Source organism: Pan troglodytes, chromosome 19 (assembly GCF_028858775.2).
Source record: "Pan troglodytes isolate AG18354 chromosome 19, NHGRI_mPanTro3-v2.0_pri, whole genome shotgun sequence".
NCBI classification, from domain to species: Eukaryota; Metazoa; Chordata; class Mammalia; order Primates; family Hominidae; genus Pan; species Pan troglodytes.
In genome coordinates, this window is record NC_072417.2 from 15447861 (window position 1) to 15581897 (window position 134037).

At 52.8% G+C, this 134037-nt stretch overlaps 10 protein-coding genes and 3 long non-coding RNA genes across 49 annotated transcripts; 6 read left to right on the forward strand and 7 right to left on the reverse strand.

Moving 5' to 3' along the window:
* Nucleotides 1-1148: 1148 nt before the first annotated feature.
* On the forward strand, nt 1149-3625 carry GP1BA (glycoprotein Ib platelet subunit alpha). Its single transcript, XM_523557.8, has 2 exons — nt 1149-1298; nt 1531-3625. The coding sequence occupies exons 1-2, from the start codon at nt 1218-1220 to the stop codon at nt 3532-3534; spliced, it is 2085 nt and encodes a 694-aa protein (XP_523557.5). The 5' UTR covers nt 1149-1217; the 3' UTR covers nt 3535-3625.
* Nucleotides 3626-6280: 2655 nt separating this feature from the next.
* On the reverse strand, nt 6281-8923 carry SLC25A11 (solute carrier family 25 member 11). The gene is made up of 8 exons (XM_523558.9): nt 8786-8923; nt 8030-8182; nt 7739-7945; nt 7482-7572; nt 7309-7399; nt 7124-7223; nt 6993-7044; nt 6281-6866 (listed from the first exon to the last, which is right to left on the reverse strand). Exons 1-8 carry the CDS (start codon nt 8878-8880, stop codon nt 6711-6713), a joined length of 945 nt encoding a protein of 314 aa, XP_523558.1. The 5' UTR covers nt 8881-8923; the 3' UTR covers nt 6281-6710.
* A 138-nt stretch (nt 8924-9061) lies between these two features.
* RNF167 (ring finger protein 167) lies at nt 9062-14227 on the forward strand. 9 transcript variants are annotated; one of them, NM_001280416.1, is given in 10 exon segments: nt 9062-9220; nt 9477-9983; nt 10067-10147; nt 11343-11468; nt 11579-11666; nt 11853-11943; nt 12181-12286; nt 12428-12521; nt 13563-13640; nt 13717-14227. In NM_001280416.1, coding segments are annotated over 9 exon segments (1053 nt in total). In that variant the 5' UTR covers nt 9062-9220; nt 9477-9899; the 3' UTR covers nt 14022-14227.
* A 429-nt stretch (nt 14228-14656) lies between these two features.
* On the reverse strand, nt 14657-18963 carry PFN1 (profilin 1). 2 transcript variants are annotated; one of them, XM_009431679.5, is made up of 3 exons: nt 17276-18963; nt 15642-15834; nt 14657-15003 (listed from the first exon to the last, which is right to left on the reverse strand). In XM_009431679.5, the coding sequence occupies exons 1-3, from the start codon at nt 17405-17407 to the stop codon at nt 14906-14908; spliced, it is 423 nt and encodes a 140-aa protein (XP_009429954.2). In that variant the 5' UTR covers nt 17408-18963; the 3' UTR covers nt 14657-14905. The 2 variants fall into 2 exon arrangements, with proteins under 2 accessions (XP_009429954.2, XP_054527064.1); XM_054671089.2 differs by lacking the exon at nt 14657-15003 and having other exon boundaries at nt 15406-15834; nt 17276-17569.
* A 127-nt stretch (nt 18964-19090) lies between these two features.
* ENO3 (enolase 3) lies at nt 19091-26027 on the forward strand. 4 transcript variants are annotated; one of them, XM_009431680.5, is made up of 12 exons: nt 19091-19642; nt 20840-20926; nt 21811-21906; nt 22067-22125; nt 22288-22357; nt 22728-22861; nt 24097-24319; nt 24429-24626; nt 24843-25044; nt 25470-25578; nt 25729-25787; nt 25876-26027. In XM_009431680.5, the coding sequence occupies exons 1-12, from the start codon at nt 19618-19620 to the stop codon at nt 25943-25945; spliced, it is 1332 nt and encodes a 443-aa protein (XP_009429955.1). In that variant the 5' UTR covers nt 19091-19617; the 3' UTR covers nt 25946-26027. The 4 variants fall into 4 exon arrangements, with proteins under 4 accessions (XP_009429955.1, XP_003339342.1, XP_063654303.1 ...); XM_003339294.6 differs by having other exon boundaries at nt 19250-20194; XM_063798233.1 differs by lacking the exon at nt 19091-19642 and adding an exon at nt 20131-20236.
* A 2086-nt stretch (nt 26028-28113) lies between these two features.
* SPAG7 (sperm associated antigen 7) lies at nt 28114-36767 on the reverse strand. Its single transcript, XM_016931322.4, has 7 exons — nt 36588-36767; nt 29674-29741; nt 29347-29435; nt 29122-29206; nt 28910-28999; nt 28648-28804; nt 28114-28531 (listed from the first exon to the last, which is right to left on the reverse strand). Exons 1-7 carry the CDS (start codon nt 36670-36672, stop codon nt 28422-28424), a joined length of 684 nt encoding a protein of 227 aa, XP_016786811.1. The 5' UTR covers nt 36673-36767; the 3' UTR covers nt 28114-28421.
* On the reverse strand, nt 34715-36149 carry LOC129137704 (uncharacterized). Its single transcript, XR_008540473.2, has 3 exons — nt 35577-36149; nt 35270-35491; nt 34715-35188 (listed from the first exon to the last, which is right to left on the reverse strand). It is a non-coding gene; the product is annotated as an uncharacterized LOC129137704 (long non-coding RNA).
* A 98-nt stretch (nt 36768-36865) lies between the features above and the next one.
* On the reverse strand, nt 36866-57015 carry CAMTA2 (calmodulin binding transcription activator 2). 16 transcript variants are annotated; one of them, XM_063798224.1, is made up of 23 exons: nt 56922-57013; nt 55523-55617; nt 55211-55314; nt 51857-51924; nt 51638-51773; nt 50970-51041; nt 50560-50713; nt 50108-50242; nt 48567-49504; nt 47384-47510; nt 45939-46073; nt 43262-43377; nt 42462-42646; nt 42052-42130; nt 41646-41868; nt 41109-41413; nt 39207-39403; nt 38769-38952; nt 38497-38568; nt 38367-38387; nt 38019-38206; nt 37776-37850; nt 36866-37688 (listed from the first exon to the last, which is right to left on the reverse strand). In XM_063798224.1, the coding sequence occupies exons 2-23, from the start codon at nt 55551-55553 to the stop codon at nt 37625-37627; spliced, it is 3609 nt and encodes a 1202-aa protein (XP_063654294.1). In that variant the 5' UTR covers nt 55554-55617; nt 56922-57013; the 3' UTR covers nt 36866-37624. The 16 variants fall into 16 exon arrangements, with proteins under 16 accessions (XP_063654294.1, XP_016786798.2, XP_063654299.1 ...); XM_016931309.4 differs by having other exon boundaries at nt 50970-51056; nt 56922-57010; XM_063798229.1 differs by having other exon boundaries at nt 55155-55314; nt 56922-56987.
* Nucleotides 57016-57458: 443 nt separating this feature from the next.
* INCA1 (inhibitor of CDK, cyclin A1 interacting protein 1) lies at nt 57459-68878 on the reverse strand. Of its 6 annotated transcripts, none has more exons than XM_016931316.4 (7): nt 68553-68878; nt 63721-63802; nt 59481-59594; nt 59219-59258; nt 58757-58953; nt 58108-58273; nt 57459-57883 (listed from the first exon to the last, which is right to left on the reverse strand). In XM_016931316.4, exons 1-7 carry the CDS (start codon nt 68596-68598, stop codon nt 57734-57736), a joined length of 795 nt encoding a protein of 264 aa, XP_016786805.4. In that variant the 5' UTR covers nt 68599-68878; the 3' UTR covers nt 57459-57733. The 6 variants fall into 6 exon arrangements, with proteins under 6 accessions (XP_016786805.4, XP_016786806.4, XP_016786807.3 ...); XM_016931317.4 differs by having other exon boundaries at nt 58757-58908; nt 68553-68634; XM_016931318.4 differs by lacking the exon at nt 68553-68878 and adding an exon at nt 66831-67188.
* KIF1C (kinesin family member 1C) lies at nt 67246-94044 on the forward strand. 2 transcript variants are annotated; one of them, XM_016931315.3, is made up of 24 exons: nt 67320-67491; nt 68348-68381; nt 69185-69305; nt 69555-69687; nt 70107-70183; nt 70557-70736; nt 71394-71459; nt 71799-71977; nt 72067-72178; nt 72944-73021; nt 73183-73248; nt 73330-73405; nt 73899-73977; nt 74187-74332; nt 76253-76422; nt 76601-76680; nt 76805-76880; nt 83027-83106; nt 84118-84212; nt 89338-89421; nt 89833-90019; nt 90147-90219; nt 91431-92048; nt 92810-94044. In XM_016931315.3, exons 4-24 carry the CDS (start codon nt 69582-69584, stop codon nt 93491-93493), a joined length of 3312 nt encoding a protein of 1103 aa, XP_016786804.1. In that variant the 5' UTR covers nt 67320-67491; nt 68348-68381; nt 69185-69305; nt 69555-69581; the 3' UTR covers nt 93494-94044. The 2 variants fall into 2 exon arrangements, with proteins under 2 accessions (XP_016786803.1, XP_016786804.1); XM_016931314.3 differs by lacking the exon at nt 68348-68381 and having other exon boundaries at nt 67246-67491.
* A 6291-nt stretch (nt 94045-100335) lies between these two features.
* Nucleotides 100336-102269, forward strand: LOC134808850 (uncharacterized). Its single transcript, XR_010152771.1, has 4 exons — nt 100336-100533; nt 100657-100807; nt 101202-101297; nt 101566-102269. It is a non-coding gene; the product is annotated as an uncharacterized LOC134808850 (long non-coding RNA).
* On the reverse strand, nt 101736-105455 carry SLC52A1 (solute carrier family 52 member 1). Of its 4 annotated transcripts, none has more exons than XM_523560.9 (5): nt 104513-105455; nt 104129-104365; nt 103131-104010; nt 102913-103036; nt 101736-102821 (listed from the first exon to the last, which is right to left on the reverse strand). In XM_523560.9, exons 2-5 carry the CDS (start codon nt 104256-104258, stop codon nt 102609-102611), a joined length of 1347 nt encoding a protein of 448 aa, XP_523560.4. In that variant the 5' UTR covers nt 104259-104365; nt 104513-105455; the 3' UTR covers nt 101736-102608. The 4 variants fall into 4 exon arrangements, with proteins under 4 accessions (XP_523560.4, XP_001164395.4, XP_016786812.3 ...); XM_001164395.8 differs by having other exon boundaries at nt 104129-104399; nt 104513-105417; XM_016931323.4 differs by having other exon boundaries at nt 101736-103036; nt 104129-104399; nt 104513-105126.
* A 4885-nt stretch (nt 105456-110340) lies between these two features.
* On the forward strand, nt 110341-121280 carry LOC104002767 (uncharacterized). Its single transcript, XR_008540474.2, has 3 exons — nt 110341-110550; nt 119730-119834; nt 121164-121280. It is a non-coding gene; the product is annotated as an uncharacterized LOC104002767 (long non-coding RNA).
* Nucleotides 121281-134037: the final 12757 nt, after the last annotated feature.

The window sequence follows — 134037 nt, forward strand, 5'->3', positions numbered from 1 at the left end:
AGGCAGCTGGACATATGTGCTTGTGTCTCAGGAGAAGGGTCTGGACTAGAGACATAGATTTGAGAGTCATTAGGTTGTAGGTGGTGGTTGAAGGCAAGGGAATGGATGAGGATACTCTCAGGTGGTTGCATAGCATAAGAAAAGAAGAGAATGCCGGGCGCGGTGGCTCATGCCTCTAATCCCAGCACTTCGGGAAGCCAATGTGGGTGGATCACTTGAGATGAGGAGTTCGAGACCAGGCTGACCAACATGGTGAAACCCCGTCTCTACTAAAAATATAAAAATTAGCTGGGAATGAAGACAGCCTAAGCACAAACTCTGGGGGCAGTTTAATTGTTCAAGAAGGGGAATCTATGAAGGAGACTGAGAAGGCCCAACCAAACAGGTAAGAAGAAAACCAAGAAAATTACAGGGTCATGTGTCACAGAGGCCAAAAGGAGAATCCCAAGGGGCGAGTGGCCATGGGTATGCAGGCTGCCGAAATAAAGTAAGATCACAGCGGAGAAGTTTCCCATGGATGTAGAGGAGGGAGAGCATTAAAGACCTTGGTAAGAACCGAGTCAATGGAGTAGCAGGGGAAAGAAATCAGCATAGACTGGGGTGAGAAGGCAGAGAGAAAGGTGGGAGAGAATTAAAAGTAGGCAACTCTCAGAATGCAGCTGTGAAGAGGAAGAGAAGCGGGCATCTGGAGAGGTTTTTTTGTTTTTAAGATGGAGTTTTGCTCTTGTCACCCAGGCTGGAGTACAATGGCACGATCTCGGCTCACCGCAACCTCTTTCCACCTCCCGGTTTCAAGCGATTCTCCTGCCTCAGCCTCCCGAGTAGCTGGGATTACAGGCATGCGCCACCACGCCTGGCTAATGTATTTTTAGTAGAGACAGGGTTTCCCCGTGTTGGTCAGGCTGGTCTTGAACTCCTGACTTCAGGTGATCCGCCCGCCTCAGCCTCCCAAAGTTCTGGGATTACAGGGATGAGCCACGCACCCGGCCCTGGAGAGGTTTTTAAAAGATGGCAGAAGGCTGTTTGGAGGAGTCCACCCCCATCTCCCCTGTGTAAAAGGAAAGCGGAAGAGAGAACCACAAAGAGGGCCTGGGGGAAAGCCGTGGAGTGCGGCGATAAGGGCTTGTGTCCAAGGGATTCCTGGTCACTGGAATCCCTATCAGGCCTGCATTTCCTCCTCACCCCCATCCCCTTCCTTGCCACTGGCTTAGTCCTCCATGGGGCTAGAAGAGAGAAGGACGGAGTCGAGTGGCACCCTAGAAGACGCTCTGTGCCTTCGGAGGTCTTTCTGCCTGCCTGTAAGCCGGGGTTGGTGCTGGGGCAGGAGAGGGGTCTGAGGGAGGGGAAAGAGCCAAGGACCTGGAGCTAGTAGTTTAAGTTCTGCAGGCAAGGGTGGGAGATGGGAGTAGGGAGGACAGGAGGTGTGGATGCTGTTTCTGGAAGCGAAGCTGCAGGGGGAAGGGGGCTGGGGCCTGGGGGGATGCTTTCAGGGGCTGCAGGGGGGTCCACTCAAGGCTCCCTTGCCCACAGGTCCTCATGCCTCTCCTCCTCTTGCTGCTCCTGCTGCCAAGCCCCTTACACCCCCACCCCATCTGTGAGGTCTCCAAAGTGGCCAGCCACCTAGAAGTGAACTGTGACAAGAGGAATCTGACAGCGCTGCCTCCAGACCTGCCGAAAGACACAACCATCCTCCACTTGAGTGAGAACCTCCTGTACACCTTCTCCCTGGCAACCCTGATGCCTTACACTCGCCTCACTCAGCTGAACCTAGATAGGTGCGAGCTCACCAAGCTCCAGGTCGATGGGACGCTGCCAGTGCTGGGGACCCTGGATCTATCCCACAATCAGCTGCAAAGCCTGCCCTTGCTAGGGCAGACACTGCCTGCTCTCACCGTCCTGGACGTCTCCTTCAACCGGCTGACCTCGCTGCCTCTTGGTGCCCTGCGTGGTCTTGGCGAACTCCAAGAGCTCTACCTGAAAGGCAATGAGCTGAAGACCCTGCCCCCAGGGCTCCTGACGCCCACACCCAAGCTGGAGAAGCTCAGTCTGGCTAACAACAACTTGACTGAGCTCCCCGCTGGGCTCCTGAATGGGCTGGAGAATCTCGACACCCTTCTCCTCCAAGAGAACTCGCTGTATACGATACCAAAGGGCTTTTTTGGGTCCCACCTCCTGCCTTTTGCTTTTCTCCACGGGAACCCCTGGTTATGCAACTGTGAGATCCTCTATTTTCGTCGCTGGCTGCAGGACAATGCCGAAAATGTCTATGTATGGAAGCAAGGTGTGGACGTCAAGGCCATGACTTCTAACGTGGCCAGTGTGCAGTGTGACAATTCAGACAAGTTTCCCGTCTACGAATACCCAGGAAAGGGGTGCCCCACCCTTGGTGATGAAGGTGACACAGACCTATATGATTACTACCCAGAAGAGGACACTGAGGGCGATAAGGTGCGTGCCACAAGGACTGTGGTCAAGTTCCCCACCAAAGCCCATACAACCCCCTGGGGTCTATTCTACTCATGGTCCACTGCTTCTCTAGACAGCCAAATGCCCTCCTCCTTGCATCCAACACTAGACTCCACTAAGGAGCAGACCACATTCCCACCTAGATGGACCCCAAATTTCACACTTCACATGGAATCCATCACATTCTCCAAAACTCCAAAATCCACTACTGAACCAACCCCAAGCCCGACCACCTCAGAGCCCGTCCCGGAGCCCGCCCCAAACATGACCACCCTGGAGCCCACTCCAAGCCCGACCACCCCAGAGCCCACCTCAGAGCCCGCCCCCAGCCCGACCACCCCAGAGCCCACCTCAGAGCCCGCCCCCAGCCCGACCACCCCAGAGCCCACCTCAGAGCCCGCCCCCAGCCCGACCACCCCACAGCTCACCTCAGAGCCCGCCCCAAGCCTGACCACTCCGGAGCCCACCCCAATCCCGACCATCGCCACAAGCCCGACCATCCTGGTGTCTGCCACAAGCCTGATCACTCCAAAAAGCACATTTTTAACTACCACAAAACCCGTATCACTCTTAGAATCCACCAAAAAAACCATCCCTGAACTTGATCAGCCACCAAAGCTCCGTGGGGTGCTCCAAGGGCATTTGGAGAGCTCCAGAAATGACCCTTTTCTCCACCCCGACTTTTGCTGCCTCCTCCCCCTGGGCTTCTATGTCTTGGGTCTCCTCTGGCTGCTCTTTGCCTCTGTGGTCCTCATCCTGCTGCTGAGCTGGGTCGGGCATGTGAAACCACAGGCCCTGGACTCTGGCCAAGGTGCTGCTCTGACCACAGCCACACAAACCACACACCTGGAGCTGCAGAGGGGACGGCAAGTGACGGTGCCCCGGGCCTGGCTGCTCTTCCTTCGAGGTTCGCTCCCCACTTTCCGCTCCAGCCTCTTCCTGTGGGTACGGCCTAATGGCCGTGTGGGGCCTCTAGTGGCAGGGAGGAGGCCCTCAGCTCTGAGTCAGGGTCGTGGTCAGGACCTGCTGGGCACAGTGAGCATTAGGTACTCTGGCCACAGCCTCTGAGGGTGGGAGGTTTGGGGACCTTGAGAGAAGAGCCTGTGGGCTCTCCTATTGGAATCTAGTTGGGGGCTGGAGGGGTAAGGAACACAGGGTGATAGGGGAGGGGTCTTAGTTCCTTTTTCTGTATCAGAAGCCCTGTCTTCACAACACAGGCACACAATTTCAGTCCCAGCCAAAGCAGAAGGGGTAATGACATGGACTTGGCGGGGGGACAGGACAAAGCTCCCGATGCTGCATGGGGCACTGCCAGATCTCACGGTGAACCATTTTGGCAGAATACAGCATGGTTCCCACATGCATCTATGCACAGAAGAAACTCTGGAAAGTGATTTATCAGGATGTGAGCACTCGTTGTGTCTGGATGTTACAAATATGGGTGGTTTTATTTTCTTTTTCCCTGTTTAGCATTTTCTAGTTTTCCACTATTATTGTATATTATCTGTATAATAAAAAATAATTTTAGGGTTGGGAGTGATGGCTCATGCCTGTAATCCTAGCACTTTGGGAGGCCGAAGCGGGTGGATCACCAGAGGTAGGGAGTTCGAGACCAGCCTGGCAAACATGGTGAAACCCTGTCTCTACTAAAAATACAAAAATTAGCCAGGCGTGGTGGTGCACACCTATAACCCCAGCTACTCGGGAGGGTGGGGCAGGAGAATCGCTTGAACCTGGGAGGCGGAAGTTGCCGTGAGCCAAGATCGTACCACTGAACTCCAGCCTGGGTAACAGAGTGAGACTCCGTCTAAAAAAAAAAAAAAAAAAAAAACTTCTGGCCGGGTGCAGGGGCTCATGCCTGTAATTCCACACTCTGGAAGGCTGAGGCGGGTGGGTTGCTTGAACCCAGGAGTTTGACCCAGGCTTGGCAACATGGCAAAACCCGATCTCTACAAAAAATACAAAACATTAGCCAGGTGTGGTGGCGTGCACCTGTGGTCCCAGGTACCTGGGTGGCTGAGGAGGGAGGATCACCTGAGCCTGGGAGATGGAGGCTGCAGTGAGCCCTGAAGGTGCCACTGTACTCCAGCCTGGGTGACAGAGTGAGAGCCTGTCTCAAAACAACTTGGTTTCTTTTGGTGAAGAGTGGCTGGGGCACCTGTAATGAGAATTCACAAGGCTCCAAGTGCCCTACCCTGGTCACAACTACTTATCCAATAGACCTCCAGTTACAGCCTACACTTCCCCTGCCTGGGGTGCCTCCTCTCCTCCAGGGCTGGCCACCCACCAGGCCACCCCAGGCATCAGATCCAGCTCAAAAATTGCCTTCCTGGAGTTTAATGACAACTGCTGGGACCTACCTGGCAGCAGCCTGCAGTACTAGGGGCAAAGGTGGGTGCCTGCTTTGTACCTGCAGCCTCGGAAGTGCAGCTCTCCTCACTGCCCAGGTCAGCAGGACAGCAAGGGGTGGACCCTGCAGCATGCACCATCTTGGTGTGACTGAATAGTCTTGGGTTTCCTGCTCTCAGGCTGGGACACAGGCAAATGGAACCCCATTTCTTTTCTCATAAATCCTGCCATTCTCTAAACACACTGGTGTGGCTTCCTCTCCTGCCTTGTCTCCAGCCCAATCCAAGGCTTGGGGCCCAGAGAATGGGACTATGGAGACCCCCATCCCCCTCCAGATGGTTCTGAAGATCTCCCAAACCTGAAAGTCTGACCGAATCTCTCCCCAGGTGGAGGACCAACTCCTGAGCTTGGCAGTCAGGGAGTGCCAAGCACTGACCCCATCTGACAGTCCAGCTTCATCTCAAGGGAGATACCTCACAGTCTGTGCTCCAACTATCACAAGCCTATAGATCACCTGCTCCCCAACAGTGTTTTACTCTAAGCCTTTGCCCTCAGTCCAGCCAGGTGTGCTATCCTTGCCCCATCCCCAGCCAGTCTAACCACTCAGTCTGCAAGTCACTACTCCCAGGCGAGGCCAGGTGCTCCACGTTACCCTGCAACACTATTGCTACACTCAGTTTCCCAACTGCTCCTGTATAATCTTGTCTTCTGGACCAGGAACTCCTTAAGGACAAGGTCTAGGCTTCAGGCATCTCACAATAGCCACCAAGGCGCAGGACAGTGTACACGGAGGCAGCAGCAGGGGTGCCAGGATGCTGAGCTCCACCTCTTCTGCTGATGAGGCTCTGCCAAAGGGACAGCTCCCACCTGCTGCCTGCCTGTCCCCTAGCCTGGCAAGCACTCCTCAGTTTGACCTTCCCAAACTCTCTTGTGCCCCAAGAGGTTTTAAGGCTCCTTGAAGGCTGGCCTGGGAACCACACATCTTCTAAAGAAATGGACAAGGTTCTCACTCTCCCCAGCCAAGGACCCAGATCAGGTCTCTGGCCAGCATTCCCCTTTCCTCAAGCTTCCAGTGCCCACCCGCTTAAGCCCTGGCCTTCCACCTGCACTGCCTCCAGCCCACAGTGGTCTGACTTCCTCTCTAAGTCTCTTTATTTCCTCCCTCTTTAGGCTGCAGAAGCAGTCATCAGACCAAGGGGCTTTTCCTGGGGATTATGTGAGATGATCTGGGCATCTGTGGCATTCTTGGGCAAGTGGCTGGAGGAAACACACCGGGCCTGGGATTTGAGTTTTTCCGGCCCTGTCAGCTGCTGTGGCATGACAGATTTATACAGCATTTGCAAAAAACCAGCGGCTGCTTTTTCTTTAACAATTTTTCTTAAAAACTCCAGTTCCTATTCTCCAGCTTCTTTGTCCAGTCTCCTCCCCTCTCCTAGCCACCCCCCAGACTCTCCAGATTTGGGGCTGGTGTCATCAATCCAATTTATTAAGTCCTCAATGAGGGGGAGGAAGGGCCACATCTCCCTCTGCAGGCCCTTTGACCATCTTGATGGCTTCTGCTCCTCCCTGTCCCCTCAGCTCTGCCTTGGTTTCCCCACTGACAAAGGGGATCTTCTGCTGTCCTGTGTGCCCTGAAACTAAAACCCAGGGGGACGCCAGAAATCCTCAGGAAGTTTTCCAGCTCCCTGCAAGAATAGCCAAGGACAGAGAAATCACAGGATCAGGACGAGCAGGGCAAGCTGGAGCAGGGGGTAGAACAGACCAAGTCCTTTACCGCAGAGGAAGAAACCACACTGTGGAAGGGAAATAAATAGAGGGGTCCAGGGCAGCAGAGCCCAGGCCCCCAGGGCGCAGTGGCTATAGGCGCAGCAGGCGAGTGGGAGCCCCCGGCCGCTTCAGCCACTGAGGAAGAGACGCTTGTAGGCCTTGTTCATCTGCTCCAAGAAGATGAAGGTGAGGACGGTGTGGGGGCCCAGGCGGGCATAGTACGGCGTGAAGCCCTTCCACAGGCTGAAGAAGCCCTCGTAGCGGACAACTTTGAACAGCACGTCCTAGACACAGACAGGCAGGGCGCTGGGGCTAGGACTCTAGGTCCCCATCCCCCTCACCCAGCTGCCTTCACACCTTTCCCAAGGGATCCGACACCCCCTCCCAGGCCCCCAGAATGGCTTCCTCACCAGCCCGTTCTTGTATTCCGGCTTCCCATCAATCATCCGCATGTTCTGGATTCTGCAGGAGAGGATGCAGGGGCATGAGAGACCGAAAAGGCACCCTCCCACCCACCTCCAGGCCCAGGCTGCACACTCACCGGGTCTTGGCAATGTCCACAGGCATGGAGGCAGCAGTGGTGACAAGACCGCTGATCATGCTGGCGCAGAAGTGGCACAAGATGTTGTCAGAGAAGTAGCCTGGGGGAGGTGAGGCAGGGGTGGCAGTCAGCTCAGAGGTGGCTCAGGCCAGGCTGGGAGCTAAGGGCCCAGCTCTGGATCTCACCTGAGTCCAGTAAGAACTGCTTGGATTGGGAGTAGGAGGCAAGCTGGGCAGCATTGACGACGACGGCCCGAGCCATGGTAGGGATGCAGCCCTGGAGGGAGGGGAGCGGGGAAGAGTCAGAAACCCCTAAAACCAGACCTCACAGCCCCCAGGTCTCCAGCCCCTCCACTCACCCGCCACAGTGTGAGGACACCCTCTTCCCGGGTGATTCGAATCAGGGCGTTAAACACATTTTTGTAGCCACGGCGCTGGTCAGCTGGAAGCCTGGTGGGAAGGCAGAAAGAGGTCAAGATCAGGATTGCCCACAGGTGCAAAGAAAGGAAGGCCAGAACAGGTAAACACTCTACTCCAGATCTGGGATAAAAAACTGGTCCTTTCATTCTAGATTCGAGGGAATGGGGCTGGGGTTAGGTTCAGACTTGGAACTCACCGGCCATCAGCAGTCATGCGGATAAGAGCCACTTCGGCTGGTGTTCCCACAAAGGCACCAGTGGCACCTGCGGTCATGCCAATCACAGCCTTCAGCAGAAAGCCAGGGGGAGTACCATCAGCCCCAGTCAGGCGCTCAAACAGCACGGTATAGATGCCAAGGCGGGTAGTGGTGTAGGTGGCCTGACGCAGCAGGCCAGCCGACAGCCTGAGGAGCAGAGGGGTCAGCATATCAGGCCAAGGTCTAGAGCTGCCAACCCACAGCCTACCCTCCATCCTGAGGCCCCAATACCCAGTGTAAATGCCCCTCAGGCCTTCTGCCTTCAGGATACTGGTGAGGGCATGGAAGCTGGTTTTGTACTCTCGAGTCTTGGCCCCTTCCCCGCTCAACTGCATCCGGTTCTTCACCAGGTCCAGGGGCTGGACAAAAACTGTAGCTCCCATCCTGGGGGAAGACAGAGGTGGCGTGAAGGGCCAGGCATTCCAGATCTACCAGTGCCCACTGGAGCCTGGCAGCAAGAGGTTACAAAGGTCAGGGCCTGCCATGCGATTCAAGAATCAGGATGCTGGTGAGCATGTGTATAAGAGTCCATATGTACACCAAGTGCAACGGGTCTGAAAAGTCTAGTTGTCCAGTAGGGGCCATGCAATGAAAGTGCTCCAAGCAGCTTCATGACAGTCAAGCAGTGACCTGGGGCTGCACGCAGTCCGACACAGGGAGGGGAGGAAGGGGCATCCAAGATTTAGGACTCCAGGTAGTCCTGCAGGAGCCATTTAATGGCCTGGAACCCCCTGCCGCCCGGCCGAGCTTAGCAATGCGCTGGGAAACTCAGCTGGCCCGGCGGGGGTTGTGCAACGACCCTGCATGCAGTCCATAAGGGTCCTGCAATGGGGCCCTAGCAGCCCATCGGGGAACTCGCAATACGCTGGAGATCGCGCTGACCCCGTGCCGGCACAGTTCACTGCAACAGACCCAGAGATGAACCGGGCCCGCTTCGTTTTGCCCTTCCCTTCCTCCTCTTTTCCCATCCCTGGGGCCTGAGCTTACCCGGCCAGGCCCCCAAACAGGAACTTGACGGACTTAGGGGAGGTACGGGGCTTCCCGTCTATCCCGCCGGCCCCGGCACTCGCCGTCGCCGCCATCGCCACTCAATGGCCCTCGGCTCCGGGTCCCGTGCGCGCGCGGCCCCGCTCGCGCCCAAGGTGACACCGCGCGCGCAACAGAGCGAGGGCGCGCGCAACAGAGCGAGGGAGCGCGCACGCCCCTCCAGCTCTCAGGTCCGACACCCGGTGGAAGCCGGCGCGGGCGCAGGCGCGCAGCGCAAAGGCGGCCGGGAGTAAGGCGGAGCTGAAGGAGGAGCTTGATGGAAGTGTGCGAGAAGGGGCGTAACTGATTTGGAAACCAGAGGAAAGGCGCTGTTTTCACCGAATTAGAATCGCGGGAAAATAGAGAAGAGTTTGTTTGAAGGTCTCGCGAGATCGAGTGAGTACGGCTCGCCAAGTTGGAGCGCTCTCGCGATAGACACAGCAAATATTCAGCTGCGAGGGGACGGGAGAGGTGGTGAGCACTCTCGCGAGATTTGAAGGAGCGGCGGAGGCCAGAGGGAGGAGAGGTTTGTAAACTAGGAGGCTCCGGGTTTCCGGGCACTTTTATTAGGTCGTCTTCTGGGCCACCAGTGCCCCTTCCATCTCCACAGGCAGTCCCTCCATCGCTAACCTTTTTTTAACCGGCCTTTTAGGACCGGAAGTCCTTCATCTCAAGCATCCAATGCTGAAAGCGGCCTGATTTTCTCTACCGGAAGCCCTTTTCCAGAGGCTGGGAACACGGCCCACCTAGCAGGAAGTCCCACCTCCTTGAGCTCCGCCACCTTTCCCGAAGTTTTTCTGTCACCTGTGTTAGGCTCCGTCCCCTTTCCCCGTTTTATCCCCGTACCAGAAAAGGATACATTTAGTGCCTCCCACCCAGCTCCACTAAACGGGTTGGATATCTCATTCTTTGAGTCGGGGTTCCTTCCCCGGCGCCCCCATGTAGCTGGGAAGTGGGACCTGGGGGTGGTTGGACCCCTGGGATCCTAAAGGAGGGGCAGGGAGGGCGCAGAACTCCGCTTCTGCCCCTTTGTACCAGGACGCGCGGCCTCCTCAGCCTCTTTCCTCCCGCTGCCATGCACCCTGCAGCCTTCCCGCTTCCTGTGGTTGTGGCCGCTGTGCTGTGGGGAGCGGCCCCGACCCGGGGGCTCATTCGAGCGGTGAGTCTGAGGGACGGATGGGGAAAGGGCGCTGAAAGGAAGGGTTGCAGGCTGAAGGGGAACATCGCCTTTTTACTCCGCAGACCTCGGACCACAATGCCAGCATGGACTTTGCAGACCTTCCAGCTCTGTTTGGGGCTACCTTGAGCCAGGAGGGCCTCCAGGTGATTTTCTTTCTTTTCTTTTCCTCCTTCCCTCCCTTCCTTCCTTCGTTCCTTCCTTCCTTTTCTGTCTTTTTTCTTTTTTTAGTATTTCGCAAGATCCTCCATCCTAGGCTGGGGTTGGGGAGGTTTGTCCTGGGTGAAACTGGAGGTAGGAAAATGAAGTTAGGAACTGAGCACGTCTAGTGTAGAACCCAGAATCTAGAGGGAGAAGACAGAGTGTCCACCCCTGGAACTCCGAGGTTATCAGGGAGACTGAAAGTGGACGAAGACAGAAGGCAGGATCAACGGTCCTTATCACGAAGGTCTCAGGTGCTAGTTATTGCTTATATGACTTTGGGCAAGTTAATCTCTCTGAGCCTTAGTTTGTTTTACTGTAAAATGGGATATTAGAAGTTTTCCTAGGGTTATTGTGAAGATCAAAGTAGATACGCAATTTTGGTAGTACTTCATCCCAAAGACTGCCACATAGCAAGAACTCAGTTGGGCCTTAGTAGCAGTCGAGTTGTTTGTGAGATGGATAATTAGAAAATTGAAGAGGCCGGGCGCGGTGGCTCACATCTGTAATCCCAGTTCAAGACCAGCCAGGCCAACATGGAGAAACCCTATCTCTACTAAAATTGCAAAAATTAGCTGGGCGTGATGGTGCACGCATGTAGTCCCAACTACTTGGGAGGCTGAGGCAGGAGAATCACTTGAAACCGGAAGGTGGAGGTTGCAGTGAGCCGAGATCGCGCCACTGCACTCCAGCCTGGGTGACAAAACGAGACTCCATCTCAAAAAAAAGAAAAACAAAAAGAAAATTGAAGGGAGGGGAGTGTGTCTGTATGAGTATGTGCTGGAGAGGGGACTGTGAAACAGAACTTGAGAGAAAGTGACATGGGTGGTTTGAGAATTGAATTACAATCGGAATATTAGAAGGCAAAAATAATTGCATTAGCTTGCAGTATAGGGTACAGATTAGCCCATCTGGGACAGCGAGAGGGATGATGGGAGAGTTTGGTGAAGGGATGTTTTATGTCATTGCCTTTTCAAGAGGCTAAGAGAAGGTTGTGATGGTGGGATGCTCAGACCCCAGGAAGGAGGAGGAAGTGAGGATAGAGGATGTGCAGCATGTGGGCTGGTGTGTTTGGTGGCCCCTGTAGAGAGCAGAACCCAGAAAGGAGAAATCTCACTGTTGTTTGCTTCCATCCTTCAGGGGTTCCTTGTGGAGGCTCACCCAGACAATGCCTGCAGCCCCATTGCCCCACCACCCCCAGCCCCGGTCAATGGGTCAGTCTTTATTGCGCTGCTTCGAAGATTCGACTGCAACTTTGACCTCAAGGTTGCTGAATGAGGAAGGGGAGCTGGGCAGCTGAGGGTAAAAAAAAGGCACCAGGAATGAAGACAGGTAAGGCCCATGATGGCTCCTTGTCCTCTGCCTTGTCTCCCTAGGTCCTAAATGCCCAGAAGGCTGGATATGGTGCCGCTGTAGTACACAATGTGAATTCCAATGAACTTCTGAACATGGTGTGGAATAGTGGTAAGGCTGGGGGAATCTATACAGCTGGGCTTTCAGTAGGACCCAGAGATGGTGGGAAGGCTGAAGGCCTCAGGAAAAGAAGCCAATCCTTTAGGTGGGGTGGGGCCAAAGTGCAAGATGCCAGGGTTCCCAGAGGATTTGAGTAGAAGGTTGTGAGTCCCCAGAGTAACACCTTGATCCCTGCAGAGGAAATCCAGCAGCAGATCTGGATCCCGTCTGTATTTATTGGGGAGAGAAGCTCCGAGTACCTGCGTGCCCTCTTTGTCTACGAGAAGGGGTAGGACATGTACCTCCTTCCCATTCTTCCTTCAGCAAGCAGTTCCATGCCAACCTGGAGCCCAGGCCTCCTCATTACCCGAACCATTCAGCCTCCTGTCCTTCCTTCCCTGCCTCTTTGACTTTCTTCCCATTCCTGTCCCCCCCTATGGGCTTTGTCCAGAGCCAGTTACTTTGTCCCTCTTTTTTTCTCCCTTTGCCTTTCTCGTCCTGTTGAGACTGGTCATCCTTTTCCCAGGGCTCGGGTGCTTCTGGTTCCAGACAATACCTTCCCCTTGGGCTATTACCTCATCCCTTTCACAGGGATTGTGGGACTGCTGGTTTTGGCCATGGGAGCAGTAATGGTGAGTAGCTGAGGGAACATGATGGGAAGCACTGAGGCCTGTGAGGCCAGACTGGATCTGGAGTTGGGAGATGGGAGTGGCTTGTCCTAGATTGTCTAGTTTTGTTCCTAAGCCTTGTCCATCCACCCCCGCTTCCCCCAGATAGCTCGTTGTATCCAGCACCGGAAACGGCTCCAGCGGAATCGACTTACCAAAGAGCAACTGAAACAGATTCCTACACATGACTATCAGAAGGGTGAGGGGGTTAGGGGAGAAGAGGGCTTTTCCCACAGTTTACCTGGTTCTGAAGGACTTTGAGCCCAGAAGATAGGGTATACAAAGATGGCAGTGGCCGGGCACAGTGGCTCACGTAATCCCAAGTGCCTCTAATCCCAGTACTTTGGGAGGCCAAGGTGGGCAGGTCGCTTGAGCCCAGGAGTTTGAGACCAGCCTGGGTGACATGATGAAACAGAAAAGTCCCAGCACTTTAGGAGGCTGAGGCAAGTGGATCCCTTGACCCCGGGAGTTCAGGCCAGCCTGGGCAATGTGGTGAGACCCCATCTCTATAAAAAAATAAAATTAGCTGGGCATGGTGGTGTGCACTTGTAGTCCCAGCTAATTGGGAGACTAAGACAGGAGAATCACTTGAACCAGGAAGGCGGAGGTTGTCGGGGGCTGAGATTGCACCACTGTGCTCCAGCCTGGGCGACAGAGGGAGTCCCTTTCTCAAAAAAATAATAATAAAAATAAAGATGGCAGTAGGAAGGTTTCAGCTTGAGATGTTGTCTTTTCTTATGTTTTTACGCATACATACAACGAAGACGGGAGAGGAGATGGAAAGCAAAGATGATTAAGTGAAATAATTGTGGGAAACAATAGAGGGACAGACTTTGCTTATAGGGGATGTGGAGACGGCAGAAAAATGGGAGGAATGGGGAGGATTCAGTTAGAGAAGGAAGAAACCGGTACCAAGGGGCTGGGGCTTTAGGCCCTGGGGCCTCCAGTGCCCGTATAAGGCTGTGGCAGAAGCCCTGCCCATTTCCGTTCCTTCCACTCCCTATCTCCACCCTCACACCTCCCCAAAAACCCACTTCCCTTCTTACCTCTGCTTCTCTTTGCTTGTCCCTTCTAGCCCTAAATTCTTCCATGTTCTGCCCTGACCTTATCCTGCCTACCTGTCTTATCTCTTCCACTGGCTTTGTAGGTGAGGGAGAATTTTTGCAAGGCTTTAAAAGCCTTAGCCCTGGGTCATTGTGGCTCAGTGAAGGACTAGATTATTTTCTTTCTGTCCCAGGAGACCAGTATGATGTCTGTGCCATTTGCCTGGATGAATATGAGGATGGGGACAAGCTGCGGGTACTCCCCTGTGCTCATGGTGAGGCCCTCACTGCCTGCCCATGCCCCTCTGCCACCAGCAGCCACCAGGTGCTTCACCTTGTTCCTCTCTGCAGCCTACCACAGCCGCTGCGTGGACCCCTGGCTCACTCAGACCCGGAAGACCTGCCCCATTTGCAAGCAGCCTGTTCATCGGGGTCCTGGGGACGAAGACCAAGAGGAAGAAACTCAGGGGCAAGAGGAGGATGATGAAGAAGGGGAGCCAAGGGACCACCCTGCCTCAGAAAGGACCCCACTTTTGGGTTCTAGCCCCACTCTTCCCACCTCCTTTGGTTCCTTAGCCCCAGCTCCCCTTGTTTTTCCTGGGCCTTCAACAGATCCCCCACCATCCCCTCCCTCTTCCCCTGTTATCCTGGTCTAATAACCCCCCACACATACACTTCTGGTGACCTATTTGCACAGACCGTCGTCTTCCCTCCAGTCTTCTGAGGGATAGGGGACATTCCATCCCAAGCTTCTCCCTTACCCACACCTATCCTTTTGAGGGGCTTTGGGGTGGGGCTGGGGCAAGCAGAGGGACTGGGTCTTCACTTCTTGGGCTAATAAAATTGTTTTTTTGTGGACTAAGGAAGGGTAAGATCATTCTCACACAGGTGAACTTAACCCTTTGGTGGAATCACCCCTTTAGCCATAAGGAGCAAGGGAATGCTGAGAGACACTAACCTATAGTCATGGGGACAGCCCCAGCAGGCATTTGCTATGACTCAGAAGGGGGAGCCCCACCCACAAGGATGACTCAAGTAGCCGTGCCTTGCCTGCAGGCCTGCACCCATTCTCTGGTCCAGATGGCTCTATTCCATTATCCACCAATTTGACCAGCACACTGAGGACTTAGGCCTGGAAATGCCACTGTGGAGGGGCAGGGCCACCTGGCCAGAAGCTCAAATTCCTGCACCTTGTAGTACCTCAACCTCCCTGCTCCCAAGCCACGATAAAGGAGGCAAGTCACAGTGCCTATCCCCCATTCTGACACCCAAGCTCAAATCACACAGCACCTTGTTAGTAGAATCTTTTTTATTCAGAAAAAAAAAACCCCCAAAAAACAAAAGTTTTCCAACCACACACAGGAGGGGTATGGGTAGGGGGAGGTGTCGGTCCATCCAGCCCTGGCCCCCAGCCCATGTGGTTTTGGCAGCAATAAGGGGTATGGGGTAATGGCCCAAAAAATAAAATGGTTTATGTGTGTATGGGGAGGAAAGGGGTGCAAAGCTGTGGGGAGCGGTGAAGGGGAAGGGACAGACGAGGTCAGTACTGGGAACGCCGAAGGTGGGAGGCCATTTCATAACATTTCTTGTTGATCAAACCACCGTGGACACCTTCTTTGCCCATCAGCAGGACTAGCGCTGGAGGAGGAGGAAAGAGAAAGGAGGCTAGGACCCAGGTGTCACAATTCCACCCCCTGCCAGCTGTTCAGCAGCTGTCCAGCCCTGGGGGCTGTAACCCAACCTCATCTCTCCCAACCCGCCCCCCCCCCCACACACACACAGGCAGGCTGTCAGTCACCCTGAAACAATAAGGCTTTTCAAAAGAGGAAAATCAAGCTTAAATGCTGGAGAGGAACAGACTAAAAACTTAGGGGTCAAAGGCTCATAGACTGTTGATTCATGTGTTCAGGCTAGAAAGGGCTGTGGATGTGCATGCCACCTCCAGGTTCTAACAAAAGAACTCAAACGATGAACTCAATGATGATTCAGGACCCCAACAATCTACCTATACTCCTAGAAAACAGTTTCTAATCCGAGCTCAAGGCAGTAAGTAATTTAAGAGGTAATGCAGTTCAGCAACTTCGAATTACAAGATGAGGAACTGAGACAGAATGGAGGGACTATCCCGTGTTCCAGCATCCAGCAGACAAGGAACACAATACTGGTCTGAATCCCTTCATGTTGGGGAATCACACAAAAAAGTACCCTCAAGATTACCAGAAGGCGGTACATTAGAGATCTTGGAGCTAAAGGAAGGGTAAGACTCAGGAACTCACTCTTGTCAGTCTTGGTGACAGTGACATTGAAGGTGGGGGCCCCACCGGTGCTCTTGGTACGAAGATCCATGCTAAATTCCCCATCCTGCAGCAGTGAGTCCCGGATCACCGAACATTTCTGGCCCCCAAGTGTCAGCCCATTCACGTAAAAACTTGACCGGTCTTTGCCAACCAGGACACCCACCTCAGCTGGCTGGAAGAGGAACCAAGCGCCCATCAAGTTAGTCAGTGCACCAAGATTCCCACCGTGTTCTCCAAAGACCCACCTGTCTTCCACTTCTGAGAACCACCCCGCCGTGGGGGCTAAGTATAAATTATATACTCAGTACACATCAATGAACTGTGAGAAACTCTGAGGACTGTGGGACGTTAGTGCAGAAAAAGATCATGATTCTGAAACTTAGAATATGGAACCAGGGAGGAAGGGATGGCACACTCCTCTGGAGATTTAGATGTCAGTGTTAATGGGGAAAGTAAACCCAGGAAATAAAGGGAGTCAGTGAGGTAAGTGAGGAGCCTTTGGATGCTCAGAACTCTCCTTCAGGAAAAGCAGAAGCGGAGAGGGGAAGGGAGGGGGGCGGGCGAGGCAAGAGAAGCAACTTTGCCCTTATTTGGTCAAAGGTTCTGCAGGAGCTGTTAGGGCCCGGACGCCTGGGTCTCCAAGTAACCTAGAGTTTAGCTCCAGGTATCTCTGCCCTGAGATGAGGAAGCAGACCCCTGGGGGCTTTCCAGGAAAGTTGGAAAACTTTTGAAGGTGGACAGGGGCCAGACCCGGCAGGCCAGCTCTCGGGTCTAGGTACCCCGGGAACCTTTCCCCCCTCCCCCTTTCACCCCAAGCCCCCACATCCGGTCCCCTCCCGCCCGGAAACCCCCTTCCCCCCCTTTTGAACTTCCGCTCCCCCTCCCCACTTCCGGGCAGTGTGGACAGGGAGATGGTGGTGGGAGCAGCGGTAGTAAACCAATATACTTTCGCTTATGCTGTCTCAGAACTTCTCACAAAGTTCCCCTGCTCCAGGCCCCGCCGGATGGCGGGAAGGGAGGGCGAGGGGACTTCCGGGATTGGCCTCGCAGGAATGTTGAATCCAACGTGCTGAGCTGGGGGGGCGTGTGGTGGCCTCGCCCTCTCTAACGGAGTTAGGAGGGGCCAGGAGCCCACAGAGGGTGGGCAAGGGACCAAGACCACGCGCCTGGGGCTCCCTTCCGCACCAGGAGAAACAATGGTAGAGGGACGCGGGCTGGCAGCCGGACGGGGAGCTGGGGGTCCAAGGATCCCCGGGTCCCCTCTCAATCCCAATCCCCAGTAAAAACTGAGGCGCGTCCCCGCCCCGCCCTGGGAGAGGCGGAAGTGGGCCGCCGCACCGGGCGCCGCGCCCCTCCCCGCCCTGTGCCCCGGATGTAACGCCCCGTCGCGGAAAGCGGGGTAGCGGGCGGGATGGGCGCCGCCGCCTGGGGCATAGGACCTACGGGCAACCGAGGGACCCACTCACGTGCAGCCGCCATTCGCGCCGCTTCCAGGGCAAGCACCCAGTCAGGGCCTCTCGCTGCGCGCCCTAGACCGCGCCCGCCCCCACCCAAGTCCCTCCCTCAGGGTCCAAACCGGAGCAGTGCCCCGGACCGCGCAGGCCTCGCAGTACCGTGATGTTGACGAAGGTTTTCCCGGGGACGGCGGCCCAGACGGAGGGCGAGTCCTTGTAGCCCACGATGGCCGCGTCCTGACAGGTCCCGTCCGCCATGAGGTTGTCGATGTAGGCGTTCCACCCGGCCATGGCGCTGCTACTGGGGCTGCTCTCGGCGCTGCTGCTGGGGCCGCGGACTGGGCTCGAGCTGCCTCGGCTGGCGGGCGGGGGGAGGCGGAGAGCTCGGGGCACGCGCTGCCGTCCGGACCGCGGCTCTGCTCGCTGTGCAGCAGCCCTCGCACCGCCACTTCCTGCTCCTCCCCCCCCCGCCCCGCTAGATTTTTATTTGCAAAGGACGGTAGGGGCGGGGCCTACTCCCCATTCCCTCCCTCCCCCACTCGCCAGCCCAGACACCGAACTTTGCAAATGCAATTTTAAAAATCCCTCCCCCTATTGCAAAATTTGCAGAGGTCGATGGAAAGCAATGCAGAAGGATGGGGGGTGGCGGGAGAGAGGTGAAGGGTAGGGTTTGCTCCAATTTGCACTGAATATAAACCAGACTTTGGTATCGGGGCAGGGAGTGAGCCAGAAGAAGGAAGGAAGGGGAAAGGAGGAGGAATTAGCAAGCTGCAAATTTAGCAAATTAAGGAGAGTTCGGGGAGCCCAGGGTTAAACGGGATGACTCCTCCTTCCCCCATCTCCGCCGAAGGGAAGGACCGGCGGGCGGCGGCGCGTGTGCCCGCGCCTGCGCCTGCGCCGGGGCCGGGAGTGCATGGGGCGGTCGGGGCCGGAGCCGGCTGCACGGGAGCGCGCCCGGCCCGACCCATGTGGACCCTGCGGGAAAGGAAGGCGGGCTGGGGACGTGTCTCCCGCCTGGCGGAAGGGGCGGGGGCGAAGCCGTGCGCGCTGCCGCCTCACCACCCTTGATTTTACTTATTCAAGTAATAAGAAAGCAAAGAAGAGTTTGGCCAAATCCTCTAGTCGCTCTCATAGCTGAAGGCACCCACCGGGGCCACTTCTGTCCCCAGCGTCTTCTCGGGTCGTGCAGGTTGGGTTCACCAGGGCCCATTCTCAGTCTAGAGGATTGTCCCTTCTCTGGATCGGCTCTAGCCCAGGGCCTCACCCCACATCCCAGCCCCGCCCGCCCCGGGCAGGCAATGTCTGGATCACCGGCCGTGCCCCTTGGCCTGTGTCTGCAGAGGTCACTGAGCGCGGACACCCGCGGGGCTTAACAGGCGGGGCTATTTTTCGAGGCGGAAGAATACTCAAGTTGCAAGAGTGGCAACTTTTTCAAGAAAGGGAAAGTCCCACTTCGGGCCCTTTGGGTTTCTTCGCAGTCAGATGTGCGCTCACAGCCACCTGGGGAGGGCGGGACGGGCGGGACGGCCGTGCGGCGGCCGCGGTGAAACCGCCTCCTCCGACCCGCCGCCGAGGGCTGGGCGGCTTCCGGAGCCTGGGCTAGGGGCAAGGGGTCACCGAGCGCGGCCCGGGCGGAAAGGGGGTTGGTTTTCTCTCTCCTCCCGAGCGCGGCGCGCATCCCTGGCGTCCACGCCGAATCCCACAGTCCCCGACGCCCCTCGAGTCCGTGTTCCTCGACAGCCGCGCGGCTGAGTCACTGGCGGGCTCGGGCGGGGCCGCACCCGGGCACGTGGCGGCGCTCCCCGCCCGCCATCTCCTGACCCCTGGCCCACCGCACCCCTACCCCAGGGTGGAAAAATCCCGGGAGGAGCGGCCTGAGATGAGGGGGCGGGGCGAGAGGGGAGACTGGACGGGTGGCGGGGCAGGTGGCCTGGGGTGGGGGCTGGGAGGCCGCGCGGGCCGGCGGGGCGGGGAGCAGGGGTGGGGAGAGGGCGGCGGGGGTGAGTCACCGGGCGCGGGCTGCCCCGGCGCCGACGGGAAGGGCCTCCGAGTTGGGCCGAGGCGCCGTGTGACCCCCGCCGGTCGGCTGATATGGCTGCAGAGGAGCTCGGGGCAGACCCCGCACTGGCCCCAGAGCCGGCAAAGTGGAGATCTCTACCGAGGGCAGAGACCTACCTCCCCGCAGTGCTACAAGTGGGGCGCCGGAAGAGCCCCAGGCGTGCAGAAGCTCACAAAAGGCCACCCGTCCTCGGTCCATTCATTTTTGTTCACTGGTGATTCAACCCCATTCATTGATGGGCTGGGGCCGTGCGCTGAGCGCCCACAGTCGATGGGGAAAGGGGCTCTGACCGACAGTCCCCACGCCGGGCGACAAGTGCTGTCCCAGCGTTATCAGTCGGGCGCCTTGCCAGCCGAAAGGGCCTGTCTAAATTCGTCTCCTGTCCCCTAACTCATCCCGGCGCTGGCTGGCCTGGAGAGGGTAGGATGGGGCGGCGCCGAGAATGGCCGTTATGAGGACCCTAAGAGGTGAGACCCTCTCGCCTTCTGGGCTGGGGGGTCCCGTCCCTTCCCCCACTGAGGACAGAGGCCCGCCCAGCGATCTGAGCATGTGTGGACGTCAATCCTGCAGCCCCTCTTCCAGGCCCCCTCCCCAGCCTTGCAGGGCTCAGGTTACCCCTGGCCTTTCCTAAAGGTCACTCATTCCTCTTGACGTTTGCAAAAGGGGAATGTAATCCTGGGGTGGGGGGAGACCCCTCATCTGAAGCCCCTCCCCTGCTCCTCCCAAAGGGTGGAATTAGAACAGGGACTGTTATTGGGAGACAGAAAGTGGGGGATAGTAGTTGACCTTTGGTAAGGGGGCAGGTGCCCAGGGCCAGAGGCTTCTGCTTTAGGCTGTAGTGGGCACTTGGCTGCCAGCCCAGTGTGAAGGGGGGAGGATGGAGAGAAAGAGAGGCGGGGCTGGCTGGGGACCGAGTGGCTCAGGGATAAATGCGCAGCCTGAGAGGGGGTGAGCTGACACTGTCCCAGCTGCCACCTAGACTCGGAGCTCCCTCCAAACCTCCAGCGAAGACATCCCAGGTCGGGTGAATCTTCCAGCCCTGGGGGTGGAGGTAGTAAAGGGTGCGCATGGTATTGGCTTGGAGGAAGTGGGGGACATTTCTGCTTTTTTTCCTCCTGGGACTGGAGATGCTTGAAAAAGCTGGGGGAAGGGGCGGCTGGAGCAAGCAGATGGGACAAACTCTGGGAACACCGAAGGATCTAGGGAAAGGAGGCTGTGAGGAGGGCAGCAGGGATGGATAGAAAAGGGCAGCTAGAGCTGGAACCTGATAGGGAATTGGGGGCCCAAGAAGATTTCGGAGCAGGAAAATGAGAACCAGAAAGGATTTGAAGGCCACCAGCCATGGAGAACAGACTGCTTGACCAGAGGGGTGGAAGGAGAAGGCCTAAGTGGAGGCTTGGGGGAGGTGGGGGCTTGGTGAGCGGTGGCATCCCAGGAGCTATAGATAAGAGGCCCCTGGATTCTTAGGATGGGAGGGTGGAATAAGAGCTGTTCTGAGTGGGGGAGGGGGCTGCGCCTGCCTCTTTGGTCTGTGACCTTTTTGTAGGGTATTTTTAGCTCCAGCACCTGCCTTCTTGGAGTGGGGAAGAATCTTAAAGGGCAAGGGATTTCTGGTTCCTTAAGAGATCAACTGTCTACACTCACTCACACCTCCTGTCCTGCAGCCATGGCCATGCAGAAAATCTTTGCCCGGGAAATCTTGGACTCCAGGGGCAACCCCACGGTGGAGGTGGACCTGCACACGGCCAAGGGTAACACAAGGCCCATTGGATAGGCTCGCCTCCGAAGACCCCAACCCTTTGGCCTTTGCCCCCCAGTTCTGTGCCATATCCTCTCCTTTCTCTCGGGTTCCCTTTCCCAGACTTCTTCCCAAGCCCCCTTCTTCTAACGTGGAACCAGAGCTGGAAGCTAGGAGAAGCAGGAGTCTCTCTCTGCACTGCCTCCTGTCCCTGAGCTCAGAGAGGACACCTCAGCCCTTTGAGAGGTAGAGAGACTCCCTGTGAGGTCCTTTTTTTGTTTTGTTTTGTTTTGAGATGGAGTCTCGCTCTGTGGCCCGGGCTGGAGTGCAGTGGTGCAATCTCAGCTCACTGCAACCTCTGCCTCCCGGGTTTAAGTGATTCTTGTGCCTTAGCCTCCCAAGTAGCTGGGATTACAGGCCTGTGCCATCACGCCCAGCTAATTTTTTTTTTTTTTTTTTTTTTTGAGATGGAGTCTCACTCTGTCGCCCAGGCTGGAGTGCAGTGGCGCGATCTAGGCTCACTGCAAGCTCCGCCTCCCGGGTTCACGCCATTCTCCTGCCTCAGCCTCCCGAGTAGCTGGGACTACAGCTAATTTTTTGTATTTTTAGCAGAGATGGGGTTTCACGGTGTTAGCCAGGATTGTCTCGATCTCCTGATCTCGTGATCCGCCCGCCTTGGCCTCCCAAAGTGCTGGGATTACAGGCGTGAGCCACCGCACCCGGCCTCAGCTAATTTTTGTATTTTTAGCAGAGACGGTTTCACCATGTTAGCCAGGCTGGTCTTGAACTCCTGATCTCAAGTGATCCACCTGCCTAGGCCTCTCAAAGTGCTGGGATTACAGGCATGGGCCACCGCGCCCAGCCATCCCTGTGATCTTCCAATTCCTCCTGTCCCAGGCCGATTCCGAGCAGCTGTGCCCAGTGGGGCTTCCACGGGTATCTATGAGGCTCTGGAACTAAGAGACGGAGACAAAGGCCGCTACCTGGGGAAAGGTGAGGAGACACCAGTGCAGAAGGAGCCTGTGTGGGTGGCTTTAGGACATGGGTGCCCAATGGGTAGAGGACTGGAACCCCCAAGGCTCTTGAGGAGCCGGGGTCCACAGAAAGAGGCCCAGTTGATTGAGATCCAAAACTCATCCTCTGGCCTGTCTAGGAGTCCTGAAGGCTGTGGAGAACATCAACAATACTCTGGGCCCTGCTCTGCTGCAAAAGGCAAGTGGGGAAGCCCGCTCCCTGCAGCCTCCTCCCCATGCCCCTGCTCCCTCAGCCCGGACAGGCTTCTCCCGTAACATTTTCCCTTATCCTTCCCCTGCATGTGCCCTGACTTCTGAGAAATCTGACCTCTGCTCTCCCTTCTCAAACTCACCCTTCCAGAAACTAAGCGTTGTGGATCAAGAAAAAGTTGACAAATTTATGATTGAGCTAGATGGGACCGAGAATAAGTGTGAGTGAAGGGCTAGCGGTGGGGAAGGGATGAGGTGTGGGAGAGATGGCGAGAGGCCATGGGGTGAGGCCTGATGGGTTATTTCTGGGTCCCCCATTTTGGGTCACACCGCAGCTGGATGGATTTGTGTTCATTCCACAGGCATTTCCTATGCCTGCCTTCTGCCAGGCCTGGGCCGGGCTGTGGACACAGACATGCAGCTGACACATTCCCCCGGGGTGGGGGTTCCCAGGGCTACTCAGGCTGTTGGGGAGAGATCTGTTAACCAATTCTTCATGCTCAGTGGTTTGGAGCTCTGGCGTCTTCCTGGAGTAGCCACCCCAAACCCTGCAGAAGCTCTCATCCTTTCTTCCCGCTTGCCTCCTTCCAGCCAAGTTTGGGGCCAATGCCATCCTGGGCGTGTCCTTGGCCGTGTGTAAGGCGGGAGCAGCTGAGAAGGGGGTCCCCCTGTACCGCCACATCGCAGATCTCGCTGGGAACCCTGACCTCATACTCCCAGTGCCAGTGAGTGCAGCTACCCGCCCTTCCCAGATCTCGCCTGGACAGAGCCAACCCCGCCCAGCCAGGGTTGCCCCCCTGGAAAATCCACCTTTCAGACCAGCTCCTAAGAAGCAGTTTCCTGAAATTGAATCTCTCCTGCTGTGGTCCCACCCCTCCCTCTTTTCCACAATCCAAACCTTCCCTGAAGGCTCTATGGGCTTCCTTCCCTGCCATATAACCCAGTTCCTTCCCATTCCAATCCTAGGCTCGATAACTCCAGCCTCGTTCCAACACCACACCCTACACCCAAATCATATTGAGAGTTTCTTTGAGGCAAAGATCTTGGCATTTCTTTGTATCTTCTTGAGTCCTTCTTAAACCAGTGCCTTCTTGATGAATGGAAACTCTTTGAATTTAATCTCAATAATAATGTTACCATTTCTTGTTACTTACTAGGAGGATTGCATAAGAGCATGGTCTCTACAGATAGATTGCTGGGTTTGAATCCTGGCTCTGCCTGTTATTAGTTGTATGATTTTAGGCAAGTTCTTTAACTGCTCTGTCTCGGTTTCCCCATCTGTAAAATGGGGGGGGTAATAACGATACCAATGAATAGAGGTGTTTTGAGAATGAAATGGGCTAATACATGTAAAGTACTTAGTGCGTGGCATGTAGTAAGTGCTATATAAAAGTGTTAGCTATTATATACTAGGCACATGCTAAGAACTTTACATTCAATTTCTCTAATTTTCAGCAAAAGATCCTACAGGGAAGTAGGTGCTATCCCCATTTTACAGAAATGAGGAAAGAGAGGCTGGGCACAGTGGCTCACGCCTGTAATCCCAGCACTTCGGGAGGCCGAGGCGGGCAGATCACAAGGTCAGGAGTTCGAGACCAGCCTGACCAACATGGTGAAACCCCGTCTCTACTAAAAATACAAAAATTAGCCAGGCATGGTGGCACCCACCTATAGTCCCAGCTACTAGGGAGGCTAAGGCAGGAGAATCACTTGAACCCGGGAGGCGGAGGTTGTGCCATTGCACTCCAGCCTGGTGACAAAGTGAGACTCTGTCTCAAAAAAAAAAAAAAAAGAAAGAAAGAAAGAAATGAGGAAAGAGGCTCTTGAGCAGAACTACTCATCCTAGACCACTGAGCTAGTAAGTAGGGAAGCCAGGTTTCCACCCCAACACCCCCCGCCCCTGTCCCTTCTTGAGCCCTCATGCCCCGGCCCAGGTCCAGACACCCTCTCCCCATCTCAGGCCTTCAATGTGATCAACGGGGGCTCCCATGCTGGAAACAAGCTGGCCATGCAGGAGTTCATGATTCTGCCTGTGGGAGCCAGCTCCTTCAAGGAAGCCATGCGCATTGGCGCCGAGGTCTACCACCACCTCAAGGGGGTCATCAAGGCCAAGTATGGGAAGGATGCCACCAATGTGGGTGATGAAGGTGGCTTCGCACCCAACATCCTGGAGAACAATGAGGGTCAGTGCTGAGCACCCTGGGGGGCAGACCCCCTGGATCTCCACATGGGCAGGGGAGGCTGCAGACAAGGGGCACTGGAGTCTCAGGTCCTTTCTTGGTCCTCCCCCAGCCCTGGAGCTGCTGAAGACGGCCATCCAGGCGGCTGGTTACCCAGACAAGGTGGTGATCGGCATGGATGTGGCAGCATCTGAGTTCTATCGCAATGGGAAGTACGATCTTGACTTCAAGTCGCCTGATGATCCCGCACGGCACATCACTGGGGAGAAGCTCGGAGAGCTGTATAAGAGCTTTATCAAGAACTATCCTGGTGAGGCGTTCGGGTGTCCCAGTGTTCCTGCCCGAATCCCGTGCAGCTGCCTAATATACTGATTTCAGTGACCTGCTTTGCCATCGACTTGGATCCTTCCAACCCTTAGCCCCATTGAAATCCCCATTTAAGCTCTTCTGCCCTGTCACCCCTCCATGAGGCTCCTTCTGACCTCTAGCCCTGTCTCTGCTCTGTCTCTGCTCCAAACCCCACCAGTGGTCTCCATCGAAGACCCCTTTGACCAGGATGACTGGGCCACTTGGACCTCCTTCCTCTCGGGGGTGAACATCCAGATTGTGGGGGATGACTTGACAGTCACCAACCCCAAGAGGATTGCCCAGGCCGTTGAGAAGAAGGCCTGCAACTGTCTGCTGCTGAAGGTCAACCAGATCGGCTCGGTGACCGAATCGATCCAGGCGTGAGTGCCTCCTGACCCTGAGGCTCACCATAGCCTGCCTCTGCCCCAGCTCTGCCCACTCCAGCTACAGTCTTACCCACCAACTCCAAGCTTACCTTTCCCCTGGCACCTGACTTACCCACACCTTGATCTCAAGGCTTTGACTAATCCTTGGCCTGACTCCAAGAGCTTTGCCCCTGTGGCCCTGTCATGACCCCCCACCCCCAGCCCACACCATTCCTCTCTCAGATTCCGCTGTTCTCACCAGCATCTCAAGAGCCCAAAATCAAGATAAGTCTTTTCCTCTCCTACTTCCCAAAGAACTTAGTCACTGCCCTCCCTGCAGAGTGCTTGCTACCCAAAACAGAAGGGAGAGGCCCCACCCAACCCCTGCTTTCCCACTGAGGAGGTTCTAGAAGGCCACATCAAATGTCCTCTCCACTCAGGTGCAAACTGGCTCAGTCTAATGGCTGGGGGGTGATGGTGAGCCACCGCTCTGGGGAGACTGAGGACACATTCATTGCTGACCTTGTGGTGGGGCTCTGCACAGGACAGGTACTTGCAGCTTCTCTCTACTGAGTGTCTCACCAAGTTTTCTTGGGGTCCCTGGCCTCCTGCCCTTGAGGTTAATGCTCCCTTGGGGCCAGGTCCAACCCCCTCCTTTCCAGCCTCACCTAACCCTCCAAATCCTTCTTCCCTCATCAGATCAAGACTGGCGCCCCCTGCCGCTCGGAGCGTCTGGCCAAATACAACCAACTCATGAGGTACAGCGGGAACAGTGGGCCTGGGCATTGGGGTGCTGGAGGCTGTTAGGTTGGAAGTTCAGCAGCCCTAACCTTGCCTGCATTCTAGGATCGAGGAGGCTCTTGGGGACAAGGCAATCTTTGCTGGACGCAAGTTCCGTAACCCGAAGGCCAAGTGAGAAGCTGGAGGCTCCAGGACTCCACTGGACAGACCCAGGTCTTCCAGACCTGCTTCCTGAAATAAACACTGGTGCCAACCAAGACAGCTGTGTGCTTCTTTGTGGGAGCTAGGGGATGCTGGTTTCTGGGCTGAGCTGGGAAAAACAGGAGGTGGAGAGATGGGGGCAGGGAGGGGAGGCAAATAGATATGTAACCTGCTAGGACAAAGAGGAGGTGAGGGACTCAGAGAGGAAGCTGGGTGGTTCTAGAACAACAGAGGTGTTCACATTTCCAAAGGAGGTAGGGGAAGCAGATGCTATATGGTAAAATGAAGCTGCAGAGTTGCCAATGGAGCCGGGCATGGTGGCGCTCGCCTGTAGTCCCAGATACCTGGGAGGCTGAGTTGAGAGGATCGCTTGAGCCCAGGAGGTTGAGGCTGCAGTACACTATGTTCGTACCACTGCACTCCAGCCTGGGCTGCAGAGCCAGACCCTGTCTCAAAGCAACAACAACAACAACAAAAAAAACAAACAAAAAAACTAAATAAAGAGTTTCAGAGGGAATAAGAAACCAGCTCCAGGAGAGGGGAGCAGGGTGGGGACTGGGGTCCTGCCACCACCATGAAGGGGAAGCTGGCTGTGAAGTAAATGGTCTGCAGAGGATGCTAGAGTGAGGCTGCAGTCCTAGGGAGGGCTTTGTGAGGATGAGAGTGATAATGACAGTGGCTGCCTCTCCTATAGAACTTACAGGATCTTGGCAGGGCACAGTGGCTCACGCCTGTAATCCCAGCACTTTGGGAGGCCGAGGCGGGCGGATCACCTGAGGTCGGGAGTTTGGGACCAGCCTGACCAACATGGAGAAACCCCATCTCTACTAAAAAATACAAAAATTAGCCAGGCATGGTGGTGCATACCTGTAATCCCAGTTACTCGGAGGCTGAGGCAGGAGAATCGCTTGAACTTGGGAGGCGGAGGTTGCAGTGAGCCGAGATCGTGCCATTGCACTCCAGCCTGGGCAACAAGAGCAAAACTCTGTCTCAAAAAAAAAAAAAAAAAAAAAAGAACTTACAGGATCTGAAACTGTTCTAAATATTTGACATATATTGCCCCGTGCAATTGTTCAAACAGCTCTGTCAGATAGCTGCCATAATTATCCTTATTTTATAGGTGAGGAAACCTGAGGCACAAAAGGTTAAATGCCTTACCCAAGGTAACGGTTGGCAGCTGGCAGGGCTAGGATCCAAAGCCAAGGTATTTGACTCCAGCGATTATACTCTCATGTATTTATTTTGAGCCAGCTTCTTGATCTGTCACCCAGGCAGGAGTGCAGTGATGCGATCACAGTTCACTGTAGCCTCAAACTCCTGGGCTCAAGCAATCCTCTTGCCTCAGCCTGCAAAGTAGCTGGGACTACAGGTGCACACCACCAGGTATGGCTAATTTTTAAATTTTGTGTATTTTATTTTCTTTTTGTAGAGAAGGTTTGTGGCCTAGACTGATCTCAAACTCCTGGAGTCAAGCGATTCTCCTGCCTTGGCCTCCCAAAGTGCTGGGATCGCAGGTGTGAGCCACTGCGCCCAACCAATTTTTTAATTTTGTAGAAAGTCTCACTATGTTGCCCAGGCTGATCTTGACCTCCTGGCCTCAAGTGATCCTCCAGCCTTGGCCTCCTAAAATGCTGGGATTACAGGTGTGAGCCACTATGCCCAGCCCGATTGCACTCTTAAAATACAGCATCTTACAAAACCCTCCGGGCCGGGCACAGTGGCTCACTCTTGCAATCCCAGCACTTTGGGAGGCTGAGGCGGGCGGATCACCTGAGGTTAGGAGTTAGAGACCAGCCTGGCCAATATGGTGAAACCCCATCTCTACTAAACGTACAAAAAATTACCCGGGTGTGGTGACACATGCCTGTAATCCCAGCTACTCAGGAGGCTAAGGCAGGAGAATCGCTTGAACCCTGGAGGCAGAGGTTGCAGTGAGCCGAGATCACACCACTGCACTCCAGTCTGGGCAACAGAGAAAGACTCTGTCTCAAAACAAACAAACAAAAAACCTCTGATAGTTCCAACTGGCCATCTTTAACCTATACAAACAGCAATTTTATGCTGTTCAACTGAAAATTATTCCCCTTCTCCTCTACCAGTGGTTCCAGGACCCACCTTTCTGTGTATAAACAAACCAGGACATTGGGTTAAACAGTATTTATTGAATGTAAAGTACCCCAGCCCCATGGGGAAGAAAATTCCAAGAACGGGGAATAATACAGATTAAATACCCACCTGTGCATTCACACTCACACACACACACACACATACCACGCACATATCCAAGCTCCAACAGTGACAAATCAAACACCTGTTTTCCCCCAGCCTGAGGGACAGCTGGTAGGAGGTGGTTCAGAGGTGGGGCTCCAGGATGGGTTCTAATAGCAGCAGCCTTGTCTCTCCCTGCCCCCTGCCCTGCCCCAGGGGTCAAAGGGAGCTGGGCGGGGCGCCTAGGAGGTTGGTGGCAACTCTTCCCCACTCTGCCGCAGACGCTTCTTGGCTCTGATCTCATTCATAGCCTCTTCAATGGAGCGTGTGTCCCTCTTATTGGCCACGGGCACTAGGGGCAGAGAGGAGGGTAGGGAGGGCCTAGAAATCCGTACCTCAGCCTCCACTGCCCTCCTGCCACATCCTATGCTCCTCTCCCAGCCACCCCCAGCCGCACTGTGGCCTCACCACAGCCGTAGGTCTTATTGGCCTGTAGCATGTGGGCTGCGTCTTTGGCTGCTCCCTTGCCGATGAGGCGGCTGTACTTGTCCTTGTAGTCGCTGGCAGGGCTCACCACCACAGGCCCCTGCTGGGCTGCCTCCTCCTCTTGCCTCTGGGCCAGCTCCTAGGGGTGAAAGTGGGGGCACTGGTGCTCAGGGCCCCAGCCCAAACCCCCACCCCTCCCAGGTGGTGGGCTTCTGGGCCCCAAGGGCTGCAAAGCATAGCTCACCTTCAGCTTCCGCTTCTCCTCAGCCTTCTGGGGGTCCCATTCCTCTCCACGACGGTAGGAGTCTAGCTCTTCATCTGAGGGTGCAAACTCCTGGAGAAGAGCAGAATGATGGGGTCAGAGTCCATACAAATGTTTCATTTCATTCCTTGGTCGGGGAGGGGGGATAAGGCTACAAAGGGGAGAGGAGAGAATGAGGAATTCAGGCCCTTTACCTTTTTGAAGATCATGACATAGCGACAGTCATCATCTTCCCCAAAGGAGAAGGATGTCAGGCCAGCCACTTCCACCACATCATGTCTGGGATGGGATGGCAGAGGGGAAAGAGTATCTTGAGCCAGGAGCGGGCCTAGTGCCCTCCTCTGGAGGAGCCCCCTGCTGGCCCTTTCATGCCCCGCTAGCCACCCATTTCCTTCCTCCCCCAGCCCAGGGACACTCACAGTATGCTCCTCTCGATCTTGTTCATCGGCTGAAACTTTTTCTTGATCTGCCCACTGTCTTGAATGAAATCTGACACCTCCTTCTCCATCTTGGGAGAGGGGAAAGGAAGCAGATATGAGACAATGGCTCCACCCAAGTACCCCTCTCCCTAGCTGAGCCTGGGCCCTTCTACGCCTCCCCAGCACCCTCCCCAGCCTCCAAGCCACTGGCTTCCAGGCATCACCTCTCTCAAGACATTTTCAGCAAAACTGAGTCCTCAACCTTCCAATTTTAACTTATTGGAAGTCCTTCCTGAGTCTGCCTTTGATCACTCCAGTTGTTCTCACCCTTTTACGAAACTCCACTTTCTGTTGTTTCTCTTGCTCTTGTAGTTTCTTCAGGCGGGCGGCCTGTTCTGGGGGTGAGAAATGGCAACATGAAGCCAGGGCTGGAAGCATGGGTGGGAAAGGTTTCTAAGGCTTCAAGTGAAGTGTGGTGTCCACTGGGAGGTGTCAGGCTGGGAAGGTAGGATTAGCGTTTATTCATCAAGCATTTATTGATGTTTATTCTATCTAATAGTCCCCCTTATCCACAGGGGTTCATTCCAAGACCCTCAGTGGATGCCTGAAATTGTGGATAGTACTGACCCCTATACATACTATGTCTTTTTCTATACATACATGCCTATGATAAAGTTTAATTTATAAATTAGGCACAGTAAGAGATTAATAATAATAGACCAGGCATGGTGGCTCACGCCTATATCCCAGCACTTTGGGAGGCCAAGGCAGACAGATCTCCTGGGGTCAGGAGTTCGAGACCAGCCTGGTCAACATGGTGAAACCCCATCTCTACTAAAAATACAAAAATTAGCCGGTGTGGTGGTGGGCGCCTATAATTCCAGCTACTGGGGAGGCTGAGGCAGGAGAATCGCTTGAACCTGGGAGGCAGAGATTGCAGTGAGCTGAGATCGCGCCATTGCACTCCAGCCTGGGCAACAAGAGTGAACTCCGTCTCAAAAAAAAAAAAGAGATGGCCGGGTGCAGTGGCTCACACCTGTAATCCCAGCACTTTGGGAGGCCAAGGTGGATGGATCATGAGGTCAGGAGATCGAGACCATCCTGACTAACACGGTGAAACCCTGTCTCTACTAAAAAAAATATATATATATACAAAAAATTAGCTGGGTGTGGTGGTGGGCGCCTGTAGTCCCCACTACTCGGGAGGCTGAGGCAGGAGAATGGCGTGAACCTGGGAGGCGGAGCTTGCAGTGAGCAGAGATGGCGCCACTGCACTCCAGCCTGGGCGACACAGCAAGACTCCATCTCAAAAAAAAAAAAAAAAGAGAGATTAAGAATAACAATAATACAATAGAACAATTATAACAATGTACTGAAATAAAAGTTTGTGGCTATGCTCTCTCTCTCTCTCAAAATATCTTACTGTATATAACAGTTCTGGACTGCAGGTAACTAAAACCTTGGAAAGCAAAACCTTGGATAAGGGAGAAGTAGGGACTACTGTATCTGGCACCAGGCGAGACCCTGAAGTACTGAGATTATTAAGACACAATGTGGCCCTTCAAGAGCTCCCAGTTTAGTGGGAGTGACAAAGATCAGAATAATGCTTAACCCCCTTTTCCAACTCCACTGGGGAAACCAATTAACAAATATCTATTTATTTATTTATTTTTGAGATGGAGTTTCACTCTGTCACCCAGGCTGGAGTGCAGTGGCATGATCTCAGCTCACTGCAAACTCCGTCTCCCGGGTTCAAGCGATTCTCCTGCCTCAGCCTCCCAAGTAGCTGGGATTACAGGCATGTGCCACCACACCCGGCTAATTTTTGTATTTTTAGTAGAGATGGGGTTTCACCATGTTGGCCAGGCTGGTCTTGAACTCCTGAGCTCAAGTGATCCCCCCGCCTCACCTTCCCAAAAGTGCTGGAATTATAGGCGTGAGCCACCGCACCCGGCCTATTTATTTATTTTTGGGACAGGATATCACTTTATTGCCTAGGCTGGCATGCAGTGGCACAATCACAGCTCACTGCAGCCTTGACCTCCCTGGCTCAAGGGATCCTCCTACCTTAGCTTCTCAAGTAGCTGGGACCACAGGCGTGTGCCACCATGCTCAGCTACTGTTTAAAAAATAATTTAAAATATTTGTGAGATGAGGTCTCACTATGTTGCCCAGGATGGTATTTTTATTTTATTTTATTTTTATCTTTGAGACGGAGTCTCACTCTGTCACCCAGGCTGGGTGCAATTAGCACCCAGCTAATTTTTGTATTTTTATTAGAGATGGGGTTTCACTATGTTGGTCAGGTTGGTCTCGAACTCCTGACCTCGTGATCCGCCCGCCTCAGCCTCCCAAAGTGCTAGGATTACAAGTGTGGGCCCAGGCTGGTCTCGAACTCAGCTTCAAATAACCCTCCCACCTGGGCCTCTCAAATTGCTTGAAAGCCTTGAGCCTCTGCACCCAGCCTTGGCTAATTTTTTTTTTTTTTAAGTTTTCTGTTAAGATGGGGTCTCAGTTTGTTGCCCATCCTGGTCTCCAGTTGGCCTCAAGCAATCCTCCCACCTTGACCTTCCAAAGTGCTGGGATTATAGGTGTGAACCACCATGCCTGGACTATAGTTAGTTCTTTGTACATTGTGGGCATTAAATAAATGTTTGGGCTGAGCGTGGTGGCTTACGTGTGTAATCCCAATACTTTGGAAGGCCAAGGTGGGAGGACTGCTTGAGGCCAGGAGCTCCAGACCAGCGCAGGCAATATAGTGAGACCCTGTCTCTACAAAAAATAAAGAATTAGGCATGACGATGCATGCCTGTAGTCCCAGCTACTCGGGAGGCTGAGGTAGGAAGATCACTTGAGCCTGAGAGGTCTAGGTGACAGAGCAAGACCCTGTCAAAAACAAAAACAAAAACAAACCATAACGCATCTGGGAAGGTGAGGAAAACAGACTAAGACCCTGGCCTCAAAGAGTCTGTCATCTCGTTTACACAGGAAAGGGGAATTTTTTTTTTTTTTTTTTTTTTGAGATGGAATCTCGCTTTGTCGCCCAGGCTGGAGTGCAGTGGCACGATCTTGGCTCACTGCAACCTCCGCCTCCTGGGTTCAAGCGATTCTTCTGCCTCAGCCTCCTGAGTAGCTGGGACTATAGGCATGTACCACCACGCCCAGCTAATTTTTGTATTTTTAGTAGAGATGGGGTTTCACCATATTGGCCAGGCTGGTCTCGAACTCCTGACCTTGTGATCCACCTGCCTCGGCCTCCCAAAGTGCCAGGATTACAGGCTTGAGCCACCGCGCCCAGCTGGAAAGGGGAAAGTATTTAACTTTCTATATTTTGTAAAATCCCCCACTTCCCACTTCTATAGACAGGATGAAGCCGAAATAGATAATCTGACACCCTTCTCCTTTGGGAGCGTAGGTGTCCAAGCTTAGCTGTGAAAGGTCTTTTTTTTCTAAACTCTTGGGCTCAAGGTATCTGCCTACCTCTTGCCTGAAGATGCCCGAGACCCCATCTTTACAGAAAACTTTTTTTTAAAAAATTAGCCAGGTCTGGGTGCAGAGACTCAAGCTTCTCAAGCAATTTGAGAGACCGAGGTGGGAGGATCACTTGAGGCTGGGAGTTCAAGACCAGCCTCCCAAAGTGCTGGGATTTCAGTTGTGAGTCCCCTCGCCTGGCTAAGGGTCTTATTTAACTTTCTTCCTCTTCCTTAGATCCTGCCTCTGCGCCAGATCCCCTCTGCCTCTGGAGGAGGAGGAAGAATTTCTAACCCGGGCCCTCCATGCTTGCCTGTCTTCCCCACGATGTGATTTTACTACCTCTAGAGATTTGGGTGCATGCTTCTTCCTACTCCTGCTCCTCAGCCTGAAATTTTTTTCTCTTTTGCCATTTCAAATCCTTTACATCTTTTTTTTTTTTTTTTTTTTTCTTCGAGACGGAGTCTCGCTCTGTCGCCCAGGCTGGAGTGCAGTGGCGCAATCTCCGCTCACTGCAAGCTCCGCCTCCCGGGTTCACGCCATTCTCCTGCCTCAGCCTCCCAAGTAGCTGGGACTACAGGCGCCCGCCACCACGCCTGGAGAATTTTTTGTATTTTTAGTGGAGACAAGGTTTCACCGTGTTAGCCAGGATGGTCTCAATCTCCTGACCTCATGATCCACCCGCCTCGGCCTCCCAAAGTGCTGGGATTACAGGCGTGAGCCACCGCACCCGGCCAAATCCTTTACATCTTTAAGGCCTCCTTCTTCCCCAGGATCTGAATCCTCTCCAGCTGCACTGAACCTCTCCCCATCATTTATTTATTTATTTCGAGACAGAGTCTCGCTCTGTGCCCAGGCTGGAGTGCAGTGGCGCAATCTCGGCTCACTGCAACCTCTGCCTCCCGGGTTCCAGTGATTCTCATGCCTCAGCCTCCCGAGTAGCTGGGATTACAGGTGTGAACCACCACACCCGGCTTTTTTTTTTCTTTTTCTTTTTTTGAGATGGAGTTTCGCTCTCTTTGCCCAGGCTGGAGTGCAATGGTGCAATCTTGGCTCACTGCAACCTCTGCCTCCCGGGTTCAAGTGATTCTCCTGCCTCAGCCTCCCGAGTAGCTGGGATCACAGGCATGTGCCACTACACCTGGCTAATTTTTTCATTTTTAGTAGAGATGGGCTTTCTTCTCCATGTTGGTCAGGCTGGTCTCGAACTCCCGACCTCAGGTGATCCGCCCGCCTCAGCCTCCCAAAGTGTTGGGATTACAGGCGTGAGCCACCACGCCCGCCCATTTTTTTTGTATTTTTCATAGAGACGATGTTTCACCATGTTGGCCAGCCTGGTTTTGAACTCCTGACCTCAAGTGATCTGCCCGCCTCAGCCTCCCAAAGTGCTGGGATTATAGGCATGAGCCCTCTCCCCATTTTTCAAATAACTCCATGCCTTTGCACACGTTGTTCCTCTGCTGGGAATGCTTTCCCTCCTCTTGCAAACATTGAGATCTACCGTGAGTCAGAGTTACTTCTTCCCCTGGGCTCCAAGCTCCTTTGGCTGAGACACCCAGCATAGCATAGACAGAGAACTAACGTATCATAACTTCTTTTTTTTGTCTCCTTCAGCATAGTATGAGCTCCTGGAGGGCAGGGACCCTGTTGATCTACTGTTCAGTTATCCTCTGGAGCCCCAGGGCCTGACAGCTTATGAGCTCTCATCCCTCTGTCCTCACTGACCATCAGCGCATTTCATCTTTTGTTGTTGGAAACAGTCTCAACTTCATCGCCCAAAATGGAGTGCAGTGGCGCAATCACCTCTCACTGCAGCTTCAACCTCCCAGACTCAAGCGATTCTCCCACCTCAGCCTCCCGAGAATTGGGACCACAGGAGCGCGCCACCAAGCCCAGCTAATATTTATTTATTTATTTATTTATGAGACGGAGTCTCGCTCTGTCGCCAGGCTGGAGTACAGTGGCGCGATCTCGGCTCACTGCAACCTCCGCCTCCCGGGTTCAACCCATTCTCCTGCCTCAGCCTCCTGAGTAGCTGGGACTACAGGCACGCGCCACCACGCCCAGCTAATTTTCGTATTTTTAGTAGAGACGGGGTTTCACCATGTTGGCCAGGATGGTCTCGATCTCTTGATCTCGTGATCTGCCCGCCTTGGCCTCCCAAAGTTTTGGGATTACAGGCGTGAGCCCGGCCAATTTTTGTATTTTTTGTAGAGATGGGGTTTCTCCATGTTGCCCAGACTGGTCTTGAACTCCTGGGCTCAAGCGATCCGTCCGCCGCGGCCTCCCAAAGTGGTGGTATTAAAGGTGTGAGCTACAAGGCCGGGCCCCACTGACTGTTCTTTAACTGGTTTTCGAGTCTTCTCTGCATCTAGAGAAGTGGCACAAGATTATGGTCAAGAACATAGGCTTCGAGCCCAGTCATACCTGGGTTTGAAACTCTGCCACTTACCAAACTAACCATGTGACCTCAGGCGAGTGACTCACTTAAGCTTCCCAGTCTGTCAATGCCGGGTGATCCCCCACTTAGACAGTCATCGGAGCATTAGAGAATTCCAGTTCCCCATTCCCATCATGCTTCCTCCTTTCTCAGAGATTTCAAATAGACTCTTCTGCCTGTAACGCTTTGCTTCTCTCTCTCATTTACGGAATTACCTGTTCTGATCTCGGCTCACTGCAGATTGGGGGAGAACCTCAGGTGGCCGCTCTCACAGTTATTTTTCTCTCAGAGCACTTATCAAGTTGGTTATTAAACTTACGTGTGATCACTGCATCAATGAGCGCCCCAGCCCCGGACTGTGGCCTCCTGAGGGGTACCCCTGGTCCCTAACGGTTGTTCAAGAAACAAGGGGACGAAGCGTAGGCAACCAGCGGCCCTTGAATACTTGGAAGGCGTCCTGCCTGCTCTGGTCCCCCTGGGGCACGTGGGGAGCCGGGACAGGGCTCGTCCGTAGTCAAGGTCCGCAGGTTTGGGAGTTGGGGTCCTGCGTTCCGCCAGTATCATCCCAAGCTGCAACACGAGCAGCCCCGGGGAGGCTCCCACCGCCCTGCCGGGCCGCGCCCTACGCCGGCCGCCGAACTCCAGCCCACCCGCAGGGAAGCTACTCCGAGAACGCAGGCGGAGACAGTGGCCAATCGGACCCGGCGGGTATTCTCATCCCTCCAATCAACACTACGATCCGCCCGGGCAGCTCGGGAATTTAAGGCTACGGATGGGAAAAAGGTTGTCGGAGGGAGGCAGGAGGGACTGGGTTAAATTAAGCAGGAGGGGCAAGAACACACAGAGGACCCTGCAACCAATGGGAATTCGCAGGCTGGGGTGGTTTCGAAGGAAGGTCGAACAGGCCTGAGGAGGCAGAGCTTTAAGTTGAGATAGCCAATAGAGATGAAGGCACAGTAGATGGCGTGTCCTAAATCCAATCGAAATAGAGCTAGAGGTGAGCGGGGCAGGAATGCGGCCGGTTGGAGGCACCCTACCAATCAGACCAGGTCAGCAGCGGACAGGCGGGACGGCCGGCTAATGGGAAACAAGGACTGCGGAAGGCCAGGGTCGGGAGAAGAGGCAGGAGGCTGGCGCTATCTTTCAGGTAGCCAATCACTGCCCGCTAAGAACAGCGGGCGTGTCAGCAGCCCTTTTAGGGACTCTGAGGGTCTCGGAAGGGGCCTGTGAGGGGTCTTTCAAGGTTGAGGAGGCGGCATCGTCCAAAGAGGGAAAAGTGTGGTCCCGAGAACCGGGCGAAGGAAGGCGGTTGTGAATTTGGGATCCTCACCTCGGGCCTTGCGCCGAGTCTCCTGGTCACCGAGGCTGGGTGGCTTCTCCATGGAGCTCAGGATGGAGCCCAGTAGGTCCGCCATCTTGGGAGTGACTGAGAGGGGGGCGGTGCGTCTTAAAGGGAAGGGCGGAATGCCTTTAAGGCCGGAAACACGTCGGAGGCGGAAAACCCTGGGCCCGCCTGGCCTGGGCGCAGATCCCAGGCCCGCGGTGCATGGCGGCCTCCAGCTGGCCTAGGCCCCGCCCCGCCCCCGCAGACAGAGGTCGGAGGCTGGCTGGTGCAGCGATGTTTAATGGCAATTCGTATAAACCAAGCCCATGCACAAGTAGAAAGTGCCCGTGGAGCCGGCAGGAGGCCCCCGCCGCGCTAGAGAACCACAAGCCCGGCCGTGCAGCCCTCCCCGCGGCGCCTTAAATAGATTCTTCACTATACTCTGTATGTTACAGTATGTACAAGACCCCTCCCCTCGGGGGACGGGGCGGACTCCGCAACGCGTTCCTATGTACACCACCTCCCCTTCGGCCCTGAGGTCAGTGGCCAGAGTCGGGTGATGGGGTAAGACAGGGCCAGAGAGGGAGGAAACAGACGCAAACATGCGGAGTCGGGTGGGGACACGGTCAGCCCTGAAACACGAGGGGCGTGCGCAGCGAAGGCAGTGGTGGGAACCGAGGCGGATACATTCAGAGACGCGTCGAACAAATAAATAAGGCAAGTCAGGAGGGGGCCGAGTCGGGTGCAGGCAGGAGGAGCTGGGGAGCAGGGGCAGGCAGGGCTCCGGAGGTCACAGCGGAAGATGCAGGTATGTGGGGCGCGGGTCTTCTGGAGCCAGGACCAAAAGAGACGGGGCACGACCAGGAGGGACGAGGAGAGGGGTGTGGGAGCAAGGCGTGGGGAGGAGGGAGGAGGCCTACAGAGGGCTCCAACAAAGGTGAACAGGAAAGCTGCCGACAGGGGCTCCCCCTGCCCCAGAAAGCCCTCTCCCTGTTAAGACTGCACGAGGCGCCCCCAGGGTGGTGAGAAAGGCGGTGGCCAGGTCATGTGGCCAGTCCCGGCTGGGGAAGCCCTTCCAGCTCCTGGTTCTGCTTCAGTTCCCTCATCCTGCAGAGAGAAAGATAGGAGTCAGAGGAGACTGGCGGATCAGGACGGGTGGCAACGCAAAAGCCCAGGGGGAGAAGGGATGAGTACCTGTGTCGGCAGCGCCGCAGGAATCTCATGATCTTCCGGGCGGCCTGGTCCTGCTTCTTGGTGAGAAAGGAGCCTCTGGTGAAAGAAACAAAAGATGGACCTCACAGAAGGCATCGCATGCCTTCGGCCCCCCCAGGAACCCTAGGCAGGGAATGGCAGTGAGGCATGATGATCAAGAGGATGAGTAAGGGGGAATGGCGTGGATGCAGTGGGTGGGCACAGAGGGCTGGGGCTGGGCCCTACTTGTTGCGGGCAGGCAGGGTGGCCGAAGTCCGGTGGGGAGGGCCGGGCCTGCGGCGGTAGGAGCGGTAGTGCTGCTGGATGAGCACAGCCGCTCGGCGGCTCTGCTGAAATCGCTTCTGTTCATAGTAGCTTCGGAACTTGCTCTGGATCAGGATGGCCGCCTGGGTCATCTTCTTATAGAGTGCAAACTGCAGGGGTGGGGAGGAGGGACAGGGGCTGAAATAGAGGGACGGAGACCCAAAGCCCTGAGGCTCACCCAAGTTAGGCTGATGCAAGACTCTGTAACCCACACACTCAAGGAAAGACTGAATCATCACAGACCTCACACTCAGAGCTCATGCCTAATACCTTAAGTGCAATCCAGGTCAGCTTGTGGAGAGAGAAGGGGAGTTAGGGCTCTGGCAACATTCTGGAATGGTTAGGCGTGGGTGTGGGTTGGTGGGTTGCTGGTTACACTTTTGAGGGAGAAGGGTCTCACCTGCTTGTACTTCCGGTAACAGCGCTGGATTACAGCTGCTGCTACCTCCTGCTGCTCCTTCAGCCGCCGACCCTGAAGGGAGAGAAGTCTCAGCACCTCATGACCCACATAATGGCATATCTGACTTGTCCCTTCAACTTTCCTGGGGTTCCCCTGACCCTTTACCCCATCCAAGGCCTGTCTGCACGACTACTCATCCTCCAAAAGCCCTGGGAGCCCAGTCTCCCCTGACTGGAGATTGTGTAATTCATCCTGACACCCCTGCCCCTGACCTTGTACTTTCGGAAGGCCGTCTGGATGACTCGGGCAGCCTCATACAGTTCCCGCTGCTCGTGATCTGATAGTGTCAGCAGGGCAAAATCACTTTCCATCTTGCCACTGGTGGATGCAGAGAGAAACTCTGCCCAGGAGGGTGCTGAAGGGACAGCCAGGCGACCTCGCTCAAAGGGCAGTTCGCTGTAGGCGGTAGGGAAAGAGGGTGTCATGAAGCATCTGAAGTCCCTCCTCTGCCACCTATGGATGGCTACGAAGGAAAACCACCAGCAACTGAGTCTGGAGAGTGACTTCAGAGTTCATCAGCCAGTTCAGTTCGCTTCTCCAAGGCCCTGGGGCCTCAGCCAGAATGGAGCTTTGGCTGTGGGAAAGCCAGCTTTCTCCCTTCCTCCCATCTTCCTTTGAAGAATCTGGAGGCTTTGTCCTGAGCTAGTCACCTGGGAGGGGTTGAGCTGGGGAAATGGTCCACATTCTCCAGGTAGCTGGCCAGCCAGGACATGGTCTCACTGAGCCCCACAGCCCCTGTCCGCTCCCGCATTGAGGCTCCAGCCTCGGGCAGCCCCACGAAGTCCTCTCGTTTAATCCGCTCCGGTGTGGCTTCGATGATCTGCTTGGCTAGTGAGATCATGTCCACCTGGAAGAAGGGAGAAGCTGAGTGAGTCCTTAGGGGCCCCAGCTGCCAGCTGTAACCTCAGTCCATTCCTATCTTGTTCCTTCTCTCCCTGCCAGGTGCTGCTAACCCTGTCTTTCTGGGCCACTGTTCCAGACTCATTCATTTATACTGATGGGGCTCCCACTTGGGGGTCCCTCTGTGCTGAGATGCTATGGAGAATATAGGATAAAAAGGAGATACTCCAAGTGGGGATTCAAAGCTGAACAAATGGAGGACTTGACACCCTTTCAGGCCAACCATCCACTGTCCTACCTGGGCCTGCCCCATGCCAGCTGACCAGCACATGCTCCCCATAGGCTTGGCTGTGCCCACCCCCAGCTCCCTTTCAACTCTCCAAGAACCATCCCAACACTTGCCAACTACTACCCGGATGAATGGCTCCAGTCTGGCCTTTGCTCCAGCCCTGAAGCCTATACTCCAGCACTTCCTGCTGGACACACTCAACACAACCTACTTGTGGAGTTCCCTAAGTTTTTTGTACTTAAAGTGCCACCCACTTACTCCATTAGTCTCTCTAAAGCAGGTATGTCCCCAGTCTCTATCAGAGAAGTACAAGGCTATACTTGAAGATTCACTTTCATTCCACAAGACTTTCTTAGCTTTATCATGTGCAAGCCTCCTTCCTGCATCAGATCACTGCCAAATACCCTCATCTTGCCAGCCTTACCTCTCCACACAACTCCCAGCTGCCCTCCGTCATCTTGGTTCTCCTAGAACCTTGTCCCTACATAGATCAACGGGTAACTCCTACAAACCAGCTCTAACTGAAGATATTCCCTAGAATTTTTGTTTGTTATAGAGACAGGGTCTCTTGTCCAGGCTGGAAATGCAATGGCACAGTTAGCTCACTGCAACCTCATATTCCTGGGCTCAAGGGGTTCTCCTACCTCAGCCTCCCAAGTAGCTACAACTACAGGTGTGTGCCACCATGCCTATTTTTAAAAAATTATTTTGTGTAGAGATGGGGTCTTGTTATGTTGGCCATACTGGTCTCAAGCCCCTGTTCTCAAGTGATCCTCCCACCTCGTTCTCTGAAAGTGATGGGATTACAGGGGTGAGCCACCGCACCCAGCCAGAATATTTTTTAATGCTTTTTATATTTTAAATCTTACTATTTTGTCTTTTTTTTTTTTTTTTTTTTGAGACAGAGTCTCACTCTGTCACCCAGGCTGGAGTGCAGTGGTGCAATCTCGGCTCACTGCAGCCTGTGCCTCCTGGGTTCAAGTGATTCTTGTGTCTCAGCCTCTCAAACAGCTGGGATTACAGGCACATACAACAGTGCCCAGTTAATTTTTGTATTTCTTGTAGAGACGGGGTTTCGCCATGTTGCCCAGGCTGGTCTCAAACTCCTGGCCTGAAGTGATCCACCTGCCCCGGCCACCCAAAGTGCTGGCATTACAGGCGTAAGCCACCAAGCCCGGCCAAATTTTTTTTTTCCAACATCTGTATTGTGGGACCAGCCAGAATTTTCAGCCTCCGCTGCCTCATGACTTTCAAGTCACATGGTCTGAAAGGAGCTAAGCAAAGGGCTACCTTGCCTGTCCCAAAATGAAGTAAATAGGCCCTTCCTAAACTGAAGCCAGACTTTGATTCTGCTTCATGGAAGTCGGCCTCACCCTTCCTACTCCACTTCTAGCCCCCATAACTCCATCAATATAAGCAGTACCGGGATCACATCCACAGCCTGTGGGCTGTCAGCGTCCTCTGGAGCAGCCCCATCATCTGAGGCTGGTGGGAGGGCAGGAAGGGAGGAGAGGGGCCCCTTGGAGTTGGTAGCCTCATAGTCCATGAGGAGTAGGGGGGCTTCTGGGACACCAGAGGAAAGCTGGCCTGGGGCCATGTCCTCCATAGTCATCTCAGAGGCTGGCAGAGGTGCAGGGGGGGGACTGCCATCTGGGGCACTAGAATAGGCTGACGTGACGGAGAAGGTGCCATCCGACAGCTCCGAGGGCGAGGAGACGCTGCTCAGACCTGTGTGGGGAGGGGAGAGAGTGAGGGCAGCCGGAGCCACGGCCATCCCTTGCTCAAGTCTCCTGCCTCCCCCATCCTGTTCTCGGTCCCCGTCTGTTCTTGCTTCTGTTATCTCCCATCCCTGCCTCTGTGGTTTGTCTCCTCTCTTACTCGTTTCCCACACCCTTTGGCTTTGTCCTGGCCTATCCTCCTACCTACATCCCTCTCTCCAAAAGATTAGGGCCACCCTCACCAGTGTCTGGGCTGGAGGAGGGTGGCGATAGGGCAAATGGGGGCTCCACCGAAGGCTCCTGTCTCTGTAGTTCCTCAAGGCAGCGGGCAAGGCGCACATGACCCCGGGAATGAGCCACAGACAATGGCAGACGGCCCAGAGAGTCGGGAATGCTCAGTGCCTGTCGGTTCCAACGGAAAAGGAGCACGGCAGCTTCCAGGTGTCCCAGGGCACAAGCCCACATCTGAGGAAGGGGGCGGGACAGGCGGAGACGGAGGTGGAGGTGAGGCCAGGGGCTCTTCCTCCAGGTAGTCAGGTCTTCAGACCCCAGCCCACCCCACTCCCTGCATTCCTCAGGATCTTCCTTTTCAAGGGCGGTTCCCATTGCTCCCTGCCCCATATGCGCTCAGGAATCCGTCATCCTCACCAGAGGGGTGCAAGAGAAATGATCCACGTTGAGCGGGTCAACCTCCTGCTCTAAGTCCAAGCTTCCAGTCTCCACACTCCTGGAGGGTTTGGGGGAGAGACAGCAGAGCCCAGTGAGGGAAAAAGTGGGCAAAGTAGGAACATCAGAAGTAAAGGCACTAGGAGGCAAGCTGTACAGGGCCGGTGGGAAGAGGCAGTCAAGGACACTAGTTTAAGGAGGTCAAGAAGTCAAAGTGTTGTAAGTCAGGATATGAAAGTTCCCCAAAATATAAGTCCTCTCCCAACCCCCTCCCTTCCCACAATGACCCCAACTCCCTCTTGGTAGGGCCCCAGGTCCTCCAATTCCTCTTCAGTCCCCTGACACTTCTGTCCCAGAGGCTGCCCAGCCCTCACCCAGCTGCCCTTGCTCACCGCCACTGGCTCAGGGTCTCGATGAGGCGGGCATAGCCCTGGGCAGCAGCCAGGTGCAGAAGGCTCATGCCCCGGAAGGGGCTTCCATGGGCCAGACGTTCAGGACCCTTCCAGGTGGAGCGTGGGATCATGCTTTCTACCAAGACCACTACCCGTGCTTCGAACCCAGGCCCCTGGCCTTCATCCTGCGATATACACACTCTTAGGCAGAGACCCAGGTATCTACTCCCCTGGCTTGAGATGGCCTTGGCCACCTCACATCTGTCCTCCCAGCTTCTAATTTTGCCCCCTCCCCACATGTCCCACTCTAGGATCCCATCAGTTGAAGTTCCTCTGTGGCCCGTGTCTCTTGCTCCCACAGCCACTTCCTCCAGCAGCCAGACCTCACACAATCTTGCCCATGTGCCTTCCCATCAGCTCAGATTAGTGCCATGTTCACACATGGCTTCTCCCCCTCAGAAGCCAGAGCCTTCTCTGAGCCTTAGCCCTCTTCTTTCAGAAACTTGGGACCCACAGAGATCTGAGCCCCAGTGCTCCTGACCCCTCCCCCGCCCTCTCCTTCACCTCCACCCTTCTTCAGACCAGAAATAGTCTGAAGCCCGTCATGCCAAGAGGGTGCCCAGAATAGCCACTCTCGCCACAAGGTGGGGATGGGAACAGGGTGACGTCAGGGAGAGGGAAGACAGGCTGAGGAGGCTGGGGACAGGAGAGGGAGGAGAGTCATGGGCACTAGATGTTTTCTTTAGCTGTGTCCTCCCCCTGCTCCCCACCGTAGACCACCTCCCTCCTCACAGAAGTACCTGAACTGCAGGAGCGTCAGGACCCTGGCAAGGCACCTGCCCAGCTGCTGCGATCTCTGCCATCCGCTTCTCCATCTGCTCCAGTCGCTCTAGTATGGACATCCGGAACTGGTTGTCTGAGGGGGAACGGGTATGGGAGGCTGAGTGGGCAGTCTAGGTGATGCCCTGAACACCAAAAGTAGACCTGTCCCAAGATCTGGGGATGAGGACACAGAACCATATTCTTTTATCTTCCCCAAAACAACAGCTCCTTTACCCCTTCACCTAAATAAAGCCCACCAGGACTCAGTCCTTAAACTAGGGCTGTTAATACTACCCACTGACCTAGAACCCGGATCTGGAACCAAAACTGTTTCCTTCAAGGTACAGAGGTAGTAGGATTCCCAAATGGTCATCCAGCCTGCAGATGTCCCAAATCCCACCCGCACACTCTTCCCCCCAGCCTTTTCCTAGGTAAAATGTTCTGTCAATTTTTGCAGCAGACACTAGCTTTGTCCCCCATGGTGAAGGTGAAGGATTCCAGGGTCCCTCCCTTTTAATAACCACTGCCCCAAAAAGCTCAGGGACTGTGATTTGAAAAGTACCTCCCCTTCCTCCCAGCCCCCCGCAGCTGTCCACAAAGACGATGGTGGGGGACGGAAGGTGACAGAGATGGATAGCCATATAGCCATGTCCATTTCTCCTCCTCCTCCTCCCCCCCCATATACAAATACGCACGTACACACATATCCCCCCAAGCTATATCTGTCCCCTCCTGAGATCAAACAAGGACAAGAAGGGGAGGCAGGAGGGGATCAGAGCTGTAGGAAGACAGACACAGAAACGGTGAAGGTTGGAGATGTTCTGAGATGCCAGGATAGAAGGGGATGAAGGTACACAGGTGATAGGAGGACAGAGAATGATGAACAGAAACCCAAGGAAAACAAAGGGAGGAGAGAGAGCAAAAAAGATAAAGTGAAGGAGAAGAGAGAAAGGACAAAGGAGGGCTGGGGGAAAAGTGCCAAACAAGCAGTAAGAAAGGACGATAAAAGACAGGCAAGTTAAGATATTGGTTCAAGAAGAAATGGAAAGAAGAGGGATGGAAGAGACTCATAGGAGAGATGGTAAAATGTAGATTAGACAGGGACAGAGAAATAAGGTGATGAACAGTCACAGGGCAGGACAGAGACAGAACAGGACTGAGAGACCTGGCCAGATCCCAAGGTAGGCAGACTCAAGTCAGAGACAAGCAACCCAACACACTCAGGCTTTGTGTGGGGTCCAGCTCCAAGAGTGAGGCAAAACTAAGGACCAGAGCTCCGGAGAGAGAGAAGTAAGGACAGAGGGAGACTAAGATAACACAGATGGCAGCAGAACTGAGAGAAGCCAAGAGGCAACAACAAAGACACCAAGAGGAAGAGATAGAGAAAAGCTAACCTTGAGAAAGCAGAAAGCAGCAGGTGCAGACAGAAACAATGTTCAAGGCCACAAGAGAGAGAACCAGTAACAGGAACAAAAACAATCTCAGATTTAAATAAATAAATACACACACACATACATACATGTATGTGTGTGCCTCTATGTTTGTGTTAGTACACCATGTTATTAGCAATGGATATCACTGAGAAGTAGTAGTATAGGAAATTTTTTTCTTTTTTTTTGAGATGGAGTCTCGCTCTGTCGCCCAGGCTGGAGTGCAGTGGCACAATCTTGGCTCATTGCAACCTCCGCCTCTCGGGTTCAAGCAATTCTCCTGTCTCAGCCTCCTGAGTAGCTGGGACTACAGGCACCCACCACCACGCCTGGCTAATTTTTGTATTTTTAGTGGAGACAGGGTTTCACCATATTTGTCAGGCTGGTCTCAAACTCCTGACCTCAGGTGATCCACCTGCCTTGGCCTCCCAAAGTGCTGGGATTAGAAGCACGAGCCACCGCACCCAGCCAGAAATTTTTATTTTCTATTTTGTGCTTTTGTGTAATTTCCAAATTTCTGTTAATGAACACGTCTTTATATCAGAAGAGGAAAAACAATAGAAATTTAAATATATAAGTACAGCCGGGTGTGGTGGCTCACGCCTGTAATCCCAACACTTTGGTAGACCAAGGCGGGGTGGATTGCTTGAGGTCAGGAGTTTGAGACCAGCCTGGCCAACATGGTGAAACCTCATCTCTACTAAAATCACAAAAAATTAGCCAGGCTTGGTGGCAGGCACCTGTAATCCCAGCTACTTGGGAGGCTGAGGCAGGAGGATTGCTTGAACCCGGGAGGTGGAGGTTGCAGTGACCTGAGATCGCGCCACTGCAGTTCAGCCTGGGAGACAGAGCAAGACTCCGTCTCAAAAAGGAAGAGAAAAATAAATAATAAATAAGTATATAAACTTGTGCATAGCACCTATATATTGCTCTAGACCCTGTCCCTGCCCTGCCTCTTAGCCTTCCTTGTCTGGATTCCACCCTTTGGGATAGAGAAGGCAGGTCAAGAACTGGTATAAAAATGACCCCAAGATTTATGGGGAAGAGGAGGTGAGGGAAGTTTGCTGCCACATTTAGAAATCACTAATGAAATAGGAATTGAAAAAAAAAAAGAATGGTAAAGTGGGGGCTCAGTGATGGCCACCTGAACCCTGAGTGGTCTAGGAGCATGTCATGCTTAAAGGCTGTGGGCCGGATACTTGGGTTCAGAGGGCTGGGTACTCACCGTCCAGTGACAGCCAGTCAAGTTGAGTACTAGGCAGAGACAGGAATCGGCGGGCTCGATACTCAAAGAGCACAGAAGCAGAAAGGGGCCCCTCCCGCCCTGCCACCTGCAAAGACACCAGCCCTACCTCATGGGCTGGAGAGGGTAGGATCAGCGAGAAGGGCTCTCTTTCCCTGGCTCCTTCTCTGGCTACCTGTGTCAGCCACAGACAATTATTCCATAGTTATTTCCCCTACTGCCCTGCTGTGGGCCAAGGGGCCCCTGGCTTCAGTGGCCTTGGCACTAACTGGGAAGGGAGTCCATTTGTTTGAGAACTTAATACGTACTATGGGCCAGAGATCCCTTGGATTCTAGACCCTGTAGTTGAAGATATTTGTTATTCAGCAAGAAGGTTTGGAAACTGAGGGTCAAGAGACTAGTTATGAACAATTTGATGTTGGAAAATCCTCTTGATCCCCGGATCAGAGTCTGGAAGTTATGACCCTGTTACTGAGATGGAGGAAAGGGGGGCTAGCCGCTCATGAACAGTGTCCAGTGGCCATAAGCATGGAACCAGCAGGCCCTGATCCTAAGACCAGGTGCTGAGACTTTTTCTCCCAGTCCCCAGATTCTCTGGTCTCATCCCCTTTCCTTACACACATGCTGGATGCTGCTGTAGAGACTGGGGGAGAACACACTCTTAGACAGCAAAGCTGCCAACCTGTCACTTTGGTGGTCCTTGAGGTCCCCTAGTAAGGCTGATTTTTGAGTGTAGGGTAAGGGCAAAGCTGGTGGCAAAAGGGCAGAGATGAACCTTGGCAATGAAGTCTAGACCAGTGCTGTCCAATAGAACATTTCTGCAGTGACAAGAATTTCTATATCGTCACTATCCGATAGGGTAACACGAGCCATGTGTGGCTACTGAACACTTGAAACATGGTCAGTGAGACTGGGGAAGTGAATTTTAAGTATTCTTTAACTTTAATTAATAGGCACATGTGGCTAATGGCTACCGTACTGGACAGCACAGTTGTAAAAGCCAACGTCCTTCAGTCCCAAGACTGGTTAGAGGAGACCCACATTTCTTCTTTCTCATTCGCCCTGGGTTGGAGTTGGAGACTCTGGCTCTAAGCCAGAAAGCCTGGACAGACATTAGAAATCCCTTTGGTCAATGCCTAACCTTACAGGAGGGGAAGCCAAGGACCTCAGGAAGGATCAGACTCATCTGAGGTCACTGGTTAGCTAAGGAGTAGACTTCTTGGACCAGAACCTCGATCTTCTGACACCTAAGTCTGGGCTCTTCTGCCTGCTGGGAGAGCTTGGGGCTCAACCTCAGGACTGGATGAAGTCCTTGTGCTCTCAAAACAACCCATTTGTTCCCAGTGCTTTCTGGAAGCCTGGAGGTCCTGATCTGTCCCAACTGCCCACATGTCAGTCCCTCCCCCTGCGGTTCCCAATCCTCATACCGGGACAGTAGCAGCGTAAGACACCAGGCTGGACAAGTGAGGCTGGCACTGCGATGTGATCAAAGACACAGGAGTAATGCTCAGCGGCTTCGGTCCAAGGACCTGTGATGAGCACCTTGACCCCACCCTGCAGACAGAAGTCAGAGACCATGTGACTGGAGTTGGGCGTTCCTCCCCTCACTCATTCATTTATTCAGACCCTTACAGGGTATCTACTATATGGCAGGTCCTGTGCTAGAGTCTGGGGGTCCAGGGATAGACAGGACCCAGTGGGGTGAGGTCAGTGAGTCTATCTCTCCCCAACATTCCTGCCAAGTGGTTGCCTGGTCTCTACCTGAATCTGCCAGTAGCTGGGAATTCAGGGCCTCCCCCAAAGCTACCACAGAGCTGTCACCAGAAGGAAGTTCTGTTCTTGGGCTAATTCACCCCCACTCTACTTCCTCCTTTTCCTCTCAAAGGCAGCATAAAACAGAACTTCTCCACTGCTGAAGACAGTCTTTCAGCTACTCAAAGTCTGCAATCACATCCCTGATGTTTCTTTTCTTCTCCAGGCTGCACAGCCCCAATTCCCTACCCCTGAAAACAGTCAGGAAGGGAATGAGGTCCTAGGAGACTCCAGAAACCATGCTAACACATGGAAGGGAGAGGAACAGAAAAAAGGTTAAGTTGCTGAGGACTCTGGAAACAGGAAAGCAGCTTCACTCTACATAAAAAAAGAGATTGGCGGCTGGGCACGGTGGCTCACACCTGTAATCCCAGCACTTTGGGAGGCCGAGGCAGGCAATCACCTGAGGTCAGAAGTTTGAGACCATCCTGGCCAACATGGTGAAACCCCATCTCTACTAAAAATACAAAAATTAGCCGGGCGTGGTGGCGGTCACCTGTAATCCCAGCTACTCAGGAGGCTGAGGCAGGAGAATCGTTTGAACCCGGGAGGTGGAGGTTGCAGTGAGCCAAGATTGTGCCATTGCACTCCAGCCTGGGCAACAAGAGCGAAACTGTCTCAAAAAAAAAAAAAAAAAAAAAAGAGAGAGAGATTAGGTAGAGGACTAAGAAGCCTAAGAAGCCATGAAAACTGAGGGAAACTAGGTCACGGACCACGGGGTAAGAGTTAATACAATTTGTTTTGGGGAGTCAGAAGACAAATAGGAGGGAGAAGGGAGGAGGTAAGCCTGAGTCTCACCTCTGGGTAGGACCACTCTGGGGAGAAGTCTGTGATGGTGCTAAGAGCAGGAGACAGCTGGGGGGTCGGAGCAGGGATGCTTGGAGCTTCGTCACTGATGAGTTCTCCCATAAGGTCTGGGAATGATGAAAGACTGAAGGGCTCCAGTTCACTGGCCCCAACAGGTCCTCCAAACAAGGCCTCTCCTCTTCCTACCCTGCTTGACGGCTCCAAGGGGGCAGGTGAGGGTGGGGGTGAGGGAGGGGGTGAAGGTATGGGTGGGGCAGCCCCCTGACCCTTGAGCTCCTCCCCACTGTCATCATCTTGGATGAAGAAGCAGTTTCCTCTTCTCCCACCTGCTACTGACTGTGGTGGGGGACCCCGAGCAGCTGCCTGGGGCTCCAGGGCAGCAGCAGGCTCTAGGGCAGAACAGGGGGTATGAGCGGCCTCTGCCTCGGGGAAGTCTGGGCTTACTCCCTGCCCCCCTCCATATGTCTGGCCCCTCTGGGGGCTGTTGAGAAAACGATCAGGATCAAAGGCAGGACTGGGAGGAGCTGGTGGGGCAGAAGGCTCAGTGCCTACAACCACTGCCAAACTCATGGAAGGCCTAGGATCAGCCTGGGGAGCCAAGTGCCTGGTGGGCGTCAAGCCCCCAGCCCGCTGCTCCAGTCCTGTCAGGAGGAGGATAGCAGTGCCTCCTCTTGAAGAACCCCCTCGAGAAGTGGGAGGGCTAGGTCTGATTTCTAGGGGCTCTGCAAAACCTGATGATGAGGAAGAAGAGGAAGAAGATGGGGAGGTGTGTGCCTTGGGGAGCTCTGGGGGAAGTGGGGCTATCAGTGGAGGAGGCTCTGGGGGGTGAGGGTGGGGGATAGAGGTCAGGGTTAAAGCTCGGGGCTCCACTTTGGGAGAGATGATGCGGTGTTTCGTGCTGCTGCATTTGTGGGTAAGGCTCCCAGAACCTGGAGTGGAGAGGAGTAGGAGGGGGAGGAGATAAGACATATCATTCCGCACCTTCTCTACCTTGAAGCCCTTAAAAGTATTTCCTGGGACGTCCCTATAAACCAGAGGTGTAATACTGATTGTAGCCACTGGGAGGCATCAGAAATGTCTGTTCTCTACCCCTACCCTTTATTCCCCCTCCCCCTCTCCATTTCCCCTCAAAACAAGCAGGACCAGAGGAACGCTCCAGAGAACTGAGGGCTTGGGAGAGTAGCTAAAAGCAAAAGTTAAAGGCATAGGAAAAGGACAAAAGAACAGAACCAAGGGGGTGCCAACTAGGAGGAAGGCTAAGGCTGGGTGTCACTGGTGGTGCTGAGGGGACAGGAATTGCTGAAGGTAGAAGACAGGAAGGGCAGAGGCTGCCATGACAGCTGAGTGCAAGGCTGATTCCGAGCCAGTGTGCACCCAGATGGGAACGTCTGTTCATCTGGCCCATCTTTCTGGGACATGCAAAAGACTTGCAAATCAGCATGCAAATCCCATCAAGACGGATATCCTCCTGGCTTGCGTAAGAGCAGTGTGGCTAGGTGGGAAGACAGCCAAAAGGTCAGGGAGTAACTTACCAAGCCCCCCACTGCAGAGACAGGCGTGGGTTCGGGGAGCAGCCTTGGTTGGGTGGGTGTCCAAAATCTGCTGCACCAGGTGTTCTACAGAGAACTCTTCTGTTCCATTCCCGCAGCTCCACTTGATGCCATGAACTAGAGAAGTTAGGGGAAGTGCTGTGGGATCCCCACGCAACAGGCCCCAGAGTACCTTGATGGCTCCTCCAAGCACCTGACATGCTTCAAGACTTCCGGCCAGGTGAACAGAGGCCAGCAGCCTCAAGACTGCTCAGATATGTTGCTTTAGTCCTTTCTCCGTATTCTAATACCTGAGAACACACCGGGAATCCTAGCACCCTCCCAGCTTGGAGGGAGATGATCAGCCCTCAGGCTTTGGGTCCAGAACCATGGCCCCTCTGGGAGCCCTGTTTCTACTCTCCCCTTGGAGCTCTATCCCCACCCTGCTGCCTTACACATGGGCTTCAGCTGTCCCAACAACTCCTCCCGGGACCACTTCAGCCACTCTCGACGGTCGCTGCTGATGGAACAAAAGATGGGGCTGCAGCCCTTTCCACAGTCCTCCAGGGCTGGGACGTTCAGGTAGTGCACAAGGACGATGTCAGGGTTCTGAGAGTATAAGGGGACACACAGAGCCATGGGGTCCTGAGGTCCAGGGGCTCGGCTTCCTAATCCTCACTTTCTTCCTGGGCACCCTCCTAACCTCGCCCCCAATTTCTGACTCTCTCCATCCCCAAGCCCCTTTCTCTTCTTCCCAGGCTCCTTTCCTCACTCAGAACTCAGCCATCCTTTCACTTCCTTCTTTCAGACCCGTGTCCCTCAAAGAGTCAGGAAGAGGTGGCTCCCTGGGCTCTTCCGTCCTTACCTGGAGCAGCCAGTAGCAGCGCCGATGGAATGTGGGGACGATGGAAGAGTGAACGTAGCAGCCATAGAGACACTGCCAGGAGACAGGCTGGGGTGGGGGGAGGGCTAGTCTGCTCCCCAACTCTTCCTCTGTTCAGTCCCTTTGCAGGAATCCCAATCTTTCCACCAGTTCCTCTTCAACCCTTCCCCCACCCTCGCCCCCACCTATTCCCCACCCCTTTTGAATCCCAGCAGCCCTGAGTCATAGATGAGCAGTGGGGCTGGGGCCTTATAGTGAGGACCAGATTTGAGATACGGGACTATCTAGAAACCAGAGGGCAGAGCAAGAATGCATCTGAGATGAGGGGCAATGATTTGGGGAAGAGAAACCTGTGCTGAGAGCATCATTGCTGGGATCCCTGAGGGAAACACAAGAGCAGTGAGGGGCCTGGGCATCAGTGTTCTGGAAGGGAGGCATGGCCTACGGCCTGGATAGTTGAGTCACGGAGGGAAATGGGAAGTGGAGAGTGGCCAAAGCAATGTCAGCCGACCCAAAGTGAGTGAGAAGGGAAGAGTAACTGGGAGGGGACTGAGGTGGACAATGCCACCAAGCCCAGGTCAGGCTAGAGCCCAGCTAAGGGTGGAGGAGGGCAGGCTCGGGAAGATGAGCTGAATGTCTGACTCTCTTACCTCCATGCCCTGGACCTTCAGCTTCATGTGGTCCTCTCGGGTGGTCTTCCCATCCTTCCGCTTCTTCCAGAGGTAACCATCCTTCCGATATTTCACCTTCTTGCGATTGTAGAGGATGATGGAGCCATTCTGAGGCCTGGGAAGGGAAGGGTTGCCCTGGAGTTCTGTGAACAGAACCCAGGACCCCTGCCACTCCCCCATGTTCTCAAACTTTCTCACCTTGTCTTTGGGGCACAAGACAGCCACTCATCATGCTTCTCAAAGGTGATCAGGTAGGATGCAATCTCCTGTAGGAGAGGAGGCACTCAGCTGGGCGTCTCCTTCACAGAGAGTCTCAGCCTGGCCTCTTGGTCATCCTGTCAGTGTCTCACTCTCTGCTGAGTGCTGGCAGCTAGTGGAGGATGCTTCTAGGTATCTGGACCCAGCAAGACCCACTGCCCTCCTAAGAACCCTTCTTTTGTCCTAAGACAAAAGTCTAATATTTTTTTGTGAATTATTTTACTCTCCAAAAATCTCATTCCTGTGCCCCCTTTTTTTTCTTTTGAGATGGAGTTTCACTCTTGTTGCCCAGGCTGGAGTGCAATGGCGCGATCTCAGCTCACCGCAACCTCTGCCTCCCGGGTTCAAGCAATTCTCCTGCCTCAGCCTCCCGGGTAGCTGGGATTACAGGCATGCACCACCACGCCTGGGTAATTTTGTATTTTTTTTAGTAGAGACAGGGTTTCACCATGTTGGTAAGGCTGGTCTCGAACTCCTGACCTCAGGTGATCCACCCGCCTTGGCCTCCCAAAGTGCTGGGATTACAGGCGTGAGCCACCGTGCCCAGACTTTTTTTTTTTTTCTTTTGAGGCAGAATCTTACTCTGTCACCCAGGCTGGAGTGGAATGGCATGATCTCAGCTCACTGCAACCTCCGCCCCCCAGGATCAAGCAATTCTCCTACCTCAGCCTCCAGAGTAGCTGGGATTACAGGCACTTGCCACCATGCCCAGCTAATTTTTGTATTTTTAGTAGAAACAGGGTTTCACCATGTTGGCCATGCTGGTCTCGAACTCCTGACCTCTGGTGATCCGCCTACCTCATCCTCTCAAAGTGCTGGGATTACAGGCATGAGCCACCACTCCTGGCCTCTGTGCCCCTTCCTGACTCAAAAAATTTCAGTGGTTTGACACTGCCAGGAATTTCAGATTATTTATTTATTTATTTATTTTATTTTTTTGAGACAGAGTCTCGCTCTGTCACCCAGGCTGGAGTGCAGTGGCGCCATCTCGGCTCACTGCAAGCTCTTCCTCCTGGGTTCATGCCATTCTCCTGCCTCAGCCTCCTGAGTAGCTGGGACTACAGGCGCCCACCACCACACCCGGCTAATTTTTTGTATTTTTAGTAGAGACGGGGTTTCACTGTGTTAGCTAGGATGGTCTCGATCTCCTGACCTCGTGATCCACCCACCTCAGCCTCCCAAAGTGCTGGGATTACAGGCGTGAGCCACTGCGCCTGGCAGGAGTTTCAGATTCTTTAGCCTGACTCCAAGGTTCTTCCCAACAAGGGATCAAACTTTCACTGTTCCCACTATTTACCCATATTGCTCCTACAATTCCTGCCAGATGGATCCATTGATTCCTTCCTGAACATGCTTTGAATAGTTACCTCCTGCATGTTAGTGCCCTATAAGGCAGGTACCATGTGCACACCTCTCCATATCTGGAAATCATAGCCATTCTATAAACCAAACCCCTTTTCAGATGCTCCATGAAGCCCTGCTGACCACACTGGACCTTCCTAAACGCTCTATAGCACTTACAACAATCACACATACACACATACACGCATCCTTTTACTGACAGTCCTCTTCTGACATCAAATTGATAAATATCAACAACCAACTACATACAAGGCAGTAAGTATGCAGAATACAGAAAATGTGTAACACAAGGACTGTGCCTCCTCCAGAAAGAGCCAGTATCAGTGGTGGTTAATAACAAAGGTTCCGGCCGGGCGTGGTGGCTCGTGCCTGTAATCCTAGCACTGTAGGAGGCCGAGACGGGCGGATCACTAGGTCTAGAGTTCGAGACCAGCCTGGCCAACATAGTGAAACCCCATCTCTACTAAAAATACAAAAATTAGCCAGGTGTGGTAGCGTGCCTGTAGTCCCAGCTACTCAGGAGGCTGAGGCAGGAGAATCACTTGAACCTGGGAGGCAGAGGTTGCAGTGAGCGGAGACTACACCATTGCACTCCAACCTGGGTGACAGAGTGAGACTCCATCTCAAAACAAAAAAAAAGGCCGGGCTTGGTGGCTCACACCTGTAATCCCAGCACTTGGGAAGGCCAAGACGGGACAATCACCTGAGGTCAGGAGTTTGAGACCAGCCTGACCAACATGGTGAAACCCCGTCTCTACTAAAAAATACCAAAATTAGCCAGGCGCGGTGGCTCATGCCTGTAATCCCAGCACTTTGGGAGGCCGAGGTGGGCAGATCACGAGGTCAGGAGATCGAGACCATCTGGCTAACATGGTGAAACCCCATCTCTACTAAAAATACAAAAAAATTAGCCAGGCATGGTGGCGGGTGTCTGTAGTCCCAGCTACTCCGGAGGCTGAGGCAGGAGAATGGCGTGAACCTGGGAGGCAGAGCTTGCAGTGAGCCGAGATCGCGCCACTGCACTCCAGCCTGGGCGACAGAGCGAGACTCCATCTCAAAAAAAAAAAAAAAAAAAAAAAATACAAAAATTAGCCGGGCGTGGAGGCACATGCCTGTAATCCCAGCTACCTGGGAGGCTGAGGCAGGGGAATCACTTGAATCCAGGAGGCGGGGGTTGCAGTGAGCCGAGATCGCGCCATTGCACTCCAGCCTGGGCAACAAGAGCGAGACTCCGTCTCAAAAAAAAAAAGGCCCTGGAGTAAGTTAGATAAACTATGAGGTAAATCAGTTTCCTCATCAATAACATAGGAGCAATAACAGGGCTTGCTCTATAGAACCATTAGAGGATTAAATGAGACAAGGCAGGCCAAATGTTTAGCACGGTGCCCAGTATGTAAGGAATACTTTACTGGCAGTAGCTTTTGTTTTTACCCAGGTGGCTATGCCACAGAAAAGAGGGCTCCTTCAAGATCCATGTCTTTTTTTTTTTTTTTGAGACGGAGTCTCACTCTGTCACCCAGGCTGGAGTGCAGTGGCGTGATCTCAGCTCACTGCAGCCTCCGCCTCCCTGGCTCAAGTAATTCTCCCGCCTCAGCCTCCTGAGTAGCTGGGATTACAGGCGTACATCACCACGCCTGGCTGCTTTTTGTATTTTTAGTAGAGACGGGGTTCCACCATGTTTGCCAGGCTGGTCTTGAACTCCTGACCTCAGATGATCCACCCGCCTCAGCCTCCCAAAGTGCTGGGATTACAGGCATGAGCCACCATGCCCGGCCAAGATCCATGTTTTTTATACCTCTCCTATGATCCCCAAAGATCTTAGAATGGTGCTCTGCACTTAGGAGTGTTGACAGACACGGAAAGACCCCCCACTCACCCTCCTCCAGCCTACTAGGTCTTGCTGGGCCCCAACCCCCAGCCTCCCTAGAAAACCTCATTTGTATTCCACCGTAGCCTCTCTGGAGGCAGCAGCGGGCAGCGAGGAAGACACTCCAGCAGCTTCTTGGGGAGAAAGATCTTCAGGTGGTGGCTGTTTTCTAAAGGGAATTAGAAGGGAGGGTTTAGTGTGCTACCCTGGGGCATCCCTGTGATAGTACAAGGGGAAAGGGCTGAAGGCAATACAGAGCACTGGGGAAAACTGAAACCTCACTAAGGAGAACAGAGAATCCAAGAATTAGAGGGCCACTAAAGCGTGGGGAGAACGAAAGGCTGTGGCCACATTGGGAAACTGGTTTGTGAACTTACCAGCAACCTCGGTGGTGTCCTTGGTATTCATGGTGAGGGCTCCAGGGGGCAAGGTCACCCCCGGCCTGAGGGGCCGGGGGGAGGGGGAGTCTGTGCTAGGAAGGGAGAGAACAAGGTCATGGCAGAAGCCCCCACATTAATCCAGGATGAGAAGTATGAGGTAGGGAGTGGGTATAGAACTGGGTCATAGTATCTGGGAAGGATGAGGAAAGGGAGGGAGGGGCTGACTGTGATGTGACAGTAGAAGAGAGAACCACACATGGTGCCCGGAGCCAATGAGTGAGGAGACTGGACAGGAAGAGTGAGCAGGAAGAAATGGGTTGGGGTGGGGGAGGGGGGAGAAGACTGGCAGGGCTTGGGCCTCAGAGGCCCTAAAGCTTGAGCTTTTGCACAGACTGGGGCTATGGTTGGGTCAGGTCCTGGGGGTTGGGACTCAGGCCATCCGGTCCTTGGAGGATGGTTTGGCAAGAGAGCCTGGATCCTGGGGGCAGGGCAGGAGATTCTACCTCCGGTAGAAGCTAGGCCTTTAGAAGACACGCCCTGAGTTCCTTCTCTGTTTGATTTTTCCAAGGGGAAGGGCAGATCTGATAACTGAACCTAACCTATTCTCTCCTCCAGGTTGGTTAGGACCTGATAGAATCTGGGCCAGACACCTAGATTCCCACCCTCAGGACAACCCACCCTCGGGCTGACAGCCCTCTCTACGTAGCTCCCTCTCCCCAAACGCCTCTGCCTCCCCTGGCCTCCAGGCCTAGCCTACCCCATCTACCGCTCTGGCTCCAGCCTGAGCCCCCCGCCCTCCTCGGGGAACAGATGGGAGCTGGAGGAGGCTCTCAGCACGGGCTCCGCCAGGTGTCCAGGATGGAGATGGGAGGAGGCCCGTCGGGCTCGGCTATGTGCAGTGAAGCTGGGGTTGGGGTAAGGACTCCGCCCCAGGGCGCAGGTGCGCAGTCCCGGCTAGGCAGCCTGCCAGGGTGCGGAGCGGGAGCGGGTCCTTGGGCTGCACTTGGGCGGCGCCGGATCGGACGCTTGGCACTCTGGGCAGCCCCCCGGCGGAGTGGTGGTCCCAGGAGAACCTCCGAGGTGGGAGGGTCCCGCCCGCATAGAGGGATGTTCTGGAGAAGCCGGGAGCAGAGTCCGCGGGCACGCGGTGGGCGAGGGACAGTGCAGGTGCCGGGTGCGGGGGTCTCCGCGACAGTCCCCGGCACGCGCTGGTCCGCCGTGGGGCCCTGCGGTGAGCGGCGCCCCCTGGCGCGGGGGAGGAGGACGGAAGCGGGAGGTGAGGGCGAACCGGGAAGAGGGACGGTGGTCCCCGGCGCGGCGCTCCGCGTCGGGACCTGGAGGAGCTGCGCCCCCTGGCGCGGGGGCGGAGAGGCGGGCGAGAGGCCCTGGCTCTTACCTCCCGGGGTCCCGCGGGTGACGGCGGCAGCGGCCATTCTACCCCACACCGACCCCCCCCAGCGCCGGCTAACAGCGGCGTCTAACGTCACTGCGCACGGGGCGGGGCCTCCCAATTAAGGGGATGAGGGTCAGGAAGAGAACCTGGGGTCAGCACACGTGGAGTTCTGGGTGGGGCGCTGGGCAGAGGGACTCGGCTTCTAGGGCTCTGAGCCAGGCCGAGGGACAGACTGCTGGGAAGTCCCCAAAAGGGCAGCAGCACTGAGGGGCAGGATTCCAGGGTCCTGGAGGCGGAAGCTCGGCCGACTGACTCCCAGTTCGAGAGAACGGGGCGGGGGCAGCCCACCAGTGCTGGAACCCGAGGGGCCGGGCGAGGAACGCTGGACTGGGAGCAGGACCCTTCTCGCCTCGGACAAGACTCCTTGTCTGGGGACCCAGCCCGACTTCATTGTAGCTGGGTCCTCGAGAAAGCGAAAGGAGCCCTCCTTCCCCATTGGCCTCTCCATCGCTGCATCCCAAGAAGAAAGACAACTCGGGCTCCACTTGCTTGCTTTTTAATAACAGAGCAGAGAGAATACAAGGCCAGGAGCGGGGCCTGGAGGAAAACAGGACTTGGGGTGCTCCTGTGAGAGCGGTGGGTTGAGATGGGAGCCCAGGGGGGCTGTTAATGCCTAGTTCAGAGGATGGGAAAGGCAGTTGGAGAGACGAAGGAAGGGGAAACGCCTTCATGTCAGCAATGAGGGTGACTCTAGTGACGGAACTAGTCTTGGGTCCCTGGGGCACCACCAGCCTCTCAGCATCGGTAGTTTCTCCTTACTCTTCAGACGCTGCCAACTCCATCCCCCAGGGATTGTGAAGGGGGTTCCTTCTGGCTGTGACAGTGCTGAACGAGGCCAGAGAGTGCAGCTGCCTGGAGGCACAAGCCTCCTCCTGATCCAGGGGACTCCAGGGAGACCAAAGCAGCTGTCAAGATGAGAGAAATTGAAAAAGAAAATGGAAAAGTAGGTCTTCTTTCCAGATTTCCTAGTACCCAAGCTTAGGTACCTCGAAGTCTCTGGTTCTCACCTACGTTATTTTTGTTTCTCTCAAATCCAGCTCTCCAGCCTGGCTCTCAGCTTCTGCATCTCCATGCAAGACCAGAGACCCACATCACTCCCTCACTCCACCCAGTTCCACTCCAACAATACCTGGGCCCTGCCAGGAGTGAGAAAACGGTTCTCTTCCTGTGGATAGGTTGCTTTCTCCTCTTCCAGATCAGGGTATTCATTGGTGCTGGGGAATCCACAGCCCTCTTCGCCAAGCACCACTGGCTCAGATGCAGCCCCAGAGCTGCCCCACTGGGCCTTCTTCAGTCTGTGGAGACTTTAGGCTGAGGAGAGAAGTGCCTGGAGGCCAGGCTTCCTGTCTCTCCATTCTTCACCTTTCTGTTCTGAAATACTTCCTGCTGGGACTCCAGGGAGTTGTCATTTGACCTTTAACCCTCCACTCCCAATTTTCTGCTCCCCTCAGACTGAAGCATATTGTCTAGGAACCCAGAGGTGACCCCAACCTCCCCACTGTCCTCCAGTTCTATGGTTTGCTTTCCTGTCTTCAGTGATCTACTTTCCACTCCTTCCAGCTCATGTGGCTCATCCTCCTTACTGCAGTTCCCTCCTTCTTTCCATATTACAGAAATCTGTTTCAATCATACCAAAGCCCACAGCTTCCTTCCAAGCAACCTCCCCTCAAAGCTCCCCTCAAACCTCCCCTCAAAGCTGTCAACCCCTTCCTTAGCTCAAACTGTTCTGCCCCCAAATCCTGCATGACTCCCAGAACCCAGATGTCTCCCTTCCTTACTCGTTGATGATGCTCTGACGCCTTCTTAGGTCCTCCAGGTGGTAAGTGACAGCCCTCACCCGGGCGGGGACTCCCCCAAGGCCCTGCTGCTGCATTCCTTCCAAACATGGCCTCCTCTTCTTTCTTCTCCAAAGCATTTCAGGGGGTGGGAGCTGCTCAGGAGGATACAGACCAAGCTGGGAGCAACCAGTGGCTCTCTGTGCCAGAGAATGGGGAAAAAGAGCTAGAAAAAAGAACTGGCTCTCTCAAGGGAGCTTGGATTGAACTAGGTAGGGAGTCTGGGGTCTTGGGAAGACCCCTGTGATCTCGAAAACATGATGACTGATTCATAGAAAGGAAGGCCTGGTCAGTGCACTGGTTGGGGAATAACAGAGGGAAGCGGTAATAAGGAGAGCTTGGGACAGGATAGCAGTGGGTGCAATTTTAACAGAGAAATGCTGAACGGCAGAGGGTCTGTCTTACCAGCGTGGGTGGAATGTGCTGCTCCTCCAGCCAAGTGGGGCTGTGAAGAACAAAAAGGGGGCTATAAGTGCAGAGGGGACATGTCCATCCATATTGCTTCTTTAATAATCTCTCCCAACCTCCTTTCTGTCATTAGGAGCTACAATGTCCACCAGCCAGTGGGAAATTAACCCCAGACTAGGGCCTATTGCTATATGGGTTTATGGTAGTTTAATCCAGTTAAGACCACATCCAGTTAGTTTCCATTTTCTCCTCTACTCACCTGGGCCTTTGATTAAGGTTCTTCCAGAAGACATCTCCATAACGCTGGGGCATGGGTCTGAGGCTCTGGGAAGGCAACCTTGGGGGTGGAGATCGGCTGACCACCCTGGAACACCTGAGGTGAGGACAAGGTAGGCTCGGGTCTGGCTCTTCCCTTACAGCAGTCTACTCATCCCAAGGATTCAGGGGCCATCTTTCCATGGGACTATAAAGCTGCCCGGGTTCCCTCGGGCCATGTCCTCTCTTAACCACTTTAGCTGAAGAAGGTGGTAAGGCCTCTGCTTTGAAAGGAAATTGAAGCTGGGTTGAGGGTAGAGATTGGCTATAGTTTGACCCTCAGATCTCACGGAGTTTAAGCTCTATATCGGGGATGTCCAATCTTTTGGCTTCCTGGGCCACATTGGAAGAAGAAAAATTGTCTTGGGCCACACATAAAGTACACTAACACTGGCCGGGCGCGGTGGCTCATGCCTGTAATCCCAGCACTTTGGGAGGCTGATGTGGGTGGATCACCTGAGGTCTGGAGTCCAAGACCAGCCTGGCCAACATGTTGAAACCCCGTCTCTACTAAAATTACAAAAAATTAGCCAGGCGTGGTGGCAGGCACCTGTAATCCCAGCTACTCGGGAGGCTGAGGCAGGAGAATCGCTTGAACCTGGGAGGAGGTTGCAGTGAGCCGAGATCATGCCATTGCACTCCAGCCTGGGTGACAAGAGAGAAACTCCGTCTCAAAAAAAAAATTGCAAAAAATCTCATAATATTTTATTTTATTTATGTATTTATTGAGACCGTTTCACTCTTGTCACCCAGGCTGGAGTGCAATGGCGCGATCTCGGCTCATTGCAACCTCCACCTCCCGGGTTCAAGTGATTCTCCTGCCTCAGCCTCCCGAGTAGCTGGGATTACAGGCACCCACTACCACGCCCGGCTAATTTTGTATTTTTAGTAGAGACGGGGTTTTGCCATGTTAGCCAGGCTGGTCTTGAACTCCTGACCTCGGGTGATCCACCCGCCTCGGCCTCCCAAAGTGCTGGGATTACAGGTGTGAGCCCTTGTGCCCGGCCTAATCTCATAACGTTTTAAGAAAGTTTATGAATTTGTGTTGGACTGCTTCAAAGCCATCCTAGGCCGCAGGTTGGACAAGCTTGCTTTATACCTCATAGTTAGAGAAGGTAATATTTAGCAAGCAGAGTTGTTAAAGAGGAAGGCCTTGGCTACTCAGGTTATATGACAGATAGGATTCATTTAGGTCAATGCAAGGATCCAGGGGAGAGAACCTCTGTTTACCTCATTTGTCTCCCCATCTCAAAAGGACTGATATCCTTGTAAATAGGAGTGTGCAGAGCTGTTTGAGAACAGTGCTCGTCACTTCCAAACCCCACAGGCTGAATGATGATTGCCCTCCTGATCTCTAAGAAATGGAGTATGTTAGGGCTTAGGCCTGGGGCCCTTTATCTTCTCTGTCTTCATCTCTTCTTAGGTGATCTCACCCAGTACCATGCTGTCAATAAGCTGATGACTCCCAAATCTATATATCCAGCCCTGGTTCCTCTCTGGGCTCCACTCAACATCTCCTCCCCAACCTTCCTCCTCAATGAAAAGCACTCAAATGCCCAGTTGCTAAGACCAAAAACATGGTATGTCTCACTTTCCCTCACCTCCCACATCTAATCCATCAGCAGTTCCTGTCGGTTTTACATCTAAAATACTGTGTACCTGAATTTGACCACTCCTTATCATTCCCACTCCTACCACCATATATTTCAGGTCATCTTCCCCTTCCTGGACTGTTGCAATGGTCTCTTCCCCCCTTTTTTGCTTCCATTCCCATCCCCCAACAATATATTCTGCACAGAACTGTGAGAGATGATCATACGAAATAATATAAGGTTTGAGATGTACTTCAAAAGAATTTGAGAAATAGGGGGCTAGATAGGTATAGAGATGAAAAGATTATCCATACAATGATAATTATTGAAGCTGACTGAAAAGGGTACATGGGGTTCATGATACTATTTTCTCTACTGTGTTTGTTTGAAATTTTCCATAATAAAAAAAGTTGAAGGAAAAAAGGCTGGTCATGTCACTCTCTGCCTTAAAACTTTTCCACTGAATAAAATCCAAACCGTTTTTTTCTTCTTCTTTTTTGAGACAGTCTCACTCTGTCACCCAGGCTGGAGTGCAGTGACCCAATTATAGCTCACTGCAGCCTCAAACTCCTGGGCTCAAGCAATCCTCCTGCTCAGCCTCCTGAGTGCTGGGACTACAGGCGTGTGCCACCATCCCTGGCTAATTCTTTTAAATGTTTATCAGAGATGAGGTCTCACTATGTTGCCCAGGTTGGTCTCCAATTCCTGAGCTCAAGCATTCCTCCCACCTTGGCCTCCCAAAGTGCTGTAATTACAGGTGTGAGCCACCGCACCCGGCCTATACTTGTTTTATTTATTTTTTCTTTCTTCTTCCTCTCCTCCCCTCTCCTCCCTTCCCCTCCCCTCCCCTCTTTTCCTTTTCTTTCTTCCATTCTCTTTCTTTCTCTCCTTCTTTCCCTCCCTCCCTCCCTTCTTTCTTTTTAGAGACAGGGACTTGCTTTGTTGCCCAGGCTGGGGTGCAGTGCTGTAATCATAGCTCACTGCAGACTCAAACTCTTGGGTTCAAGCAATCCTCCCACCTTGGCCTCCCAAAGTCCTGGGGTTATAAGCATGAGCCACCACACTTAGCATAGTGTTTTGTTTTTGTTTTTTGAGATGGTGTTTCGCTCTTGTCGCCCAGGCTGGAGTGCAATGGCACAGTCTCGGCTCACTGCACCCTCTGCCTCCCATGTTCAAGTGATTCTCCTGCCTCAGCCTCCTGAGTAGCAGGGATTATAGGCACCCGCCACCACACTCGGCTAATTTTTGTATTTTTAGTAGAGACGAGGTTTCACCATGTTGGCCAGGCTGGTCTTGAACCCCTGACCTAAGGTAATCCGCCCGCCTTGGCCTCCCAAAGTGCTCGGATTACAGGTGTGAGCCACCACGCCTGACCTTGTTTTTTTTGTTTTTTGAGACGGAGTTTCACTCTTGTTGCCTGGGCTGGAGTGCAATGGCTCGGTCTCAGCTCACCACAACCTCTGCCTCCTGGGTTCAAGCGATTCTCCTGCCCCAGCCTCCCGAGTAGCTGGGATTACAGGCATGCGCCACCACACTTGGCTAATTTTGTGTTTTTAGTAGAGATGGGGTTTCTCCATGTTGGTGAGGCTGGTCTCAAACTCCCAACCTCAGGTGATCTGCCCGCCTCAGCCTTCCAAAGTGCTGAGATTACGGCATGAGCCATTGGGCCCGGCCTTTTTTTTTGAGACGGAGTCTCGCTTTGTCACTCAGGCTGGAGTGCAGTGGTGTGATCTCGGCTCACTGCAAGGTCCACCTCCTGGGTTCATGCCATTTTCCTGCCTCAGCCTCCCGAGTAGCTGGGACTACAGGCGCCCGCCACCACGCCCAGCTAATTTTTTTGTATTTTTAGTAGACACGAGTTTCACTTTGTTAGCCAGGATGGTCTTGATCTCCTGACCTCGTGATCCACCCACCTCGGCCTCCCAAAGTGCTGGGATTACAGGCGTGAGCCACCGTGCCTGGCCTTTTTTTTTTTTTTTTTTTTTTTTTTGAGATGGAGTCTTGTTCTGTCGCCCAGGCTGGAGTGCAGTGGCACAATCTTGGCTCACTGCAACCCCTGCCTCCTGGGTTCAAGCAATTCTCATGCCTCAGCCTCCCAAGTAGCTGGGATTACAGGCGAGCACCACCGTGCCTGGCTAATTTTTGTATTTCTAGTAGAGATGGGGTTTTGTCATGTTGGCCAGGCTGGTCTCGAACTCCTGATCTCAGGTGATCCGCCTGCCTCGGCCTCCCAAAATGCTGGGATTACAGGAGTGAGCCACCACACCTGGCCCACTGTTTTATGTTTTAAATAGTACCCATCATTAGCTGAAATTGTATTTGTTTGCACATTCTGTGTTCCCCTCTCTAGAATGTAAGCTCTACAAGAGCAGGACCCCTATCCTGCTAGTTGCTGAATCCCCCGTGCCTAATACAGTCCCTGGAACATTGTAGTGTTCAAACTATTTGTTGAATAAATTAATGAATCATCAATCCCGAGACCAGGCATTGCATTTCCCGTTCTTTATTTCCTAATCCTCTTAGGGAAGGACCCAGGCATGCAATATCCCCTCCACCCCATCCCCATGCTCCCCACCCAGTGGGAGGACTCACTTGGCAAAGGGGATGAGGTTGACTCCATCATCCTGCACCTGCATGACTGGACTGGGCTGGGTAGTTAGTCTCCTTTTTGGTGCTGGGAGGATAATGGAAAAGAAGTCATTCATTCGGGCTGGATGTGGTGGCTCACGCCTGTAATCCCAGCACTTTTGGAGGCCAAGGCGGGTGGATCATGAGGTCAGGAGTTCAAGACCAGCCTGGCCAATATAGTGAAACCCCATCTCTGCTAAAAATACAAACATTAGTCGGGTGTGGTGGCGCGCGCCTATAGTCCCAGCTACCCAGAAAGCTGAGGCAGAAGAATCGCTTGAACCTGGGAGGCGGAGGTTGCAGTGAGCCGAGATCGCGCCACTGCACTCCAGCCTGGGGGACACAGCAAGACTCTGTCTCAAAAAAAAAAAAAAAAAAAAAAAAGGCATTCATTCATATAATGTCTGTAGGGATGAGGCCAGTAGCAGATCTAGAGATTGGAAAAAGAAGGTATGGATGCTGAAAAAAGAGAGAACTTAAAAGGTATTTGTAGCGGCTGGGCGCGGTGGCTTATGCCTGTAGTCCCAGCCCTTTGGGAGGCCGAGGCAGGCAGATCACCTGAGGTTGGGAGTTCGAGACCAGTCTGACCAACATGGAGAAACCCCGTCTCTACTAAAAATACAAAATTAGCTGGGCATGGTGGCGCATGCCTGTAATCCCAGCTACTCCGGAGGCTAAGGCAGAAGAATCACTTGAACCAGGGAGTAGGAAGTTGCAGTGAGCTGAAATTGCACCACTGCACTCCAGACTGGCAACAGAGCAAGACTCTGTCTCAAAAAAAAAAAAAGGTATTTGTAGTGCTGGACTATTAATTGAACATTTAGGTTGAAGACAGCACAGGAAAAGTGGATGTGGTAAAAAGATAAAGGAGAAAGCAAATCTTCTGAAGCTAAATATGCAGAATAAGTGAAATTTACAGATGGCAGTTAAGCGACAACTGGCAATATGGGACAATGAAATTGAAAAATGATGACAGTGGAGACTGGGTGGGGTGGAGGCATTTGGGGGTAAGAGAAGTGACAGAATTGAGGGTTCTCAATGAATCAACTGTGAGTGGTTAGTGAAAGTTAATTGTGTGGGCCGGGTGCGGTGGCTCACACCTGTAATCCCAGCACTTTGCGGGGCTGGGGCAAGAGAATTGCCTGAGCTCAGGAGTTGGAGACCAGCCTGGGCAACACAGAGAGACGTCATCTCTATTTAAAAAAAAAAAGTTGGCTGGGTGTGGTGGCTCACGCCTGTAATCCCAGCACTTTGGGAGGCTGAGGCGGGTGGATCACCTGAGGTCGGGAGTTCGAGACCAGTCTGACCAACATGGAGAAACCCTGTCTCTACTAAAAAATACAAAAATTAGCCGGGCATGGTGGCACATGCCTGTAATCCCAGCTACTCAGGAGGCTGAGGCAGGAGAATTGCTTGAACCAGGGAGGCAGAGGTTGCGGTGAGTTGAGATCGCGCCATTGCACTCCAGTCTGTGCAACAAGAGTGAAACTCTGTCTCTAACAAAATAAAAAAAGAAATTAAAAAAAGTTAAGTGTGGACATAATGGTCAACTGGTGACAGGGAAGGAGGGGGCAGTTGGGAATGCCTGTGGATAGGAAGGTGAGCAGGGAGGTCAGTTGCATATAGGGACAGCCAAAGATGACCTGAAGGCCAGTTGGGGTGGGGAGAAAGGGCAGTTAAGGCTGGGCACACTGGCTCACGCCTGTAATCCCAGCAATTTGGGAGGCAGAAGTGGGTGGACTGCTCGAGCCCAGGAGTTTGAGACCAGCCTGGGCAACATGGCGAAACCCCCTCTTTACCAAAATACGAAAAAGTTTAGCCAGGTGTGGTGGTCTGCGCTTGTACCCGGAAGGCTGAGGTGGGAGTGTCATCTGAGCCCGGGAGGTCAAGGCTGCAGTGAGGTAAGATCGCACCACTGCACTGCACTCCAGCCTAGGCGTCAGAGTGAGACCCTGTCTCTAAGAAGAAAAAAAAAAAAAGCCGGGCGCGGTGGCTCAAGACTGTAATCCCAGCACTTTGGGAGGCTGAGGTGGGCGGATCACTTGAGGTCAGGAGTTCGAGACCAGCCTGGCCAACACAGCGAAACCCAGTCTCTACTAAAAATACAAAAATTAGCCGGGTGTGGTGGCAGGCATCTGTAATCCCAGCTATTCGGGAGGCTAAGGGAGGAGAATCGCTTGAACCCAGGAGGCGGAGGTTGCTGTGAGCCGAGGTCAGCCTGGGCAACAGAGCAAGACAACGTCTCAAAAAAAAAAAAAAAAAAAAAAAAAGAATACTAGATAAGTTAGGAGAGAGTGCACATAGGCTCCCGAAGGACAGAAGCAGCCAGCTGGAACTGTAGAGGTGAACTAGTATTTATCCAAGGGAACTAGGGATGGGCTGAGAAAGCAGGTGAGGTCAAAAGCGGAGAGAAGTATACCGTGCGGAAGCGGCAGACGGGGCTAGTTGGAGTTGGGCTGAAAGGGCCTAAAGTGGGGTCTAAAGGGGATGTCCTGACTCGGAGGGGGGTCAGCAGAACGCGAGGGAGCAGCGGGAGCTGCGGGGCATTCGGGCCTCAGATAGTTGGGTCCAAGCGGGTGACCTAGATCCAAGGGCAGGATGGAGCTGAAGGAAGCCAGGAAGGATCCTCCACAGTTGACTTCGGGGCAGCCACGGCCTGGGCCTGCGAGGGTGGATGAGGACCCGAGGGTCCGGCTGGGGCTGAGGGGCTGCCTGGAGCCCCGCTGGAGGGAAGCGCCGGGCCGGAGGGCGCGGCCTGCGCCTGAAAGGGCGACGGGGACCCTCGACAGGTGGACCGGGCGTGGCCGGACCTTCCGGGCAGCCCCGCCCGAGGGCACGACTGGGGGCTGCTTCCCTCGAGAGGGGCCCTGAGGTGGTGGGCCCAGGCTGAAGGGCAGGCTGGGGCCTGAGGGGCGCCCCGGGTCTGAGAGGGCAGCTCCGGCCTTAGGCGGCACCCGGGCCTGAAGGGGTTGTTTGGGCCTCAGGCGGCGTCCAGGGCGGCCGAACTTGAGGGCCAGGCGGGGACAGAGCGCCCGAGTGGCCGCGCCACGGCCGGCCGCACTTGGCCCCAGCACCTGAAGCAGCTGCGCGGCGAATTCTAGAACTCGGCGGGGCGGGGAGGAGAGAGACTGCAATTCGAGCCGCGGGAGGAGCCGGCGGGCGGTGCTCGTCTGAGGGCGGGGCCTGAGCGGAGCCACCTTCTGGGCGGGCCTCGGCAGGAGGCTCCGCCCCCTGGACGCGCCTCCAACGGCGGCGACGGGAACTGGGCCGGGGCCTGGGTGCCCCCGCGGGTCAGCCCCCGACGTTTCCCTGTTCCTCAGGCGTCTGCAACCCTCCTGGGTTGCGGCGTCTGCTCGCCCTTCTGCGTCCGCAGCTCGGTCCCCACGTTCCCGCTCGCTGGGCCCCACAGGCCAGGAGCGTTGCCCCTTTAACAAGAGTAGCCCGGGTCGCTCCCGGCTCCTTCCCGGGACGGCGCGTACCCGCCCCTCCGCGCGCGCTCGCGCGTCCCCCGCCCCTCGCTCCCGCCCCAGCTCGCGCTGCCCGGGCGGGCGCCGGCCGCTGGCGCCGCTACTGCTGCCGCCCCCGGGGCGCGAGTCCGCCGCCCGCCGCCCGGGCACCCGGCGAGGGGCGGGGGCAGCTCCGAACCGGCCCCAGATCCTTCCCGCTTCCGCCTCACGCTTCCCGGAAAGCTTGTCCCTCTCCGCCGAGCTGCTCCGGGAGCCCCGCCGCGCCGAGGTGAGGGCTGGGGAAGGGGGAGGGAAGGGACGCCCGCGGAGGAATGTGCCGGGTTGGGGGGCGGGGAGCCGGGGTCCGGCGGCGCGATCTAGGCTCAAGAGTCGGGATCATGTGCTGTTTGTTGCGCGGAGGCGCAGAGAGGTGCCAGGCCCGGGCGGCCGCCGGCTGGCTGGACAGGAGGACGGGTCCGCATGGCCGCCCTGAGAGGCCGGGCGGGGACCTGTGTGAGAACCGCCGGGTGGGCAAGGTGCAGGTGGCCCAAGACCCCCTTTCGGGCCGGTCGGCCCCACCCCAGCCGCCCAGTATCCTCCTTGTACCCCACGGCTCCTTCACAGCTGCACCGGCCGACCCCTGTCCCTACCTCTATTCCCTTACCCCGCTGGCCCCCAGCCGTGCCACCCCATCCCTGTCCCATTAGGTGCAGCAACGGCGTCACCATCGCTTGTCCCCACCAGTGTCCTTCCCTCCCCTGGTCAGGGTCTAGGGGGTCAGGGCTGTTCTTCCTGAGCCAGCTTCTGTGATTCCAGCTACTCCCTTCCTGTCCTGGGACAGACCAGCCCCTCACCCTCCCATGCTCTGCCCAGGAAGACTGGTGAGGGGAGGCCCAGCGTGACAGGAGTTTGGGGCCCACTGGGGCCACAGGAGGGGGCTCCGCATCCCTTATCCTTCGTGGTCCTCCTCCCTGTTGTCCGTGGGCGTGGGCTGCTCAGCCTCTCCTCCCAGGGTGTGGGCACCCGATCACCCACATTCCTGGGCTCCAGCCTGGCACCTTCCCCAGGGCAGTGGACGCCATAGCACTAGCCCCAGGCTGGGGCTGGCACCAGCCAGCCGGCTTCCTTTTCTTTCTCCCTTTTAGGGAGGCCCCAGGGACCCTCTACCCTCAAACACAGGTATTTCTGGGCACCCCAAGGGTGGAGGCCTGAGGGTTGGTCTGATGGCTGCAGGATGACCCCACCCTCCCCTGCCCATTGTCCCGGATCCTGAGGAGGAAGTGCTGGGGGCTGGGCAAGGGGCTTAGAGCCCACACAGCTGGCCCTGTGGATCCCAGTCCTGGGCCCTACCTACAGTCCTTGGACTTTGCCCATCTGCACTACCGGCCTGGTGCATGGAGGTTGTGGGCCTCAGGTGGAAACTGGATTCTCCCTTGCCGACACTGTGGGGGAATTTGAGGACAGGTTTTGCATTTGCAGTTTCCTCTCTGGTCTCTCTTCTGGGCTCCCAGTTTGTGCTTTGGCGCCGGAGTTCCCCACCCTGCCTCTTTAACACCGTGTGTTTGCTGTGCTGTGTCTCTTCCTCCTTTCCTCTCCCATTCTTTCCTTCATAGCATGACCTCAGGCTTGCCTTTTGTCTTATTTCTCTAATTTTCTTGGTGTCTGTGACTCTCTGCCCCTCCTCTCTCTCTTCCCGCCACCCTCACGTCTCTGCCCATGTGCCCCTCTCTCTGAATTGCCCTCTGTCCAGCCTCTTTCTCTCTCTGTCCTCTATCTGAACGTTCAGTACATTTGCGAGTGACAAGGAATAAAAATATCACCGTCCCTGCCCTTGGATTCACATTGCATTCAGCCACTCCAGAGGGGCAGCTGTCCGTACTTTTCCTGCTATTCCCCCCGTAACCTTGGCCCTCCAACCTGGGAACCCCAGACGGGTCTCTGGAACCACAGGTGCCTTCTAACAACTCTTCCCCCGCAACCAGGGTATCTCCCAGAGCCCCAGCTGGTGTGGCCAGGCCCCAGGAGTAGGATGGGGCTCCCCCTACGAGGGCCGGTGGCAGCCAGAACTGATACAGCCCCCCTGGTCTGGGGCCAGGACGCCAGGTAACTGGGGGAGACCGCCCAGGTTCCTGCAAGCTGGAATATGACTGGGGAGAGAGGCAGAAATACCTTTGGGAGTCTCTCAAGACAGTGACATTTGGGAGGAAAGCCAAGGGAATAAGAGCTGGGTCCTTGAGAGGCTGGGTGGCTCTGGGGGAGATGTGAAGAGACTGGTTCCGGGAAGAATCTGGGAGGCAATGTCTGGGTCCCTGCAGTGGTTCTGACCCCACCACTCCTTTCTCTGTCCTCCAGCTGAGGAGGGCAGGAGTGTCTGGAGCTATGGCTGGTGCCTCGGTGAAAGTGGCAGTGAGGGTTCGGCCCTTTAACGCCCGTGAGACCAGCCAGGATGCCAAGTGTGTGGTCAGCATGCAGGGCAACACCACCTGTGAGTGAGTCCCCGGGGCCTGGCTGGGCACAGGCAGGGAAGGCCGGGCCCACCACACAGACTAGTCCCGCTGGGCCAAACTAAGAGGAGGGTAATGCTGGGCACAGAGCAGGTGCTAGTCGTAAGGGCGGGGGCTGGGGCAGGCTGGCCTTTCCCGTGTTCCCAGTCCCTGGGAGGGGGAATGTTGGCCTGAAGCCCTCCATTGCCCAATCCAGGGAGGCAGCTCAGTGGGGGCGGGTCCTAGGAAGCCAAAATTAGCTTTGGTGGCTGGAGGGGGTGGGGAATATTAAAGGGGAGAGAAGAGTCAGGACAGTGGTGAGGAGTGGGATGCTTGGATTCCAGGGGCTGGTTGGGGTATGGGCAGGGACTGGGAATACCTGACCTTGACTTTCCTTCCTTTACCCTCTCCTGCCCCTCAGCCATCATCAATCCTAAACAGAGCAAGGATGCCCCCAAAAGCTTCACCTTTGACTACTCCTACTGGTCACACACTTCGGTGGGTTGTTGGGCTGGGGGAAGAGCAAGGCAGTGAGAGACAGAGGATTTAGGTCCTGGGGAGGGGACATGTTAAGAAATAGGACCCCCAGGGGATTAGTCAGGGTGAATTGGGAGGATGATCCTGGGTGGTGGTGGTAGGACCCTTAGGCTGTGATTGAGGCCTCGACAGGAAGGCGGAATCCCTTGGGGTAATTAGGACTAGCAGGGGCTGGATAGGATCCTTGGGGTGGTAAGGACAATGATGAGGGTGGGAGGGCACACAGGACATTTGGGGAATCGTCAGTGATGGAAGCAAGACTCTTGGGACAGAGACACGAAGGATAAAGACATCCAGGGTTACTCTGTTTTTCTCTGCCCCCACTTTCTCCTAGATGGAGGACCCCCAGTTTGCATCTCAGCAGCAAGTGTATCGGGACATTGGAGAAGAGATGCTGCTCCACGCCTTTGAAGGCTACAACGTGTGCATCTTTGCCTATGGGCAGACCGGGGCTGGGAAATCCTATACCATGATGGGGCGGCAGGAGCCAGGGCAGCAGGGCATCGTGCCCCAGGTACGCCTAGGACCTGGTGGGGCAGCCAGGGCAGGAGCATCTTTAGCTGCCCTCTGAGGAAGGAAGGACTAGGGTCTGAGGATTATGGAACAGAGACCTGGCTCTGAGGCCATTGGTGATGGGAGATAGAGGTTGACTGCAAGCTGGACAACCCTCTGGGGTGGGAGGGTCTTCGCCCCTATCAGTGGCAACGAGCCTCAGTGAGAAGAGCAGGGCTTTGGCATCAGTGAGCCTTGGGTTCGAGCGCCAGTTTTACGACTTACTACTGTTTTACTTGGTTTCATAATAATTTGTGAGTATAGTTCTCCTGCAGGCTTGTGTACCACCAGCAGAGTGTTAACTGTAGAAACGCCAATTGGGATAACGGAGTTAACCATAATTGTCCCTGGCTGTCCAGCATAGCAACCTGGCACACGGGCTTGGGAGTCAGGACTCCTGGGGTTTGTACCCTGGCTGGCTGAACGGTAGCCTGTGATCTTGGGCAAGTGGGAACCTCTCTAAGGTTGTTTTCCCATCTGTGAAATGGGAATAACCGCTCCCTCAAGGCTGTGGCAAGGGTTAAATGGGGTCACTTGGGACTGGGCCTGGCCTGTGGCTGGACACTTTAGGTGTGCCCTGAACAGGAGCTTCTCTGTATTTCCCTGTGTCCCCCTCCAGCTCTGTGAGGACCTCTTCTCTCGCGTTAGTGAGAACCAGAGTGCTCAGCTATCCTACTCTGTGGAGGTAAGCCCGGGTCTTGGTGGCGGGGCTGAGAGGGGTCCAGACTGCTGAGGGCTGTCACTGGAATCAGACAGCCTGGGATCTAATCCTGGCTCTGCTGGTTACTGACTGTGACTTTGGGGCAGTGATTCTGTCCTTCAGCTTCATATGTTCATCTGGGAGACGCTATTGATCGGACGCACCTCCTGGCTTGTTGGGCAGGTCGCTGAGCTAGCATCTGCAGAATGCTTCGCACTGTGTATTAGCTGCAGTCACCTGGATCATGTCCAGTGGAGTCAGATTAAGTTGCGTTGTCATTGTTTTTGCTAGTTTTGTTACTTCTCATTTGCTTCTCCCACTCAGGTGAGCTATATGGAGATCTACTGTGAGCGGGTACGAGACCTCTTGAACCCCAAGAGTCGGGGTTCTCTGCGGGTCCGGGAGCACCCCATCCTGGGCCCGTACGTGCAGGACCTGTCCAAATTGGCTGTGACCTCCTACGCAGACATTGCTGACCTCATGGACTGTGGAAATAAAGCACGGTGAGGCAGGCTGATGGAGCAGAGGGCAAGGGGGCCAGGGTTGGGAAGGTGAGAGGCAGGATCCAGTGACTGCTTTCTTTGCCCCTAAGGACTGTGGCTGCCACCAACATGAATGAGACCAGCAGCCGTTCCCATGCCGTCTTTACCATCGTCTTCACACAGCGCTGCCATGACCAGCTCACGGGGCTGGACTCGGAGAAGGTGGGATCGCCCCCCTCCCCTCCTACGCCAGATGCAACCTCCCCTGGCAACAGGGACAGTGACATGGTAGAAGGGTCTTGGGCCTTCCCTGCCCATGCTGGGTTGAGTGCCTCCTCAGGACTACCATGACCGCGCCCCACCCCTACCCTGTTTTTCCGTCAGATCAGTCTGTCCCCCTCTACTGTTTGCTTGTCTTTTTTTTTTTTTTAAGACAAAGTCTTGCTCTGTTACCCAGGTTGGAGTACAGTGGTGCAGTGGTGCGATGTCAGCTCACTGTAACCTCCACCTCCCGGGTTCAAGTGATTCTCCTGCCTCAGCCTCCCGAGTACCTGGGATTACAGGCATGCGCCACCAGGCCCGGCTAATTTTTTTGTGTTTTTAGTAGAGACGAGGTTTCGCCGTGTTGGCCAGGCTGGTCTTGAACTCCTGACCTCAGGTGATCCAGCCGCCTCAGCCTCCCAAAGTGCTGGGATTACAGATGTGAGCCACCACACCCGGCTGTTCTTACGAGACCCAGGACAGGGCTTGGATCCCCTGTGTGTCCCTTGTCCATGCCTGCGGTGGGCCTGTAGCTATTTGTAATTGAGTGAGTAACCACCGTCTCACTGTTGTCACGTATTCTGTTTCCCCCGGCCTCCTCCCTCGCCTCCTCCTGGCTCTCTCTAGCCCTTGCCAGCTGCCCACATTCCTGCTGGGTGCTTCCCTGATTTCCCTGCCCCGTCCCCCACCCGCACCTTATCTCCTGCCTGTTTCCTCTGACCCCAGGTCAGTAAGATCAGTTTGGTGGACCTCGCTGGGAGTGAGCGAGCCGACTCCTCAGGGGCCCGGGGCATGCGCCTGAAGGTGAGGGGCCTTCAGAGGGTGGTTTGTTGTGGGGCAGTGTTGTGGGCTGTATGTGGAGGTCTCCAGTCAGAACCTGAGACTCTCACTGGGGAGGTAGGAAGGGGAAGTGGATCAGATTGGGAGAAGAGGGTCTCATCCCCACATTCCTCATCCTTTTCCAGGAAGGAGCCAACATCAATAAGTCCCTGACTACACTAGGGAAGGTGATCTCGGCCCTTGCAGATATGGTGAGACCTGGGTGTTGGAAAGAAGGGGCTTGGGAAAGGGGAGTGACCCACCCTAACCTCCTTCCTCCTTTTATCCCCCAGCAATCAAAGAAGCGGAAGTCGGATTTTATCCCCTACAGGGACTCTGTGCTCACCTGGCTGCTCAAGGAAAATTTGGGTGAGGGCCTCTTCCTCTTTCTCTGCCGACCCTGACACATCCCACAAACTCTTTTGATATGTCTAACAAATCCCCTTGCTATGCCGAGAATCCCAAATCCCGTTGTCTTACTTCTCCCCCTGACCCTTCAAAGGGAACATCCTTTGAAGATTTCCTGATGCTGAGAACAAAGCCATACCCTCCCATCAAGCCAAGGGCCTCACTGACCTGGCTACTCATGACCCCTCCCTGATCCCTGATCTCACACCCACTGCTGCACTGCTGACTTCATCCCCCTTCCATGGTTCTGTGACTGTCCTGCAGATATATCTCCCTGACCTCATTCCCTCCCATAACCAGATGTCATGGTTAGTTCCACCCCGCTAGATTCCCCTACCTCAGACCATGACCCTGTAAGACCCCTGCCTGGGCAGTGGGCCCCAGCCCTATGACCCGGTCTGACTTTTCTTGGCCCCTCCCTCAGCTAAAGCTTTTCCATGCACTCCATTCACAGGTGGGAACTCACGCACAGCCATGATTGCAGCCCTGAGCCCTGCTGACATCAATTACGAGGAGACTCTCAGCACCCTCAGGTGAGGCTTTTGGCTCTAGCAGGGATGGGGCAGCATAGGAAGAGTGCCAGGAGTTCAGAGGCGAGTTGCTCAGGACCCTGCTCGTGAGACGGGGGAGATGCCTGAGCCCTGCCACAATATCTTGAGACCTGGGAGAGGGGGAAGGAGAAACAGCAGACCAAGGGTCGCCTGCCCCCAGGCCTCACCGACCCTGCTCCTCTGTCACCCAGGTATGCCGACCGCACCAAGCAAATCCGCTGCAATGCCATCATCAACGAGGACCCTAATGCCCGGCTGATTAGAGAGCTGCAGGAGGAAGTAGCCCGGCTGCGGGAACTGCTGATGGCTCAGGGACTGTCAGCCTCTGCTCTGGAAGGTCGAGGTTCCAGGGAGGGGCAGCTCAGGGATGCCCCTTGGCCCACCCCATCCCTCCTCACTTGCCTTTGCCCAGTCCTGGAGCCAGGGAGGGACCACACACTATGAAACCTTTCATGTGCTCAGTGACGTGGACACAGATGTGGAGAGGGAACGTATGTCTTCAGATGTTACAGAGCTGGGAGGGACTAATTCTCTAGGGGAGGATGAGGATTGAGGATCCAGAGGGACCTGTCAGGCTCCTGGAAGTAATAAAATGACTGTTACAGGAAAAAATGGCAATATATGCTTACAGGTCAAACAGTAAATTGTTAAGAGGCTAGGCTACTGGGTGACTTTCTTGACAGAAGTTCTTGCAAAACGTCAGAGTTGAAGTGGACCATAGCCTAACAGATCTCAGTGGAGTGCTTTCTGGTATGTCATGCTCAGCCTCACTGATGGAAATAGTGTCCAAATCAGAGGATGTGTAATCCATGTTGACGGTCAGGAATGGACCCTGCATTCAGTCTTGAGATCATCCCATTGAGGATAGTTAGGGTGCTGAAGGGCACAGTGTGGGGAGTATGAGTGTTCTTGGAAAGAGAAGGATAAGGTAGCTAGTGATGTTTGCCTTCCAACATTTGAGGGATTTTCTTGCAGAAGAGAAAGCAGTAAGGACTTTTTATCCCAGAGGGCAGAACTAGAAACACCAGCACACATGACGTGGGACCAGTTTCAGCTCAGCGCAGCTAAGAATTCTTTTTTTTTTTTTTGAGACAGAGTCTTGCTCTGTCGCTAGGCTGGAGTGCAGTGGCTCCATCTTGGCTCACTGCAACCTCCGCCTCCTGGGTTCAAGAGATTCTCCTGCCTCAGCCTCCCGAATAGCTGGGATTACAGGCGCCCACCACCACACCTGGCTAATTTTTGTATTTTTAGTAGAGACGGGGGTTTTAGCCTGGCACAGTGGCTCACGCCTGTAATCCCAGCATTTGGGGAGGCCAAGGCAGGCAGGTCACCTGAGTTCAGGAGTTCGAGACCAGCCTGACCAACATGGTGAAACCCTGTCTCTACTAAAAATACAAAAATTAGCTAGGTGTGGTGGCACGCGCCTGTAATCCCAGCTACTCGGGAGGCTGAGGCAGGAGAATCACTTGAACCCAGGAGGCGGAGGTTGTGGTGAGCCAAGATGGAGCCACTGCACTCCAGCCTAGCGACAGAGCAAGACTCCGTCTCAGAAAAAAAAGTTCGACACAGAGGTTTCTAGACTGGCCAGGCTGGTCTTGAACTCCTGACCTAAGGTGATGCGCCCACCTTGGCCTCCCAAAGTGCTGGGATTACAGGTATGAGCCACTGTGTCCGGCCCAGCTAAGAATTTTCTCTTTTTGAGACAGTCACGCTCTGTCGCCCAGGCTGGAGTGCAATGGCGTGGTCTCGGCTCACTGCAACCTCCACCTCCTGGGTTCAAGCGATTCTCCTGCCTCAGCCTCCCAAGTAGCTAGGATTACAGGTGCCTGCCACCACACCAGGCTAATTTTTGTATTTTAGTAGAGACGGGGTTTCACCATGTTGGCCAGGCGGGTCTCGAACTCCTGACCTCAGGTGATCCACCCGCCTGGGCCTCCCAAAGTGCTGGGATTACAGGTGTGAGCCACCACACCTAGCCCCACCTAAGAATTTTCTGATGGTGCAAATCATCTAATAGTGGAAAGGACTGGCCGCCTCCTTCAGTAATGAGCTCTCCACCCCTGGAGTTCAAGTTGAGAGACTGGGTGCCCATTTACCATGGCTGCAGTAGGAGGGCTCCTTGCCTGGTAGGAGGCTGACCAGCAGTCTTCTGTAGTCCTTACAGACTGGTCCTCTGTGAAGCTCTTGGTCTCCTGGATGTCTCTCATCAGCTCCTTCTTTCCTTAGCCTCATTCTTTTTCCTCTGTCTCCCTCCCAGGCCTGAAGACGGAAGAAGGGAGTGTCAGAGGCGCCCTGCCAGCTGTGTCATCTCCCCCGGCTCCAGTTTCACCCTCATCACCCACCACACATAATGGGGAGCTGGAGCCGTCATTCTCCCCCAACACGGAGCCCCAGATTGGGCCTGAGGAAGCCATGGAGAGGCTGCAGGTGGGAAGCTGGAGCTGGCAAGGGCTGGGGGTCTGGGCATTCCTGGGAGTTTACTTCTCCAAAGTCAAGCTTGAGAAAGAAGGAATTCTAGGAGTAGCATGGCCCCAGGGTAGGTTGTCCCTACCCTGGGTCTGCTTGTCCCAGACCATCCTGAAACCTACCCACCTTACACCCCCAGGAGACAGAGAAGATTATAGCTGAGCTGAACGAGACATGGGAGGAGAAGCTACGCAAGACAGAAGCCCTGAGGATGGAGAGGTGTGAGGGCTGACAGTTGGGGTCCTGGGTGGAGTTGGAGGCCACGGGGGAGGTCAGACCCCACAGGGAAGGAGGTCACGGGCAGTGAAGGTAAGACTGACATTTGCCTCTCCTCTGCCCACAGAGAAGCATTGCTGGCTGAGATGGGGGTGGCCGTCCGGGAGGATGGGGGAACTGTGGGCGTCTTCTCTCCAAAGAAGGTGAGTGAGGAATCGAGCGAGGAGGCCTAGAGAGCTCTCTGGATGCCTAGAAAAGAGGCAGCAGGTGCAGGGTAGTGAGTGCTGTCCCTGATCGCTCCCTTTGAGGTCCCCGGCTTGTCCCTCCATCATTTCTGTCCCCTCCCCTGCCACCTCCTCTCCGTCTTGTTTAGTCATCCCTGCCTTCTCCCTCCAGCCATTCAACAGTCAGCCTCAGGAGAGGGAGAGGACCTGGGAAATCGGAGGTTGGTTGCGATAGAGACTGAGGCACTGTGCATGCTTTTGTATCATTTGAGTTTTGTATTCTGTGCATGCTCAAAAAGATAACTAAAGAAATCTATTTTTCAAAAGGATAACTTGGGAAGACAAGACTAAAGGGAATAGAGGAGGCATGAGCACTACATTGTAAGACAGTGGTTGCCAGTGCAGCGAGGGGTTGGTTATAGATGGAGGCACCCGTGTAGCTTGGAGCTATGCTGCAACTGGTTTCCTGGAGAAGGTGGTTTGGAAAGTGGAACCTGAAAGATGGACAGGACTTGGGAAGTATGGAGGAGTAGGGCCAACATGAGGTTGAACAGCCTGGGGTACATGTTGGGGTGAGTGGGACACGCCAGTGCCTGACACGTGCCTGCCGCCAGGTTTTAGGTACCTAATAAATCTTTGCTGAAAGGAAGGAAGGAGCAGGGTGGGAGAGGTCAGGCTCAGGTGGAGGCAGGAATGATACTCCAAATATTAATAACCATCCGGCATAGGGACTGACCAGTCAGAAAGGACACTGGATATAGACAGCCAGCACCGCTGTACCGGTGCATACCAGTGAAGGGATGGTGCAGAGGCCAGTTTGAGCAGAGCATGAACTTCCAGTTCCACCAGGGAACCAGCCCAGCCCGTCTGGACCATGGTGTGAAGCAGCAGAGGATCAGGCCCTAAGTCAGATACACTGTGCTCTGAGCCAGACAGTGTCACTGGGGGCTGCCTGGAAGAGGTGATGGGTTACCAGAAGAAGGCTCCTCTCTGTTTTGTAAAGTCAGGTCCATCTGGGGGACTAAGCAAGCAGGGATCACTGAACCCCTGTTCTGAAAAGAGGAGAGGGGTTTTGCCTTGCCTGGCCCAAGCCACAGTGAGGGAGTGAAAGAGCTGTGGGCGGTAGGCGAGGCTGCTTGTCTGGGGTCTTGTCTGGGGCTGGGTACCCTGGGGCTTTGGGGTCCTTCTGAGGGATCCAGACTCTTCTGGGACCCAGCCACACCTAGGTGGAAAGAGGGGCTACGGATGCGCTCAGCATGGCTTCCAGCCACCTTTGCGTACCTGGAGCTGGGCCGCTTCCACCACGGTTGCAAGGATGGAGAAAAGGCAGAAAGGATTGGGGAGACTGGTGGGGTGGAGGTTTCTTCCTTGGAGAGCTTGCAGAGATGCCACCTGCCAAAGCCTGGAGACCAAAGGAGGGGGTTCTTGTTTTAATTGTTCTTATAAAGGTAATACACACCAGAGAGAACATTCTAATAGTTCTAAAAGGTGTGTACAGTGAAAAGTCTCCAATTTACAGCATTTTGTTATAGAAAAAAAAAAAAAAGTAACTCTCCATCCTTCCCACCCTTAAGTTTCTCCTCAGAGGCAGCCTTCATTATGAGTTCTTTTTTTCTTTTTTCTTTTTTTTTTTTTTGAGACGGGGTCTTGTACTGTCACCCGGGCTGGAGTGCAACGGTGCAATCTTGGCTGACTGCAACCTCTGCCTCCCGGGTTCATATGATTCTTCTGCCTCAGCCTCCCAAGTAGCTGGGATTACAGGCGCACACCATCACACCCGGCTAATATTTTGTATTTTTAGTAGAGATGGGGTTTCACTATGTTGGCCGGAGTGGTCTTGAACTTCTGACCTCGTGATCCACCCACTTCGGAGTCCCAAAGTGCTGGGATTACAGGTGTGAGCCACCGTGCCAGGCCCATTATGGGTTCTTACTATATTCTCCTTGGGTCGGGCCTGGTGGCTCACACCTGTAATCCTAGCACTTTGGGAGGCCAAGGCGGGTGGATCACGAGGTCAGGAGATTGAGACCATCCTGGCTAACACGGTGAAACCCTGTCTCTACTACAAATACAAAAAATTAGCCACATGTGGTGGCGGGCGCCTGTAGTCCCAGCTACTAGGGAGGCTGAGGCAGTAGAATGGCATGAACCCAGGAGGCAGAGGTTGCAGTGAGCTGAGATCGCACCACTGCACTCCAGCCTGGGTGACAGACAAGACTCTGTCTCAAAAAAAAAAAAGAAAAAAAGAAAAAATGTTCTCCTAGAGATGCTGTCTAGGAGATGTTATAACACATGTACAGGCATATGTTATATAGAACTATACACATTTACTCACATTCACGGCCTCTCTAATAGTTGTCGTTGCATACCTTATTTTATTTATTTATTTTGAGACAAGAGTCACACTCTGTCGCCCAGGCTGGAGTGCAGTGGCACAATCTCAGCTCAGTGCAAACTTTGCCTCCCAGCTTCAAGTGATTCTCATGCCTCAGCCTCCCAAGTAGCTGGGATTACAGGCACCCACCACCACGCCGGGCTAATTTTTGTATTTTAGTAGAGATAGGGTTTCGCCATGTTGGCCAGGCTGGTCTCAAACTCCTGGCCTCAAATGATGCACTGGCCTCGGCCTCCCGAAGTGCTGGTATTACAGGTGTGAGCTACTGTGCTTGGCCTGCATACCTTATTTTAAAGCTTCCTTTATTTTTTTCACAGTGTCAGGGTATTCTATTGTGTAGATGTAGGATAATGTATTTAACCAGCTTCCCACTGATGGACATTCAGATTGTTTCCCATTCCTTGATACTACAAAAAAGGCTACAATGCATAGTCGTACAAATGGGTGTTATCTGTAGAGCAGATTCCTAGAAATGGAGATTTTGGGTCAAATGGTAGCCATGTAAAATTTTAATCTAGGCCGGGTGCGGTGGCTCACGCGTGTAATCCCAGCACTTTGGGAGGCCGAGGCGGGCGGATCACGAGGTCAGGAGATCGAGACCATCCTGGCTAACAAGGTGAAACCCCATCTCTACTAAAAATACAAAAAATTAGCCGGGTGTGGTGGCGGGCACCTGTAGTCCCAGCTACTTGGGAGGCTGAGGCAGGAGAATGGCGTGAACCTGGGAGGCGGAGCTTGCAGTGAGCCGAGATCATGCCACTGCACTCCAGCCCAGGTGACAGAGCGAGACTCCGTCTCAAAAAAAAAAATTTTTTTTTAAATCTATATTGCCAAAGTGCCCTCTGAAGATTATAACCATACCAATTTATTTTATTTTTTATTGTATTTTATTTATTTATTTTTTTGAGATGGAGTCTCGCTGTGTTGTCCAGGCTGGAGTGCAGTGGTGCAATCTCTGCCCACTGCAAGCTCTGCCTCCCGGGTTCACGCCATTCTCCTGCCTCAGCCTCCCAAGTAGCTGGGACTACAGGCGCCCACCACCACTCCTGGCTAATTTTTTGAACCATACCAATTTATACTCCCGAGGGTAACATACAAGAGAGCCCATTTCCCCTCGCCCTTTCCCACATTCTGGCTTAGTAAGACCTTTCTCTTTGCCGGTGTGATTGGTGAGAAGGTGTCTTAAGGTAGTTCACTTTTACATTTTTCTCAAGGTGGTGAGGATGAACTCTTCTCATGTTTAAAAGCCATGTGGTCTGAAGCCAGAAGAGAGAACTGTTAGACTCATGGGGGAAATGGGTTTGGTGTGAGTAGCTCCAATAGGGAATAGTTGGGTCTTAGAGGAAAAAACTACAGTTTGTCTTGGAGGGAGCCTCCTCTTGCTAAGACCCCCACCACCAGGGCTAAGGATTGCTTAAATCAGTGGTATTCAAACCTGGTTCTGAGCTGCCTTCTCAGGGGCTGAGGATAGGGACAGGACCAGACCCTGGGGCTCTCACCCCCAGCCTGGGCCTGAGCGGCTTCTTGCTTATCTGCTTGATGTCCTAGGCTTCTAGAGAAGGTTTCATTTTGAACAAAGAGTTATAGGGCTGAAGAAAAAGTTGAAAAGCACCGCCTCAAATCGTGTTCCCTCTCCCCAGGGATAGATTGCTTTCTGCTTCCGGAGCCCATCAGCGTTTGCCAGTCCCAGAGCAGGCCTGACACTGCAGTGTAGGGAGGGGCATGGGAGTCCCTCAGGAGAAGTGTCGCAGGAGTGATCCTTGGAGCACTTGGGTGAAGGGCGGATGCACAAGATACACAGACACCTGTGGGGGACACAGCTTTGGGCTCTGAGTGTTAAGTGGCTCCCAGAGAAATAGAGGTTCGACTCCGTGCTGTTTCCCTTCTGTACCCTTCCTTTCTGCCTCCATGCTTCTGTCCAGGCTGCTTTCACCCGGAGCGCTCTTGTGCATGTCCACGCCCTCCTTGTCCTCAAAGGCCGGCTCCCATGTTACCCTTCCATTAAGTCCTCCTGATCCCCTTGAAATCCCATCGTTCTTCACTTTGTTCCTCTTTGCATGTGAGTCCCTCCCAGAACACAGTGGCACTCAACCCCCTGGGAACAAATGAATGAATAAACGAACTTAAACAAGGGCATGAGACAATCAGAAACTCCTCCATGAGGCATCCGTTTCCCACTTGTAATGGTGTTTCCACGCCAAGCCTCACCTCCCCTAGCTGACTCTCATTTCCTGACTGACTGGACAGCAGTGCCTGGGCTTGACTCATCTCTGTACCCCGCCTACCGCTTCACCAGGGTGAGGTAGAAAGGCCACAGTCAGTCCTTCTGCAGCAGAGGCAGGGGTCTTGTGTTCTGATGGAAGGCTTAGGAAAACTTCCCGGAGGAAGTTGCATTTCAGACAGACTGGGAGGAACGTGGAGGAAGTGAATGATTTTGGCAGGTGGGGGTGGGGCGGGAGGGGGTCTGTTGTTGGGGACATTGGCAGTCAGGGATGCAGGAGGCCTACTTTGGAGGGAGTGCTCAGGGGTCCGCTGAGTGGAAGTACAGAGTCTGGGAGAGAGGCCTGGGAGCGGGGCTTGGACAGATGGACTGGAGCCGGGACATGGAGGAGGCCCAGGGATGCCAGGGGAAAAAGTAGGCTCAAGTCCAGTGGGCCTGGGGTTCCAGCTGGAGAGGTCTCAGCAGAGAGGCAAAGACATGGCCATAGCGAGGTGTGGGCAGGAAGCTGGGAGACCTGAGGGGTGGCAGGAAGGCAGGTGGGCCTGGGGCAGGGTGGTGCCGAGGGATGGAGAGGTGTGTGGCACGGCAGCAGCTGGCAGGAAGGGAGACTTCCCCAGGCGTGGCAGCAGTGGCATGAATGGGGGTACAGAGGCAGCGTGGCCTGTACGCCACCCAGAGTACTGCCCAGCAAGGGCAGGGCTGTTGTAATGGAAACAAGTCAGGAGAAGGTGCTGTGGGAGAAGGGAATGGGCCGGGTTTTCAGCACAGAGCAGCGTAACAATCACTCAGGTGTTCAGGATGGACTTGGCTGGGGGCCTTAGGCAGGGACAGCCCCAGGCGGGTGCTGCAGGGATCCAGGCTTGAGGTGAAGCAGCCCAGGGAGGGGTAGTCACTGGGGAAGAGTCAGTGAGTCTGCTTCAAGAAACATGTTTGTTCCATTTGCTTTTAAGTTGAAGTGACACTTTTTATTTTTAAATTGTGAAAGTAATTCATGTGTGTAGGAAATTCAAGGTTGATGAAAGGTAGGGAGTACCAGTCTGCTCACTCAGTCTCCCCCAACTCTCCAGAAGCTGCAAGGTACATTTTGAGGAAAGAAATGATGGGACCTGAGACAGAGGAATATAGGGAAGAAGAGAATGCAGGGGGTCCGGGGCTTCTGGTCAGGGAGCCTGGTGGGTCGAGGTGCTTCTGAAGAGACAGGCCTTGGGAAGGGTTGCTGACCTGGATGCAGCTGGATGGGTGGGGCAATTTTTGTCCGCCCCTTGTGTGAGGAGAGGGTGGATCAGGCTGTCCCGAAGGCGGTTGGTGTGAGAGGTGGGAACCAAAGAACGTCATCGGGGTGGAGGGATGACGATGGGAGGAGTACAGAGGGCAGGAGAGCTCTCCAGAGTGAGGGGGCGCAGCTGGCAGTGCCAGGACTGGAGGGGTGTCTCCTCCCACCGCTCCCTTTCTTCCTTTCCATAGCACCCCTGGCTGGCTCCCCCTGACCACCTTTCTCTCCTCGCTTAGACTCCCCACCTGGTGAACCTGAACGAAGACCCTCTGATGTCTGAGTGTCTGCTCTACCACATCAAAGATGGCGTCACCAGGTAGCGTGTACCCAGCGGCGTGGGGGGCAGCCTCTGCTTTTGGGGTGTGGCTGCCAAGGGTTGGCCACATTGGTGTCTCCCTTCCCTGGTGGTCCCTGGAGATACCTCAGATCTCTAAACAGCTGCCTCCACAGCCCTGCACGCTCTCCCAGCTTCAAGAGAAGCATGCCTGCTCAGTGGCTGTCTTGCCTCCACCTGCCAGTTTGGTTAGGGCGAGACAACCTTGTTTACTGGGGCAGGAGAGTTGGGAAACATAGACCCCCTCACTCTTAGACCCTGATGCCATTGCCTTGGCCTCCCTTGGTGGGGCCTTCCCTGGGGGTGGGAGAAGGGAAACACGGCCTGGTCTGTGCGGTTGAGGGCTGGGCAGCTAAGGGCATGTGGCTCCTTGGGCTGGTATTATGAAGTCATGGGGGCTCGGTGCCTCCCCTAAAGGGGTGAGGGTGCCCTTCCCCTCCCATCACAGGCATTTGTGGCTGTCCTTGGTAGTCATCTTGGGTAGGGAGTGAGCTCTCAGGATCATCAACCTAAGGATGGGTGGAGGCCTGTGGCTGAGGGTGCCCGTTTCTCCCAGGTTTGCATGTACCCAGGTAGCATGTACCCAGTGGCCTGGGGGGCAGCCTCTGCTTTTGGGGTGTGGCTGCTGAGGGTTAGCTACATTGGTGCCTCCCTTCCCTGATGGTCCCTGGAGATACCTCAGATCTCTAAACAGCTGCCTCCACAGCCCTGCATGCTCTCCCAGCTTCAAGAGAAGTTGGCGAGCCTGCTGTATAACATGGTGACTTAAGAGCATGGCTTCAGAGTCAGGCAGACCTGGGCTCAGATCCCAGCATCACCTCACTGCCCACTGAATGAACCCGGGCAAGCCATTTCACCTCCCTGAGCCTCTGCTTCCTCATCTGTGAAATGGGAATAATTGGCTTGGTTCATTGAGTTGGATAAACTGGTGTTCAGGAGGGGCTTGGTTAAAGTCTGGCACATGCTCACAAACGTTGGCCATTGCTTCCCCAGGGTCGGCCAAGTAGATATGGACATCAAGCTGACCGGACAGTTCATTCGGGAGCAACACTGTCTGTTCCGGAGCATCCCCCAGCCAGATGGAGAAGGTAATGGCTGAGGGGGTGAGAGAGGCCAGACAGGGAGAGAGGCCCCATGTTCCACCCCACACACTGAACACAGAGGTCTGGGTCGGGCACCAGGGAGTGCAGCCATATAAAGAGGGGATGTGGCCTTGTCCTCAGAGGGGCTTGGGGCTCATGGGTATGAATGGAGGAATACCACAGGCCCAGCCCTCTGCACCCACCCTGAGAAGACAGACTACTGCGTGGTCAGGCACTGGCGAAGGTTCTAAGGTAGAAATGGGACACTGGTGAGCCAGAGTGTGGGATTTTGCTGAAGAGAAGATCCTGCCCTTCTTGATCTTGTTAACCGAAACTAGCACTCTGATCCTTTTTAAACAAAAACCTGTATTTGAATATCGGAACTTGTCCCTGTGGAAAACCTGCTTCTATCCAGCTATGACTGCCGAGATTTCTTTTTCTTTTTCTTTTTCTTTCTTTTTTTTTTTTTTGAGACGGAGTGTTCGCTCTTGTCGCCCAGGCTGGAGTGCAATGGCGCGATCTGGGCTCACTGCAGCCTCAACCTCCCGGGTTCAAGCAATTCTCCTGCCTCAGCCTCCCGAGTAGCTGGGATTACAAGCATGTGCCACCATGCCCGGCTAATTTTGTGTTTTTAGTAGAGACGGGGTTTCTCCCATGTTGGTCAGGCTGGTCTCGAACTCCTGACCTCAGGTGATCCGCCTGCCTCGGCCTTCCGAAGTGCTGGGATTACAGGCGTGAGCCACTGCCCCCAGCATTTTTTTTTTTTTTTTTTTATCATTTGAGACGGAGTCTCACTGTTTCCCCCAGGCTGGAGAGCAGTGGCATGATCTTGGCTCACTGCAGCCCCCACCTCCCAGGTTCAAGTGATTCTCTTGCCTCCATCCCCTGAGTAGCTGGGATTACAGGCACACACCACCACGCCAGGCTAATTTTTGTATTTTTAGTAGAGCCGGGGTTTCACCATGTTGGTCAGACTGGTCTTGAACTCCTGATCTCATGTGATCCGCCCACCTTGGCCTCCCAAAGCGCTGGGATTACAGGCGTGAGCCACTGCACCTGCTGAGGTGTATTTTTGAGGTCACCAGTTTGTTTTAGTTCTAACACTTAAAAAAAAATAGAATGATTTGGGTTCACATAAGCTCAAGCAAAGTCTCTGTGAAAATGAGTTGGGCAGGGAGGAAGGACATGGTACACATGTGCTGTCTGTCAGCTTGGACCTGGTGTGTGTGTTGTGCCTCAGAGACCTAGGAGTGCTTGGCCTAACACCTTCCAGGGGACAAGGGACCTGGGGTGTGTATGGTCAGCACTTTTTTTTTTTTTTTTTGAGATGGAGTCTCGCTCTGTCGTCCAGGCTGGAGTGCAGTGGCGCGATCTCGACTCACTGCAACCTCTGCCTCCCGGGTTCAAGTAATTCTCCTGCCTCAGCCTCCCGAGTAGCTGGGACTACAGGTGTGCGCCACCACACCCGGCTAATTTTGTATTTTTAGTAGAAACAGGGTTTCTCCAACTCCCAACCTCAGGTGATCCTCCCGCCTTGACCTCCCAAGGTGCTGGGATTACAGGCTTGAGCCACCGCACCCAGCCCTAATTTTTGTATTTTTAGTAGAGACAGGGTTTCACCATGTTGGTCAGGTTAGTCTTGAACTCCTGACCTTGTGATCCGCCTGCCTCGGCCTCCCAAAGTGCCGGGATTACAGGCGTGAGCCACCGCACCCGGCCAGCACATTTTAAAAAATAACAGAAGACGCTATCGTGTGCGTCTTACAGTGAGGTTTAAGACATACCTCTTGGGGCTGGTGGGGTGGCTCATGCCTGTAATCTTAGCACTTTGGGAGGCCGAGGTGGGTGGATCACTTGAGGTCAGGAGTTTGAAACCAGCCTGGCCAACATGGTGGAACCCCGTCTCTACTAAAAGTACAAAAAAATTAGCTGGGCATGGTGGCGAATGCTTGTAATCCCAGCTACTTAGGAGGCTGAGACAGGAGAATTGCTTGAACCTGGGAAGTGGAGGTTGCAGTGAGCTGAGATTGCACCACTGCACTCTAGCCTGGGTGACAGAGTGAGACTGTTTCAAAAAAAAAAAAAGACATGCCTCTTCGGTTTCCATATGGTTCAGGGTCAGCCAATCAAGGCAGTTGTTCTGGTCTGGTTCAAGTCCTCAGTGACAGCAAATGCTTCCGGCATTTTGGGTTGAAAGCTGTTGAATCAGTTCAGCCCAGTGAGTTATTGCCAAGTTCCTGTTCTGCGGCAACCTCAAGCCATTTGCTGGGGGAGATATGAAAGCCATACAGGCCACCAAAAATACACCTCAGCAGAGCCAGCCCATGGGCAAGGAGCTACAGTGCGGGGAGATGACACCCATGTGCAAGACTGACATAGGTCACCGTAAAGGCAGCCAATGATTCTGTGCTGCCAAGGGTGGGGATTGTGATGGTTTAGTCCCTGTGGGCCTTGGTTCTTTTTTTTTTTTTTTTTTTTTTTGAGACGGAGTCTCGCTCTGTCGCCCAGGCTCGAGTGCAGTGGCGCGATCTCGGCTCACTGCAAGCTCTGCCTCCCGGGTTCACGCCATTCTCCTGCCTCAGTCTCCCGAATAGCTGGGACTACAGGCGCCCCCCCCCCACCCCCCCCCCACCGCACCCGGCTCATTTTTTTGTATTTTTAGTAGAGACGGGGTTTTGCCGTGTTAGCCAGGATGGTCTCAATCTCCTGACCTCATGATCCACCCGCCTCGGCCTCCCAAAGTGCTGGGATTACAGGCATGAGCCACCGCGCCCAGCCTGGGCCTCAGTTCTTAACAGCAGATTTAAGACCTGGCTGGAGACAGGCAGAGAGGACGGGGACAGCACAGACAGGTATGGATGTAGAAGAATGGTTTTTACTGACCATCTACTCTGTGCGTCCGCATTTTCTCACACAGCTCACAGGTGAGAGAACTGAGGCTCTCGGGGGTTAGGTGATTTGCAAAAGATGACACAAAATGGCAGAACTGGATTCAGACACAGGATGACAGGCACCAGGGGCTGTGCTGTGAGCTCTGCCCTAGACTGTCAGATTATCATGGGTTCAGGGTAAGGCTGCCTGGGCCAAGCTGGAGCAGTCTTCTCACCCAGCCCCACTTTCCCTGCATAACACCTATTCCCTCCTTTTTTATTTTCATTTTCATTTTTATTTTTTGAGACAGGGTCTTGCCCTGTCGCCCAGGCTAGAGTGCAGTGGCATGATCATGGTTCACTGCAGCCTCAACCTCCCGGGTTAAAGTGATCCCCCCACCTCAGCCTCCTGAGTAGCTGGGACTACAGACCTGTGCCACCACACCTGGCTAATTTTTGTACTTTTCGTACAGACAGGGTTTTACTGTGTTGCCGAGGCTGGTCTCAAAGTCCTGAGCTCAAGCAGTCCACCTGCCTCGGCCTCCCAAAGTGCTGGGATTACAGGCGTGAGCCACTGTGCCCAACCCTGTTCCCTTTAGAGAGGACTTTAGATTATCTGCTTTTAAAAATATTAATAGAATTAAATGCCTTTTTCCCACTCTTCTTTTAGTTTTAATAAATGGCATCTGGCCAGGCACAGTGGCTCATGCCTGTGATCCCAGCACTTTGGGAGGCCAAGGCGGGCGGATCACCTGAGGTCAGGAGTTCGAGACCAGCCTGACCAACATGGAGAAACCCCGTCTCTACTAAAAATACAAAATTAGCCAGGTGTGGTGGTGCATGCCTGTAACCCCAGCTACTCAGGAGGCTGAGGCAGGAGAATTGCTTGAACCCAGGAGGAGAGGTTGCAGTGAGCCGAGATCGCACCATTGCACTCCAGCCTCCAACAAGAGTGAGACTCCATCTCAAAAAAAAAAAAAAAAGAAGAAGAAAAGCCATCCATCACGATTAAATGACTTTAGATTATCTTGTTTATTGTCTGTCTTACCAGACAGAAGTAAGCTCTATGAGAGCAGGGATTTTTTGTTTTATATCACCACTGTATTTCTGAGACCTAGGAAAATAGTGTTTGGAAGATAGTAGGAGTGTGGCATATTTGGGTTTGAATCAATAAATGAATTTTGTGGCATGATGGGAAATGAAGAAAAGGTGAGGATAGATGGAACCCCCTCTAGGCACCCGCATCCCGTCCTGCTGTCCACTGCTGCTGCTGCTGTTTCCCCGACCCACCGTGATGCCCTTGGCTGCCCCTCTCCCTATCGGCTTCTGAGTCTCCCTCTGCTCCTAAGCTGAGTCCTCTGCTCTCCTTGTTCTCCCAGCAGCATCCGTTGTCCCCATCCCTGCCTGACATTATAGTTCATCCCAGTTTCTGTGTTTCTCTATTACTTCTAGTATAAGTATTATAATAATAAAACACATGTTTGCGTGTTATTTTATGGTTTACTAATTTGGGCCTTCTAACCACTCTTCATTCAGACTTCATTATCCCATCTTATAGAATATCACAGAAGTTAAATTGACTTGTTCAGCATCCCTGGCTAAGGAGCTGCAGAGCCTGGGCCTTTGGGATACCAGGGTTCCTCTGCGGCAATGGCCACTGCTCCTCGAGGACAGGGAGCTGCCTCGTGCATCTTCGCGTCCCCAGAAACTGGCAGGCTCAGTGATTTGTACTGAGGAGCAGCTAGATGGATGTTTGGGTTGGGTTGACTTTCTCTTGTCACATGTCAGCTGTGGCTTGAGAAGATGAGTCAGGTGGCAGTTTGCAAGATGCATGAGGCAGAGGGGTGGGCTACAAGCCTGCTGGAGGAGCCCAGGCCCCACCAGGGATAATGTCAGTGGGAAAGGTAGGAATGGACATCTGGAAGGCAGAAATGACAGGGCCTCTGAGCAGTTAAACATGAGGAATGAATCCTTTTGACAACTACTGGTTTTCTAAGCTGCTGCTGGGGAGGATAGAGGTGGGTGAGTCAGGAGCCACTGCAGAGGCTTCTGGGAATTGTAGTTGGGGCTCTAACCCTCCTTCTGCTCTTCCTTTCCCGTGCTGCCTGCCACCAGAGGGGCCATGGCACCCCCACAGGTACTGGGGGTGGGACTGGTGGTGCATGTGTGGTTTTTTGGGGTAAGGCAAGGTGGGAATCTGTGACCATGACCTACCTTCTTCCAGGGTCTAATCTTTCCCCTTCCTCTGCCCCTCCATTCAGTGGTGGTCACTCTGGAGCCTTGTGAAGGAGCTGAGACATATGTGAATGGGAAGCTTGTGACGGAGCCGCTGGTGCTGAAGTCAGGTAGAAGATGTGTCGCAGATTGAGGGTTCTGGGGCGTGGCTGTGTGTAGGAAGTCTCAAGGGAGGTCCTTCTGGGTGCATCCTAGAGAAGGACCCTGAAATACATCAGAAATAGCACGGGGATATAAAGAAGGAACTGGGAAGTGAAGGTCAAGGAGTCAGGTCTTGGTTTCTCTTTCCGCCCCAGGGAACAGGAAGAGGATGCCAAGCTCTTGCAATTCCCTTTGGTTGACAAGAATGGGGTTGGTCCCTGGGTGTCACCCAGGGGAGCATAGGCTCCAACTGCCTTCAGACTTGGGGTGACGAAGGGGAGGGTGTCACAGCCCCGTGCCAGATTCTCTATGCCTTGGGTGTAGGGATGGATTTGGTGCTGATGGGGAGCGAGTTTACTTTTCCCTCCTCCCATCTCTAGGGAATAGGATTGTGATGGGCAAGAACCACGTTTTCCGCTTCAACCACCCGGAGCAGGCAAGGCTGGAACGGGAACGAGGGGTCCCCCCACCCCCAGGACCGCCCTCTGAGCCAGTCGACTGGAACTTTGCCCAGAAGGAACTGCTGGAGCAGCAAGGCATCGACATCAAGCTGGAAATGGAGAAGAGGTGCAAGGGGGGTACCCACGTGCCCCATGGCCGTCTAAGCCGTCCCTCCCGGGCCTCTGGGCCCGTGTCCTCCTCTTGTCAGATACTCACCAAGGTTGCTCTTCCTTCCCTCCCTGTCCAATCCCAGGCTGCAGGATCTGGAGAATCAGTACCGGAAAGAAAAGGAAGAAGCCGATCTTCTGCTGGAGCAGCAGCGACTGGTGAGGGGCAGCAGGGGCTGGGGATGGGCTGACGGGTAGATGAGCCGCAAGCCTGAGTCCAAGTGCAGTGCTCACCGCTGAGCCAGAGTGGGAAATGGGCATGGGGGTAAGGGGAAGAGGGGAAGGGTCCAAGAGGAAAAAGCCAGGAGAGAGATGTGACTACAGGAGGAATCCATTGTGAGGAAGGAAGGAAGATTCCTCCAGTTGACCAGGCCTTCCCATACTCCAGTTTCTCGTGCCAAGTTTATGATTTTCACCATATCCAAGTACCACCTGTGTTGGTATTAAGATTGTTGTGGTTTTTTTTTTTTTGGAGATGGAGTCTCCTGTCACCCAGGCTGGAACGCAGTGGGATGATCTCGACTTACTGTAGCCTCCGCCTCCTGGGTTCAAGCGATTCTCATGCCTCAGCCTCCCCAGTAGCTGGGATTACAGGAGCCCGCCACCATGCCTGGCTAATAATTATTGTATTTTTAGTAGAGACAGGGTTTCACCATGTTGGCCAGGCTGGTCTCGAACTCCTGACCTCAGGTGATCCCCCTGCCTCAGCCTCCCAAAATGCTGGGATTACAGGCATGAGCCACCGCACCCGGCCATGGACTTTCTGTTTTTTTTTTGAGGCAGGATCTTGCTCTGTCACCCTGGCTGGAGTGCAGTGGCCTGATCATAGCTCACTGCAGCCTCGAACTCTTTGGGTTCAAGCAGTCCTTCCATCTCAACCTCCTGAGTGGCTGGGATCACAGGTGTGCACTTCCATGCCTGGCTACATTTTTTATTTTTTGTAGAGATGGGGGTCTCACTACATTGCCCAGGCTGGTCTTCAGCTCCTGGGCTCAAGTGATCCTCCTGCCTTGGCCTTCCAACATGCTGGGATTGCAGGCACGAGCCACCACCCCTCAATGGTCTTTTAAGTCTTGCACAAAGTTCCACACTCGATTAGCTACAACTAATACTTATGGTAACTTTCTCGGTGTCAGCCATGGTTCTAAGTACTCCACATGGATCTGGGAGGTAGATCCCGTCACTATCTCTGTTGTCTAGAAGAGCAGCGTTAAGCAGTCTGCCCAAGGGTGCGCTGTTGGGGTGGAGCAGGACTTGAACCCAGGCTCCCTGATGGGCATGTTTCCAGTGTACTTAGGACACACTGGGCCAAGACACATGGGCTCTGGATGTCCTTAGCCCTCTCTTCCTCTTTCTTTCTCTGGCCCCAGTATGCAGACTCGGACAGCGGGGATGACTCTGACAAGCGCTCTTGTGAAGAGAGCTGGAGGCTCATCTCCTCCTTGCGGGAGCAGCTGCCGCCCACCACGGTCCAGACCATTGTCAAACGCTGTGGTCTGCCCAGCAGTGGCAAGCGCAGGGCCCCTCGCAGGGTTTATCAGATCCCCCAGCGACGCAGGCTGCAGGGCAAAGACCCCCGCTGGGCCACCATGGCTGACCTGAAGATGCAGGCGGTGAAGGAGATCTGCTACGAGGTGGCCCTGGCTGACTTCCGCCACGGGCGGGCTGAGATTGAGGCCCTGGCCGCCCTCAAGATGCGGGAGCTGTGTCGCACCTATGGCAAGCCAGAGGGCCCCGGAGACGCCTGGAGGGCTGTGGCCCGGGATGTCTGGGACACTGTAGGCGAGGAGGAAGGAGGTGGAGCTGGCAGTGGTGGTGGCAGTGAGGAGGGAGCCCGAGGGGCGGAGGTGGAGGACCTCCGGGCCCACATCGACAAGCTGACGGGGATTCTGCAGGAGGTGAAGCTGCAGAACAGCAGCAAGGACCGGGAGCTGCAGGCCCTGCGGGACCGCATGCTCCGCATGGAGAGGGTCATCCCCCTGGCCCAGGTAGGACTGGCCTTCTGCCTCCCTTCTCTCCTCCCTCGGCTCTTCCCTTTAGGAGTCTGAACCTTCCATCTCAGAGCCTAACCTTCCCCAAGTCTGGAAAAAATTGCATTGAAGTATAGTACGTTTTTTTTCAATATTGTTTATGAACCACATGCCTCGCTGTCACCAGGCTGCTAATTAAAATAGATTCCCGGGTTCCACCCCAGACCTACTGAATCCACATCTTTGGGGACAAATCTGCATTTATAATAAGCTCTGGGTGTTTCTGAAATACAGTGAAGTCTAAGACCCACTGATATAAAGTTTGCAGTTTTGTTTTGTTTCTGAGGTGAAGTCTTGCTCTGTTGCCAGTCTGGAGTGCAGTGTCGCAATCTCGGCTCACTGCAACTTCCGCCTCCCAGGTTCAAGCCATTCTCCTGCCTCACCCTCCTGAGTAGCTGGGACTACAGGCACGCACCACCACACCCGGCTAATTTTTTTTTTTTGTATTTTAGTAGAGATGGGGTTTCACCATGTTGGCCAGGATGGTCTTGATCTCTTGACCTTGTGATCCGCCCACCTCAGCTTCCCAAAGTGCTGCGATTACAGGCGTGAGCCACTGCGCCCGGCCCTAAACCACTATTTTTCGAGCTTCCTTATCTCTAGGCTTTTCTCTGGACCCTTTGACATCCAGCCACTCCAGGTCCCTCTTGAATCCACATGTCCTGAGGATTCAGCTCTCCTCACATCCCTTCTCCTTTTCTCTCACTCCTCCCTCCCAGGATCATGAGGATGAGAATGAAGAAGGTGGTGAGGTCCCCTGGGCCCCGCCTGAAGGATCAGAGGCAGCAGAGGAGGCAGCCCCCAGTGACCACATGCCGTCAGCCCGGCCCCCCTCGCCACCACTGTCAAGCTGGGAGCGGGTGTCACGGCTCATGGAGGAGGACCCTGCCTTCCGTCGTGGTCGTCTTCGCTGGCTCAAGCAGGAGCAGCTACGGCTGCAGGGACTGCAGGGCTCTGGGGGCCGGGGCGGGGGGCTGCGCAGGCCCCCAGCCCGCTTTGTGCCCCCTCACGACTGCAAGCTACGCTTCCCCTTCAAGAGCAACCCCCAGCACCGGGAGTCTTGGCCAGGGATGGGGAGCGGGGAGGCTCCAACTCCGCCCCAACCCCCTGAGGAGGTCACTCCCCATCCAGCCACCCCTGCCCGCCGGCCTCCGAGTCCCCGAAGGTCCCACCATCCCCGCAGGAACTCCCTGGATGGAGGGGGCCGATCCCGGGGAGCGGGTTCTGCACAGCCTGAACCCCAGCACTTCCAGCCCAAAAAGCACAACTCTTATCCCCAGCCACCCCAACCCTACCCAGCCCAGCGGCCCCCAGGGCCCCGCTACCCCCCATACACTACCCCCCCACGAATGAGACGGCAGCGTTCTGCCCCTGACCTCAAGGAGAGTGGGGCAGCTGTGTGAGTCCCACATCCTGGGCAGAGGGCCTGGTGGGGCCCCTTGCTAGGAGAAGGGAAGACGCCCGAGACGCTGCTTCCCCGGAAGCGCTGGGGCAGGGAGGCCCAGGAGATGAGAGAGAAGGTCCGAGTAGGTGATAGAAGACGAGGGGGAGACCGAGCCGGAGGCTGAGGAAAGGAAGAGGGCACGGAGTTGCCAGGAGCAAACCAAAGTGAAGAGAGAGATAGGAAGCTGCCTCGGGGCCACCCCTTGCAAGGGGGTGTGTCCCACAAACGCTGCTATGGGTGGGGTGGGGGGCTGGGGTGCTGCGTAGCCAGTGTTTGACTTTCTTTTCAAGTGGGGGAAAGGGGGAGAGGACTGAGAGTGAGGCAAGTTCTCCCCAGCCCCTGTCTGTCTGTCTGTCTGTCTGTGGTGGTTTCTGTTTCTTGGGAGGCATGGTAGGATCATAAGTCATTCCCCTCCCCTTCCAGGCCTCCTGCTATATTTGGGGGACCTGACTGGTTTGGCTGGAGTCCCATGAGGATGTGGGCCCTTTAATAAAGGATAGCAAACAGGGAGCTTGTGGCCTGTCTGTTTTGGGTTTTCATGGAGGTGTAGGCTATAAGGCAATGGCACAGGTCTTAAGCATACTTATCAGTGAAGTTTTGTATGTGTGCTCTGTGCAGGCACCACCCAGATCTGGATATAAGAATGTTTCCATCTTGTCTACCTGAACTTCACCCTCCTGTCTCTTCCTTCAGGGTGCGCAGCCCGATCTTTTCCCCCTGCTTTTTTTTTTGGGAGACAGGGTCTTGCTTTGTTGCCCAGGCTAGAGGTACAGTCTTGGCTCACTGCAGCCTCCGCCTCCTGAGTAGCTGGGATTACAGGCATGTGCCACCACGCCCAGCTCATTACTGTATTTTTTGTAGTGACGAGGTTTCACCATATTGGCCAGGCTGATCTCGAACTCCTGATGACCTCAGGTGATCCGCCCACCTTGGCCTCCCAAAGTGGTGGGATTACAGGTGTGAGCCACCGTGCCCGGCCTCCCCTGCTTTCATGTTTGCTTACCCAGTGTCTCAATCTGTGCCAGCAGCACCACTGTCTGTTATGGACAAAGCACAGAAGCGGGGATGCGAGGGGAGGTAGAGGGACCGCCAGCCTGTCAATGCTTAACTGGCTGTTGCTGACAGATACAGAAGGATTTGTGGGGTACAGAGGAGTTCTGCTTTAAGTCACCTAACTTACTTGAAAGGTCTCCCAAGCAGCCAGTTTCTCTTGATAGTGAATGGGTTGGGCAAGCATACTGCGCTTACCTGATTGTTTTCATCCTGGTTGTGTTGCCTGCCTTCTGGCAGGCTACATCATTGTTCCCAGTCATTATTTTATTTGTGTTAAGACTGTTTGTTGGCCAGGCGCAGTGGTTCACGCCTGTAATGCCAGCACTGGGAGGCCGAGGCAGGTAGATCACGAGGTCAGGAGATCGAGACCATCCTGGCTATCATGGTGAAACCCCATCTCTACTAAAAATAAAAATAAAAAAATTAGCCGGGCATGGTGGCGGGGGCCTGTAGTCCCAGCTACTCAGGAGGCTGAGGCAGGAGAATGGCATGAACCTGGGAGGCGGAGCTTGCAGTGAGCTGAGATTGCGCCACTGCACTCCAGCCTGGGCGACAGAGCGAGACTCCATTTCAAGAAAAATAAAAAAACTTGCCTGCTTGTTTTAATGTTCTGGCTTGAGGCAGCGAGCCCTTGACTATGCCACATTGCCAGGATTTTGCAGGTTAGATTGTACTCCAGCACTGCCTTTGGCTTGCCAGACTCTGGAGTCCCCACATTTTCATCCTGTTCTCAGGAAAACACTTTGACCCACTTGAAGCTCTGAGCTACTGCTTCACAGCTTCCTGGGGTCAGTCTCCAGCCAAAACCATAGATATCCCAACTGCAGCCAAACCACGGCTCTGGGCGAAGGAACGATTAGGTTTACTCTAGGTTTCCACACCCTGATGCTCCTGCCTTTACTTTGACACCTCTGACTGCCAGGTTTTCACAGACCTGTTGACAGTGACTCAAGATCTGGAATGTAATGGATGGTTTGGCAACAGTGTTTGCTTGAGCAGTTTAAAATCTGGCCGGGGAGACTCAATGTGAGCAAGAAAATGATAGAATACCAAGTTTTCTGGAGGTCAGAGGGAGCTGAGTTGAGTGTTACAGAGAATGCTGTGGGGTTTGAGATGAGAAAAATAGCTTGCTAATTTAAAAGGCGGATTATTTTTCCCTAAAGACCTTGACTTATATAAATGTGTATTATCCATAATTTTAAAAATCCACTTATGGCTGGGCACAGAGGCTCACACCTGTAATCCCAGCACTTTGGGAGGCTGAGGCAGGAGGATCAGTTGAGTCCGGGAGTTCAAGACCAGCCTGGGCAACATAGTGAAACCCTGTATCTACAAAACATAGAAAAACTAGTTGGGTGTTGTGGTGTGTACCTGTAGTTCCAGCTACTAGGGAGGTAGGAAGATCACCTGAGCCCATGGAGATTGAGGCTGCGGTGAGCTGTGAAGGCACCACTGCACTCTGGCCTGGGCAAGAGTGGGACTCTCTCCCAAAAAAAAAAAAAAAAAATCCACATATCCAGCCTTCCAAGTCAGTCTTTAATAATGTGCATGGGCCAGGCACAGTGGCTCACACCCGTAATCCCAACACTTTGGAATATTAGGGTGGGAGCATCACTTGAGGCCAGGAATTTGAGACCAGCCTGGGCAACATAGTGAGACCCCCCCTCCCCATCTCTACAAAAAATAAAAATCAAAAATAATACTGTGGGCAAACTTACTTAGATTTTATTCAGAGTAGTGCCTGTTTATCTTTTATCTGTGCTACCTGTGCTGGCATTCCATATGCATTTGATTTAAAGTACCCTGGTAAAATAGGTCTTTTGTCTGCATTTTTCAGATGGGAAGACTGAGGTTTTGTTTATTTTTATTTATTTTTTGAGACGGAGTCTCGCTCTGTCGCCTAGGCTGGAGCGCGATGGCACAATCTTGGCTCACTACAACCTCCGCTTCCTGGGTTCAAGCGATTCTCCTGCCTCAGCCTCCTGAGTAGCTAGGATTACAGGCGCCCACAACCGCACCCGGCTAATTTTTTGTATCTTTAGTAGAGACAGGGTTTCACTATGTTGGCCAGGCTGGTTTCGAACTCCTGACCTCAGGTGATCCACCCGCCTCTGCCTCCCAAAATGTTGGGATTACAGGCGTGAGCCACCACGCCCGGCCTATTTATTTATTTTTTTAGAATCAAGATCTTGCTATGTTGCCCAGGCTGAACTCGAACTCCTGGGCTCAAGCAATCCTGCCTCCCAAGCCAAGCAGCTGGTACTGCAAGCATGTGCCACCGTGCCTGGCTCCTGAAGACTGAGGTTGGTTCAGATTAATGAGTTGCCCAAATTCAGACAGTTCTTAAGTGGCAAAGTTAGGATTCCAACCCAGGTCAACATAACTAAAGCCCAAACCCCATCTCACCCCTCTAGGCCATCAAATATTGGCTGGGTGCGGTGGTTTATGTCTGTAATCCCAGCACTTTGGGAGGCGGAGGCGGGAGGACTGTTTGAGCTCAGGAGTTTGAGACCAGCCTGGGCAACATAACAAGACCCTGTCTCTACAAAAAATGTATAAATTAGCCGGGTGTACTGGCTCACACCTGTAGCTACTTGGGAGGCTGAGGTGGGAGGATCGCTTGAGCCTGGGAGGTCAAGGCTGCGGTGACCTGTGATTGCACCACCAGGAGACCCTGTCTTAAAAATATATATATATAAATAAAAAGAACATCAGACATCACCATCACCTCGCTTAGAATCCATGGGGCCTTCTCCTCAAATTCAATCTTCCCAGGCATTTCATGAACTTGCGTCTGGTTTCTGTTCCCTCTCAAATTGCCCAGGCTGTCCTGTGAGTGACAGCAGCTATTTCGTGGGCCTCCTCTGGAATCATGAGAAGTCACCCAAACAATCTCAGTTTTCTAGCTCACTCCGTCTTGACATTTCTACACTGTCATCCTTGGTTTTCTTGGAAATTAATTTGCTTTTCTTCATTGTCTTTCTTTGAAGCTGCTTTCCTTTTGTTGGTTACTATTTTATTTTTAGCTTCTCACACCATACCGACATATGTTGGTTATTCTTTTAGACATTTTTTTGTTGTTGTTGTCACCTGGAACTTTTGTATCTTGAATAAATTTGGGGATCAAATACATTTTTTCTCCACCAGTCTTATTTATACCTTTCTATATTCAGAGCTTCAAATTTGGTTTGGTTTGAAATTGTTCTCCCCCCAACCTTTTTTTTTTTTTTTTTTTGAGATGGAGTTTTGCTCTTGTCGCCCAGGCTAGAGTGCAGTGGCATGATCTCCGCTCGCTGCAACCTCCGCCTCCCGGGTTCAAGCGATTCTCCGGCCTCAGCTTCCCGAGTAGCTGGGATTACAGGCATGTGCCACCATGCCCGACCAATATTTGTATTTTTAGTAGAGATGGGGTTTTGGCATGTTAGCCAGGCTGGTCTTGAACTCCTGACCTCAAGTGATCTGCCCACCTCAGCCTACCAAAGTATTGGGATTGCAGGCATGAGCCACCATGCCTGGCCTTTTTTTTTTTTTTTTTTTTCACTTTTATTTATTTTCGAGAAGGAATCTCACTCTGTCGCCCAGGCTGGAGTGCAGTGGTGCCATCACAGCTTATTACAGCCTCGACCTCCCAGGCTCAAGTGATCCTCCCACCTCAGCTTCCTGAGTAGCTGGGACTGCAGGTGCATGCCACCATGCCCAGCTAATTTTTTGTAGTTTTCTAGAGACAGGGTTTTGTCATGTTGCCCAGGGTGATCTGGAACTTCAGAGCTCAAGCAATCCATCCATGTCTGCCTCCCAAAATGCTGGGATTATAGGCGTGAGCCAGTCACCTTTTCCCTTTTATTTTATTAATTTATTTTTATTTTATTTTTGAGACAGAGCCTTGCTCTGTCGCCAGGCTGGAGTGCAGTGGTGTAATCTCGGCTGACTGCAACCTCTGCCTCCCAGGTGCAAGCGATTCTTCTGCCTCAGCCTCCCGAGTAGCTGGGATTACAGGCGCGTGCCACCATGCCCGGCTAATTTTTGTATTTTTAGTAGAGGCGGGGTTTTACCGTGTTGACCAGGATGGTCTTGATCTCTTAACCTCGTGATCCACCTGCCTCGGCCTCCCAAAATGCTAGGATTACAGGCGTGAGCCACCGCGCCTGGCCCCAAAAGTAGCCTTCTTTTCCCTTTTAAAGAGTTAGTGTCCATAGCTACTGGATGCCATTTTGGTTCAGGTGGACCGTGAATAGGTTTCACTCATCATGCCCAAAGGTTGCCACTCCTGACGAGTCACAGACAATGCTTGCACCATCATCTTCTTCCTTCAGAGTCTGTGGTCCCCTGGATGTCACTAAGGTCCTGCTTCCTGTACCAATAGGTTTTAAACACTACCCAAGGCAGGCTGGTTTTAAATATCCTACTTAATCTGGCTGACAGGCTCTCCCTGCACCTCTGGTACTCTGCTGCCTCATTAACAGCTCCGGCTACTCAGTTAAGGTTGGCATAGTGTCCGTCTCTCCAGGTCAAAGGCCAGCAGCCTCTGCCTTGTACAGGAGTGTTCTCACTCCTGCTACCCACTTCTGTCTCTACTGAAAGGCAGGAGGAGACTGTGGCATCATCGGGATAGTACGTTTCATCTAAAGGCCTGGTCACTAGATGTGAGTTGTAGAAACTGCTTCTCTCATCCCTCAACAATTTCACAGTTGTAGGAGCTGACATTAACCTGCCATGCCCCCAACAGCTGGGCACGGTGGCTCATGCCTGTAATCCCAGAACTTTGGGAGGCCAAGGCAGGTGGATCACCTGAGGTAAGGAGTTCGAGACCAGCCTGGCCAACATGGAGAAACCCCCGTCTCTACTAAAAATATAAAAATTAGGCATAGTGGCGCACACCTGTAATCCCAGCTACTCAGGAGGCTGAGGCAGAATTGCTTGAACCCAGGCGGCGGAGGTTGCAGTGAGCTGAGATTGCGCCACTGCACTCCAGCCTGGGTGACAGAGCAAGACTCAGTCTCAAAAAAAAAAAAAAAAAGTCCGGGTGCAGTGGCTCATGCCTGTAATCCTAGCACTTTGAGAGGCCGAGGCAGGTGGATCACTTGAGGTTAGGAGTTCGAGACCAGCCTGGCTAACATGGTGAAACCCCATCGCTACTAAAAATACAAAAAAAAAAAAAAAAAAAAAAATTAGCCGGGCATAGTGGCAGATGACTATAATCCCAGCTACTCGAGAGGCTAAGGCAGGAGAATTGCTTGAACCTGGGAGGCGGAAGTTGCAGTGAGCCGAGATTGTGCTACTGCACTCCATCCTGGGTGACAGAGCCAGACTCGGTCTCAAAGAAAAACAAAAACAAAAAAACAAATCCTGCTGTGTCCCCAACAGCCTCACCAATGAGAATTTCCACCTCAACTCCTCCTATTCCTTCCCCCACCTGCCCTCCCCACCTTAATCTCTGGAGAAGGAATATGTTTTGAGATACCTCGGAAAGTCTTGCCCTGTGGTACAATCCATTAAAGGTTCTTTACAAATGACCAGGGAAGCTGTTCTGTTTTTTTGTTTTTGTTTTGTTTTGTGTTTTGTTTCTTAAAGACAAGGTCTTGCTCTGTCACCCAGGGTGGAGTGCAGTGGTGGGTCTATAGTTCACTGAGGCCTCAAACTCCTAGGCTCAAGGGATTCTCCTGCCTCACCCTCCCCAGTAGCTGGAACTACAGGTGTGCGTCACCATGCCTGACTCTGGCTGTGTTTTGTTTTGTTTTATTTTTGTAGAGACAGTGATCTTGCTATGCTGCCCAGGCTGGTCTCAACCTTATGGGCTCAAGTGATCCTCCCACCTCAGCCTCCCAAAGTGCTAGGATTACCGGCGTGAGCTACAGCGCCCTGCCTGTTCTGGGCTTCTTGCAGAGCCTCTTCAGCTGCAGAGAAGCAGCTCTCCTTTCTCCAAGTCCAGAGCCCCATCCCCAACAGGTGAGGGCTGCAGTCAGAATCTCTGGAGCACACAGACCTGGGCTCCAGCTGTCTCACTAATTAGCTGTGTTACTCTGGGTAAGTCACCTTCTCTGAGTCTCAATTTCCTTTTCTGCAAAACAGGACGAATAATGAAGCTGTTGGGAAGATTTACTGATAATACATGTAAAGGGTCTAGCACATTTTAGGAGCTCAAGGTTGGTGCCTTCCCTTTTTCTTTACTCTGAACCGGATATGAGGCCTTGAGAAAGAAGAGAGGCGCTTGCAAAACGAGGTGAGGTCTCAGGCACGGTGGCTCACGCCTGTAATCCCAGCACTTTAGGAGGCCGAGGCGGGCGGATCATGAGGTCAGGAGTTCGAGACCAGCCTGGCCAACATGGTGAAAGCCCGTCTCTACTAAAAATACAAAAATTAGACGGGCATGGTGGTGGGCACCTGTAATCCCGGCTACTTGGGAGGTTGAGGCAGGAGAATCGCTTGAACCCAGGAGGTGGAGGTTGCAGTGAGCGGAGACTGCACCATTGCACTCCAGCCTGGGCAATAGAGCGAGACTCTGTCTCAAGCAAGCAAGCAAACAAAATAAAAAACGAGGTCAAGTTTCAAAAGATGTCACCCCCAACCTGGCAAAACTTCTCCTCAAGCCCTGTCGTTCCACTCTTGTCCGCCAGGAGGAGAAAAGGTTCCCTCGAAGGACGTCTTTGCTTGCGCGTTCACGGAGCCTTGAGAACGAGTGGCCGAGGGGACCCCCGCGGCCCTGCGCGCCTGTGAGTATCCCGGGCGGGCGGGCGGTGGGGGTGCGAGGCCGGGGGGGAGGGGGGAACGAGGCGGTGGGGGTGCGAGGCCGGGGGGGGGGGGGTGCGCGGCGGGGGGCGCGAGGCGGGAGGGCGCACGCGCAGAAGGCTGGCTGGGGGTGACGCGGCGCCGGGCTTGGGCTTCTGTATTCCGCGTGTCTGGAGGAAGGTCCGGAGGTGGGCGGGAGCCCTGCGGGGATTTACTCATCCCCCAGGACTAGCTGTCATCTTCGTTTTTCAGAAGGGAGGACCTGACTCCTTTCAGAATTAGCATTTCTTCCCCTTCGTGGGTGCTCTTGAGTTCCAAAGAAAAGGAAGAGAAGCCTTCATTGAGCAGCTTCTTCTGCCTTAGGGACTGTGCTAGGGGGTAGGTCGACCTTAGGGGAAACAATCCCCGCTTATTAGAGGAGGTTTTGGATCAGGGTTTGCTTTATTTGAAATTTAACAAATACAGAAAAGCAGAAGGAAGAAAATTGAAGTAATCCATGTTTCCACTGGGCGCGGCGGCTCACGCCTATAATCCCAGCACTTTGGGAGGCCAAGGCGGGCGGATCACGAGGTCAGGAGTTCGAGACCAGCCTGACCAACATGGTGAAACCCCCCCCCCCCCCGTCTCTACTAAAATTACAAAATTAGCCGGTCGTGGTGGCACACGCCTGTAATCCCAGCTACTCAGGAGGCTGGGGCAGGAGAATCGCTTGAACCTGGGAAGCAGAGGTTGCAGTGAGCCGAGATTGCACCACTGCACTCCAGCCTGAGCAACAGAGTGAGACTCCGTTGTCTTTAAAGGCCAATCCCATAGCAAATGACAGAGACTCACTTGAGTAAGAAAGGTTTTTGACAAGAAAACCCACAGAAGAAGAGACAAGCTGTGGATATAAGAAAGGCACTACAATCTGTATTTAAATCTAACTGCACATTAGATAATATATGTATGAAAAATTATTTAATCCAGTTTCCTGATTTCATTATATATTTCTTATAAGGTTTTCATTAGGCTTTTGTTTTTGTTTTTGGTTTTAAATAAAAACACTTAATTGCACAAATCCCACAAAGGTCTCAGGCCCTGGGTCCAAGCCCACAGCCCCAACCTGTCCCCTGGCTCTGGGCCTGGTCTTTGGTGCCCACCCTGGCCTCACATGCCAACGTCTTCTGTGGAGTGTGCAGGTGTCCATGAGCGTTCCTGTGTTGGGGGAAGCCTGCCTGGGCCACAAGTAGTCAGGCACTGTGGCAGCCTCACAATGAAGACAGGTGGGGTGGAGTTGGGTCCCCACCTGCCCAGGCTCAGGGGCCACAGGGGTCTACACAGTCCTTTCTGCTTTGAAACACGTGGTAGATGCTGGTGGGAGGGAACATGGCACCGGCACCAAGCAGGGAGCCCACTTGGATGGCCACACCAGCTGCCAGCAATGCCGGCCGACCCCCACCATGCAGCAGGGAGCTTGCAGCCACCTTCACATATGAGAACACACACAGACACAGCACCCACGACAGCACCTGCAAGGGAGGACACAGCAGCAGGCTGAGCATGACAGGCACTTGCTCCAGGGGACACCCTCCTCCCCACTTCATGTCTCCACTTGCTCACCACAAGGACCACCCCTGCAGTGGTGCCCACCAGGGGTGGGCAGGGGCTCAGGATTGCCAGTGCCATCAGGTAGGCCCCAAAGAGCATGCCCAGCAGAGAAAGACCAACCAGCCCTGCCAGGGACCTGTTGGGGATGAGCAGAGACTCAGGGCTGGCTGTTCTGGGACATGGACCCCAACCTTAAGTTCCACCCACCAAGCCTGGGGACCCTTTTGCACCTGCACAGCACGCCCATGGCCAGGAAGCAGGCAAGGGGGTTGGCGGCACTGCCCAGCACCACAGCCAGGTGGTAGGCCAGGCGCCCATAGGGCAAACAGGAAAAGCTCTGCACAGAAGGCAGCACGCCATTGGTCAGGGCACTGGTGAAGGCCATCAGGCCCAGCAGGAAGGCACCATGGGCTGAGAACAGCTGATGGGCCTCAGGGTCTGGGCCAGGGATGGTGCCTGCTGCCTGGCTCGGTGGCTCCTGCAATGGCAAAGCCTCTTCTTCCTCCTTCTCTTCCTCCTCTGCTCCTGGGGATCCCAGTTGAAGTTCAGGCCCTGAGCCCCCTGTGGTTACAGAGGGTAGTGATGGCAACAGCAACAGGAGACCCCGGAAGGCGGCAGCTGAAGTGACCAGAAGGGCAGTCATTGCCCAGAAGAAGGTGCTGGCAGGAAAACGCTCAGGGAAGTCGAGGGGAGGCCCAGAGGTGCCATTGGTGGGTGCTGGTGGGCACTCGAGGCGGCCCACACCTTGCACTAGGGCCAGCACACAGGGGAGCAGGGCACCGAGACCCTGACCCAGGAAGAAAGACCGTAAGAAAGGAGGTGGCAGGTGGCTCAGGAAGGGCAGGAAAGTGACATTAGAGGTACAACAGGCCATTGCCAACACCAAGGCCAGAGTTAGGAAGGCCACAGAGTGGAGCTGCCCTGCCACTGGGGCCATGTGGTGCCACAGAGGGGCCAGCAGGGCTGTGCCCACTACACTCAGCACCTGTACCACCTGGATGGGGACCTGCTCGCCCTTGCCCGGGGCCAGCCGCCTCCACAGGGTCACCACCAGCAGACCCAGGTTTCCCAGTGCCACAACCACAGAGAGGTATGAGGGGAGGCTCCAACCTGCAGGGAAGGAATGATGCCATGTCAGGAGCACAGTGGCTAAGGGACAAAGAGCTGCCACAGGCCACCTTTCTGGGCACACCTGCCCCACGCTTCCCTGTACCTCCCTCCCACTCACCCTCTGGAAGGTCTTTTACCACCACAGGCAGCTCCACCCAGATCCCGTTCACAGCAGCCCAGGAGCCCATGCCAAAAAGGGCCACCAGCAGGTGGGTCAGCACCAGACGGCCCAGCGTGGGTGCTGCCATTCAGCCCAAAGCTGGACCCTCCAGGACAGGGCAAAGGTCACAGGCAGGTCCTTCCCTAGGTAGGTCCAAAGATGCTTTGGCTCTTCTGGAAACTGAAGACCTTCTAGCTGGAGGGAAACAGACAGGCTGGCAGGTGATAGGCTGGTGGGACAGAACCGGAGTCAGAAGACAAGTCGGTCAGACTGCTAAGACCAGGGCAACTGGAGGGAGAGGTGGCCGGGGGCGGGCGGGGAAGGTGGGGAGCCAGGACTTACCACGGGGCACCGGCTGTGCGTTTGGGTACGGCGACCCAGCAGTGCCAGCAGGCAGACAGGCAGGAAGCTGGCCCGAGGTGCAGCTGCCCCAGAGGAGCAAAGAGGGAGCTGATTTTCCTACCCACAGAGGACCCGGGGTCCAAGTTGTCAAAACAGCTCAGCACTGGCCGGGTGCGGTGGCTCACACCTGTAATCCCAGCACTTTGGGAAGCTGAGGAAGGCAGATCGCCTGAGGTCAGGAGATTGAGACCATCCTGGCCAACATGGTGAAAACCCGTCTCTACTAAAAATACAAAAATTAGCTGGTCGTGGTGGCGGGTGCCAGTAATCCCAGCTACTCAGGAGGCTGAGGCAGGAGATTCACTTGAACCCGGAAGGTGGAGGTTGCAGTGAGCCAAGATCACACCACTGCATTCCAGCCTGGGCGACAGAACGAGACTCGGTCTCAAAAACAAAAAAACAAAACAAAACAAAAAAACAGCTCGGCACCAACACGCTCACCCTCAAATGGACCCCGGGACAAGGGCACGTCTCTGGTGCCACTTGCAACCCTAGCGCTTTTGCGACACTCAGGACTTGCCGAGGCAGGTCGAGTTGGAGAGGGGAGTGGCTGGGGCGGGCTCTGCCCGGAGGGGCGTCTCCGTGCTGCCCTCCCGCCTGCCTCAGGGGGGCGTCCCGGGAGCCGCCAGGTGCGCAGGGGTCCCCGCACCTCCGGATCCGGCAGTCCCCGGACCCAGCGGCTGGCGGTCTGCCTGAGAGGGAGCCCCCTCCGCCGGGGAGGCGGCCCAGCCCAGAGCCCGCACAGCTCGGGTTTTGTTGTTTGTTGTTTTAATTAATTAATTAATTTTGAGACGGGGTCTCACTCTGTCACCCAGGCTAGAGCGCAGCGGTGGCGATCGCGGCTCACTACAGCCTCAACCTCCCAGGCTCAAGGGATCCTCCCACCTCAGCCTCTCCCCACCCCCCCACAAGTAGCTGGGACCACAGGCGAGCATCACCATGTCCAGCTAATTTTTTTTTTTTTTTTTTTTTTGGTAGAGACAAGGTCTCACTATGTTGCTCAGGCTGGCTTGGCACTCCTGGGCTCAAGCAATCTTCCTACCTCAGCCTCCGAAGTAGCTGGGACTACAGACGCACCACACCTAGCTACCGCCACGCTCAGCTGTTTTTACACTTTTTTTTTTTTTTTTTTTTTTTTTTTTTTTTGAGACGGAGTTTTGCTCTTGTTGCCCAGGCTGGAGTGCAATGGCACGAGCCTCTGCCTCCCGGGTTCAAGCCATTCTCCTGCCTCAGCCTCCCGAGTAGCTGGGATTACAGGCGCCTACCACCATGCCCTGCTAATTTTTGTCTTTTTAGTGCACAGGGTCTCGCCATGTTAGCTAGGCTGGTCTTGAACTCCTGACCTCAGGTGATCCACCTGCCCCGGCCTCCCAAAGTGTTGGGGATTACAGGCGTGAGCCACCGTGCCTGGCCAGCTGTTTTTACACTTTTAAATGGTTGAAAAAAAATTAGCTGGACGTGGTGTGCACACCTGGCTAATTTTTGCTTTTTTTTTTTTTTTGAGACGGAGTCTCGCTCTGTCGCCCAGGCTGGAGTGCAGTGGCGTGATCTCGGCTCACTGCAAGCTCCACCTTCCAGGTTCACGCCATTCTCCTGCCTCAGACTCCCGAGTAGCTGGGATTACAGACGCCCGCCACCACGCCCGGATAATTTTTGTATTTTTCGTAGAGATGGGGTTTCACCGTATTGGCCAGGCTGGTCTCGAACTCCTGACCTCAGGTGATCCGCCCGCCTCAGCCTCCCAAAGTGCTGGGATTACAGGCGTGAGCCACCATGTCTGGCCCTTTAATGATATTTTGTACTTGTTTACTCACTGACCATCTCAGGGATTACCCTGACCTACTACCCATTTTTGTATGGCCTGCTAGCTAAGACAGGTTTTCACATATTTATTTATTTATTTTTATTACTATTTTTGAGAAAGTGTCTTCCTCAAAAGGAAGTGCAGTAGCACAATCACAGCTCACTGCAGCCTCAAATACCTGGGCTCAAGGATCCTCCCACCTCAGCCTCCTGAGCAGCTGGGACTACAAGCACATGCCACCACGTCCAGCTGTTTTTACATTTTTAAATGGTTGGAAAAAAAAATCAATATCTGTAGTCCCAGCTACTCAGGCGTCTGAGGTGAGAGCATCCCTTGAGCACAGGAGGTCAAGGCTGCAATGAGCCATGATTGTGCCAATGTACTCCAGCTTGGGTGACAGTGAGACCCTGTCTAAAACCAAAACAAAACAAAAAACAAAGAAAACAAAAGAATCGTATTTCCTAACCCGTGAAAACTAAAAGCATATGAAATTTAAATTTCGGTAGGCCAGGCGTGGTGGCTCACGCCTGTAATCCCAACACTTTGGGAGGCCGAGGCGGGCTGATCACCTGAGATCAGGAGTTCAAGACCAGCCTGGCCAACATGGTGAACCCCGTCTCTACTAAAAATACACAAATTAGCTGGGTATGGTGGCGGGCGCCTGTAATCCCAGCTACTCGGGAGGCTGAGATATGAGAATCGCTTGAACCAGGGAGGTGGAGGTTGCAGTGAGCTGAGCTCGTGCCACTGCAGTCCAGTCGGGACAACAGAGCGAGACTCCATCCACCCCCCCGAACAAAAAAAAATTTCAGTGTCCATAAATAAAATACTATCAGAACACAGCCAAGCCCATTCATTTACATATTGTCTACACCTGCTTTCCTGCTATAAGGGCAGAGCTGAATGGTTTCCACAGAGACTGTGTGGCCCTCAAAGCCTAAAATGTTTACTATCTGGCCATTTACAGAACAAGTTTGCTGGTCTATCTCCCTCACTAGGATGTACGTTTGCGCGGAGGAGGCACTTTGTCTATTTCACTACCTACCCTATTCTCAGTGATCATTATACCACATAGGATGTGCTCAAATTGTTGTTGAATAAATAAACCAATAATACCCTAAAATCTGTTTCTTTCTTTCTTCCAATAATACCCTAAAATCTGTTTCTTTCTTTCTTCCTTCCTTTCTTTTTTTTTTTTTTTTTTGAGACGGAGTCTCACTGTGTCGCCCAGGCTGGAGTGCAGTGGCTCAATCTCGGCTCACTGCAAGCTCTGCCTCCCAGGTTCACGCCATTCTCCTGCCTCAGCCTCCCGAGTAGCTGGGACTACAGGTGCCTGCCACCACGCCCGGCTAATTTTTGTATTTTTAGTAGAGACGGGGTTTTACCATGTTAGTCAGACTGGTCTCGAACTCCCGACCTCAGGTGATCCGCCCGCCTCGGCCTCCCAAACTGTTGGGATTACAGGCATGAGCCACCGCGCCCAGTCAGTAATTGACAATGTATAGACAATAGTTCCCTATATGTTAGGGACCTTGCAGAAGAGGGAAAGAAAAATTATAAAGTGCAGATGCTTCTCTTGGAATGACTTTGGGACAAAAGAGATCACCATGTCCTTAGGAATAGAGCTCCAACTAAAGAAAGGCAGAATGCTAGAGAGGCCGCGACAGGAGAGGCAAGACCCACATGGAGGGAGTCAAGGAGCCGGCTGTAAATGGTGAACGGTCATTGTTGGATGTGTGCCTGGGGTGGTTGTGATGTGTAGGATTACAAAAGTGCCTTGTGTGCGGGCCCCACTGAGGGATGGATACTTGAAGTAGAAAGTGGAAGAACATTACTTAATGAAGGAGAACATCACTGAGCACTGGCGGGTCCTTAGATCAAATTTGTTCTTTTCCTTCTTTTTTTTTTTTTTTTTGAGGCAGGGTGTTGCTCTGTCACCCAGGCTGGAGTGCAGTGGTGTCATCACATCTCACTGCAGCCTTAAACTCCCAGGCTCAAGTGATCCACCCAGCTCAGCTTCCTGAGTAGCTGGGACCACAGGTGTGCACCACCACACCTGGCTAATTTTTAAATTCTTTGTAGAGACTAGGTCTTGCTCTGCTGCACAGGCTGCTCCCAAACTCCTGGGCTCAAGCAATCCTCCCACCTCAGCCTCCCAAAGTGTTGGGATTATAGGCATGAACCACCGTTCCTAGTCCAAATTTGTTCTTGCGTGGGGTGAGAGGACTAATGCAAATGATAAGATCTGTCATTGTGGTTTCGACACTACGTGCCTCAAACCTTAGCTTCTCCCTGAATTTTCAGAAAAGAGCAAGGGATGGCCTTGGGGTCAGGGGCACGGGGAATAACCAAGGGGACCGAAGGTCTAACTCGCCAAGGTGCAGAATCCTCACCTGGAAGATCCCTCTGCTCCTTGGTAGATGGGCTACCTGGTACTCTGTTGTGGCCACACAGCCCTAAGGCTGTTACTTGGCAGTTCAGTTCACCATAAACCTATCATAACCCTATAGCACCGAATAGCACTTTTTTTTTTTTTTTTGAGATGGAGTCTCACTGTGTAACCCAGGCTGGAGTGCAGTGGCACGATCTTGGCTCACTGCAAGCTCTGCCTCCTGGGTTCATGCCATTCTCCTGCCTCAACCTCCCGAGTAGGTGGGACTACAGGTGCCTGCCACCACGCCCGGCTAATTTTTTGTATTTTTAGTAGAGATGAGGTTTCACTGTGTTAGCCAGGATGGTCTTGATCTCCTGACCTCGTGATCCACCCGCCTCGGCCTCCCAAAGTGCTGGGATTACAGGCGTGAGCCACCGTGCCCGGCCTGTTGTTATTTTTGAGACAGGGTCTCTGTCGCCCAGGCTGGAGTCCAGTGGCAAGATCATAGCTTGCTGTAGCCTTGAACTCCTGGGCTCCAAGTGGTCCTCCAGCTTTGACCTCCCAAGCAGCCGGGACCATAGGTGTGTGCCAGCCACCACGCCTGGCTAATTTTTTACTTTTATTTTTACTTATTTATTTATTTATTTATTTTGAGATGGAGACTTGCCCTGTTGCCCAGGTTCGAGTGCAGTGTTGCAATCTTGGCTCACTGCAACCTCTGCCTCCTGGGTTCAAGTGATTCTCCCATCTCAGCCTCCCAAGTAGCTGGGACTACAGGTGCACACCACCATGCCCAGCGAATTTTTTTTTGTTTCTTTGTTTTGTTTTATTTTGTTCTGTTTTTCTGAGATGGAGTTTCACTCTTATTGCCCAGGCTGGGGTGCAATGGTGCGATCTTGGCTCACTGCAACCTCTGCTTCCTGGGTTCAAGTGATTCTCCTGCCTCAGCCTCCCGAGTAGCTGGGATTACAGGCACCCGCCTGTAACCCGCCACCCTGCCCAGCTAATTTTTTGTATTTTTAGTAGAGACAAGATTTTATCATGTTGGCCAGGCTGGTCTCGAACTCCTGACCTCAGGTGATCCACCTGCCTCGGCCTCCTAAAGTGCTGGGATTACAGGCATGAGCCACCACACCCCAAAATTTTTTTGTTTTTAATAGAGATGGGTTTCATTATGTTGGTCAGGCTGGTCTTGAACTCCTGACCTCAAGTGATCCACCTGCCTCGGCCTCCCAAAGTGCTGGGATTACAGGCGTGAGCCACCGCACCCGGCCTATTTTTAAGGATATGGTCTCACTGTGTTTCCCAGACTGGTCTCAAACTTCTAGGCTCAAGCAATCCTCCTGCCTCAGCCTCTCAAAGTGCTGGTATTACAGGCGTGAGTCACCATGCCCAGCCGTCCAACTTCCAATTTTTCACTGCCCCTAATTTCTTTACCCAGAAAGTACCTGGAATCCTAGACAATGGTTAGGGCTCCTATTCTGAAGACCTCACTGCAGCATTTAGCATTCTCATGTTGGGGATGGATAGGGAGAGGGCGCACACCATCCCCGCAGCCTTCTGGGGCACGGGGCTGGCCTTACAGTAAGCACTTGAAGGCCCTTCATTCATGAACTGTTGTGCAGGGGATAAAGTCTTCCTACTGACTTCCTCTTGAACCCCTGTCCCACTTCCCGTGTCTGCGTAGAGAAAGCTCACCACAGACGAATGTGCTGTCTTCCTTTGCCTTCTGCTCCGGCAGCAGCTCTCCACCCTCTCCTCTATCTCAGGAACACCTGGCCTCAGAGCTCAGAGGAGGAGGTAAGCCCAATCAGTCTGAATCCTTATCTTATTCCTTCTGGCTTCAATCTGGCTTCTCCTGGATCTTGAACCCTTCCCTGTGGGTTAAAAGGCCATAGTCCTCTTTTTTTTTTCTTTGTTGAGACGGAGTTTCACTTTTGTTTCCCAGGCTGGAGTGCAATGGCGCGATCTCAGCTCACCACAACCTCCGCATCCTGGGTTCAAGTGATTCTCCTACCTCAGCCTCCTAAGTAGTAGCCACCACGCCTGGCTAATTTTTTTTTTTTTTTTTAAGTAGAGACAGGCTTTCTCCATGTTGGCCAGGCTGGTCTTGAACTCCCAACCTCAGGTGATCTGCCCCCCTCGGCCTCCCAAAGTGCTGGGATTATAGGTGTGAGTCACCGCGCCTGGCAAAAGGCCATAGTTCTTACCCCTCCAGCGTGACTGTCTCTGGGCCTGGCTTGGTTTTGACAACTCACCTGGGGGGCAGAGAAAACCCAGCCAACTGGTACAACTTAAACCTTTAGGGTGAATTTAACATTGCCTTGTCTCCTGCCCGAACAGATACCTCTACAGAGCAAACATTTTGTGAGATAAGCCCACAGATGAGGTTTGATACTCTTCCATTAAAGACTGGGGAATATTTGGAACTCAAATCTCAGCGGGGCCTTGAGTGGCAACACTGGCTTTCAAGGGCTGGAAAGAACTTTCGAGAACATTTAATCCATCATCTCACTGTACTCTTTTTTTTTTTTTTTCTTGAGACGGAGTCTCGCTCTGTCGTCCAGGCTGGAGTGCAGTGGTGCAATCTCGGCTCACTGCAACCTCTGCCTCCCGGGTTCAGGTGATTCTCCTGTCTCAGCCTCCCAAGTAGCTGGGATTACAAGCACCCACCATCTCGCCTAGCTAATTTTTGTATTTTTAGTAGAGATGGGGTTTCACCATGTTGGCCAGGCTGGTCTCAAACTCCTGACCTCAGGTGATTCACCCGCCTCAGCCTCCCAAAGTGTTAGCATTACAGGTGTGAGCCACCACACCCAGCCAATCATCATATTCATTTTTGAAAGTATTTATGGAAGGCCCACCGTATAGAATACATTTTGTTATGTATTTGGATGACACAAAGACATATAATATACATAAGTAAAATCTTACAAGGCCTGGCCCTGTCCTTCCTCTCCTACCTCCTTTCTAGCACTCTCAGCCTCCCAACAAATTGCTTATGGTTCTCTGCAGACCCCACACTGTGTCCTACCTTTGTGCCTTTCCTCTTCCTGGAAGATCCTCCACACCTCACAGCCCCCCTCTACTGGCTGGCTTCCACTCAACAGTGAGTCTCAGCTTAGCTGCTGTAGCCTCAGGAGGCCTTGACTCTCTCAGACTGGGCTAAGTATCTCCCTCCCTCCCTCCCTTCTTTCCTTCCCTTTCTTTCTTTATTATTATTATTACTTTTTGTGATGGAGTCTTGCTCTTGTTGCCCAGGCTAGAGTGCAATGGCACCACCTTGGCTCACCACAACCTCCGCCTCCCAAGTTCAATCAATTCTCCTGCCTCAGCCTCCCGAGTAGCTGGGATTACAGGTGTGCGCCACCACACCTGGCTAATTTTGAATTTTTAGTAGAGACAAGGTTTCTCCATATTGGTCAGGCTGGTCTTGAACTCCCGACCTCAGGTGATCCACCCGCCTACGGCCTCCCAAAGTGCTGGGATTATAGGCGTGAGCCACCGTGCCTGGCCACCTTTCCTTTCTTTCTACAGGATCTTGCTCTGTTGCCCAGGCTGTAGTGCAGTGGTGTGATCACAGCTCACTGCAGCCTTGATCCCCAGGGCTCAAGCAATCCTCCCACCTCAGCCTCTTCAGTAGCTGGGGCTACAGGTACATGCCACTACACCTGGCGATTTTTTAAGAATTTTTATTTTTTGGTAGAGACAGGGTCTCACTATGTGGTCCAGGCTGGTCTTAAACTCCTGAGATGAAGCAACACTCCTGCCTTGGCCTCCCAAAGTGCTGGGATTACAGGTTTGAGCCACTGCGCCCAGCCCCCTTTTCTTTTTAAGCTTACCTTATCACCACACTTACCATGTGATCATGAAATTATAGACTTTGTGCTTGTCATGTCATGCCTTGACCCTGGACTCCTTGCCTTTAGGGATTGAACCTTATTCACCCTTTTAGTCAGACCCAGATTTTCCTCTAATAGGGATTGCAGCCTAGTAGGAGAGAGAAGGCAGCATGATCTCCTAACATGATTCCATCAGGGTGGGCGTGATAGATGCCAGAAGAGCAGTACAAATGAGGAAACTGAGGCTGTGGCTTGCCTGAAGCCACCTTCAGCTTCTTGGCAGGTGGCCAGAGCTGGAAGTCTACCTCCAGCTGGACGCAGGAGCCTGGGAAGGAATTTGAAAGCAACCCAACCTTTCACCTCAGAGCTGAAGTCCTTGAGCCTCGGGGCAGTTGTGACTAAGATCAGGAGCCCACAGCCTAAACGGGGGAATGTTCTGGGTGACGAGGCAGTGAGGAGTAGTGAAAGGAGCCTGAGACTGGGCACCAGGAGACCTGGGTCTTGGTTCATGCTCTGCTCCACCTGACCTCTCACCTTCAATTCACTTTAGTCCGTGACGAGAACCCTTGGGTCAAACGGGCCTCCCCAAGATGTCACATCTTTTTCTGAGCGTAAGGTGACTTATGTCCTTCCCCAAGCATCTCCTGGCCAATAAACTGCCCTTCCTTAAGATCCAGCTCAGCTTCTACTTCCTGAGTGAAACCTCTTCATCTTCCTCACCAGGTGTAGGCTGAGGGCTTCTCTTCCCTCCTCTGAACTCCCATAGAAAAAATTTACTGGCTGGGCATGGTGGCTCACACCTGTAATCCCAGCACTTTGGGAGGCTGAGGTGGGTGGATCACCTGAGTTCAGGAGTTTGAGACCAGTATGGCCAACATGGCGAACCCTGTCTCTACTAAAAAAAAATACAAAAATTAGCCAGGCACGGTGGCGTGCGCCTGTAATCTCAGCTACTCAAGAGGCTGAGGCAGGAGAATCTCTTGAACCTGGAAGGCGGAGGTTGCCGTGAGCTGAGGTAGTGCCTCTACACTCCTGCCTGGGTGACAGAGCAAGATGCCATCTCAAAAAAAAAAGAAAAGAAAAAATTTATGTTCCCTTCTTAGGAAGCTGAATCTTGTCCTGCTTTACTGTTTACTTATGTGCTTATCTTGTTTTCCCCTAGTAATTTACCCCCATTACATTTCCCCCTCTCAAGAGCAAAGGCCGTATTGGTTTATGTAGCTTCCTTATTACCTAACTTATGGTAGATGTTCAAATGTTTGTGTTTTTTTTTTTTGTTTTTTTTTTTTTTTAGACTTTGAATCTCACTCTGTCGCCCAGGCTGGAGTGCAGTGGCATGCTCCTGGCTCACCACAACCTCTGCCTCCTGGGTTCAAGCAATTCCCGTGCCTCAGCCTCCCAAGTAGCTGGGATTACAGGCATGAGCCACCATGCCTGGCTAATTTTTGTATTTTTTTTAGTAGAGACGGTGTTTCACCATGTTGCCAGGCTGGTCTTGAACTCCTGAACTCAAGTGATCCGCCCGCCTCGGCCTCCCAAAGTGCTGGGATTACAGGTGTGAGCCACCGCACCCGGCTCAAATATTTGTTGACCAAAAGAATGGCTCCCTCTTATCAGTAAACTGCAGTGGCCAAAGGCATGGAAGCTGAGACACCCGCTAGCTGTGTGACTTTGGGAAGTCACTTAAGCTTTCTGTGCTGAAATGTCCCCAACAGTAATAGGGACATAATGATGCCAACTTCATGAGGCTGTGCTGAGGCATCGATGGGCACCTGGCCCCATGCCTGGCACATGGTAAGCACTGTCAGTGTTAGCTCCTAGGCCCTTCCTCCTTCAAAATGTGTCAGAGCTGGCGGCTCACACCTGTAATCCCAGCACTTTGGGAGGCCTAGGCGGGTGGATCATTAGGTCAGGAGCTCAAGACCAGCCTGGCTAACATGGTGAAAACCCATCTCTACTAAAAATAAAAAATTAGCCAGGCATGGTGGAGGGCACCTGTAATCCCAGCTACCCGGGAGGCTGAGGCACGAGAATTGCTTGAACCCGGGAGGCAGAGGTTGCAGTGAGCCGAGATTGCACCACTGCACTCCAGCCTGGGTGACACAGCGAGACTCTGTCTAAAAGAAAAAAATGTGTCAGAGCTGTGAAGCTGTCCTTGCTACTGAAACACCGTGGGGGAATGAGACATTTCCCCTGCCCAAGGGGCTTCTTCCTCGACCTCCAAATCTGCTCTGACCGATCTACTGATAAGTGGTGAAACCCTCCCAGGGAGCTTTTCTTGTCCTAGATATTTGTGTGGATTACTTGGTTTGGGTCTGCAGTTTAGAGTGTAGATTGGCCGGGCGCGGTGGCTCACACCTGTAATGCCAGCACTTTGGGAGGCCGAGGCGGGTGGATCACGAGGTCAGGAGATCGAGACCATCCTGGCTGACACGGTGAAACCCTGTCTCTACTAAAAATACAAAACAAATTAGTCGGGCCTGGTGGCGGGCGCCTGTAGTCCCAGCTAATCGGGAGGCTGAGGTGGGAGAATGGTGTGAACCTGGGAGGCGGAGGTTGCAGTGAGCAGAGATTGCGCCACTGCACTCCAGCCTGGGCAACAGAGCAAGACTCTGTCTAAAATAAATAAATAAAATAAAATAAAATAAAATAAAGTAGAGTGTAGATTTACTTTTGAGACAGGGTCTCGCTCTGTCACCCAGGTTGGAGTGCAGTGGCACAACCACGGCTCACTACAGCCTCGACCTCCTGGGCTCAAGTGATCCTCCCGCCTCAGCCTTCCAAGTAGCTGGGACCACAGGCATGCGCCACCACTCCCGGCTAATTTTTAAAGTATTTGTAGAGACGAGGTCTCTCTATGTTGCCCAGGCTTGTTTCGAACTCCTGGGCTCAAGCAATCCTGTCTTGGCCTCCCAAAGTGCTAGGATTACAGCCATGAGCCATGGCACCCAGCCTAGATTTACTTATTAATTGATGTGGGGTGTGTGTGTGTGTGTGTGTGTGTGTGTGTGTTTTACAAGAAGGAATGCCTTTAGATAGCTTCCTGATTTTCAGAGAACCCTCAGAGGTTTTCATATTGGTAGAGTTAATTAGAGCTAGAATAGTAATGCCACTGGGGTTAATAACTATTCGGTCCAGGAGTGAAGTCAGCATCTTAGGATCAATGTGGTTTACGACTTCCTGGAACAAAGACAGTTTTCCACAACAAACCCTCAAACAGATGTAGGTTCTAGTAATAAACATGATCAGACTCAAGGTTTCAAGGTTGCAAAGTGACAATTCTCACAATTATGCAAATGACCTTTCTAGGAGGAAGGAAAAGCTCCTTGCCCCTTATAGAAAACCAAAACAAACTGAAACCCAGTTTTAGCAGGCCAAGATACAGAATAAGTCAAGATTTAACTTAAATTTTATGGCCACTGGTATGTAAAAATTTCCCCACCTTATTTCTTGTCCTTCTGAAAAACAAAGGCTAATGACTAACCCAGGGCCTTGCATTCTCTAACCATTTCTTTTCTTCTTCTTCTTCTTTTTTTTTTTTTTTTCTGAGATGTTGTCTTACTCTTGTTGCCCAGGCTGGAGTGCAATGGCGCGATCTCTGCTCACTGCAACCTCCGCCTCCTGGGTTCAAGCAATTCTCCTGCCTCAGCCTCCCAAGTAACTGGGATTACAGGCGCACACCACCACACCTGCTAATTTTTGTATTTTTAGTAGAGACGGGGTTTTACCATGTTGGCCAGGATGGTCTTGAACTCCTGACCTCAGGTGATCCACCTGCCTCGGCCTCCCAAAGTGCTCGGATTACAGGCGTGAGCCACCATGCCCGGCCACATTTTCTAACCATTTCAATCTGCATCCAAATTATTTGGTTTAAAGGGTTTTGTTTTGTTTTGTTTTTTGTTTTGTTTTGTTTTTAAATGGAGTCTTGCTCTTGTCATCCAGGCTGGAGTGCAATGGTGCGATTTCGGCTCACTGCAACCTCCGCCTCCTGGGGTCAAGCGATTCTCCTGCTTCAGCCTCCCGAGTAGCTGGGATTACAGGCGCCCACCACCATGCCCAGCTAATTTTTGTATTTTTAGTAGAGACGGGGTTTCACCATGTTGGTCAGGCTGGTCTTGAACTCCTGACCTCAGGTGATCCACCTGCCTCGGCCTCCCAAAGTGCTGGGATTACAGGCGTGAGCCACCGTGCCTGGCTGGTTTAAATGTTTTTAATTCCACAGGGTGAGGTGGATTTTCTTAGGATGAAAGAGACTGAGGTGCTGAAGTGGGAGGTGGAGAAATAACACAAATAGTGGAGTGAAAGCTGGGCTACAACCCAGTGGAGGGAAAACAAACATGTTCCACATGGATTTCCACCAGGCATGGTGGCTCATGCTGTAATCCAAGAACTTTGGGAGGCCGAGGAGGGAGGATTGCTTTGAGCCCAGGAGTTCGAGGCCAGCCTGGGCAACATGGCAAAACCCCATCTCTACAGAAAAAAAATGCCAGGAGCGGTGGCTCACGCCTGTAATCCCAGCACTTTGGGAGGCCGAGGCGGGCAGATCACGAGGTCAGGAGACCAAGACCATCCTGACCAACATGGTGAAACCCTGTCTCTACTAAAAATACAAAAATTAGTTGGGTGTGGTGGTGGGCGCCTGTAATCCCAGCTACTCGGGATGCTGAGCCAGGAGAATGGCTTGAACCCAGGAGGCGGAGGTTACAGTGAGCTAAGATCATGCCACTGCACTCCAGACTGGTGACAGAGGAAGACTCTGTCTCAAAAAAAAAAAAAAAAAAAAAAAATTAGCCAGGTGTGGTGGTGTGTACCTATAGTCCCAGCTACTCAGGAGGCTGAAGCAGGAGAATCGCTTGAGCCCAGAGGTGGAGGTTGCGGTGAGCTGAGATCACACCACAGCACCCCAGCCTGCAGCCTAGGAGTTTGAGGCCTCAGTGAGCCCAGATCGCACCACTGCACTCCAGTCTGAGCAACATCCTGTCAAGAAAAAAAGAAAAGAAAAAAGAAGTAAACATGTTTCTTTGATTTCAATTGTCTATTAACCACAATGAAAGCCTGAAGCTCAAAGCAGCTATTCTTTTGCCTGTTTTTGCTCCCCTACACCACTAATAATTTCTGTTATAGAAACTTTGACTATTTTAAGGCTCCCGGTTGTAGTTGTGCTTCTTTTCACAGAGCCTACATCTGGCACCAGACAGAGGCCTGCAGGGAAAGTGAGCCTTCTCAAGCCCTGCATTCTTTCAAAGAGGGGACAAACTACAGACACTCATTTTGGGTGTCTTCCCAGGCACGGGTGCTGAAATTATCCTCTGTTCTGGTGTGGGGCAAGGGTGGGATTGGAAGAGGCTGCCTGGGCAAGCGAGGTCCTCCTCACGCTGTTGCTTGTCACCTTTCAAGGGCATTTATTTTGCTTCTGGTCTGATAAACAAGTAATAAGATTTTCCGTGGAGGACTGGACAATCAGAGGAACTTCAAGAGGAGGGGCATATTCCTGCCTTTGGGACACGGGGAAGGAAAGGAGAAAGGAAAAGATAGACTTAGAAAGCTTCACTGCAGGCCAGATGCGGTGGCTCAAACCTGTAATTCCAGCACTTTGGGAGGCCGAGGCAGGTGGATCACCTGAGGTCAGGAGTTCGAGACCAGTGAAAACCCGTCTCTACTAAAAATACAAAAACTAGCCGGGTGTGGTGGCAGGCATCTGTAATCCCAGCTATTCAGGAGGCTAAGGCATGGAATCACTTGAACCTGGGAGGCGGAGGTTGCATTGAGCCGAGATCTTGCCATTGCACTCCAGCCTGGGCGACAAGAGCAAAACATCGTCCCAAAAAAAAAACAAAAAAACAAAAACAACAACAAAAAAAACCACAGCTTCACTGTGCATCCTTGAGCTGCTTTTCTATTTCAGTTGAATGCATATTGCAGTTTATCATGATCACATGCAAGTGCTGCCCTACAGCTGGGCGGTGAGTTCAGAGCAATTACCATGGAGACAGAGAGAAGATTGCGTATCATCCCCCCAAACAGCATTCCAGCGTGGGAACGCCAAATCCAGATGTGAAGAACACAAACAAACAGTATGCAAAAGTTCAGAAGTTAGACTGTTTTTGAGATTGTGCCATTGGACTACTGAAAAGAGACATAAAGATGGAATTCCAACATATTGTATGATCCTGTTTATATGAAATATATAGAATAGACAAACCTCTAGAAATAGTCTCACCTGTCCAGGCTCAGCTCAGAGTGCCACTCCAGTAAGCACAGACAAGTTAATAAGTCAAAAGATACAGGTTAATCCCAGGCATAGTAATTCGTGCCTGTAATCCCAGCACTTTGGGAGGCTGAGTGGGGGGGGGTGTGGATCACCTGAGGTCAGGAGTTCGAGACCAGCCTGACCAACATGGCGAAACCCTGTCTCTACTAAAAATACAAAATTAGCCGGGCATGGTGGCACATGCCTGTAATCCCAGCTACTCAGGAGGCTGAGGCAGGAGAATTGCTTGAACCCGGGAGGCGGAGATTGCGGTGAGCCGAGATCATGTCATTGCATTCCAGACTGGACGACAAGAGGAAAACTCCATATCAAAAAAAAAAAAAAAAAAGGAAAGAAAGAAAATAAAAGATACAGGTTAGAGACATATCCTATCACTGTGACATTGATAAAGATCATATTGTAAAATGGTGAGGGGGGTGGTATGAAATATTTCATGGGAAATACACATGGCCAATAGACATGTGGAAAAGATGCTCTCCCTGACTGTATATATCAAAGAAAGGCAAATTAAGACATCAGTAGGATACCATTTGTCACTTGAAAAGAAAAGAATATTTTACAGGCCAGGTGCAATGGCCCATGCCTGTAGTCCCAGCACTCTGGGAGGCTGAGGTGGGCGGATCGCAGGAGCCCAGGAGTTCGAGACCAGCCCAAGCAACATGGCGAAACCCCATCTCTACAAAAAATAAAATTTAGTTGGGCATGCTGGTGTGCACCTGTAGTCCCAGCTACTCAGGAGGCTGAGGTGGGAGGATCCCTTGAGTCCAGGAGGTTGAGGCTTCAGTGAACTGAGGTCACACCACCGTGCTCCAGCCTGGGTGAAAGAGCGAGACCCTGTCTGAAAAAAGAAAAATAATATTTTTCAGATAATTTGATTGGTTGGAATTCAGTGAAAGAATCTCAAACCCTGCTGCTATAAATTGGTAGATGAAGGAGGAACTCAGTTACCAGAAGAGGAACAGAGGCACTGGGTAGGTAAAAGCAACAAGGGCTCATTACAGAGCTTTTCTTATTTTGATTTTTTTTTTTTTTCCTGGATAAGTCTCTTGAAATAGAATTATTGGGTGAAACTGTATGACATAGCTGAGGCTCTTATAACAGACTGCCAAGTTTCTTTCACAAATGGTGATTCTAATATTCCTTTGCATTAGCAGTACCGGGGTGTGCCCCATGCTACCACTCAAAAACAAGCTTTGAAAATGAAAGATAGGCCAGGCACAGTGGCTCAGGCCTGTAATCCCAGCACTTTGGGAGGCCGAGGCGGGTCGCTTACCTGAGATCAGGACTTTGGGACCAGCCTGGCCAACGTGGTGAAACCCTGTCTCTACTAAAAATACAAAAATTAGCTGGGCGTGGTGGTGGGCACCTGTAACCTCAGCTACTCGGGAGGCTGAGGCAGGAGAATCGCTTGAATCAGGGAGGCAGAAGCTGCAGTGAGCTGAGATCACGCCACTGCACTCTGGCCTGGGCAACAAGAGCGAGACTCCGTCTCAAAAAAAAAAAAAAAAAAAAAAAAAAGAAAAGAAAATGAAAGACAAAATAACACTTATAAGCCAAGTGAATAAAGTGCAACAGGACTACAGATTTTTTTTTTTTTTTTTTGAGACCGAGTCTCGCTCTTGTTGCCCAGGTTGGAGTATGGTGGTGTGATCATTTGTCAACACAGCCTCGACCTCCCAGGCTCAGGCAATCCTCCCACCTCAGCCTCCCAAGTAGCTGGGACTACAGGCGTTGCACTACCATATCTAGCTATTTTTTCGTTTAGAAGGATCTCACTCTGTTGCCCAGGCTGGAATCCAATGGTACGATCTCAACTCACTGCAACCTCTTCCTCCCAGGTTCAAGGGATTCTCCTGCCTCAGCCTCCCGAGTAGCTGGGACTATAGGCATGTGCCACCATGCCTGGCTAGTTTTTGTATTTTTAGTAGAGATGGGGTTTCACCATGTTGGCCAGGCTGATCTCAAACTTCTGACCTCAGGTGATCCGCCCACCTCAGCCTCCCAAAGTGCTGGGATTACAGGTGTGAGCCACTGCACCCAGCCAACCAGCTAATTTTTGTAGAGACAGTTTTGCCATGTTGCACAGACTGGTCTGGAACTCCTGGCTCAAGTGATCCTCCTGCCATGGCCTCCCAAAGTGCTGGTCAGATCTCAGCTTGGACACTACACCAAGCCACGAGGTCTCCGGATTTTTGTGCCTCATTTTGGGCAACTGCTAAATGAGGGGCTTGGACTGGCTGATTTTTAAGTTTCTTGTGGCATTAATATTTTATAACTCTATAATAACATCTTCTCTACAGCTTTGAAAGGTTTGGAACAGAGGAAGAATACCTGACATTTATTTGTTGCCAGGAGCTAGGACAAACTGATACTCAGCGGAAGGAGTCCTGAGAATAAAGAAGTGCAGAAAATGGCTGGTGTCAGTCCACAGATGACCAGACTCGTTCACTGGGACATGTAAGACATCCTTTAGGGGTTTGCACAAATAGCTGGTGAGTACTTTGTCTGAATTTGTGGGTCTACACTGATGGGTGGGGCCAAGAGTCAGAGACACAGAAGCTATGTTTTTGTTTGTTTGTTTGTTTATTTTTTGAGATGGAGTTTCACTCTTGTTGCCCAGGCTGGAGTGCAATGGCATGATCTCGGCTCACCACAACCTCTGCCTCCTGGATTCAAGTGATTCTCCTGCCTCAGCCTCCCGAGTAGCTGGGATTACAGGTGCCTGCCACCATGCCCGGCTAATTTTGTATTTTTAGTAGAGACGAGGTTTCTCCATTTTTGGTCAGGCTGGTCTGGAACTCCCAACCTCAGGTGATCTGCCTGCCTTGGCCTCCCAAAGTGCTGGGATTACAGGCGTGAGCCACCACGCCCAGCAGAAGTTATGTTAATATGCCTCAAACCTAATATGCCCTGCCCAACCCAACTTTCTCACCTGCCAGTAGTACCCTGACTTTCCAGTCATCCCGGCTCAAACCGTGTCCTTTTTGAGTCCTTGCTTCTTTTATTTGATTATAGTTACAGCCAGCAAGTCCTAACAGCTTGTTCATTCAACAGATATTCTGGAGCTCCCATTTGCTCAGCCCACACTGATTTCTTTCCTCTTACAGCATTTGCATTTGGTACACTCGGCTTGGCACCTGAGAATACTTTTCTTTTCTTTTTTTTTTTTTTTGTTTGAGACAGTCTCCCTCTCGCCCAGGCTGGAGTGCAGTGGCACGATCTTGGCTTACTGCAACCTCCGCCTCCTGTTCAAGCAATTCTCATGCCTCAGCCTCCCAAGTAGCTGGGATTATAGGCATGCACCACCACACCTGGCTAATTTTGTATTTTATTTTATTTTTTTTTAGTAGAGACGGGGCTTCACCATGTTGCTCAGGCTGGTCTCGAACTCCTGACCTCAGGTGATCCATCTGCCTTGGCCTCCCAAAGTTCTGGGATTACAGGTATGAGCTGCTGCACCCGGCCAGATTTCACTTTTCATTTGAGGTGGGTGCCCCTAAGTGTACTGACTTCACCTCATCTGTAACTCCTCTTAGGCAAGGGTAACATCTCACACCTCTTTGTATCTTTCCCAGGACCTACTTCACAGTCTTGTGTGCCACTGTAGGCCCTCATTCTCTATATTTGTATGTACCTAGATAGTGTGAGTCTAGGCTCTGGGGACAGAGCAGTGAAAAAAAAACCTAACAATAATCCCTGCCCTCGTGAATTATACAATCAGAGGAGAAAACAAAACAATAATTTAAAAAGTAAATAAAATATGTAGTACGGGCCGGGCGTGGTGGCTTATGTCTTAATCCCAGCACTTTGGGAGGCTGAGGCAGGTGGATCACCTGAGGTCAGGAGTTCGAAACCAGCGTGGCCAACATGGCAAAACTCTGTCTCTACTAAAAATACAAAAATTAGCTGGATGTGGTGGCGCATACCTGTATTCCCAGCTACTTGAGAGGCTGAGGCAGAAGAATCGCTTGAATCCAGGAGGTGGAGGATGCAGGAGCAGCCACTCCAGTGCGGGTGACAGAGCGAGACTCCGTCTCAAACAAAAACAACAAAAACAAAACAAAGACAACTGTTTAGAAAATATAAAGTGAGAAAGGGGGCTATAAAGTGTGTGACTGGAGGGAGGTAGGACACTGAACTATTAGATAGGATGGCAGACTTTTGGGTAGAGTATAAAAGAGGTGAAAGAGACATAAGGCCTCTGGAGGAAGAGCATTCTAGGAAGAGAGAATAGGATATGCAAAGGCCCTGAGGAAGGAATACGTCTCATACCATCCCCAGACAGCAAGAACATTTCCCCTCCTGCATTACAATTAAAAAAAAAAAAAAAAAAAGCAGGCCTCTAGCAGCTCGAAATAGCCATAACTCATCATCATCACTCATGATAAGAACTCAGCATTTGGCTGGGTGTGGTGGCTCACGCCTGTAATCCCAGCACTTTGGGAGGCTGAGGCGGGCAGATCACCTGAGGTCGGGAGTTCGAGAACAGCTTGACCAACATGAAGAAACCCCGTCTCTACTAAAAATATAAAATTAGCCAGGAATGGTGGTGCATGCCTGTAATCCCAGCTACTCAGGAGGCTGAGGCAGGAGAATTGCTTGAACCCCCGGGAAGTGGAGGTTGCGGTGAGCCAAGATCGCGCCACTGCACTCCAGCCTGGGCAACAAGAGCGAAACTCCACCTCAAAAAAAAAAAAAAAGATAGATTTTAAGGCCTCAGCACTGCCATATTATGACATGGGCCTACCCTGGGTGGTCATTGTCCCATCTTGCACAGCCCCCAACCTCTTCTCTGGAGGACAACGACAGCACAAGAAAGCACTCTGAAGATGAGCCGCATCACCACTCTTCCAGCTCACCATCGATTTGGAAGCCTAGAGAGGATCGGCCTTTACAGGACAATAGACGGTTCCTTCTCCTCACCTAGAGTGGCCCTAAGAGGACGAGGGCGCCTCCCTGGTCCTCCAGGCGAGTGTGCATCCCCAGGTGCACAGGGAAACGAGCTCTCATCCTACCACCCTTGGGCTTTTACAGATGCTTTTCTCCCCTTCACTTTCTTTTTCATTTCTTTTCTTTTCCTTTTTTTTTTTTTTAATTTTTGAGACAGAGTTTCGCTTTTGTCACCCAGGCTGGAATGCAATGGCACGATCCCGGCTCACTGCAACCTCTGCTTCCGGGTTCAAGTGATTCTCCTGCCTCAGCCTCCCGAGTAGCTGGGACTACAGGCACCCGCCACCACGCCCGGCTAATTTTTTTGTATTTTTAGTATAGACGGGGTTTCACCGTGTTAGCCGGGATGGTCTTGATCTCCTGACCTCGTGATCCGCCTGCCTCGGCCTCCCAAAGTGCTGGGATTATAGGTGTGAGCCACCGCACTTGGCCTCTTTCTTTCTTTTTTTGGAGTTTTGCTCTTGTTGACCAGGCTGGAGTGCAATGGTGTGATCTTGGCTCACCACAACCTCTGCCTCCCGGGTTCAAGTGATTCTCCTGCCTCAGCCTCCCGAGTAGCTGGGATTACAGGCATGCACCACCATGCCCGGCTAATTTTGTATTTTTAGTAGAGATGGGATTTCTCCATGTTGGTCAGGCTGATCTTTAACTCCTGACCTCAGGTGATCTGTCCCCCTTGGCATCCAAAAGTGCTGGGATTACAGGCGTGAGCCACTGCGCCCAGCCTGGTCTGTGTTTCTTTTACTGCTGTCAGTTTCTTGTTCAGGTTCACAAATTTGTTATATATACATAACAAATATAATATTTAATATATATATATACTTTTTTTTTTAGCCTCACTCTGTCTCCGAGGCTGGAGTGCAGTGGCATGATCTCGGGTCACTGCAACCTCTGCCTCCCGAGTTCAAGCAATTCTCGTGCCTCAGCCTTCTGAGTAGCTGGGATTACAGGTGGGTACCACCATGCCCAGCTAATTTTTGTATTTTTAGTAGAGATGGAGTTTTGCCATGTTACCCACGCCGGTCTCAAACTCCTGAGCTCAAGTGATCCACCTGCCTTGGCCTCCCAAAGTGTTGGGGTTACAGGCGTGAACCACCGTGCCCATCCATTTGATTGATTTTTACTAGGCTCCTCTAGTGAATTCAAATTTTGTTTAAGGTTACTAAGTTTAGTAAGAGTCAGCAATCCTTTTGGCCCTTAGGGAACTCTAAACCTTCTGTGATTTTCAGCATACAACTTCACCAGTTTAAAAAAAAAAAAAAAAAAAGACAAACCTTCTAGGAAGAAGAAAAAGTTGAGAGGAAGAGAGAAATAAGAGTAGAAGTGGGAAAGAAACACAAAAAGAGAAGAAACGGCCAAAGGGCAAAGCGGCAGGTAGGGAGGGCATATGGTAGGGAGGGCCACAGCCCCTAAAGGCAGGTCAGGGATAGGTGAGAGTGCTGAATCCACAGGCTGCCCACACTGAGAACTTCCCTGTTGAAAATAATCATCACTGCTTTATCCTTTGTTCAGTCCTGCCACTACCCCCATTGGTTTCTCTTGTGATGACCCAATATTCCTTCCCCCAGCACAAATTTCCGAGTTTGTTGAGGACACAGGCTGTCCTGCCCTGTTGGTTCCCACTTTGGAAGCCATAGTGTTCTTGGGAACCACTTTTTTGTGGGTTTTTTTTGTTTTTTTTTTTTGAGACAGAGTCTCATTCTATCGCCAGGCTGGAGTGCAATGGCACGATTTCTGCTCAATGCAACCTCCGACTTCCGAGTTCAAGTGATTCTCCTGCCACAGCCTTCCGAGTAGCTGGGATAACGGGCACGTGCCACCATGCCCAGCTAATTTTTTTTTTTTTAGACAGAGTTTCACTCTTGTTGCCCGGGCTGGAGTGCAATGGCATGATCTCAGCTCACCGCAACCTCTGCCTCCCAGGTTCAAGCGATTCTCCTACCTCAGCCCCACAAGTAGCTGGGATTACAGGCATGTGACACCATGCCCAGCTAATTTTTGTATTTTTAGTAGAGACAGGGTTTCACCATGTTGGCCAGGCTGGTCTTGAACTCCCGACCTCAGGTGATCCACCCACCTCGGTCTCCCAAAGTACTGGGATTACAGGCATGAGCTACCACGCCCAGCCTTTTTTTTTTTTTTTTGAGACAGGGTCTTGCTCTGTTGCCCAGGCTGGAGTGCAGTGTCACAATCTTGGCTCACTGCAACCTCTGCCTCCTGGGCTCAACTGATCGTCCCACATCAGCCTCCTAAGTAGCTGGGACTACAGGCAAGCACCACCACGCCCGGCTAATGTTTATATTTTTGCTTGTGTGGAAACAGGGTTTCACCATGTTGCCCAGGCTGGTCTCGAACTCCTGGACTCAAAGGATCCACCTGCCTCAGCCTCTCAAAGTGCTGGGATTACAGGCATGAGCCACCCTGACTGTTAACCCATTTTATGGGGTATCTTAATTAATTAAACCACTTCCCTGTGGATATATTTAAACTGTTTCACACTATTTGGTGTTATGAACAACGCTGCACCGAATAACTTTGTATTCATGTAAATTTACAGACAAGAGTATCTGTAGAATACGTTTGGGAAGTGGATTTGCTCAGTCAAAGGGTGCATGACTATTACCTTTGGGAAGATTTGCTCTCCCTGTAATTTGTACCAATTTGCAATCCTCTAACAATGAACAAGTGCTCTTACCTCCCACCCCCACCCCCAACAAAGTTGTATCATTAAAAAAAAAATCTTGCCTGGCGCAGTCGCTCATGCCTGTAATCCCAGCACTTTGGGAGGCTGAGGCGGGCTGATCACAAGGTCAGGAGTTCAAGACCAGCCTGACCAACATGGTGAAACACCGTCTCTACTAAAAAAAAAAAAAAAAAAAAAAGCCAGGTGTGGTAGTGCGCCTGTAATACCAGCTACTCAGGAGGCTGAGGCAGGAGAATAGCTTGAACCCAGGAGGCGGAGGTTGCAGTGAGCCGAGATCACACCCCTGCACGCAACACTGCACTCCAGCCTGGGCAACAGAGTGAGACTGTCTCAAAAAAAAAAAAAAAAAAATCTTTACCAGTGAGCTAGGTGAAAACATGACATACGTGGCAAAGAAAATTAACACCATATGTATTAGTTTGCTCAGGCTGCCATGATGAAATACCATAGACTGGGTGGCTTAAACCAGACATTTATTTTCTCACAGCTGTGGAGGGTAGAAGTCCAGTATCAAGGTTCCAGCCAATTTGGTTTCTGGGGAAGGCTCTCTGCTTGGCTTGCAGATGGCTGTCTTCTCGCTATGTCCTCACGTGGCCTTTCCTCTGTGCAAGTGTGCAGGTTATGGGGAGGTGGTGGGGGGGCAGTTAGGGGAGTGCTGGGGAGAGGGAGGGAGAAAGGGAGAAGATGAGAGAGCTCTCTGGTGTCTCTTCTTTCTCCTTCTTCCTTTCTCCCTCCTCCCTCCTCCCCCCTCCTCCTCCTCCTCCTTCTCCTCCTTCCTCTACTTCTCCATCTCCTTCTCCTTCTCCTTCTTTCTTTTTTCTTCTTCTCCTTCTCCTCCTTCTTCGTCTCTTTTTTTGAGACAGGGTCTCACCCTGTCGCCCAGGCTGCAGTGCAGTAGCCCAGCGATCATGGTTCACTGTAGCCTCAGTCTCCTTGGCTCCAGCGATCATGGTTCACTGTAGCCTCAGTCTCCTTGGCTCCAGCGATCATGGTTCACTGTAGCCTCAGTCTCCTTGGCTCCAGCGATCATGGTTCACTGTAGCCTCAGTCTCCTTGGCTCCAGCGATCATGGTTCACTGTAGCCTCAGTCTCCTTGGCTCCAGCGATCATGGTTCACTGTAGCCTCGGTCTCCTTGGCTCCAGCGATCATGGTTCACTGTAGCCTCGGTCTCCTTGGCTCAAGTGATCCTCCCACCTCAGCCTCCTGAGTAGCTGGGACCACAATCATGCACCACCATGCCCAGCTAATTTTTAAATTTTTTGTAGAGATGGCATCTCACTATGTTGCCCAGGCTGGTCTGAAACTCCATGGTTCAAGCCATCCTCCTGTCTTGACCTCTCAAAGTGTTGGGATTACAGGTCTGAGCCACTGCTTCTGGCCAGGGCCTCAAATTTATGACTTCATTGAACCTTAATTACTTCCAATTAATTATTCCAAATATAGCCATGCCATGAGTTGGGTCTTTAACGTATGAATTTTTTGGGAACACATATATTCAGTCCATAACGCTATACTCTAATCAGAGAATTCATATTATGGAAGAATCATATAAACAGAGTAGATGTGAGAGCACTTTTTTTTTTCTTTTGAGATGGAGTCTTGCTCTGTCACCTAGGCTGGAGTGCAGTGGTGCGATCTCGGCTCACTGCAACCTCTGCCTCCTGGGTTCAAGTGATTCTCCTGCCTCAGCCTCCTGAGTAGCTGGGACTACAGGCATCTGCCACCATGCTCACTAATTTTTGTATTTTTAGTAGAGATGGGGTTTTACCATATTGGCCAGGCTGTTCTCAAACCCTTGACCTTGTGATCCACCCACCTTGGCCTCCGAAAGTGCTGGGATTACAGGTGTCAGCCACCGCGCCCAGCAGTGAGAGCACTTTCAAAGGGAAGTTAGAGCTCATTAGATATTGTTGAATTCATAGTAGAAAGAAGACTTATGAATGTAATAAATGTGGGAACATTTTTTTGAGACAGAGTCTTGCTCTGTTGCCTAGGCTGGAGTAAAGTCGCATGATCATGGCTCACTGTAGCCTCGACCTCTCAGGCTCAAGCGATCCTCCCACCTCAGCCTCCCGAGTAGCTGGGACTACAGGTGCGTGCCACCATGCCTGGCTAATTGTTTTAGTTTTTGTAGAGACAGGGTCTCCCTATGTGGTCCAGGCTGGTCTGGAAATTCTGGGCTCAAGTCATCCTCCTGCCTCGGCCTCCCAAAGTACTGGGATTACAGGAAAGAACCACCACCCCTGGCTGGAAAATATTTCAGGTGGTGATCTCAACTTGTTCAACATCAGATAATTCATTTGGGGGGAAAACCCTGTAAGGGCGTCGAGTGTGGAAGAGCCTTCAGCTAGAGCTTAGGTCTTACTGAACATCACACAATTCACATTGGAAAAAAACCCTGTGAAAGTAAGGAGTGTCGGCCAGGTGCAGTGGCTCACGCCTGTAATCCCAACACTTTGGGAAAGCCCAGATGGGCGGATCACCCGAGGTCAGGGGTTCGAGACCAGCCTGGCCAACATGGTGAACCTCCATCTCTACTAAAAATAGAAAAAAATGGCCTGGCGCGGTGGCTCACACCTGTAATCCCAGCACTTTGGTAGGCCGAGGCAGGCGGATCACGAAGTCAGGAGATCGAGACCATCCTGGCTAACCCGTCTCTATTAAAAATACAAAAAAGTAGCCAGGCGTGGTGGTGGGTGCCTGTAGTCCTAGCTACTCGGGAGGCTGAGGCAGAGAATGGCGTGAACCCGGGAGGCGGAGCTTGCAGTGAGCTGAGATCATGCCACTGCACTCCAGCCTGGGCGACAGTGCGAGACTCTGTCTCAAACAAACAAACAAAATATATATATATGCAAAAAAAAATTAGCGAGGCGTGGTGGTGCGTGCCTGTAATCCCAGCTACTCGGGAGGCTGAGGCAGGAGAGCTCCTTGAACCCGGGAGGTGGAGGTTGCAGTGAGCCGAGATTGCGCCATTGCACTCCAGCCTGGGCAACAAGAGCGAAACTCTGTCTCAAGGGAAAAAAAAAAAAAAAAAAAGTAAGGAGTGCAGGTAAATATTTAGCTATAATTTAGCCTTACTGGAGACTTCATGTTAGAAGAGAAATCCTTTGAATGTAAAGACTGCAGGAAAGCCTTTCCTCAGAATCCTCATCTTATTCTACATCACCGAATTTGCTCAGGAGAGAAATCCCATAATTTATTGAATGTGGTCAGCCTTTAATCAGAGCTCAAATCTTCGTCCACATCAAAGAATTACCTCTGGGGAGAAAACCTGTGAGTGACATAAATATTGGAAGTCCTGCAATTATAGTTCATGCCTTACTCTACCCCAGATAATTCATATCAGAGAGAAACTGTTTGAATGTAACAGATGGGTAAATGCTGTCTGGCCTAGGTCAATCTTTATGACAATATCAAATAATTCGTCTCAGGGAATAATCCTATCACTGCAATGAAAGAGAATATCTTCGGCCAGTCTAAGAAAACACCACAAACATAAGAGTATGCATGTTTATACATATCTCTTGATATCAAAATAATTAGAAAAAATCTAGAGGAGGTGGATTAGTCCACATACTGAATTTCATGGGTTAACTGAAATTTAGACAAATGATTGAAGACTCTCTGTCTAGACAAAGTGGCAGCTGCATCAGGGAGACCTGGGACTCAACTGTCCTTCCTCATCCACTTTCCCGGCCACAGTTGAAATTCTTGTCTGTAGGTTGCTGGCGCCACCTGATGCCCAGCAAGAAAACTGCCTCTTTATTCCCGAGTAGGGAAGAAGACGCCTAAATCTGTAAACATATCTCCTTCTCTTTTTTTTTTTCTTGAGACAGAGTCTCACTCTGTTGCCCAGGCTGGAGTGTAATGGCGCAATCTCGGCTCTATGCAACCTCCACCTCCCGGGTTCAAGCGATTCTCGTGCCTCAGCCTCTTGAGTAGCTGGGACTACAGGTACGCACCACCATGCCCAGCTAATTTTTGTATTTTTAGTAGAGACAAGGTTTCACCATATTGGTCAGGCGGGTCTTGAACTCCTGACCTCGTGATCCACCTGACTTGGCCTCCCTAAGTGCTGGGATTATAGGCGTGAGCCACTGTGCCTGGCCTTCTTTTCTTTTTCAGACAGAGTCTTGCTATGTCGCCCAGGCTGGCGTGCAGTGGCGCGATCTCGACTCACTGCAACCTCTGCCTCCCGGGTTCAAGCAATTCTCATGCCTCAGCCTCCCTAGTACCTGGGACGACAGGCGTGCACCACCACGCCAGGCTAATTTTTTGTATTTTTAGTAGAGACGGGGTTTCGCCATGTTGGCCAGATGGGTCTCCAACTCCTGACCTCAGGTGATCCGCCCACCTGAGCTTCCCGAAGTGCTGGGATTACAGGCCTGAGCCACCACGCCCAGCCTCTCGTTCTCTTTCAACATTCAGTTTATTTAATTGTGCTTCCTCACACAAACACCCTTTCCTGCTCCCCTTTTCTTCCAACTGTTGCCTGCTGCCTCAGGAAAATCTCTCTGTCTCCTTCTTCATGGCAGGAGTAGCTGAGTGGGAACTGCCATTGTATAGTACCTGCGACAGCCTGGCAGGTGTGAAGTGCTTTGTCTGCAGTATCTCATTTAATTCTCACATGAACCCTGTGTGCTAATAGTACTCCCATTTTATAGGAGAGGAACCTAAACTCAGAGCTCAGGGCACTTTCCTAGGTACATGGGAAATAGCAGAAGCCCAAGGGGAGTGTGGGATTGTCTTCAAAGCTCAGGCTTTATGAGTGGTTCTTAACCCTGGAGGGCTCTTTTTTTTTTTTTTTTTTTTTTTTTGAGATGGAGTCTGACTGTGTCGCCCAGGCTGGACTACAGTGGCACCATCTCAGCTCACTGTAACTTCCGCCTCCCAGGTTCAAGCGATTCTCCTGCCTCAGCCTCCCGAGTAGCTGGGACTACAGGCGCCTGCCACCACGCCTGGCTAATTCTTGTATTTTTAGTAGAGACTGCGTTTCGCCATGTTGGCCAGGCTGGTCTCAAAACTCCTGACCTGAAGTGATCCTCTTGCCTTAGCCTCCCAAAGTGCTGGGATTACAGGCATGAACCATCATGCTTGGCCAAGCCTGGAGAACTCTTTTAAAAGTACCAATGCTGGCTGGGCACGGTGGCTAATGCCTGTAATCCCAGCACTTTGGGAGGTCAAGGTGGGCAGATTGCTTGAGCCCAGGAGTTCCAGACCAGTTTGGGCAGCATAGTGAGACCCCTGTCTCTACAAAAAATTTTAAAAAAAATTAGCTGAGCATGGTGGTGCATGCCTGTGGTCCTAGCTACTCAGGTTGCTGAGATGGGAGGCAGTGAGCTGTGATCATGCCACTGCATTCCAGCCTGGGCAACACTGTGAAACCGTGTCTCAAAAAAAAAAAAAAAAAAGAAAGAAAGAAAAGAAAAGAAAAAAGAAAAGGTACCAATGCTTGCCCTCCTTCTCCAAATTTTTTTTTTTTTTTGGACAGAGTCTCACACTGTCGCCCTGTCGCCAGGCTGGAGTGAGTGGCGCAATCTCGGCTCACTGCAACCTCCGCCTCCTGGGTTCAAGTGTTTCTCCTACCTCAGCCTCCTGAGTAGCTGGGACTACAGTTGCACACCACCACCTTGGCCTCCCAAAGTGCTGGGATTACAGGCATGAGCCACCGCTCCCAGCCTCCTCCTCCAAATTTTAATTGATCTGGGGTGAGGCATGGTGTTACAGACTGAACTGCATTCCCCCAAAATTTATATGTCGAAGCCTTAATCCCAAATGTGACTGTATTTAGAGATAAGGCCTTTAAGGAGGTAATTGAGATTAAATAAGCCTGACCAACATGGAGAAACCTCATCTCTACTAAAAATACAAAAATTAGCCAGGTGTGGTGGTGCACACCTGTAATCCCAGCTACTCGGGAGGCTGAGGCAGGAGAATCGCTTGAACCCAGGAGGCGGAGGTTGCAGTGAGCCGAGATTGTGACACTGCACTCCAGCCTGGGCAACAAGAGTGAAACTCCATCTCAAAAGAAAAAAAATAAATAAATAATAAAAATAAAATAAAAAGAATTTATGTGTTAGATGATTTTAGGGCAGTTGGCCAGTCACACAAGCTGAAGGCTGGGCTGAAACAAAATAATATGTGAATGTTGGGTGCAATTGTTTTGAGTAGAGACTAAAGGGGCAGAACCGTTCTTTGTTCTCTGAGAAGGCTGAAATGTCCACTGCATTGCATAATTTAACACCTAGTCCTTGTCAAGAGAAGGGAATTCCCTTGATTTTGAAAAGTCCTAATACAATCATTTATATCCGTCTCCGCACAGCCCAGCCCCTCTGGGTTCAGCCCGTCTCCTGTCATTCTTACAACCCACATCCCATATTAAGCAGTGATTATTAGGATGATGGGAGATGTCACCTGCTTACCCAGTTTGGACATGTTTGTCCATCTCTGCTGGTAATGCTGCTTTTACCCTTGTGGGATCTGGTGACTTTCAACAATTGCCCATTAGTGCTGGAAATGGGCCCAGATTCTTCCAACATTTTGGCACCAAAGACACTGCCAAGAACAATCTCAACTTCCTTGGGTCCAGCACTGTTAGGTCAAATTACTTGCTCAATCACAAGTGGAGAAGAGTCTAGTTTTGAGCATCGGTTGAGTACAACTTTACAAAATTGCTGATTCAGGGGTGGCCCTATGGAAAAATAAGGAAATGCCAAATAGAGTTTAAAAGGTATGTCTAATGAGACAAGAAAGATGAGGAGAAGCAGAAACCCAGATGGATTTGAAATATCTGCAGGCTTGTCATGGTGACTCCTGCCTGTAATCTTGGAATTTTGGGAGGCAGAGGCAGGAGCATTGCTTGAGCCCAGGAGTTTGAGGTCAGCTTGGGCAACACAGGGAGACTCCACCTCTACAAAAAATGCAAAAAATTAGCGGAGCATCTTGGCACACACCTATAGCTCCAGCTACTCAGGAGGCTGAAGCGGGAGGATCACTTGAGCCTGGGAGTTGGAGGCTGCAGTGAGCCCACATCACAGCACTGTACTGCAGCCTGGGCAACAGTGTGAGACTCCGTTTCAAAAATAAAAATAAAAGAAATATCTGCAAACATCTGCTCCTTACACTGGTTGCACACATACTTCACCTCAATTCCATTTGAAAGTCTCCCCTATTTTAAGTTTTCTAATATCCGCAGTCAAGATCAACCAGTCTCATAAGTCAGTCATCTAGTTTCTGCATTTTGGATCTCTGACCTTCAGATGTTATATAGAAATTGTGGACTCTAGTGTCAGCCATTGTTTCTCATCTAATCCTATAAAAAAGTTGAATTCAAATAACTATTGAGGCTGGGCGTGGTGGCTCACGCCTGTAATCCCAGTGCTTTGGGAGGCCGAGGCAGGTGGATTGACTGAGCTCAAGAGTTCGAGACCAGCCTGGGCAACACGGTGAAACCCCGTCTCTACTAAAATACAAAAAATTAGCTGGGTGTGGCGGCATGAGCCTGTAGTCCTAGTTACTC

What these genes read in the sequence shown, in the direction of transcription:
- SLC52A1 (XM_016931323.4), bottom strand. Translation starts at nt 104,258, where the DNA reads ATGGCAGCACCCACGCTGGGCCGTCTGGTGCTGACCCACCTGCTGGTG. An exon ending in GGTAAAAGACCTTCCAGAGG is followed by an intron (nt 104,011 to 104,128) that starts GTGAGTGGGAGG and finishes CCTTCCCTGCAG; the next exon opens with GTTGGAGCCTCCCCTCATAC. An exon ending in GCCATGGGCGTGCTGTGCAG is followed by an intron (nt 103,037 to 103,130) that starts GTGCAAAAGGGT and finishes CATCCCCAACAG; the next exon opens with GTCCCTGGCAGGGCTGGTTG.
- CAMTA2 (XM_016931305.4), bottom strand. An exon ending in GGGACAGCTGAAGCCCATGT is followed by an intron (nt 50,243 to 50,559) that starts GTAAGGCAGCAG and finishes TAACTTCTCTAG; the next exon opens with TTCATGGCATCAAGTGGAGC. An exon ending in CTTACGCTGCTACTGTCCCG is followed by an intron (nt 46,074 to 47,383) that starts GTATGAGGATTG and finishes TACCCTCTCCAG; the next exon opens with CCCATGAGGTAGGGCTGGTG.
- GP1BA (XM_523557.8), top strand. Translation starts at nt 1,218, where the DNA reads ATGGGGCTAGAAGAGAGAAGGACGGAGTCGAGTGGCACCCTAGAAGAC. An exon ending in GGAGGTCTTTCTGCCTGCCT is followed by an intron (nt 1,299 to 1,530) that starts GTAAGCCGGGGT and finishes CCTTGCCCACAG; the next exon opens with GTCCTCATGCCTCTCCTCCT.
- RNF167 (XM_063798079.1), top strand. Translation starts at nt 9,900, where the DNA reads ATGCACCCTGCAGCCTTCCCGCTTCCTGTGGTTGTGGCCGCTGTGCTG. An exon ending in CTCTTTGTCTACGAGAAGGG is followed by an intron (nt 11,944 to 12,180) that starts GTAGGACATGTA and finishes TCCTTTTCCCAG; the next exon opens with GGCTCGGGTGCTTCTGGTTC. An exon ending in TACACATGACTATCAGAAGG is followed by an intron (nt 12,522 to 13,397) that starts GTGAGGGGGTTA and finishes TGTCCCTTCTAG; the next exon opens with CCCTAAATTCTTCCATGTTC.
- PFN1 (XM_054671089.2), bottom strand. Translation starts at nt 17,407, where the DNA reads ATGGCCGGGTGGAACGCCTACATCGACAACCTCATGGCGGACGGGACC. An exon ending in AAACCTTCGTCAACATCACG is followed by an intron (nt 15,835 to 17,275) that starts GTACTGCGAGGC and finishes TTCCTCTTCCAG; the next exon opens with CCAGCTGAGGTGGGTGTCCT.
- SLC25A11 (XM_523558.9), bottom strand. Translation starts at nt 8,880, where the DNA reads ATGGCGGCGACGGCGAGTGCCGGGGCCGGCGGGATAGACGGGAAGCCC. An exon ending in CTGTTTGGGGGCCTGGCCGG is followed by an intron (nt 8,183 to 8,785) that starts GTAAGCTCAGGC and finishes GTCTTCCCCCAG; the next exon opens with GATGGGAGCTACAGTTTTTG. An exon ending in GTGGACATTGCCAAGACCCG is followed by an intron (nt 7,045 to 7,123) that starts GTGAGTGTGCAG and finishes CCTCTCCTGCAG; the next exon opens with AATCCAGAACATGCGGATGA.
- INCA1 (XM_016931316.4), bottom strand. Translation starts at nt 68,598, where the DNA reads ATGCACCAGGCCGGTAGTGCAGATGGGCAAAGTCCAAGGACTGTAG. An exon ending in AACCTCATCCCCTTTGCCAA is followed by an intron (nt 59,595 to 63,720) that starts GTGAGTCCTCCC and finishes TCCTCACCTCAG; the next exon opens with GTGTTCCAGGGTGGTCAGCC. An exon ending in AGCACATTCCACCCACGCTG is followed by an intron (nt 58,954 to 59,218) that starts GTAAGACAGACC and finishes TCTCTGGCACAG; the next exon opens with AGAGCCACTGGTTGCTCCCA.
- SPAG7 (XM_016931322.4), bottom strand. Translation starts at nt 36,672, where the DNA reads ATGGCGGACCTACTGGGCTCCATCCTGAGCTCCATGGAGAAGCCACCC. An exon ending in AAGATCGAGAGGAGCATACT is followed by an intron (nt 29,207 to 29,346) that starts GTGAGTGTCCCT and finishes ATCCCATCCCAG; the next exon opens with ACATGATGTGGTGGAAGTGG. An exon ending in ATGTCATGATCTTCAAAAAG is followed by an intron (nt 29,000 to 29,121) that starts GTAAAGGGCCTG and finishes GCTCTTCTCCAG; the next exon opens with GAGTTTGCACCCTCAGATGA.
- KIF1C (XM_016931314.3), top strand. Translation starts at nt 69,582, where the DNA reads ATGGCTGGTGCCTCGGTGAAAGTGGCAGTGAGGGTTCGGCCCTTTAAC. An exon ending in ATCAAAGATGGCGTCACCAG is followed by an intron (nt 83,107 to 84,117) that starts GTAGCGTGTACC and finishes TTGCTTCCCCAG; the next exon opens with GGTCGGCCAAGTAGATATGG. An exon ending in AAGCTGGAAATGGAGAAGAG is followed by an intron (nt 90,020 to 90,146) that starts GTGCAAGGGGGG and finishes GTCCAATCCCAG; the next exon opens with GCTGCAGGATCTGGAGAATC.
- ENO3 (XM_009431680.5), top strand. Translation starts at nt 19,618, where the DNA reads ATGGCCGTTATGAGGACCCTAAGAG. An exon ending in AGATGGGACCGAGAATAAGT is followed by an intron (nt 22,358 to 22,727) that starts GTGAGTGAAGGG and finishes GCCTCCTTCCAG; the next exon opens with CCAAGTTTGGGGCCAATGCC. An exon ending in GTGACCGAATCGATCCAGGC is followed by an intron (nt 25,045 to 25,469) that starts GTGAGTGCCTCC and finishes CTCTCCACTCAG; the next exon opens with GTGCAAACTGGCTCAGTCTA.